Below are 113823 nucleotides of genomic sequence, written 5' to 3' on the forward strand. Positions count from 1 at the left end.
TTTTTGCGGTACGCGGGCCTCTCACTTTTGTGGCCTCTCCCGTTGCGGAGCACAGGCTCCGGACGTGCAGGCTCAGCGGCCATGGCTCACGGGCCTAGCCGCTCCGCGGGCGTGTGAGATCTTCCTGGCCCGGGGCACCAACCCACGTCCCCTGCATCGGCAGGCGTACTCTCAACCACCGCTCCACCAGGGAAGCCCCGATTTTTTAAATTACTAGATTCAAGAAATAAAAATTTCCTTAATAGAGTCAGAAAAATAACAGGAAAAAGAACTTCAAGATTCTTTTAGCTCTTTTAGTTCCTTTGCCTTTCCATGTGAATTTTAGAATAAACTTATCTACCAAAGAAAAAGTCTTGCTGGAATTTTGATAGGAATTGTATTAATTTGGAAGAATTGACATCCTTGTTGAGTCTTTCAGCCCATGAGAATGGTATATCTCTTACTTATTTAGATCTTTGATTTCTTTCATCAGGATTTTCATCATATTACTCCCATTCCTGTTTTATTAGATTTATATACAATTTTTTTGAGCAATTGTAAATTGTGTTGTTTTAATTTCAGCTTCTACATGATCATTGTTAGTATATTTGGGTTTTTATGTTAATCTTATATTCTGTGACCTTGCTGAATTCACTTATTAGTCTTAGGAATTATTTTTTGGATTTATGTAAGCTTTTCTATGTAAAGAATCATGTCATGTAAATAAGGATAGTTTACTTCTTCCTTTTTTTTTAAATTTTTAAATTTTATTTTATTTTTTTATATAGCAGGTTTTTATTAGTCATCCATTTTATACACATCAGTGTATACATGTCCATCCCAATCACCCAATTCATCCCACCACCACCCCCACCACTTTCCCCCCTTGGTGTCTATACGTTTGTTCTCTACATCTGTCTCTTTATTTCTGCCCTGAAAACCGGTTCATCTGTACCATTTTTCTAGGTTCCACATATATGCGTTAATATACAATATTGTTTTTCTCCTTCTGACTCACCTCACTCTGTATGACAGTCTCTAGGTCCATTCACATCTCTACAAATGACCCAATTTCGTTCCTTTTTATGGCTGAGTAATATTCCATTGTATATATGTACCACATCTTCTTTATACATTTGTCTGTTGGTGGGCATTTAGGTTGCTTCCATGATCTGGTTATTGTAAATAGTGCTGCAGTGAACATTGGGGTGCATGTGTCTTTTTGAATTATGGTTTTCTCTGGGTATATGCCCAGTAGTGGGATTGCTGGGTCATATGGTAATTCTATTTTTAGTTTTTTAAGGAACCTCCATACTGTTCTCCATAGTGGCTGTATCAATTTACATTTCCACCAACAGTGCAAGAGGGTTCCCTTTTCTCCACACCCTCTCCAGCATTTGTTGTTTGTAGATTTTCTGATGATGCCCATTTGAACTGGTGTGAGGTGATACTCATTGTAGTTTTGATTTGCATTTCTCTAATAATTAGTGATATTGAGCAGCTTTTCATGTGCTTCTTAGCCATTTGTATGTCTTCTTTGGAGAAATGTCTATTTAAGTCTTCTGCCCATTTTTTGATTGGGTTGTTTGTTTTTTTAATATTGAGCTGCATGAGCTGTTTATATATTTTGGAGATTAATTCTTTGTCCATTGATTCGTTTGCAAATATCTTCTCCCATTCTGAGGGTTGTCTTTTCGTCTTGTTTGTAGTTTCCTTTGCTTTGCAAAAACTTTTGAGGTTCATTGTGTCCCATTTGTTTATTTTTGTTTTTATTTCCATTACTCTAGGAGGTGGATCAAAAAAGATCTTGCTGTGATTTATGTCAAAGAGTGTTCTTCCTATGTTTTCCTCTAAGAGTTTTATAGTGTCCAGTCTTACATTTAGGTCTCTAATCCATTTTGAGTTTATTTTTGTGTATGGGGTTAGGGAGTGTTCTAATTTCATTCTTTTACATGTAGCTGTCCAGTTTTCCCAGCACCACTTATTGAAGAGACGGTCTTTTCTCCATTGTATATCCTTGCCTCCTTTGTCATAGTTGACCATAGGTGCATGGGTTTATCTCTGGGCTTTCTATCCTGTTCCATTTATCTATATTTCTGTTTGTGTGCCAGTACCATATTGTCTTGATTACTGTAGCTTTGTAGTATAGTCTGAAGTCAGGGAGTCTGATTCCTCCAGCTTTGTTTTTTTCCCTCAAGACTGCCTTGGCTATTCAGGGTCTTTTGTGCCTCTATACAAATTTTAAGATTTTTTTGTTCTAGTTCTGTAAAAAATGCCATTGGTAATTTGATAGGGATTGCATTGAATATGTAGATCGCTTTGGGGGGTATAGTCATTTTCACAATATTGATTCTTCTAATCCAAGAACATGGTATATCTCTCCACCTGTTTGTATTGTCTTTAATTTCTTTCATCAGTGTCATAGTTTTCTGCATACAGGTCTTTTATCTCCCTAGGTAGGTTTATTCCTAGGTATTTTATTCTCTTTGTTGCAGTGGTAAATGGGAGTGTTTCCTTAATTTCTCTTTCAGATTTTTCATCATTACTGTGTAGGAATGCAAGAGATTTTTGTGCATTAATTTTGTATCCTGCAACTTTACAAAATTCATAATATGCAGATTCTGATTCAACAGGTGAGGGAGGGGGAGGGGCCCTGAGATTCTGCATCTAACAAGCTCCCAGGAAGAGATTTGTGAGCCAGGACCGATCTGGGTTTGCATGTGATTCAATCAATAATTGTGTGATAAATTATCTCTGAGATTCAGTTCCATATCTGTGAAACGGTCACAATAATACACACCTTACATAATATAAGCATGATAATTACACAGTATAACATACCTACAAAGCAATTGTCATTATTTCACAAGTTTAGGATTTATTTTAATGCCCTGGCTGCTTTGAGCCAAGAAAAAATAAACATAATTATCACTCTTGCACACGGCAGGCAGAGTACATGTTTAGAGTCAGACAGACCTTGGTTCAGGTCCCACTTTCCTGCTTTTCATCCATCCTGCCTGACGCAAGTTACTCTGTTCCTCCAAACTTTAGTTTCTTTATCTGTAAAATAAAACTGGTAACTACCCTGTATTCACAGTATACAGATTAAATGAGCTATAGCTCATGTAAAAGACTTAGCACATATATTTAGCAGAGCATGCATTCTATGCTTAATAACTGATAGTTATTATTACACCAGGTAATCTAGGCTGTTTCCAGACTGTCTAAAATGTTGTTACTATATAAAATGGAATCCTCTGCCAGAAACACTTTGGGTAGAAAATTTACTCATGGAATTAGAAAGATGCCTACTTCTTCTTAGCATTTTTATCATCATCTTACTATTTGTGTTGAGAATGGTCAGAGACACTTTCGAAAAGCAGCAATATTGAGGGGCCAAATATACTTAAAAAGGAAAATGATCACTTTTAATTTGATCTACAATATCTACCTCAGGAATTCCCTGACGGTCCAGCGGTTAGGGCTTGGTGCTTTCACTGTTAAGGGCCCGGGTTCAATCCCTGGTTGGGGAACTGAGATCCCACAAGCCCCGCAGTGTGGCCAAAAAAATAAAATATCTACCGCAAACTGAAATAAGTAACAAATGGCTTAAGTGGATTAAAGTGCCATTTTTTAAATTTTTTCAGAAACCTAGCCCTTTAAATCTGCATGAAAATATACAGTGTTGTTAGCCCATGACGATAAATCCACTTGGCCAGATGGTTTCCATTTGGTTCAAGCAAGTATTCCGAGTAACGGGCCGTAGGAAAGCGGTCTCTCCACCCCACGCTTCCTGTGGTTGAGGCTTAGAGGGGGCCAGTGCTCATCCCACTGCCCAAATTTCCTAAAGTTAGTAGGCAAGCTAATGAGGGCCTCGGAGGTCATCACACTTGTTCCAGATCTGAAGCTCTGAATGCATAGCATTTAAGAGGCGTGTGTATGTTCAAGCAGGACTAACCAGAAATATGGACTAGGAGAAATCACATGTTCTTAATGTTAGCTAAGGCCATCCTGGCCACGCCAAACACCACGGCTGCCACTTACTTTTCCGGATGAGTGAACAAGGAAAAATCGAAAACTTTGGCTGGCCCTGGGATTTTGTTTGGCTTGGTTTGGTGTTCTAAAATTGTTCCTTTATAAACACATCTTATTAAAGCCTCACAGGGAGTTTAGAGGTTGAGATTTTTGCCTTGCTTCCCCTCCTATCACATTACAAAAGAGGAAGTTAGTCATCAGGCAATGAATTCCCAGTCACCTTCAGAATCAGAAAAAAACCTCATCTGCCCAGGGAGCTTGAAGGGAGGTGATTCTTCCACAGTTGCTGAATTACTATTACCACTGGGATCAGTCTCCCCTGCATTGGTGGGCAACCCTTGTAAAAATGGATAAGGGCAAGAACACAGTAAAAAGTCAGACAGAAGCAGATGGTTATGTGACTGCTGGAATGGAATTCGATGAGGATGAGAATCTAGTAGAAGAGCTGGGTCATCCACAAAGAGAAAGCTACAGTGGACACCTAAGGAGGAATTATGTACCGTAAGGGTCCAAGTGGTTCGAGATAGCTGTCAAAGAAAGGGTCAAAGAAATTCCAGAATTGGTACAGAATTCCCATGTAAGTGGCTATTCTAATCAAAATGGACAAGGAAACATTCCCAGGGAAATTTGATTGGAATCACAAGACCTGAGTGAACTAATGTTACTAGGTATTTTTTTGTGTGTGAAGAGTCCCATCAAAAGCCATCCTATAATAGGGAGAAAATGCAAGTGTTCAAGGCATCTTCAGCTGAGTCCTAAGATACAGAATATTGGGACTTCCTGGCAGTCCATTGGTTAAGACTCCGTGCTCTCACTGCAGGGGACACAGGTTCCATCCCTGGTCAGGGAACTAAAAACCTGCATGCCTTGCGGTGTGGCCAAAAATGAAAAAAGAAATAAAGAAAAAGAAATACAGACTATCCCTTCATGCAAGTTGAAATATAGCAGGAAACAGCATTCCTTGTGTAATGTGTGGGCTCTGGACTTATCATGAATTTGATTATCAAAAGATACCTGGAAGGTTGTCTTTTGTGAAGTAGGTTAGAACTACTGCAGTTTTTCATCACAATCAGAAGGGTGCTATGCAATGGGCCATGCAAAGAATTTTGATCTGGAGACTTCCCTGGTGATCCAGTGGTTAAGACTCCAAACTTCCACTGCAGGGGGCACGTGTTCAATCCCTGGTTGGGCAACTAATATCCCACATGCCTCGTGGCACGGCAAAAAAAAAAAAAAAAAAAAGAATTTTGATTTTACTCTACGTATAATGAAACTCATTGGAAGACTTTTAATTTATTAAGGACTCCTTGGTTATTTTCTAGTATAAACCAGTCCTGCAGCTACATTACTCCCTTCCATTCATTAAATATTTTATGAAAGTCCAATACACACCAGTCACTGTTCTAGGCTCTGTATATAAACTATTGAACAAGATAGGCAAAATCACATCCACTGCCAGCCTGGATGATATCTTTGGACAATTTTTTTTTTAAGACAACCCTTCTGGTGGGTAAGTAAAGGCAGATTTTAGCCCATTCACTTACCTCAACTAGGCACCCTTATACAGTCCACAACCTGTGCAAATGTTCATGGTGACCCTGGACAAGTGACTTGACTTCAATGACCTTATTTCTTAGGGGGGCAGACAGACAATAACCAAGCAAACACAAAATAATTATAGAGGATGGTGTGATGGAGAAAAACTAAAGAGAGAAAGACTTCTACAGATCAGATGATCAGGAAAGTTCCTCTGAAGAGATGGCAATTAGGCTGAGGCATGAAGTATGAGAAGGAGCCAAATGCGGTTAAGAACATTGCAGTAAAAGAGAATAGCATGTGTGATGGCCTTCAGGTGTGTTAAAGTTGAAGCGGCGCTATAACATCAGAGGGTAAGAACTTAACCTCAAGGCAGATGACCCTGGGTTTGATTATGTTACTCAGAGTTATTTAACCTCTCTGAGTCTTGGCTTCCTCACATAAAATGGAAATGAAAAACACCTACCTTATAAGGTTGTTTGAGGATTAAAGGAGATAATGTGTGCATTTAGTAGGGGTTTGATAAATCATAAGCATTGCACACACACACACACACACACACACACATAAGCCTAAAAAAGAAACTGAGAAGGAATTTCTAAAGAGGAAAAAGAAGTCTGGTGTCATTGAAGCCAGGAGGAGAGAGTTAAAAGATGAAGGTGGTCAGCGGTGTGAAATGGGTTTTTTAAATAAGTGCTTTAACTTTTATTGTCCTTGTATCCTTATGAAAGATGACAGACATTTTGATGTTAAGTGGGCACATGATGTGCAGAATTTACTGTAAACCAAAGTGGAAACCAGTGCTGAATTCTATATTTTGACATCTAGCCCAGTAACTAACATGTGACCCTCTGACCTTCATGAATGAAATGTCATTAGAAATATCAGATCACCCCTTTGAGACATGTAATTAGTAGAGAAAATGATCTCAGGTTGTTCAGGAAAGGAAGTCACAGCGTGAGGATCTGGTTGTTCTGCCATCGTTACATGTGAGTATGTAAGAGGGCTCAGAAAAGCAACCACTGAATCTGGCCGTGGTCATTTTAGCAGAGTAGCTTCACTATCATGGCTGAGTTGGAAGCCTTATGACTGTCATCTGAGGAATTATTCTCATACATGGAAATGCAGAAAGATAACATACCTGCCCTGTTAAGAAGGTCGGCTCAGACCAGGAGCAGAGACCCAAGACAGTAACTGAAGTGGAGAATAGGATCAAGTTTGCATCTTTGTTTAAAGATGTGAATCACTTACACATGATTATATGCTGAGAAGCTGAGAATACAGAAGAGGATGATAGTTGATGTATAGGTAGGAGGTAAGAGGTCATAGGACCCAGAACACGAGTGGAGGGTGCACACCTTTTGTTGTGAAATGAGAAGGAAATATGAATGAGTATAAATATCCTAACCTTTTACAGATGGGAGTAGAGAGTTTAAATTTCTCAGGGTGTACTACATTTGCCTGGGAAGTTAGATCTGAGACTGAGGGACAAGGAATTAAAGGGTAGGTTGACAGGATTGACCTATGGAACTACAAAAGTGGGTGATTGATTTGATATCAGCCTGTAACAATTTTTGGATACTATCTGGTTTGGGGGGGGTTGAGGGGTGTTGTTTGTTTGTTTGTTTGTTTTGGCCATACCGCACCACTTGCAGGATCTCAGTTCCCCAACCAGGGATTGAACCCAGGCCACAGCAGTGAAAGCTTAGAATGCTAACCACTTGGCCACCAGGGAACTCCCAGGATGCTATAGTTTTTAATCCACGAATTTCTTTATAGAGGGAATAAAATGACCCAAATATTGGGTTGGCCAAAAAGTTCGTTTGTTTCCTCAGGATGTTACAGAAAACCCCGAACGAACTTTTTGGCCAACCCAATATAAAGGAACAGGAGATATTCTGAGCAATCTTTTTTTTTTTTTTTTTTTTTTTGGGAAGTGGCGAGGGGGAGGAGGCCGGAGGGCGCCTCATCCCACTCTGGACGTTGAGCCGGCGGCGGGAGGAGCTCGGGCTGGAGCCTCTTCAGCCTCCCGCGAAGGTAAATCACTACGGGCACCGGACTCTGGAGCTCTGCTTTACCCCCTCGCCACGCCGCGGGGACTTGGGGGACCAACAGCGTGGAGAAGGAGGGGTGGTGTCTGGGCCGCAACTTCCTTCAGTTAAGGAAAGCAGATTACCCTCCCCCCAGACTGCTGGTCTGGTTCTTGTCCTCCTACCCCGCCCGCCCCCCGCGGTTCTGAGTGACAGTCGCCCAGGGCCCTGCCTTGTTCAGCCCCACCCCTCTTTTCGCTTCGTTTTCTCGTTTTCTACCCACCACGGCCCCCCACTCCACTCTGCACATCCTTACCCCACACAACCCTTATTCCTCTCTGGGCTCCGCCCTCGGGATTCCCTTCCAGCTTCCTAGTCTCAATCTTTTTTTTAATATTTACTTATTTATGTAGTTGCACTAGGTCTTAGTTGTGGCAAGCGGGCTCCTTAGTTGTGGCTCCAGGGCTCCTTAGCTGCAGCACTTGGGCTCCTTAGTTGTGGCATGTGGGCTCATTAGTTGCGGCACACAAGCTCCTTAGTTGCATCATGCATGTGGGATCTAGTTCCCTGTCCAGGGATCGAACCCAGGCCCCCTGCATTGGGAGTGCAGAGTCTTATCCACTGCGCCACCAGGGAAGTCCCCTGAGCAACTTTTGAAGCTAGCTCTTTGGACGGTAAAATTTCAGTCTGAAGTTTTGCTGGGAAAAAAAAAAGTGGGATTAAACCTAGGGAGCAGATATATGCAGTCCCAAACCAGAGGCATGGCTTTTGTGCTTCCAGGGTTCAAAAATTTGCAAAATGACAGAGAACCTCCCTCCGGTCTATTATCATTTTATTATATTTGTTTCCTGACAGCCTTTGTTGCAGACACTCTCTCTGCCCATGGCAGGAAATTCATAAGCCAAGGCCATTCCCAGAAGATTTTGTCTCAATAACCTTTCTGAATCATACAGCTGGTTCTGCAATATTACTAATCAGTCATTTAAAAATCCTTTAGAGACAGAAGAGGCTGCTGGGGCTCATGGCAGAGTGACCTTGACTTCTCTCAGCTCAACAAATGCCGGGCCAGAAACAGCACACACACAGAGCAGATTTACAACTCTACTGGGAAACTCGTGAGATAGGCCTAACTATGAAGATGGGGTCATTTTCGAGGTCACTGTTTCAACAACGAAAAAATGCACTGAAGTAAACAGATTCCAAGTTTTAGCTAGTGTTATTGGCCCTCTTGCTCCAATGGGCTGAGCACGCTATAAATTATTCACATGTGTTAAGTTATTCATCATGGCCATGATGAAATTCTGGCTACTGTGCCATGTCCAACTCATGCTCCATTTATGCTAATAAGAGAGCACTCCCACCCTGGATAGGGTCCCTTGTCCCTGGAGAGATTTTTCTGTATATAATAAAAACCCATCTAGAAAGCTGGGTCCCTGGGTCTTCAGCCTCGCGGAGCCTGTTGACAACACTATCCGTTTCTACCACAGGGTGGCACCCGCGAACCTCGAAAGGTGCTGCGCGGCTGTGCTGGGAATCCCACACTCTGCGAACCTGAACCAGGGGTGCCAGAGAGCAGCCCACGCGTTTCACCAAGGAGAAAACTGCCACCCAAAGAAGGTAAGGGACTCGGCCCAAACCACAGCGATACTTTGCCAAAGGCGGGATCAAAGTCCTTGTGTCAACACTGTCAATCCTAAATTCATTCCACCAAAGGGCAGTGGTTTTCAAACCAAAACAACCTCTCTCCTCTGGATGTTTCTTTTTCTAATCCCCTCCGAGGATACCCAGCCACCAACCCCCGCCTCCGTAGCACAGAACACACCTGAGTCCTCCAGGTGCTGTCCTAAGAGTATTACATGTACTAACTCATCATAACCTTCACAGCGGTCCTATAGGGCAGAAAAGAGTATTTAGAATCCCCATTTTAAAATAAACAAATTAAATTAAATTAAATACCCATTTTACAGATGAGAAGCCTGAGGCACAGAGATCTCAGAGTGGGGGAATGGCAGGGCTGCAGTTTGAGCCTCAAGCCTGTGTTATCCCCACGGCTTAACACACCCAGCAGTGGCCTCCAGTGAATGTGCCTGCAGCTTCTCTTAGAAAACCCAAGCTACCAGGCATCCAGTCCCTCCATTTCCATCCCTTCTACCTCATCATTATCTGCATTTCCCCCCAGCCTTGAATCCTTCTCTTTCTACCCGTAATTCTGATCCCGGTGTCTCTCAGTGTCCCAGAGGACAATTATTCTCCCCTCATCCCTCTATGGAAACTGCCCCACTGAAGCTCCTGATAAGCATGGTTTGTCAGGCCCAGTGGGTGCCCCATTCCTCTCCCTTCTTTGTCACCGTTGTCCCCTCCCTGCAGCCTCACCTCCTTGAGCTTACAGGACGCTGTCCTCCTCTGGTCTTCTTCCACAACAATGTTCTCACTTGTTTTTTTTTGAAGCCTATCTCAGACCCTGTGACTCAGAATCTCTGGCTCTGGGGTAGTTTTGCAAAGCTCCTCAGGTGATTTGGATGCACAGCCAGGATAAGAACCACTCCTCCCTGCTCCCATGGTAAATATGCATGATTCCACTTATATGAAGTACCCAGGTAGTCAGATTCATGGAGACGGAAAGTAGAACAGAGCCACCAGGGGCCATGCAGGCTCCAGACCATCACCCGAGATGTCCCTTCCTGCCTTCCTGCCTGGCTAATTCCTGCTCTTCAATCCGGCTCAGCTCCTGGCTGCTGCTGGGCTAAGTGGACCCTCTGCATTCTCTCTCTCCCTTAGAAATCTCACTTGTTCCACAGCTTCAGCTCTTCCCTACATATTATTCATTCCTAAATCCCCCTCCAGCCGCAGCAGTGCTCCTGAGTCCTGATACAAATTCACATCTCCTGCCTGCTCTCTTACACAAGACACCGACTTTCCTCCAACACCTCAAAGCCAACACGTCCAAAACTTGAGTTATCATTTTCCCTCTTTCTACCCTGCTTTTCCTCCTGTTTTCTATTTCAGAAGCCAGTATCATCATGTCCTGTGTGTATCAGGTACTTAGAACAGTGCCTAGTAGCTATTATTATTCTATGAGAGTTAATAATATTATTAACAATAAAATTATAAAACTAGAATTATGACGAAGACTTTTAGAAATATGGTGAAGCCAGAGATGAAGTATCTGTCACTCTACAGCATCTCCATATTTAAGATAACTTTAAAAACTAGTCTCTTAAATATTGAAGTAGAAAAGGAAAAGCTTAATGATGGAACATGCTCATACTGGAAGCCAAATACTATGGTTGATTATCCCCAGAAGAAAACTTCCTTTGAAAAGTGGAGCCTTGCCAGAAGACCTAACAAAAGGTAGAAATAGCAAGATATTTCAGATATACAGTCTGAGAGGACACAGATGACCAAGGGTTGAACAGTTTTATGTCTCTCTAATCAAGATGTGCTAGAGATTATAGAAGACTCTCAAAAGATGTATTAATGATTTACTGACTCAACAAAATTAATGTGATATTGTCAAAGATGAGCCATTATGAATGGATAAACAAAATGTGGTATAAACATACAATGAGATACTATTCAGCCTTAAAAAGGAATGAAGTACTAATACATGTTACAACATGGCTGAATCTTGAAAACATGCTAAGTGAAATAAGCCAGACACAGAATGACAAATATTGTATGATTCCAGTTATACGAGGTACCCAAAGTAGTCAAATTCATAGAAACAGAAAGTAGAATGCTGGTTGCCAGGGCTGGGGGGGAGGAGGGAATGGGGAGCTAGTTTTTAATGGGTACAGTGTGAGTTCAGAATGATGAAAAAGTTCCAGAGATAAATAGTGGTGATGATTGCACAACAAAGTGAATGTACTTAGACACTTAAAAATGGTTAAAGTGGTAAATTTTGTGTTGTATATATTTTACCACAATAAAGAAAATCAAGAGAAGAGCCATCAAGCTCAATACTTAATAAGTAACTATAAAGTTTCCTTAAATATATTTTTCCTAGTAATAGACAAAATTTGTAAAATTTCATAAATAAATGCAATATACGTCCCCAAGATGGGATGTCAGTAAGGACAACAGTTTGGGGAACAGCTTTCCAATATATCCAAATTAAAGTTGGAAAGAAGTAATTACAATAAAAATCATAACTTAAACATCCAAGGAAGAGATGCAGGAGAAGGAGGATAGTTCTCTCAAAGAACAGGGGAGCAAGGGACATTTTATTTTATACAAAAGTCAATCAGAACAGAAATTGTAATACAGAAGTCTGTCGCTACACTTCTGCCATTATACAAAAGGGGATATTTAATTTTGAGTGTCAAAAATGAAGAATTATGAACATCAAAATTGCTCTTGTTATTCTCTTTTTGATAGAATAATCTCCTAATGGAAAACTTCAAATCAAAAATATTTCCCAGAATAACACAGCTAGAATTTCTAATATTCTAATATGTTCCTTCCCAGCTGCTCTTTTTTTTTTTTTTTTTTTTTTGGCTGCGCTACGTGGCATGTGAGATCTTAGTTGCCTCTCCCACCCTCCAGGCCACCTTGCCATTGGGCTGGGGATTAGTTCTGGCCAGTGGAAAGTAGCAGGGTGACATGTGTCCCTTCCAAGATGGAGCAGGTGAAAGCCAGTGGGCCCCCTCCATCTGTTTCCCTGTCCTGTTGAGTCTGGCAGCTGACACGGTGGCAGAGTTCACAAGATCAGGAAGCCTGGATTCTCAAGATGCTGCTTGTAGACAGGCCTGGCCAGCCTGCATTGGACCTTCTGTGAGGAAAAAAAATTGTGTTTTTAGCCACTGAATTTCGGGGGTTGATTTGTTACCATAACATAGCCACACTTCTACTGACTGATACAAATGATAAGGTGGAAATCCTTACTATTTTCCCTACTCAAGTCAGTTCTACCTGTGACCACTTTCTAAAACTCCAAAGTAGCCATCGTTAAATACTAAGAAACGCTAGAGGGCACAATTGCGTTGTGGAAAACTGGCCAATACTGTAAATGAAGCAAGGTATGGAATCTCGCAAAAATTAAACAATGCGACAGAAAAATGGTTCATGAAAATCATTAGCTTTGGAAACAACTGTTTTCTTTGCAAATTTCTTAGCTATTTCGCCATTCGAGGTCATTGAATTAAGAGAAAATTTACAACACTTTAATTTTAATACAAAACTAATAAATTCCCAAAACACGTAAAGCAGATACTTTTCCAAATATGAATACTTACATTGGAAAACTAGTGGGAGTGTTCTCAGTGTAAGAGACACAGTTGTCTTCCGTCTATATTTTTTTCTTTCTTCGGATGTGCCTGTCTGCCAGCACTGTTAACGGCCGTGGAATCCGTACATATTCTAACCCAGTTGCTTGAGAAGGCTCCAGTTTCTAAAGTTTCCTTGTTATAAGAGGTGACCAGATGTTGCAAACATCAAGCTGTGACAGGAAGCTCTCCTCCCACCACAATGTCATCCTGCGTGCTGAGCAGACTTCCTTTTCCCGTTTCCTTTTTCCCCTCTCTCTCATTTTTTTTCTTCAACGTCTATTCAAAAGCTGCTGCCAAAACTATCTTCCTCTGTTGTTGTTCTGATGACATCATCCCCTTCCCTGACTTGCCCCTGTCTTTAGTTTCCGGGTCCCAGTTTGCCTTCATTTCCTTGGGCTTCATTTCTGTGCTGCCTCTACTGCCTTTTCCCGTGCTGTCTGCTGCTTCTCTCCACTTCTGCACGGGACTGTCGTTCTTGACGTCCCAGCGTTGAGGTATCTATTCATCTTTACTTCTAACAAAAGAAGTATTCCCAGGTCTCTTCCAAAAGAACTTCATTTATATATTCATTGCTCAAGCACATATTAAGCACCTTCTGCATGCAGGGCATGGTTCTGGGTACTGTAAGAGGGCATATAATGTGAAAGACATGATCCTGGAACTCAGAACTACCAGGTAGCCATTTATGTTGGGGCTTTGGAAAACCAACTTGGGGGATGAACTAGCAGGAGAAAATTATGCAATGATAACCAAATAACTACACCATCAGAGTGGCAGACTTGGGGTCATTCTAATTATTTTATCATCTTGTCAAAATTATAATTTCAACAACAAAAAAGTTGACCCTTAAATTGGTGTTAAGGATATGACCCTTACACCAAATTACAAAAACTATTATTTCCACTGCATACCTCGCTCCTATTAAAAAAAGAATTTCTTTTAATTTAATTTAATTTTTATTATTTACTTTTTTGGCTGCATTGGGTCTTCATTGCTGTGCGCAGGCTTTCTCTAGTTGCAGCGAGCCGGGGCTACTCTTCGTTGCGGTGCGCAGGCTTCTCATTGCGGTGACTTCTCTTGTTGCGGAGCATGGGCTCTAGGCGTGTGGGCTTCAGTAGTTGCAGCACGTGGGCTCAGTAGTTGTGATGTGGGCTCTAGGGCATGCGGGCTTCAGTAGTTGTGGCGCACGGGCTCTAGAGCACAGGCTCAGTAATTGTGGTGCACGGGCTTAGTTACTCTGCAGCATGTGGGATCTTCCCGGACCAGGGATCAAATCCATGTCCCCTGCAGTGGCAGGCGGATTCTTAACCACTGTGCCACCAGGGAAGTCTGATTTTTTTTTTTTTTTTTTTTTTTTTTTGGTGAGTTTAAGACAACACAGTAAACAGTATCACATCAAAAGGGAAAATGTTATAGTAACATAGAAAAAGACAGTTGTGTCAAACCCAAGACTCTAACTTTAATATGAGAAAACTATCATCTAAATTATATGATGTTATTTAGTGACCCAAACTACCTTAAATAATACTCAAGAGTATAAAATTCATTACTGTGATTATAGTTTTTTGGTATTGATGTGATATGTAGAAAACCTACTTTGCATTCGTATTAAAATAAAATTTTGAGATTTTAGCATGGGATAAACACTGCCTCATAATCACATGTATTGAAGAAAAATCACTTTTTTTTTTTTTTTTTTTTTTGCGGTACGCGGGCCTCTCACTGCTGTGGCCTCTCCCGTTGCGGAGCACAGGCTCCGGACGCGCAGGCTCAGTGGCCATGGCTCACGGGCCCAGCCGCTCCGCGGCATGTGGGATCCTCCCGGACTGGGGCAGGAACCTGTGTCCCCTGCATCGGCAGGCGGACTCTCAACCACTGCACCACCAGGGAAGCCCGAAAAATCAGTTCTTAACTGAAGACCTTGCTGGTATTTTCTACTTAGGAGAGTGGAATTTAGTCTAATAAGGTTTGGTGTATTAGAAAGCATACTAAGTTAAAAGCTTCTAGCGTAGTCATTAATTTGATGCTTGGTGTTAGGCATACTAATTTGAATCTCTCATTTCTAGTTTCCTGACCCTGAAATGAGGATAATAACATCTACTTACCCACTCTTCAAGGTTGTTTTAAGAATCAAATGTGATAGTGTATTTGAATTATTTGAAAAGTATAAAGTATTATTCGATGTAAGGTATTATTTTCATTATATTTATGCCAGTGTGATTTTAAAATGTGATACAAATTATTTACTTTATTGATTCAGTCAATGAAAAGTTCATGTCATCTTTAGTTGTTTATGGAAACTGTTTATAGGCTCACGGGTTTATAGGGCAACATAATTAACAAATATTAAATAGGGCTTCCCTGGTGGCGCAGTGGTTGGGAGTCCGCCTGCCAATGCAGGGGACGCGGGTTTGGACCCTGGTCCGGGAGGATCCCACATGCCGTGGAGCAACTAAGCCCATGAGCTACAACTACTGAGCCTGTGCTCTAGAGCCCGCAAGCCACAACTACTGAGCCCACATGCCACAACTACTGAAGCCTGCATGCCTGAAGCCTGTGCTCCGCAACGAGAGAAGCCACCTCAATGAGAAACCCGTGCACCGCAACGAGGAGTGGCCCCCACTCATCGCAACTAGAGAAAGCCTGCATGCAGCAACGAAGACCCAATGCAGCCAATAAATAAATTTAAAAAAAGAAACAAATATTAAATAAATGAAAATACCTGCCTTCTGCTATTATAACCTCTCCAAATGTTTCGTTTCAAATCAAATTAGCATTTGTGCATAAAAATTATTCTCAAATTTTCTATATTTTTAGGGTGACAGAATTCAAACACCCTAAATTATATTTTTTGATACAATATAAGTATTCTTAAAATTGTTATCATGTGCTTACTATGTATCAGGCGTTGCACTAGGAAATAAAGATAGAAATATAAATGAATGGTCCCTGCTAAGAATTATTATTTCACTTGAGTGTTTAAAATTAAAAACATAATGACATTTTAAAAGAATATTTATGTGATCAAATCAAACAAGTGGTAATGGTATGCCACATTCATTAAATTTGTATTAGTATTTCTTTCTTTTTTTTTTTTTTTGACTGCACTGGGTCTTAGTTGCAGCACGTGGGATCTTCCCTGCAGCACATGGGACCTTTAGTTGCAACATGCATACTGTTAGCTGCAACATGCTTGCAGGATCTAGTTCCCCGACCAGGGATCGAACCCAGGCCCTCTGCATTGGGAGCAAGGAGTCTTACCCACTGGACAACCAGGGAAGTCCCTGCATTAGTATTTTTTATTAAACAGTAGCCATCACTTATTGAGTGAATACTGTGAGCCATGCACTGTACTCAGTATTTTATGCTCTTATTTTATTTAATTATCATAACAACAACTCTAAGATGGAGGAACAATTATTATTCCCAATTAATGGATAAAGAAACTGACACTAAGAGAAGTAACTTGTCAAGGTCACATATCTGATAACTTGAATTTGAACCAGAGGTGCTCCTCACCACCATGCTGTACTATCTCAACAAAAGGAACTTGTATAAATACACATTGAGGACTAAATATGTAGCCCACGATGTTTTAGTGCAATAGATTTGGGACATTCAACTGACTATATGACTTGAGTGGTAAAGATCTGTGATGGTTAATTTTATGTGTCAACTTGCCTGAGCCATGTGATGCCAAGATACTTGGTCAAACATTATTCTGGACCACGTGTGTGAGGGTGTTTCTGGATGAGATTAACATTACATGGGGACGTCCCTGGTGGCGCAGTGGTTAAGAATCTGCCTGCCGATGCAGGGGACACAGGTTTGAGCCCTGGTCCAGGAAGATCCCACATGCCTCAGAGCAACTAAGCCTGGGCACCACAATTACTGAGACTGCGCTCTAGAGCCCACAATCCACAACTACTGAAGCCCGCACCCCTAGAGCCCGTGCTCTGCAACAAAGAGAAGCCACCGCAATGAGAAGCTTACGCACTGCAAGGAAGAGTAGCCCCCGCTTGCCGCAACTAGAGAAAGCCCACGCACAGCAACGAAGACCCAACGCAGCCAAAAATAAGTAAATAAATTTTTTAAAAATTAAAAACATTACATGAATTGCCCTCCCTAATGTGGGTGGGCCTCATCCAATCAGATGAAAGCCTAAAGAGAACAAAAAAAGCTGACCCTCCCCCAAGTAAGGGAGAATTCCTCCTGCTGGACTGACTTCAAACTGGGACACTCACTGGCTTTTTCCTGTCTTCAAACTAGAGCTGAAACATCAGCTCTTCCTGTTCTCAGGCCTTTGGACTAGAACTGGAACTACACCATTGGCTCTTCTGGGTCCCAGTTTGCTGAGTCACCCTGCAGACCTTGGGATTTGTCAGCCTCCATAGTTGTATGAGCCAATTCCTTATCATCAATCTCTCTCTCTATCTCTCTCTCTATCTCTCTCTCTCTCTCTCTCTCTGTCTCTCTCCATGTGTGTGTGTCTCTCTCAATACACACATACACATACAACTACACACACATATCCCATTGGTTCTGTTTCTGTGCAGAACCTTAACTAATACAAGCTTCTTAAGGTCCATCCAAGAAAATTTCCAAAAAGACAAGGAGAATGGAAAAATAATGATTCTGTAACACTTTATAGTTCACATCTGAATAGAGTAAAAAGAAACAGTTTGTGCCAGCTGTAACTCACTTTCTAGTTGTTTAACCTTGAGTAATTCACTGAATCTATCTGTTTGTTATAACTGCACACACATGGACACATTAGCTTTGCTAAGGCTTAGTTTCTTTAAAATTCATCAATTAAAATTTTATTCTTGGGAATTCCCTGGCAGTCCAGTGGTTAAGACTCAGTGTTCTCACTGCCACGGGCCTGGGTTTGACACCTGGTTGGGGGGAGTAAGATCCCACAGGCCATGCGGCGCGGCCAAAAAAAAGAATAAGAATTTTATTCTCTATCTTCTTACTTGGTATAAAATGAAAAGGATATTCATCACAAAAGAACAGTTCTAACTCTCTGGAGATTTTAGCTTCATTTATACCTAAACTTATAAGATTGTTGTGAGGGATTAAATGAGTAAGATGATGTAAAGTACAGGAAATTTGCCTGGCACTTAGTAACTGTGAAATTAATGATATCTGCCTTAGAAAATAATTGGCCAGAAAGCTTGTATGTGGCTAGACCCATTACATTTTTCACACTGGTTCCGTGTTCTTCCTACTTGGCTAAAATCTCTGTTAAATGTGTTCTTCCTGTGTCTTGAAGTTTATAATCTGATTTTTCCAAAATAGTTTTTATAATTTTAAAAAAATTATTTATTTATTATTTATTTATTTATTTAGGCTGCGGCAGGTCTTAGTTGCGGCATGCTGGCTCTTACTTGCAGCATGTGGGCTTCTTAGTTGCGGCATGTGAACTCTTAGTTGCAGCAGTCACGTGGGGTCTAGTTCCCCGACCAGGGATTGAACCTGGGCCCCTTTGCGTGGGAAGTGTGGAGTCTTACCCACTGGACCACAAGGGAAATCTGGATTTTATAAGTTTGAAGTTCATTTCTTATTTTATGCTTTATACAAATGCTTTTTCTTTACGTCACTTACCTTCTTTGTGGGGATCATTATCTCAAGCCTTGCTCCAAGAATAGGATTATAGTTGTTGGTTTGTTTTTTTTCTTTAACTCAACATGGGGTCTCCATTCCTCTTTAAGTTTCACGATTAATTTGCAAAATTCTGTCTAAATAGCTACATTGTTCCTGGCCCATTAGGCATTAACTGCAGGATTTAAGTTTAACAATTCATAGCAAAGCATTAAAAAGGAAATGTGAAAAATGTGTATGTGACTGCAAATATACAGGAAATAATCAAGATTTGAGCTGAACCAAAGATAAAAGAATAAAAGTCCCTGTGTTTAAACTAAATCTTCTAAATATTCTGTATTAGTAAAACATAGATCCTATAGCAGATGGAAGCTAAAAAATGGAAATGTCTGGGTAAACATGTTACATTTATTTCAAATAATCACAACAACAGAAACCATACTAAATACATGTATGCTGTGTACGGAGGTGCATTGAGGGAGGGGCAACACTTCAGAGCCGGATAGTGGGAAAAACTACCAGGCTTGGCCCCAAAAATCTGGGATTTAACTCAAGCCAGATCATTTAATACCAAGTTATCTTAACTAAGTTTCAGTTTTTAAAAAGTAGAGGACTTCCCTGGTGGCACAGTGGTTAAGAATCCACCTGCCAATGCAGGGGACATGGGTCTGAGCCCTGATCCAGGAAGATCCCACATGCCACGGAGCAGCTAAGCCTGTGTGCCACAACTACTGACCCCACTCTCTAGAACCCGTGAGTCACAACTCCTGAGCCCGTGAGCCACAACTACTGAGCCCATGTGCCACAACTACTGAAGCCCACAGGCCTAGAGCCTGTGCACTGCAACAAGAGAAGCCACCACAATGAGAAGCCCGCGCACCGCAACGGAGAGTAGCCCCTGCTTGCCACAACTTAGAGAAAGCCCACATGCAGTGAGGAAGACCCAACGCAGCCAAAAATAAATACATAAAGAAATTAATAAATTTTTTTAAAAATGGATCCACCTGCCACTGCAGGGAACACGGGTTCGATCCCTTGTCTGGGAAGATCCCACATGCCACGGAGCAACTAAGCCCATGCGCCACAACTACTGAGCCCATGCACCATAACTACTGAGCCCATGCACTGCAACTACTGAAGCCCACATGCCTAGAGCCCGTGCTCCGCAACAAGAGAAGCCACAGCAAAGAGAAAGAAACCCATGCACCACAATGAAGAATAGCCCCCACTCGACACAACTAGAGAAAGCCCAACTCATTTATGATAAAAACTCCCCAGAAAGTAGGCATAGAGGGAACTTACCTCAACATAATAAAGGCCATATATGACAAACCCACAGCCAGCATCGTTCTCAATGGTGAAAAACGGAAACAATTTCCTCTAAAATCAGGAACAAGACAAGGATGCCCACTCTCACCACTATTATTCAACATAGTTTTGGAAGTTTTAGCCACAGCAATCAGAGAAGAAAAAGAAATAAGGAATCCATATTGGAAAAGAAGAAGTAAAGCTGTCACTGTTTGCAAATGACATGACACTATACATAGAGAATCCTAAATATGCTACCAGAAAACTACTAGAGCTAATCAGTGAATTTGGTAAAGTAGCAGGATACAAAATTAATGCACAGAAATCTCTTGCATTCCTATACACTAATGATGAAAAATCTGAAAGAGAAATTCAGGAAACACTCCCATTTACCATTGCAACAAAATACCTAGGAAAAAACCTACCTAAGGAGACAAAAGACCTGTATGCAGAAAACTATAAGCCACTGATGAAAGAATTTAAAGATGTTACAAATAGATGGAGAGATATACCACGTTCTTGGATTGGAAGACTCAACATTGTGAAAAGGACTGTACTACCCAAAGCAATCTACAGATTCAATGCAATCCCTGTCAAACTACCAATGACATTTTTCACAGAACTAGAACAAAAAATTTCACAATTTGCATGGACACACAAAAGACCCTGAATAGTCAAAGCAATCTTGAGAAAGAAAAACGGAGCTGGAGGAATCAGGCTCCCTGACTTTAGACTATACTCCAAAGCTACAGTAATCAAGACAGTATGGTACTGGCACAAAAACAGAAATATAGATCAATGGAACAGGGTAGAAAGAGATAAACCCACGCACATATGATCAGAGCTAAACCCACACACATATGTTTACCTTATCTTTGATAAAGGAGGCAAGAATATATGAAGGAGAAAAGACAGCCTCTTCAATAAGTGGTGCTGGGAAAACTGGACAGCTACATGTAAAAGAATGAAATTAGAACACTCCCTAACACCATACACAAAAACAAACTCAAAATAGATTAAAGACCTAAATATAAGGCCAGACACTATAAAACCCTTAGAGGAAAACATAGGCAGAACACTCTACAACATAAATCACAGCAAGAACCTTTTTGACCCACCTCCTAGAGAAATGGAAATAAAAACAAAAATAAACACATGGGACCTAATGAAACTTAAAAGCTTTCGCACAGCAAAGGAAACCATAAACAAGACAAAAAGACAACCCTCAGAATGGGAGAAAATATTTTCAAACAAAGCAACTGCAAAGGATTAATCTCCAAAATATAAAAGCAGCTCATGCAGCTCAATATCAAGAAAACAAACAACCCAATCCAAAAATGGGCAGAAGACTTAAATATACATTTCTCCAAAGAATACATACAGATAGATTGCCAACAAACACATGAAAGGATGCTCAACATCGCTAATCATTAGAGAAATAAAAGTCAAAACTACAATGAGGTATCACCTCTCACTGGTCAGAATGGCCATCATCAAAAAATCTACAAACAATAAATGCTGGAGAGGGTGTGGAGAAAAGGGAACCCTCTTGCACTGTTGGTGGGAATGTAAATTGATACAGCCACTATGGAGAACAGTATGGAGTTTCCTTAAGAAACTAAAAATAGAACTACCATACGACCCAGCAATCCCACTACTGGGCATATACCCTGAGAAAACCAAGTTCAAAAAGAGTCATGTACCACAGTGTTCATTGCAGCACTATTTACAATAACCAGGACATGGAAGCAACCTAAGTGTCCATCAACAGATGAATGGATAAAGAAGATGTGGCACATATATACAATGGAATATTACTCAGCCATAAAAAGAAACAAAATTGAGTTATTTGCAGTGAGGTGGATGGACCTAGAGTCTGTCATACAGAGTGAAGTAAGTCAGAAAGAAAAAAACAAATACTCTATGTTAACACATATATATGTGGAATCTTAAAAAAAAAAAAAAGGTTCTGAAGAACCTAGGGGCAGGACAGGAATTAAGACACAGATGTAGAGAATGGACTTGAGGACACGGGGAGGGGGGAAGGGTAAGCTGGGATGAAGTGAGAGAGTAGCTTTGACATATATACACTGCCAAATGTAAAATAGATAGCTAGTGGGAAGCAGATGCATTGCACAGGGAGATCAGCTCGGTGCTTTGTAACCACCTAGAGGGGTGGGATAGGGAGGGTGGGAGGGAGATGCAAGAGGGAGGGGATATGGGGATATATGTATACATATAGCTGATTCACTTTGTTATATAGCAGAAACTAACACAACATTGTAAAGCAATTATACTCCAATAAAGATGTTAAAAAAAAAAAAGAGAAAGCCCATGTGCAGCAACAAAGACCCAACGCAGCCAAAAATAAATTAATAAATAATTTAAAATAAAATAAGATAAAAAGTAGAGTAGGGACTTCCCTGATGGTCCAGTGGTTAAGACTCTGCGCTCCCAATGCAAGGGGTGGGGCATCTGGGTTCGATCCCTGGTGAGGGAACTAGATCCTGCATGCAGCAATGAAGACCTAGCGTGCTGAAACTAAGACCCAGTGCAGCCAAATAAATAAATAAATACTTTTTAAAAATGAAAATAAAAAGTGGAGTAATCTCACAAATTGTGGTGAAGACCATTTAAATCAGCATATAAGGGCTTCCCTGGTGGCGCAGTGGTTGAGAGTCTGCCTGCCGATGCAGGGGACATGGGTTCGTGCCCTGGTCCTGTAAGATCCCACATGCCGCGGAGCGGCTGGGCCCGTGAGCCATGGCCGCTGAGCCTGCGTGTACGGAGCCTGTGCTCCGCAACGGGAGAGGCCACAACAGTGAGAGGCACGCGTATCACAAAAAACAAACAAAAAATCAGCATATAAATCAGGGCAAAAGTCTAGTAAAAACAAACACTTAACAAATGATGGTTTCCAATTTTTACTGCCAAGAGATTGGAGTCATCTTGAGAAGCTGGGACCGTGTCAAAATAATTTTGTGTTTGTTGAATTAGTAGAAGAGTGAGTATGTGTGTGTGTCACAGGATACAGCTATCATCAAGAAGAAATAAGATAGGAAGACAGAACTTGACCTTTGCTGTTACTGTTTTCATTACATTGACTTCAGTGCATCATCTAAATTCTGCATCTTATTTCTCAGGCTTCTTTCGCCTTCCTGGGGAGCTAATTAGAACAATTCTGATCTGAGGAAAAATACTAGGTATTTTTGTGGCCAAATTCAACTGAGCTAAAGTTGAACAACTCGTTATTTCAATAGAATGTAGCAAAGGAATTATAGGAGCTTTATTCTTAGGGGAAGATTCTTTATTGCAGAAACACCTTTGTTTGTTTGTTTTGTTTGTTTTTAAGTGAAAAGTTTCTACTACTCAGCCAAAATCTTGGGATCTACAAAGGGCATTAAGAAGTGAGTTGATGGTCTGAACTGATGTGCTGATACTCCCTCCCCTACCCTTTTTAATGATTTCTCAGATGAGGTTTATTTAATATCAAGGAAACTCTTTTTTTTTTAAACCAATAGTCACCAAAAATACAAAACCAATATTCACCAAAAATACAAAATTCTATAATATTAAGTGGAGAAGGGCTACAGGATTGTAGGTCAATTTAAAACTTTAAAAATTTATTGCCAGGGCTTCCCTGGTGGCGCAGTGGTTGAGAGTCCGCCTTCCGATGCAGGGGACACGGGTTCGTGCCCCGGTCCGGGAAGATCCCACATGCCGTGGAGCGGCTGGGCCTGTGAGCCATGGCCGCTGAGCCTGTGCTCCGCAGCGGGAGAGGCCACAACAGTGAGAGGCCTGCCTACCGCAAAAAAAAAAAAAATGTATTGCCAAAATTCTAGATAGAATGATATAGTGGTTAAAAGTGGCAGCTCTAAAATTAAGCTACTTGGGTTCAGTTACCAGCTCTATCACTTCTAGCTGTATGTTTTTGCCTTAATTATTAACTTCTCTTTCCCACATTTTCTTTGCCTATAAAATGGGAAGGATCATAATGATTATACTGCTTCATAGTTTGCAGTTAGGATTGGAGATTTTGCTGCTACCAAATTGAACAGTGTAAATTGACAGAATTTTATAAGAGGGAGATTACAAATCAGCTAACTTTTTTATTGTAACCAACAGTGAAAAAAACCCATATTTTACATCATGACTCCTTATGTATTCGCATATAAGGGAAATAAGAGTTTGGCAAAATAATACTTCTTATATGCAATACACTCAGATATTTGTTTCTTTTTCTTTTTTTTTTAAGATGCTGGTTGCCCTCCACTAAATTGATTTTGCCACTCACCAAGGATTGCAAACCACGGTGTAAAAAGCATTGCTCTAATAAAACCCCTTCACTTTACAGTGGAAAAACTGAAGTCTTAAGAACCTGGGAAACTTACTTAAGATTATATAGCTAAGAAACGTGATACATCACATTAATAGAATGAAGGATAAAAATTATATGATCTTCTCAATAGATGCAGAAAAAGCATTTGACAAAATTCAACACCCCTTCATGATCAAAGCTCTCAAGAAATTGAGTGTAGAAGGAACATAGCTCACGTAATATAAACTATATCCAAGAAACTCATAGCTAATATCACACTCAATAGTGAAAAGCGAAAAGCTTTTCCTATAAAATCAGGAATGAGACAAAAGTGCCCACTCTCACAATTCCCATTCAACCTAGTCCTGGAATTCCTAGTCAGAACAATCAGGCAAGAAAAAGAGATAAATGTAATCCTAGTGGAAGGAAGGGAATAGTGGGACAACTGACTATCCATTTAGGAAAAAAAAAAGAAAAATAAGATTGCTACTTCATGTCCTGCAACATCAAACATATTCAAACGGACTAAATTTTTTAATGCAAAAAAAATCACAAAAATACTAGGAAAAAATATATAAATAATTTTAGGTTGGAAAGGAAATTTTAAGACTGGTGATTTAAAAGAAACCAAAAAGGAAGAGATTGATAAATGGAATAAAATATTTCTCAAGTTCCCTGTATTAAAAGAAAACCTACAAATAAAGTTAAATGGCACATGAAAACTTGGGGGAAATGTTGCCATCGTTTATGAAAAATGAAGAATTCAAAATCTCAAAATAGGGCACTTACAAATTCATAAAGATAATCACACCTAAATGCAAAGTTGGTAAAGGACAATTCACAAAATTAGAAATATGAATGGCCAATACATTTACACAAAATCTTCAAGAGAAATTTTTCTTTCTCCAAATGGATAGTCAGTTGTCCCAGTATCCTACTCTTTCCGTTGCAAATTACATAATGGCATTTAGTTCCCTACATTTATGTACTTTATACTTATTCCTTTGATCTAGTCTATGTAGCATAAATGGTGTTTGATGTGCTAACTAACCTTATTGTGGTAATCATTTCACAATATATACGGGTATCAAAATCATCACCTTGCAAACCTTAAACTCACACATTGTTATGTGTCAATTATACCTCAATAAAGCTGGGGGGAAAAGATTACATAGTTACAGAAGGGAATAAAATTCTGCAACCAGAATTTTCTTTTAATCAAGATACAATTTACATGCCACAAAATTCACCCTTTAAAGTGTACAATTCAGTGGTTTTTAGTTCATTCACTAAGTTGTGCAACCATTACCACTATCTGATTCCAGGATACTTTCTTCACCCCTAAAGAAACCCCATGTCCAGGACTTCCCTGGTGGCACAGTGGTTAGGAATCCACCTGCCAATGCAGGGGACACAGGTTCAATCCCTGGTCCGGGATGATCCCACATGCCGTGGAGCAACTAAGCCCGTGTGCCACAACTGCTGAAGCCCGCGCACCTAGAGCCTGTGCTCCGCAACAAGAGAAGCCACCGAAATGAGAAGTCCGCGCACAGCAAAGAAGAGTAGGCCCCGCTCGCCACAACTAGAGAGAGCCCGCGTGCAGCAACGGAGACCCAACACAGTCATAAATAAATAAATAATTGATTTTTAAAAAGTGAAAAGACAACCCACAGAATGGGAGAACATTCCTGCGAATCATTATGTCTCATAAGGCACTTGTATCCAGAATGTACAAAGAATAATTACAGCTCAATAATAAAAATAAATGACAAGCAAATTAAAAAAAAAAAAAAAAGAAGAAACCCCATATCCACTAGCAGTTGGACCAGAGTTAGTATTTATTCCCAGTCCAAACATCTTTCCACTGCCATAGCTTTCTATCTTAAGGAACGTAAAGCTTAATAAGTGTTTATGTGTCTAAATGACCAAACTTATCAAATACTTCCTAGGACTTTACGTAATTCTGTGCTATTTACCATCTCAAGATTTTATATAAATTTCTGTATTCTTTGGGAGGTTTCTGGCTTTCTTGTTTTGTTTTTTACTTTCTACCAGGTTCTTGAGGGTACATGACAAACACTTAGGAACTAATCCTATGTACTCTAAACAGACTCAGGAAATGTTTTGTTCTTTGGATGTATAGCTCATCATCTCAAAGGAAATGAGACTGGTGATTTTTAAAGAGAATATGTGAGGCTTGGAAACTTTGACAAAAGGAGGAATTTTTTTTTTTTTCTGTTTTAAGGTTTTCAAATAAAATCCACAACTAGACAATAGGTCCTTAAGAGGGCTAAGGAAAATCTAAATATTTTCCTGAGCAGAAGTTCAAATAAATTTTAAAAGGGCCTTACTATAATATAAACAGAATTCCCAGTCTGGTTTTCAAAACAAAACATCCATTCCTTGGTCTCCAGCTCTGCTTCTATTTTAACTTGTTGGAATTAATTTTACGTGAAATGAGCATGAGTGCCAATTTTCTATTTTATGCCAAAATTACCAGGTGTCCAAAAAAAAAAAATCTCTACTTTGAAGTTAGTCACATTTGGATTATTTAAATAGCATCCTCTTTAGTGTGAGTCATTGTACACTCTTTGATTCTTCAGTGCATGGCTGTTGATTCTTTAGTAAACATGCTTTCAAATATTCAGAAGGACATAGGCCCACAGGAATTAATGACCAGAACTCAGCGTTCAAAAATTTGAAATGGTTGTAGATTAGTCCACTATAAAGAAATGAAAATGATGATAAAAGATAATTTTAAAATATAGTGGCTAGCTCTTCTAAGCAAAAAAAAATTTTTTTTAATTAAATTAGGTATAAAGTGTAAAAACTGATTGTATTAGTCTCCAATGAATATCCAAAAAAAACCTATGTATTTTAACATTAAATGTGGTAGGATATTAATTCCTTTTTCCCTGAAAAAAAAGTCCACATAAAATCTTTGAAAATCTATTAATATTTAATTTGTTGAATTTCAATACAAAGAAAGTATACTGCCATTAATTTTCCAATTCTTCAAGTTTATAAAGTCGTAAGATCTCTTTTAATACAGCATAAACTGAAATATACAGAATTTGTCAGGAGATAGTCTATGAATGCTTTATGAATGAATGAATCAGCTGATTTTTAAAATATTAAACAACCTTACCTAGTTTGGGTTACTAGCTGTTTTACTGACTCTAATCACTGAGTTATGTTACCATGGAAGGCTTAACTACAGTTACCTAGCCTTGGCAGATTAAAATATAAACCTTAACATTCATTTAACCTACATACTTTTTATTTGGCCAGGTAATTATATATGCTGTATATATAGTCATTTCTCAGATATTTGGTTCTTCAACTGAAGACCATGGTTCAAGGGAGGTGTCATTGGAAGACTGCCTTGATAGATGCCAAATACTAACCTCCAGAAAGTTAATATTCAATTCATAGTTTTTTCTGAATTGAATTCATTCTTTTTAGGTTAATCTCATGCATCTTTTAAGTTTGTCCCCAACCCTTTCTTAGAGATACAAGATTATACATTAAAGAATTTCCTATGAAATTTGTAGAATCCCACATTTCTTATTTATATTTCCTAATTATAAAGGCAGTTTACCAATTTTAATTATTTTAGAATTTGGAGAAACAAATGCTGTTTTACATAGTCATTGAAATACATTTAAAAAATAATTTCTTTTCTGCAATGGGATCCAATCTGCAAATGGGAATACTACTACTAACCTCCAGAGTGATTATGAGGATTCAGTGAATGACTCAGGTAAAGCACCTGGCATATGGTAAGGGCTCAATAACAGACAGCCATGGTTTTTACAACCCTGGTATCGGTGTTGCAGTCACATTAATTCATTCACATGGCCTAAGACATTTCATCAAAGCATAGATCTCATGTTAGATATTCGTTATGTAAAATATTCCCCTAGAAAGAAGAGCAATTAAGTAGCTATTGCAAGTACTCAAAAGCCTTCTTCATATACAAGTAAAAGAAGCGTAAATACACTTTGCTAAAGAATTAAAAGTGCATTATGGTGTACATCATATAATACGATCTTGTCAGATTTTAATTGCTCAGACACAATGCAAAAAATAATGATCTATACCACTGAAAGTACAAAAAGAAAACCTAGCTTTAAAACAATGTTAAAAGAGCTTTTCAAAGACATAGATTCATTCCAAACGTATTTTTAAACCCCAACCGCAGTGTTAGCTTGCAAAATATCTGATAAAAAAGAGTTCCCTGATTCCAGTCCTTTATGTTTCATGATCTGATGTTAGTTAATTTAAGAGATAAGAGCATGACTGATGTATAGTTTCTTTTCTAAAGCTTTGATGTAGGTAAACATTCTAACTTCTCGCCTTTAAGCAAAGTTATGTTCTACCTTTTATAACCCATTTGTAAAGATTTCCAGGAAGTAGCAATCTGGTAGCAATTTCGGTCGTGTTTATACTCACTGTCAGAGACACTGACCACACATCAGCTTAATGTATCAGGTCAAACACTTGGGAATGGCTACAGGACTTGTACATATAGATCTTGGGAGGAAATTATAAGCCTATAGGGCAGAGGTATCAAATGGGTTTCAACATCTAACATCAATTTCAGGTGTTTGCGGCCTGAATCATTGTGTTGAGAAGGATTTTGAGGATGGAGGTGGTGCTCTGGGAGAAAGGGTAGATGCCTGCTGTGATGTAAAAGCAATGACTGGACTTCCCTGGTGGCATAGTGGTTAAGAATCCACCTGCCAATGCAGGGGACACAGGTTCGATCCCTGGTCTGGGATGATCCCACATGCCTCAGAGCAACTAAGCCCGTGCACCACAACTACTGAGCCTGCGCTCTAGAGCCCGCGAGGCACAACTACTGAACCTGCGTGCTGCAACTACTGAAGCCTGCACACCTAGAGCCCGTGCTCCGCAACAAGAGAAGCCACCACGGTGAGAAGCCCGCACACTGCAACGAAGACCCAACACAGCCAAAAATAAATAAAAAAATTTTTAAAAGCAATGACTGCCCCTGGCAGCTGGAGGAGGGACTGATTTGCCAGCTATGTTCTACTCTTGGGGTCTTACATGTGGCTCAAGGCAACTAGAGTTGACATTGGGGTCTTACAAGCTCTTATCCCCAGAAAAGCTTCTCACTATGCATCTGCTTCATCGTCTCCCTGAAAACGAGTTCCCCCCAGCCCTCACCCACCCCCACTGTGTGCAGGGTGCAGGAGGTGCTGCCCGCACAGCACTTGAGTTTACTGTCAGCAGTATGAGTAAGTAGCAGAAACTAACAGTGGCTCTTATTTGCAAAGAACAGAAGGTCTCTACTTAACTTAAGCAGAAAAAGAATTTAATTTTGGAAGTTCAGAGAATGAACAGGAGGATTGGTGGAGCAGGCTGAGGCAGGAACCAAGGGAGGTGGGGCAGAGTCCAGGTCCTGCCATAGGGATGGTCTGCTTAGGATGCAGGCACCAGCAGCACTGGACACTTGCTGCTCCTGGGCCCTCCCTACCCCTAGACACTCACCTTATGCCACTGGACCCTGAACTCCACCACACCGTCATGAATAACCTCTAAGTCACCTTTGTGTCACTCCCTCAAAATTCCAAATTCCAAGCTGGAGCCTGAGAGTAGGGGGTACTTAGATCAAGGGGCTACACTCCGGCTATTGGGAGAGGACTGGTTCTCAGAGTGGAGGACCTTGGGTTAAACAGACACCCCCAAAAGGTGTCCACTGCATGCTATATTCTGCAAGGCGGACAGCATGTGAGAAGATGCCAAGTGCCATCCAGCTTAGAAACTGCTGTCACAGAACAGAGTGATGAACCAGGTTGAGAGCAGGAGAGTCTGAAGTGATGGCGAAGGCTATCTAGGAACAGGCAGAGTGGTACCCGGGGAGCTAGAGCTGCTGACGCTGGTAGGGACTTCACTAGGTATAACAGGCCTGGGACAAAACTACAGGAGAACTAGGAAGAACTGAAGTCAGAAAAATAAACCTAGATGACGCCGAAGTAGATTCCAACAGCAAAGACTAGATTTCCAACAAATAGTCCCAGAGCTGGGGAAGCACACCAGGCACAGGGTGGAAATCTAAGATTGTAGACCAGGCAGGCAATAAGTTAAGACACTGGAGAGAGCAACAAAACAGGGCAAAACGATGGGCTGGATTTGCTGCAGCTCACAGATCCAGATCGCCGTTTCTTGTATCTATTCATTGTAGGAGGTGTCCTTACACATCCAGTGGAGTGCTTCTCTTAGACAGACCTTTCCCAGGTGAGCACCAGTCCTGGAGGTGATGAAGGCATCAGAAATTGTACGGCATCTCGCCACAGAGCTTGGCACAACAAGCCTAACATTCAAGGAGGGATACTTGCCTTTTGCTCGATTTTCCCTATCTTGCTTAGAGGGCTCCTCATATTTGCCCTAATTGGCCAAGTGGAGGAGGCAAGGCTGAGGTTGTGTAGATAACCCGAGGCACTGAGACTTAAGGAGATCCAAGCTTTGAATGGTTATGGTGGAAGGCATTTGGGGGGGAGGGGGTGGTAGTGAGGATAGTCATTAAAGAGCAGAGACCAGTGCCTGCACCCGGTGTAGGACTGCAGGCTCTCTAGTTACCAGGAAGAGAAAATCATCATCACAGCCTCAGTGATGCAAGCAGCAACAGCAGCAGATGACTGCAACAGGCAGGAGAGGTTTATTCCGCCACAATCACTTCCTGGCAAAATCACATGTTCCAGGGTGAAAGGGAGTGGGCCCCAAGGAAACTCCAAATCCTTCAGACTTTCCATCAGTCAAATAATTGTAAGCATTAATAAACTTAAATAAACGATGTGTTTCACTCTTGTAGGGACTTAACCTATTTCATTAATTTATTTCAAGTTTTCCCCTAGCTTTTTCATCCAGCAGACCCGCCCAGGGATTCCATGATTTAGGCTCCTTATCACTCCTTAACCCATACATACCAGACCTCCCTGCTGTGTGGGAGGGACACAGGGGTGTGCTTCTTCATTTGTCCTTTCCACAAATGAACAGATTTTCACTTGAAAGCAATTTCTATTATACCAAACTTAGTGAGGCTTTAGAGATTCTCTTTGTCCCGTTTGTTTTAAATACGCCTGGAAATAAGTGAGCCTCCAGATTGAAAAGTCTCCAGAATATTTACAGACTGAAGCTTGATGTTGTTAGACAAATATTCAAAAAGAGAAAACAGGGAATGAATAAAGAGAATTAAAATGAGGGTTAAGGGAAGAAAAGTGAAGGTAAGTGAGTATAACAAAACATGTAGGATTTTGACACCCTCTCCCATGTTTAAAACTCCATACAGAACATCTTCAAAGCCACTTCATCCCTTGAACTGGAGTAAACTAGTATTTTTGAGTTGATTTTTTTGAGGCTGAGAGTTTAGGACAAAAAAATACTATCTCTATTTTACACAGAAGTTTAGAAAAGTAGCAGCTCAAGGAATTTATTTTCTAGTTAAAAAAAAAAGCTAAATATAAACTTAGATGAAAATTTTAATAACCAAGACAGTCAAGGGCAAATGAAGTTTTAGCAGCTAAATAATACAAAGCACGATGTTACCTTTTAGTTAATGTGAATGCCTATGCCTATCTTTGGCTCATTTAGTGAGCTGAAAAAAATTTTTTTTCAAACCCTTATATGCATTTCCTAAGTTTCTAGAATACCCGAATACTGATACATATGATTGTACCATTTCGTATTTGTCGAAGATGATTCTGAATTTCGCTAAAAACCACAAAGGAAACATTAATAGTTCTGATAACGCCACCAAAGAGGAAATACGAAGAGGAAGTTAATCTGAGAGTCTGTCAGGGCAGAAGTGATTTCAGCAGAAGACACTCAATATTCAGCCGTTCTGGACACTGACTGACCCTCATTTTTTCCCAGTTCCTTCTGGACCTTCTGGACCCTCTTCCTTCTGCTTCAGCGACTGGCGGCAAGGCCACTAGGAAAGGTGCTTGGATTCAGATGAGCAGGATTCTAGTTGTGGCTGCTCCACGTTCGTTGGGGTGGCAGCCTCAGTTTCCACAGCTGTCAAACGGGACAATAATACCTGCCCCAATTCCTCCGCTGGGACGTTGCCAGCATCGCCTAAGAACACGCTGTCCCAAGACAAGCCAAAGCCACCATTAACTGGGAGAGTCGCCAACAAAACTCGGCTTCGGTTCCCTCTCCCGGCAAGGCTGGTTCGACCTACAGTCAACAGGAAGCTCCTGGGGCTGGGACAGGATCCCTGGATCGGAAGGAGGCCAGACGCGAGTGTTTCTGGACGGCGATCAGGCTGGTGATGAGGGTGTTAGTAACACCCCCCTGGCTGGGCTGAGATTCTACTATCCACGACAAAGGGTGCGGAAGCATAGTACTGAAGAGCAAACAGCCAACCCCCCAAGCTCCTATACTCCCCCACGAAAACAAAGCCCTCGGCACTACAGAGAGCGGGGCGAGGGGAAAGGAGAAAGGCCGAGGCACCCCACCCTATCTTCCGCGGCAGCCGAGCCGCAGGTTCCGCGCGTGGGGAGGGGGCGCTGTGGGCCTGCTTTCCGTGTGGAGAAGCGCCTCCTCCTCACGCCCCCTCAGCCTGCGCCGCCTCGGGAATCCGCCCCGGACCCCGCCGCCATGTTGGGTCGGGATTAGTGACTCGGTCTCGCCGCCGACCAGGACAGCTGGAGGGCGGCCCGCAACCCGAGGGGGCGCGCGCCGGCGTCGGAAGGCGAGGTCGCGGGAGCCCGGTCGGGCGCGGCGCGAGTTCCGGTGAGCGGGCGGCCGCGCGCGCAGGTAGTCCGCCCCCGCCCCTACGCGGGGGGGCGGGGCCGGGAGTGAGGGCGGGCACCGCGTGGGGAGGAGGTGGAGCGTGAGGCCGCGGGGTTGGGGAGCCCGGGAATTCCCTCCTGAAGTAGCTAGTCCCTGGCCGGCTGTGCCGTCGTCGCTGCCGCTCGTCGCCCGGGACGAGGAGGTGGAGGACGGAGAGGGCCCCACGGGCCTCCCCTCCGCCCGCCGCCCCCTCCCCGCCACCCTTCCCCGCCGCTGCGGCGACTCATGCGAGCGCCGCTGGAGCGCAGGTAAGGACGCTTCGGGGCCCCGCGGGCGGAGCAGGAGGCGGCCGACCCCGGCCCCGCAGCGCTAGGCCCGGCGCCTGCCCGCGCCCGGAGGCGCCGCCGCTCCCCGCCGGCTCCGAGTCGGGAAGTTGGGGAGAAACTTCTCCCCTCCCCCGGCCCGGCTCGCCCGACGGGCGTGTGTCCTTCCCGGCGCTACCTGCTCGCCCTCTGCCTCGGTCTCCGCCCAGTCCATTCCTTCCCGGTCCCGCCCAAGTCCGACCCAAGGTCCTGGGAGCGCTGGGACACCCGCACCCGCGTCTCTGAGGTCTTGCTGGCCGCCCGGCGAGGGGCCGGCGAGGTTTCTTTTGGCCGAAGTAAGGGGCGGGAGCAGCGGCCCCTTCCCGTCCCCGGGGTCGGGGGTCTGCCTGTCGGCGGACGCGGGGTGGCAACTGTGCCGGGAGAGCGGGCGGGGGAGGGGGGGCGAGCGGGTGAGCCTCTCGCTGCGCTAGGTTTGATTGAAAACCGCAACATGTTAAAGTTTTCCTTTGTTTTGGGTTGGGGGTTGGGAAATATGCTGTTAAGCGTGCACTTTTAGTGTTATGACGCTCCGCCTCCCATTTGGTTCGGTTCTCTGTCCACATGTGTTACAGAAAATTTTGTTTTAATGTGTGTTTTTCTTCTTGATAATTGCTTCCAGCTTTTGCTTTATTGGGCATGGGGCAACGTTGTTTTAAGAAGCTCTTAGAAAATCAAATCCGATGTAGGGTAGGGACTGCTTTAATTTTTGTTCTGTAGTGTGTGGGACCCAACATGGTTTGGATTTGGTAGAATTATTTTCTGCTTCATTAATTAATACAGGCACGGCATAACACACGGTCTGACGATTTATAAATTGTTAGAGAAATGAAAAGCTGAGTCTCCACTGGAATCAAACTTTATGTTCAAGCCATTTATTATGTGTATATATGTTCCCACCGGAATGTGTGTTCACATAAATGATCTCACATATACATGTGTATGATGGTGGTATACTCGTGCATTGCAACTGCAGGATTGCAGTGGCAAAGTTAACTTGATAATTCTAAGTGTGTTTAAACCATCCTGTTAAATTATCTGTGGTTAAATTACACGCTAAGGAAAATATTACTAAATAGGTACATGTGACTATAGGCATTTAAGGCAAAGTATGTGGTAAATCTAATGTATGAACTAGCACAATGGTTGGCACACAGTGGACAGGAAACATTTTGAATGGACAGGTAATGAATGAGTGTCTTGTATTAGAAGCCAAGGATCTTGTATGTGTCACATACAAGATTTTCATCTGTTCTGTAAGAAAGTTATATTTCATTATTTATGTTTTGTTCTGTTTTTACTAATATATTAGACCCCTGCCATAGTTGACCCTTTAAGAAAAGGAAGTGTAATTGTATTTTAATTTTTGGACATTAGCTAAACCTCAGTGGAGATTTTGAATGCTGGTTGACAATTCATTGGGTCCTAAATTTGAAAAAAAACAAATGACTTTGATCTGAATCTAAGTACAAGGCAGTTCACATTCATGTTTCCAGGATAAAGTATAAAAGGGCTCTTAAAATATGTACTCTGCCGTAGCCACCATAATGTTATAATAGCTTTAATTTTGCAGTACGTTTTTGCTGACTTCATAAACCACAAAATTGACTCCTTTCTGTTCAACCGAAAGTGAAATTACAGCTTTGACCTATCTTCTGGGATAGGTGGAATTTGTCTTATGGCTGAAGTATAATATTAATACATGGTTCAAGTTTTTTTTTTTTTAATCAGTGAATTCTCAAGCTGAAAAATCAACGTCTATGCAAATATATCTCCTTCATGGTATGTAATGTTAAAAGAATAAATATTCTAAAAGATAGCAAGGACCCAGTGTAAATGAAATATTACCAACACATGCTTTAAGAGTTGTTTATGTAGAGTTCAAATTTGCATCCTTTTAGGCAGTAAATAATTCATTAATGTAATTTTTCTTTATAAATATGTTTAGCTCTTAATCTAGTGAGTCTGTTTAGCGTAGATGTTATTTATTATTAGTTTCTATTAGCATTATATTAAAAAAAGAAGCCTAACGTCAAAAATTTTTAGAGAGCAGTATTAAGGTCTGGTATCTAGGAATGCAAGCTCGGGGGGGTAAAACTATGTATTTTTTAAAAACCTGCAAGGAAGTGATTTCTGTAAAAGTAAAGATAAAAGAGGAGGGAGGAGGCTTTGATTGGGACCTGGCTCCTGAAGTGGTGGCAAAGTTCTTTAACCTGATGGTCGTATAGTTCATTAAGCCATGATTGCTTTTCTGTGTCTGTGTTTTAGTTTATGTGAAACTTTTTAAATTTCCTTTTTAAAGAAGCCTGTGTGTAATGTACTTTACAGTGTATAAGGTGTTTCGCTAAAGGACTTAGTATTTGGTGACTGACTTTAGAATACTGCTGGGCTGCCCTTTGCAAACAGGATTAGACCTATTAAACCATAACTGGGAAATACCAGCTGGTGTATGTAACTACTTTCACAGGTAAATAACATGTTAATTATGTTAATATTTTGAGGAAAGACACCAGGTTTAACTAACTTTAAATCCTCTTCAGTTTTGTATGTTGTACATGACAAATAGTAGGTAATCAAAATATGTTTATTAAACTAGGGAACACTGTTCTGTCATCAAATATAAATATATAAATATATGTATAATATATATATATAAAATGTAAATATATAAATATATTTTTCAGAAGATTATGGTAACATGACAGTTAAGACTCAAAATTTAACTATGGCATCAAGGTAATAAGTCTTTCATCCATTTTCAGTTTTCTGGAACAATAATTCTTTAGATTGGTAATTTCATTCTGCGATTTGATATTCTTGAGGATGTCTTAAAATTCTCAGCATAAAATAAGTTTTCATTTACTCAGACTTTATGAAGATGTGCCGTATAGCACCTAAAGAAATGGTGTTTTGTTTCAAATGACATTATGGTGTTAGAGTTTCCCAAATGCTGTGAATCGCTGCTTTATGCTACTTTACTTGCTTTGTGTAATGGCTTGCTGTGTTAGTTGTTGGTGTGGTTGCTTTGCATTGTGGTAATGTAGAGCTGAAGAGAAGATCATGGCTGTACCAAGTCCTTATATCACAGGAGCTTTCAGTTATGTTACAAAGGTGACGTTTGTGGTGCTGGCTTTGTTGTGTGAATATTTACAGGAAGTTTTAGTTAGGATCTTCCATTGTTCGGAACCCTACATGGCTTAGGTCACCTTCAGTTCACGTTTAAACAGGTCTGTAATACAAATACAAGTTCCTCTAGCGAGGTACAACTGCTTTTCTTTAAAGGAAATCATCTGTTCCTGTTGAAGTACCTTGGTATCTGATTGGTAGTGTGTGCGGCGGTTTGTGTGGCTATGGTAGGGTATGTAGTCTCTCTTTTCTTCCTCTCAGCTGCTCCGGCGCCACAATTAGGCTGCCTATTGCTCAGCTACAGCTGCTGGGTGATTATGAACCATCCAGCTCCTGTCTAAACTCAGAGGCAGATTTAGCAAAAGGAGCTAGAGTAACAACAGAGGGTGAAAGAGAAGAGCCAGTGCCGCTGCCAGGATCATTTTAACGTGTCTGTGTGCCAAGGAATCGTTGGCTGCAGCAGCGCCACTGTTGTCTTGGAACTAGCAGACTTGATAGCAACACATCCTGGTCTGGGTTAGGTTTACCTGGTGTTATTCTTTAAGATCTCGAAGCTCACTCCAGGAAAGAAAGGGAATCCTGTAATTTCAGAGTACAGGATAATGTACAATGAGGTTACTGATGGGCTGAGCTATGCCTCTGCTCCCCCACACCGCCCCCCAACCCGGGACAGCAGTGCCCTTCAGTTTCCCTAATTTGAGTATATATGTGATTTCAGGTTCCCTGAAGCGTATACCATATACTCTGTGCTGTTTTAACCCGTGTCTCTTCGAAGTGCTGCTGCTGTTACTGTTGCTTGGCGGGTGGCAGAGCTGATATGCAGGTTCTTTGGACTCCCTGCTTTTCTTCCAGGAAGTGGAAGACCTTCAAAAGGGATTATTTCTAGAACTAGCTGCACATGGCATATCCCCTGTGACTGCTGGGGTTTTGCAAGTAGGAACCCTAGATTATTTTTCCTGTTGTTCTTTATTCCTGGGGTGTGAGAAGATGGACATCAACAAACGCAGATACAGCATCAGCTCTATATGGCAAGTCCCAGACTGGAAGAGGCCACAGGCAAATTTTGCTGCTTCTGAAATGTTGCTCAGTGTGCCAAGCAGCAGCATCTTGTCCTCTCGTTTACCACTACCGTTGGAAAATCTAGACAATTCCTATTGCTAGTTCTGGCTTTGGAATTTAGTGGTTCAGGATTTGGCTAATTTGGGATGGGGAATAGAGAGTATTGGGAGAAGTAGCTCGCAAACTGGTGTAACCAGAAGGAAGGAAGAAGTACGGAAGACTGTATCCACTTGAACATTAACAAGTACACATTGTTATCGTGGCACATACTTAACAAGACATTGGTGTGTTGACCCCCTCCTCTGTGCTCCCACAGAACGCTGGTATCAAAGCACATTGCTCCTTGCATTCTAATTATTTCTTTCCATGACTGTGATATACTTGACCTAGTACTCACTGTCTCAAGGAACTGTTTTATATGAATCTTCGAGAACAGTCCCTAATAGAATAAATCCTTTTGAGTTGTATTCAGGGATGTGGTTCTGTGTATATTTATATGAGTTTATGTATACAGACTTTCCCCACACACAACATGTTTTTAAGGTATAACTGTAGTAAAATTTTACAAAAGTAGCTTAGTACTTTTTCAGAAGCTGATGTTAAAACAAGTTCTTTAGATCTTTAACCCTCAAAAGTTTTGGTCTAGAAAATGATTTTATAAAACTGTTTTTAAACTTTAACTGTGAACTTAAAGGTCATTTTGATATTTCTAACATAAACTGGAAACTCTTTGTAGTTGAAGTTATACTAGTTGCTAGTAAGGTTTATTTTAAATAAGTGTTTTTTTACTATTTTAGTGAATGTTGAAAGCCCAAGATCCTAGATTGTAAAAAAAAGTACATCTGGGGGACTTCCCTGGTGGTCTAATGGTTAAGACTCCACGCTTCCATTGCAGGGGGTGCAGGTTCGATCTCTAGTTGAAGAACGGGGATCCTGGTGCCACGCAGTGCAGCCAAAAATAAAAAAAAATTTTGGGGGGGTGGTATCCTATCATGGTATTAGTGACAGTATTATAATTGTGATAGTATTCATATATTCCAAGACAAAAAGAAAAAGAAATCCTTGTTTTCTTGATGTAATCTGTGAAAGAATGCATAGGTCATAGGGTATGTCTGCTGAATTATTGGTGGGGGTGGAGGCAGGAAGTACTGGGAGGAAAAGACTGACCACTGAAACCTAAAGATTGTCTGGTTTCAGCTTCTGTTCCTAACAATATATGTAGACCTTAGGTTTTCTTAAACTGATTACAGAGGCTAGTCACTTCTCTAATTTTTTAATGTAACTTTTAGTTTCTTAGCGTTAAGTAGGAATTGGGGTGGGGTGGAGAAAATTGGTGGCTTTTGCTTCATAAGTTAATATTTAAAACTGTTTCATGGCAAGTTTATTGATTTTTATTTTTATTTTTGGTCTGTGTTGGGTCTTCATTGCTGTACAGCCTTTCTCCAGTTGTGGAGAGTGGGGGCTACTCTTCGTTGTGGTGCACGGGCTTCTCGTTGCGGAGCACGGGCTCCAGGCACACGGGCTTCAGTAGTTGCAGCGCGAGGGCACAGGAGTTGTGGCTCGTGGGCTCTAGAGCGCAGTCTCAGTAGTTACTGCACACGGGCTTAGTTGCTCCGTGGCATGTGGGATCTTCCCGGACCAGGGATTGAACCTGTGTCCCCTGCATTGGCGGGTGGATTCTCAACCGCTGTGCCACCAGGGAAGTCCCAAGTTTATTGATTTCTTACATTTGTTCTGATGTAATTAGTATTTTCACATTATGGATACTTTTTAATTAATAGCAGTCAGGCATTTGAAAAGGAGCAGAGAAGGTAACATGGTGTAATAAGGACAAGACTAAAAGGCAGAAGACCATCTGGATTTTAATTCCACTTGTGACAGTGAAGAGCTATGTGGCCTTGGTCAATTCACTGAACTTCATAGGCCTCAGTTTCACCATTTGAAACGGGGGTACAGTTGGGCCAGATGTTTTCTAATATTCTTTCAGCCTTATTTAAATATGTGGCTCTACTGCAGTTAAAGTTTTTATATTGATAAAATTTTAAGGAAATGTTTTAGAGTCTAGAATTTGAAATACAATTAGATATCAGGTAAGTAAAAGTTAGTGTAAAAAACTGACCCACAGACTTGACCCTGGACTTTCTCAGGCAAATAAAGTGTATTCCATTCATTAAGTGGACATTTATTAAACCTGTGGTGCAACAAATAGTATGCCAGTTTTGATGTTATAAAAATGATTGCAGCATGACTGCTGCCTTCTAGGAATTCACAGTTGGGTGGAACTGGCTATAATTATGAGGCTGTTATAAATTTTTTGGATTGATCTTTTTAGTGTGATAATCCATTAGAATACTTCTCTGATTTTTGATGGTGTTAGGGTGTGATACATCTGAAGCTTTAGTAAATCCCTTTGTACTACATAGATTTAGCCTCAGGTAAACCAATTCAGTTCTCTAGGCAGGAAGACTTGATGTTTTTCTAGATGTTAGTTCATTACAGATACTTGTGACTCACACACACAGGCTCCACAATACCTATACAGAAGTTTTACTATAAGAAAACACATTTGAAAGCAAGGCTTTTAAAAAAACATTTCAGATTTATTTTGCAGTAAAGTTAGAAAAGGACTGAATGATTCATTTGAAGCACATAGTTGTGATGTCAGTTAACAGGTAGTCATGACTGGATGACAGCTTTGCTGCATTGTATCGGGAAAAGAGCCACTGACATTAATTAAAACATATTTTTTAATTGACAAAAGTGCAGACTAATTGTTTAGGATATTTTTCTTCAATACATGTAGTTAACGTTTAGAACAAAATAAGCATGGGCATTTGAAAATGGTTAGCTTTTTAAGGTTTGCATAATAGATTTTGTCGAAAGAAAGAGAAGGAAGGAAAAGAAAAGAAACTAAAACTATAAGGTGGAAAATCAGTATATTTTTCCCAGAAAAAGTTCTTTTTGTAAGGTTAGCCTTTTTGGTTAGATTTCTGAGCAGCCCATTAGAGTTTACCTGTAAAAACCTAACATAAAGATATAACAGTGTTTCTGTGGTAAATATGTTCTGATTGATTTTAAGTTTTGTGTGTGTGTTTTTAATTTGCTGAGCTCTTTGAGCAAATGAAATACTTGGCCTACTAAATGCTCTGATTATACAGTGGATAACGTGTAGCCTTGCCAGTCGTCCTCCCTCCCCACCTTCCCTGCTTTTCACTATTTAAAAATCACTGTTATGAGCTCCATATTAGGATGCTAGGACTCTGAGCTTAATTTAAGGACAGAAGCTTCCCTAGTTCCTCCCACCTGCTTGCTAGGCACTGTGAAACTTGCTTCCTACCCTGACCCAGTGTGAGAAATGGAAACAGGTCAAAAGATGGGGAATGAGAAACAAAAATGAGGAGAGTAGAAGAGGAAAAATGAGAAGTGGATGTAGTATGAAGTTTATAATTTTCTTTTTTGTGTCCTTTTTTCTTTTTCCCACCCATTCACTCCTTCTGTTAGGTATTGAGTAAAGACGGAAGAAAACCTGTTTTATTTTTTATTTTTAGATTTTATTTATTTTCTTTTAAAAATTTTTTTGGCTGCATCAGGTCTTAGTTGCGGCATGCGGGATCTTTCATTGCAGCGCAGGCTCTTCGTTTTGGCACGCGGGCTTCTCTCTAGTTGTGGCGTGTGGGCTTCAGAGCACGTGGGCTCTGTGGTTTGTGGCACACGGGCTCTCTCGTTGAGGCGCGCGAGCTCAGTAGTTGTGGTGTGGGGACTTAGTTGCCCTGCAGCGTGTAGGATCTTAGTTCCCCGACCAGAGATCGAACCCCCATCCCCTGCATTGGAAGGCGGATTCTTTACCACTGGACCACCAGGGAAGTCCCAAGAAAGCCTGTTTTATGTCAGATGCTTTGCTATACATTCATATACATTTTCACGTTTAACTTAAATCTTTGAAATGGCATTCCAAAACCACAGAGGAATCATGCATAAGATAGGCTTTTATTACACACAAAGAACCTGAGGATCAGTAAGTATATGTAATTTGATAAGGTTACATGACTTGTTGATGTGACTGAATAACTGACAGCAAGACTGTTTCCTATAAGACACCTTCCTTAGGGATAAGGAGAAATGATGGGAAGGGCGATTTTTTATCTTTTTCCTTCTTCCTTAAATTGTACATTTGTATCTGGCTGAGAATTTTCAACACTTACACTTTTCTTTTTAATGGAATTAGCTTTGTGGTGCATATTTCATAATGGGTGTTGAGGTCAACTATTATATGAGCTAAAAAATTGGGTTATTACAATAACTAAACTGTAGCTATAGCCCACATTACAGAGACAGTGTTCGCATGTTTTTCCAATCAAGTTTTTTTCCTATCTAAATTTAATTCATCAGGGAATTCCCTGGCGGTCCAGTGGTTAGGACTCTACGCTTTCACTGCGAAGGGCCCGGGTTCAATCCCTGGTCGGGGAACCAAGATCCCACAAGCCTCCCACAAGCTGTGTGGCATAGCCAAAAAGAAAAAATTCATCAAAGGAACAAAGGAGCATGCAGAAGTGGGTTATTACTCTAACTCAACTGGAGTAAATGTGGTTCTTTTGTAAGTTTGGGTTTGTAAAGTATATATATAGTCTGTATGTATATAGTCAGCCTCCCCCATATATATTTATATACATATGTATAGTTTATGGTCAAATCAGTTTTCCTTCTGTGCAATATTGCCTTCTTTTCTACTAAGTATATGATTTATTCCTAGATGAGTTAGTAGAAATAGACGGAAGCTCTGTATTGTCTAAATTGTCCTCTACCATGTTTCAGGCACATGCTGCAGAAAGAGAGCACACTTTCTGATTTGCTCTGTCAGTAGGATGGTGGTTTCCCGCACCTTGGTACAGACTCCCCAACATTCAAAGCTGCACTTCCTTCTTAAGGAAATCCAGTAGACTTCTTCCACATTGGCTTGTTCTTTTATTTATTTATTTAAAATTTTTATTATTTTATTTTTTGGCTGCGTTGGGTCTTCGTTGTTGCACACGGGCTTTTCTCTGGTTGCGGCCAGCGGGGACTCCTCTTCGTTGCGGTGCGCAGGCTTCTCATTGTGGTGGCTTCTCTTGTTGCAGAGCACGGGCTCTAGGCGCATGGGCTTCAGTGGTTGTGGTGTGCAGGCTCAGTAGTTGTGGCACATGGGCCTAGTTGCTCCGCAGCCTGTAGGATCTTCCCGGACCAGGGCTCAAACCCACATCCCCCGCATTGGCAGGTGGATTCTTAAGCACTGCGCCACCAGGGAAGCCCTGGCTTGTTCCTTTAAATCTTATTGTTCCATGAATTCCTCACTCTGCATGAAGAGCCTCATCTAAAGCTCTAAATGGAAATTTTGTTTGCTACTCTTTTGCCCCTGTGTCAAGTTGCATTGACAGTGATTTCCTTCACCACCTTAGAAGCCTTTTCTTCTTTGGCTTCCTTTTATTTCTTCCGTTGTATCTAAGAATGTACCCTTTGTCCTCTCTTATAAGCTGGAGCATTGTTTTCTATGGGAATACAGCTTGATTTTGTTGCATTATTATCCCACATAGAATATCCGCAGTACAACTCCACACATCACTGCCAACAGTTCCATCACTGCCTGTGTTTATTGAGTCTACATAAGGATTAGCAGATAGGCTTTACACTGTTGTGCCAGGGACTCCCCAGTGGTCCAGTGGTGAAGAGTCCACACTCCCACTGCAGGGAGCACGGGTTCCATCCCTGGTTGGGGGAACTAGAATCCCGCATGCCATGCAACGCAGCCAAAAAATAAATATATAAAATACCCTGTTGTGCCAACTCTATGAGCTTAGAATGGCTTCCACTAGGTAAGCTCCACGAGGGTAGGAAGTTATCGCAAGTATCTAGAACAACAGCACATAGTAGGCACATATTAAATAGTTTTTAAATATGGGCAAGTACAGCAGTTCGCTGGCTATATTTGCTTATCATGGGCTTAGGAGAAAGGAGTGTCAGCAGCCAGCTTCTCACTGAAAACTCATGCAGTAAGTAACCTCAAGACTCCTTGGAATGGCAGGCCCAGTGCTAAACAATGGCATTAATGCTCAGGATGAATTCAGATAAACACTCTACTTGAGTCTGATGAAGAAACTGAGATTTGATTTAGCAGTGACTCGTAAATGTTAAGGAGAAGTAAGAATAAGTGGGTTTCTTTTCTTTATATCGTAGTCTCTAACTATATCTCTAGCAGCCATGCTTCTTAAAAACTGTAGCACACATCACTTCCCCTTACACTGATTGAGTCATATGCTTGTATCTGGTTGTAGGTAGAACTGAGACAAATAGTCCTTGGCAGGGCAGCTGCCTTCCAGTGACAGCTTTACACCATAGAAGGGGAGAAGGCATTTTTAGTGGAAACGTAACTGTCTCTGCCACAGAAGAGAACAGCAAGTAACCTAGTAGTTGAATGAGTTAGATATATGGAAATACACTATTTAGTTGTATAAACATGATTAGAATATTTATTTGAAAGGTGTGGGCACAGGTGGTATTTTCTTAATTCGGGCAACAATATTATTAGTACAGAAGCAAACTAACAGTGATGGTTTAAGATTCTCATGGGCAATATACCACCTAAAGGAATGAATTCCCCAGGCTTTTTTTTTTTTTTTTTTTTTTCCGGTACGCGGGCCTCTCACTGTTGGGGCCTCTCCCGTTGCGGAGCACAGGCTCCGGACGCGCAGGCTCAGCAGCCATGGCTCACGGGCCCAGCCACTCCACGGCATGTTGGATTTTCCTGGACCGGGGCACGAACCCGCGTTCCCTGCATCGGCAGGCAGACTCTCAACCACTGCGCCACCAGGGAAGCCCCTACCCAGGCTTTTTTATATGAAAAGTTTGAGAAGCACCCTGGTAGGGAAGGGGGTCAGAGTAGAATGGGGCTTTTATCTAAATACATTTAGATAGCACTTTTAGTGATTGAGAAAAGACAGTATAGCCATATCAAAGAATTTGGTGGGGAATAGTGGCAGGTGGAAATTATGATGGAGCTAAACCTCCTTTTCCCCAGTCTCACCTCACACTTCCCCTTCCCCCCACCCCCTTAAGCCACTCCTACTGGGGCTTAGTATTTGTTTTTGATTTTTTTTTTTAATGAATAGAACTTAAGTCAGAAGGAGGAACTCGTAATAAAGGTCAAGTAGAAGAGAGAGTCAGGAGCCTCTTAGGTTGTCAGAGGATGAATAGGATTTTTAGGATGATTGATGCTTACAAGAAGGAAAAACTAATGACAACGTAGACGATTCTTCGAGATAATCACAGCCAGAAGGAAGAAAGAAGCCACAGATCCACAACTTCAGAAAATCGAAATGATAGATCATAAGAAACAGCTAGCATGTCTTCTTTTTAATCTCCTAACTTCTGTAACAAGAGGATGCTCTTGAATGGAAAAGCTAGAAAAAAGTATAAGAAACTAGATAGTAGATAGTAAGAGGGCATCTAGCTTTGACTGATTTCAGGCTTCTAGGTCCAGAAGAATTCCATCTGGAGGTTCTGAAAGACATTTCTGATATTCCCAGGACCCCACCGGTAATAGAAAGAAATCATGGTGGACTTCCCTAGTGACACAGTGGTTAAGAATCTGCCTGCCAGTGCAGGGGACAAGGGGTTTGATCCCTGGTCTGGGAAGATCCCACATGCCACGGAGCAGCTAAGCCTGTGCGCCACAACTACTGAGCTGTGCTCTAGAGCCTGCGAGCCACAACTGTTGACCCCACGTGCTGCAACTACTGAAGCCCGCACGCCTAGAGCCCGTGCTCTGCAACAAAGAGAAGCCACCGCAGTGAGAAGCACGTGCACAGCAACGAAGAGTAGTCCCTGCTTGCCACAACCAGAGAAAGCCCGCGTGCAGCAATGAAGATCCAACGCAGCCAAAAATAAAAACAAAATTAAAAAAAAAAAGAAATCATAGAGACAGACATCTCAAAAAGAAAGAAAAATGATTAAATGATGCCTTAAAAGGTGAATTTTAATAAATGCAGACACTGAAAGTTGCCTTTGAATCTGGACAAAATTCTGTAACAGTTTATTAAACAGTTACCATTTATAAACAATTGGAATGTTACAGAGAAGTAATTTTTAACAGTTAGTTGTCCAGCAGTGCTTTCTTGAATTGTGAACCACCTCTTTGTAGTCTGAGTAAATACTGGCTCTAGATCATCTGTCAGTGGTACTTTCCTGTGTTGGTGAGTGGTCGGACCTGATAAAGCTTAGTTTCCTTCTAACAGCAAGGGTCAGTGATTCCTTTTCCAATTTTTTTTTTTTTTTGCTCTTTTATTTTCCCTTTTCTGTAATTAAGTCTTCTAATGGCACTATAGACTTTGCTTTATCTTTTTGATATTCAGAGTCAGGGATATTAACAGGTTTAAAGCTCTTTTTATGTATTTCTTGATTTTTTTTTAAGGAAAATTAAACTGGAGTATGGGATAAGCATTTGTGTTTATCCCATAATATCTGTGAACATTGTTTTATTTTTGTTAGTTATATATATGAACAAAGATACCTCAAAGTTCTTTTTATTTGCTTTTTCAGTTGAAGTCCACTGTACATTTTTCTGTGCTTGCTCATAACCATTGCCAATCTTGCTCTTGGGTTGTCTTTTTCTTATAGATTTTTACAGATTCTTCTTGTACAATGGATATTAATCCTTTATGTCACAAACACTTCATATCTCTGCTTGTCTTTATTTTGTTTAATGTTTTTCTTTTATCTTAAAGTATTACAAATAATTTTCCTTTTGTAACTTCTGAATTTTGTGTTCTAAGAATACTTTCCACAGCTGACAATAATTTTTAAAATTCTATTTATAGGTTTTTGTTTTGTTTTATGTTACAAATAATTTAGCTGTTTACTCTGAAACTTATATATGTTGTGAGATAAGGATCCAATTCCTTTTTTCTTTCCTCAGATGATAGAACTCACCAATGCTGTTTATTAAATCTAAATCTCTTACCACAGATTCAAAATGCCACATTTAGCGTTTACAAATTCTTTTACTTTCAGGCTTGTTTGGGGGCACTCTTTGTTTTCCCGATATTTACTTATTTATTCCTATGCCAGTACCACATAGCTTGATGATGAGGTTGATCATGACCCCGATAACAACAGCAGGAGCAGCAGCTAATGCGTATTGAGTATTACCTGTGTACCAGTCACAGTGGTAAATACTTTAACATATTTTACCTGATTCATTTCTCACAAAACCCAGAGTTAGGTATTCTTTTTTCTTTTGAAAATCTGGCTTAAATGTTCTGACCGGTAGCCATCTTATTTAATGAAAGGATTTTCTGTCTTTAAATATGGAACACTTCACAAATGTGCCTGTCCTTGCACAGGGGGCATGCTAATCTTCTCTGTATCGTTCAAATTTTAGTTTATGTGCTGCCAAAGCAAGCAATTGAGTTAAGTATTCTCAATATCTTTATTTTTACAGGTGAAGAAATAGGTTTTGAGAAGTTATATTTATTCAGGTTACAAGCTAGGACTGTCACCAACTCTGACTCCAGAGCCTATACTCTTAACCATGAGGTTGTGATTACTAGTGGGACAAATTTCCTCATTTTTCTTTTTTAAAAAATTTCTCAGCTATTCTTATGCATTTACTTTTCCATATGAACATTGTGCTTTTGATCTAGATAATGTTAATTATTTAGATTTATTTAGGGAAGAATGGACACCTTTATAATAATGGATCTTACTATCTAAAAATAAAGGGTTTGTTTCATTTATTAAGGTTCTTTATATCCCACAGTTTTATTTTTTTAATATAGACTTTGAACATTTGTTGTTAAGCTTATTCATAGGTATTATTTCATGTGTGGTTTTAGAAAAACTTGTTATTTGGAAATAATTTCAAAGTTACAGAAGAGTTGCTAACATTTTGCCACATTTGATTTTGTCAGTTCCTTCTGGTATATGTGTGTGGGTATCCTCCCCACATCCCCACCTTGAAAGTTAGTTGCAGACATCATTCTCATCACCCTTAATTACTTCAGTGTACATTTTCTAAATCGGGGACATTTTCTTATACACCGACAGTACAGTCAATCGAATTCAGGAATTTTAACATCACTATAAAACAGTTATCTAATAGACAATTGTTGTAGGTTGAATTGTGTTCCCCCAAAAGTTCTAATCCCCAATATCTGTGAATGTGACCTTATTTGGAAATAGGGCCTTTGCAGATGTAATCAAGTTAAAATGAAGTCATACTGAATTAGGGTGGGCCCTAATCCAGTATGACTGGTGTACTGATAAGAAGAGGAAAATGCCATGTGACAGAGGCAGAGATTGGAGTGACGCAGCTGCAAGCCAAGGAGTCCCAAGGATTGCCAGCCACAGCCAGAAGTTAGCAGGAGGCAAGAAAGATTCTATCCAGAGTTTCAGAGGGAGCGTGGTCCTGCTGGCACCTTGATTTTGGACTTCTAGCCTCCATTACTGTGAGAGAATACATTTCTGTTGTTTTAAGCCTTTAAAAAAATTTTTATTTATTTATTTATTTATTATTTATTTATTTATTTATTTTGGCTGTGTTGGGTCTTCGTTGCTGCGTGCGGGCTTTCTCTAGTTGCGGCGAGCGGGGGCTACTCTTTGTTGCAGTGCGACGGCTTCTCATTGCGGTGGCTTCTCTTGTTGCAGAGCATGGGCTCTAGGTGTGCAGGCTTCAGTAGTTGTGGCACATGGGCTCAGTAGTTGTGGCGCACGGGCTTAGTTGCTCTGCGGCATGTGGGATCTTCCTGGACCAGGGCTCGAACCCGTGTCCCCTGCATTGGCAGGTGGATTCTTAACCACTGCACCACCAGGGAAGCCCATATTTACTTATTTTTAAACAGCAGCCCTAAGGAGTTAATGTCGCAGTCCATAATCAAAATTTTTCTAGTTGTCCTAATAGTGTCCTTTATAACAGAAATCCAGAATGTAACCCACTGTATTTAGTTATGTCTCTTTAGTCTCCTTTAATCTGAATAGTTCTTCAGCCTTTATCTTTCATGATGTTGATATTTTTGAAAAGTCAGAGTGCTTGTTTTGTACAGGGTACCTCACTGAGGATTTGTCTGTGCTTCCTCGTGATTAGATTGAGATTATGAATTAGGGCAGGAATACTACTGATATATCAGGGGTATTGTGTCGTTCCTGGTATAGCCCATCAGGAGGTACACCTTGTTAGTCTGTCCCACTATTAGCAATGTTAATTCTGCTTAGGTAAGGTGATATCTGTCAGGTTTCTCCACTGTAAAGTTAGCATTTTTCTCTTTTTCATTAATAAGTGATATGTGGGAAAATAGTTTTAGACTCCATGAATGAGTCTTGCCTGAATTGATTATTGAAATGATGGCTGCAAAGTAATACTTTTCTAACTGTGTAATTCCTTCTATGTTTATTAGTTGGGATTCTGAAAGAAAATCTTCCCTTCTCCCTCATTTATTTATAGCAGAGTGATTTTTGGATTTTCTTTTTAGTCAACAGGTTATAATCTATTAGTATCATTCATTTTGATGCTCAAATTCATCCTATATTTAGCCAGCAAGAGCCTCTTCAAGATGGTTCCTGTACACTTTTGATATATCCACATCATGTTTTGAGTAGTACTTAATTTTCTTGGTGTTAAGATGTCCCAGACTCTGAAACTGAGCAGAGGGCTTGTGTGTCTGCAGTGCAGAAAGCCAAACTCTGACAGCAGGAGTTTGTAGCAAAGTAAGGATTTGTTACAGGGTGCCATGCAGGGGAGTGGGAGACAAGCCTCAGGCCCACTCCAGCTTGGTCTTTGAGTTAGGGATATTCTTAAAGGGGAAGAACAAAGAGGCTGGGATTAACCATGGTCTTGTGACATTTTTCAGTCATAGTTTTGGGAGTCAGGATGTTTCTGGTTTATGATTCTCCCAGCCAGGTGGTCCATGGCTCGGGGGTCTGTTACCTCATCTTGCCCTGGAGAAATGACCTGAGTTTGTATATTACTGATGATATCTACATCAGCAGTTTTAGTCATCTGGCTCTGGTTGATTAGTGTTCAGTTAGCACCGCGTCGAGGTCAGGGGGAACAAGAAAGGGGATAAAGTTTTGGATAGAGATATTAACCATAAACTTGGTAATGGAACTTGGTTTTAGGGGAATTTGGTTTCAGTCCCCACTCCTGTTTTAACTTTCCCCAAATCTTTCAGGGAATGGGGCAACAGCTGCTCTGCCTACTTCTTGCTGAAACAGGGTGTATTCTTGCCTCAATTTGGGGAATGGAAATGTTGCATACCAACTTTCAAAACACTTGGTCAAATAGATCATAGGTCACCATGAAACAATACTTATTCACTTAACAAAGTGACAATAAAAGATTTCAAAAGCAAATATAGAGAGTTAGAACAAATTACTTAAAAGGTAAAGAAAGTTAGCAGCTCAGTATTCCCCACAAAAAAATTTGTTCTCTTAACAAAGGAAAATATTCAAGTTTTGTACCATATTACCTTTAATCTTAAAATTCATTGACTCAATTAAATTCATTCTGATTTTAATCCTGACCACACATAGGATTCCTTTTTTTTTTTTTTTTTAATTTTAATTTTAGGCTGTGTTGGGTCTTCGTTGCTGCATGCAGACTTTCTCTGGTTGCGGCGAGTGGGAGCTACTCTTCGTTGTGGTGTGCGGGCTTCTCATTGTGGTGGCTTCTCTTGTGGTGCGTGGGCTTCAGTAGTTGCAGCACACAGGCTCAGTAGTTGAAGCACATGGGCCCTAGAGCATGTGGGCTTCAGTAGTTGCAGCGCGTGGACTCAGTAGTTGTGGCACACGGCTTAGTTGCTCCGCGGCATGTGGGATCTTCCCGGACCAGGGATCAAACCTGTGTCCCCTGCATTGGCAGATGGGTTCTTAACCACTTTGCCACCAGGGAAGTCCCATAGAATTCCTTTCTATGGATTCTTTATTTTCTCTTGCAAATCTTCTGCAACTTTCTGTATCCATATTAATTTGTCCCCTACTTTCTTTCCCTTAACAAAATGCATTTCCATTCCTTATACCTTCTTTTTCCTTGCATACGAAGATGTTTTCCATATTAATTTTTAGTTTTAATTACATTAATTAAAATTCTCAACTCTTAAAAACCTTAATTTCTGATGAAAACTAAGAAGTAAGCCATTGTGGCCTGTTTGTCATACCACCATTTCCCCATTGGCAAATTTTATGAACATATTCTATAACCTCTGGAAACATACATTTCCTCAGAGCATAATTTTTTTAATTGAAGTATAGTTGATTTACAATATTATGTTAGTTTCTCATAACATAGTTTCTTTCCTCAACGTGGTACAGGATGTATCTAATAAATCCAGACATCTTTAGTTTTTCTCTCGTAAGAAGACAAAAGTAGATATAGACTTGTTTAGCAGTTAATGTTTCAGTATTTTATCTTATTTGAAATGATCTGGATATTCAATGAATTCCCATCATTTAACTTAATTTAGCAAAACTTTAAAGTTTCAAGTTACCAAAAGTCTGGAGAAACTATTTTTATTTTCAATTTTTATTTATTTTTTTCATATTTGGCCACGCCACGTGACATGTAGGATCTTAGTTCCCTGACCAGGGATGGAACCCGGGCCCCCTGCGTTGGAAGCGTGAAGTCTTAACCACTGGGCCACCAGGGAAGTCCTTGGAGAATCTATTTTTAAATAGACATACCTAAAACATAATTATGCCTTAAGAGTTCACCTAAAATTTCCTATCTCATTTATCTCTATTTCATTACTTATGAAAATACCAAGGTTGCAGATAGTGAGTCTACACATTACCCACAACTTCTGTCCAACTGCTGTAAATTGGGATTTCCCATGACACCTCCTTGGGTTTGATAATTTGCTATAATGGCTAACAACTCAGGAAAAGTTTATTTACTTGGTTACTTGTTTATTATAAAAGGATACAACTCGGAAACAGGCGATGGAAGAGATGCACAGGGCAATGTATGTGGGAAGGGGTGTGGGGCTTCCAGGTAAGCCACCCTCCCAGAACCTCCAGGTCTCTTCAGCACCTGGAAGGTCCCTGAACCCCTTCAGTTAGAATTTTTATGGAGGCCTCTTTACAGAGGCTTCACTGATTAAACCACTGACCGTTGGTGTTTAGTTCAAGCTCCAGCTCCTCTTACCTCCCCTGAGGTGGGAGTGTGTGGTGGGGCTGAAAGTTCCAACCACTCAGCCCACTGGTGGGTTCACCCTAGGGGCTTTCTACTAGTTACCACTAACACAAACTCAGGGACTTGTGAATAACAAAAGGTGTTCCTTCACCTTTATTGCTCTTATCTGTCAGGAAATTCCAAGGGTTTTAGGAGCTCTGGGCTAGGGATAGGGAGGAAAACCAAATACATGCTTCTTATTGTTAATCACAATGTGTCAAGTAGCTCCTGGTCACATGGGACAGTTGAGCAGTTGAAAAGTGCTGTAAGTGTGAAATACATCCAGATTTTGAAGACTTAATATGATAAAAAGAATGTAAAATAATTCAACTTTTTTTGTTGATACATGTTGAAATTATATTTTGGATATATTAGGTTAAGTAAGATATTATTAAAGTTAATCTCACCTGTTTATTTTTCGCCTTTTTTTTTTTTTTTTTTTTTTTTCCTGCTACACAGCTTGTGGGATCCTTGTTCCCCGACCAGGGATCGAACCCCGGTCCTCTGCAGTGAAAGCGCGGAGTCCCAACCGCTGGACCTCGAGGGAATTCCCCTATTTTTCACCTTTTTTAATGTGGCTACTAGAAAATTTAAAGTTATATATGTGACTCACATCATTTTTGTTGGATAGCATTGCTCTAGATCCAGGCTGCCTGGGAGTTATCTCTTTTGTTGTTGTTGTTGTTGCGGTACGCGGGCCTCTCACTGCTGTGGCCTCTCCCATTGTGGAGCACAGGCTCCGGATGTGCAGGCTCAGTGGCCATGGCTCATGGGCCCAGCCGCTCCGCGGCATGTGGGATCTTCCCAGACCGGGGCACGAACCCGTGTCCCCTGCATCGGCAGGCGGACTCTCAACCGGTGCGCCACCAGGGAAGCCCCTGGGAGTTATCTTTGATTTGGAGCAAGTTACATAATCTCTATGCCTCAGTTTTCTCACCTTTAAAGGAAAAGTAAAAAGGAAAAGCCTTTAACTCACAGGGTTGTTTTAAAGATTGAGTAGGTTAATGTGTGCAGGAGTACTTAGAACAGTGCTTGGCACATAGTAAGTGCCTAATGTTGTCTGTTACTATTCCCAGTGACCGCAAACTGCATGAGGGCTGGGACTTTGTTTTGTTCACTGCTATATCTCCACTTCTTAGGTTCTCAGTAAGTATTTTTGAATGAATGAGTGATTGAATATGAAGAGTTTTTGAGTAACGTAGGTAGTGATTGGGAAGGAGGTTTCTTGATTATCCAGAATGTCTGTTGAAAAAATATTACAACCAAGAAAATTGCATCCCTAAAAGACAGGTGGCCTGGACTTCTCTCTTAGGAAAAATCTATATCAAAAGGTTAGAAAAATCAAAAGACAAATTAGATATATTTTGAGATTAAAAAGTAGAAAATATATATTATTATTTGCACTGCGTTTTCCAGGCTGTCCGAGACTCTCAATAAAAATTCTCTAAGCCTGCAAAAAAAAAACCTAAAAAACTAAAAAGCAATACTAAGTCAGTGATCAAATATCTGGTGGTGGGCTAGAAGAGCATGCTGCTGCTGGTCCTTGGTGGCTGTGGTATTTTAAGGGCTTTTCAGTGCTGTTGCTTCTTCAGAAAAACTCTTAATTTGCTAGGGACTGATATTTGCTAGCAGTCCCAGAGAGTACGAAGATTCACCTGACTCAGGAACTCTTCACTAGATCTTTCCCTTGTTTCCCCAACTTCTTGGCTCTGTAGAGACCCCAAACCAACTGTCAGGATTTGGCTGTCAGTAAAAAAAAAAAAATAAGGAAACTTTTTTCTGTATGCTTTGGAAGAGATTAAAGAGCATAGAACTAGTTTATTCTTGACAGGTGTCAGATAATTTACCCATAAAATATTTAACAATTTTTGATTGAATTTTTGACAAGGTTTAAACCCTTTCCATGTTTATTGATTTATTTAGGTCTCCTATCTTTTAACTGAGTTAATTTTATTAATTTCCATTTGCCTAGATAGTCATCCTTTTCATCGGATTGCTAAAACATTTTTAAAGTTCCCATTTATAGTTTTTTCAAATCTTCTGTTGCTCTAGCATTCTTCACACCTAAAACTGTGTACTCTCCCTTTTCATTTCTTGATTAAGATTAAATCTAGTGGTTTATCTATTTCATTGATTTTTATTTGTAAATCACATTGGAAGTTTTTCCATTATAATAATGAAATAAAAGAAAATTAAAAGAAAAATTAATTAGAAACAACAGGAAAAGAAATCTTAGTATGATTTACAAGTAAAAATCCTCTTTTTGAGTTTCTTTGTTGTTTTTCCCTAAATTTTATTTGTATTTCTTTTTAGTAATAGGTGTGTAAGACTATGAATTTTGCTCTGAATACAACCTTTGCTATAGCTCATTGATGTGGTAGGAAGTTGTTATTCTTTTTATTTTATAATTTCAGTTTGCATTTCCTCCTTGACACAAGATATTGGATCATGAAAAATCTTATGTATTCATCTTATTTAGGAAAACTTGAAAAAAAACACTCTTGTGTGCTATTTCTTTAGGTTTTATAGCATATAGTATTCTGTTGTCAATACTCAAAAATGATAAACAGGAGAAAATTGTTTCCAGTCAGAAATAGTTTATGCATGTATAGGTAACTTGTCTCATGGAACTTTAAATACCCATTCCTCAAATAAATAATACTATAAAATGTGGGCCATAATAATACAACCCACCTTTTTTATATACTTGCTCTAAGCAAGCAAATACTGCTAATACTACTGTAATATTCTGGTAAGAGCACAAAATAGTATTAGTATTGCAAAAAATCTTAACCAATTCTAATACAGTTTTTGTGGCTCTAGTTGGAAACTTGTACTCCTTTATATGATAAACCGTAAAAATCAAATGCAGTCTTTTAACTTTTTAATAAGATGTTTTAAATGTTGACATATATTCCCATAGTTATTACATACATGTTTTTAAAAATGACTTCAGGATTGAAATAGTATAGCACAGAAGTAAGGAACAGTTCAGAAATATTGTACCAAGGTTCTGGCTTTGATTCTTAGGTCATGCTAAGGAACTAAAGACTGTGGTCGTTTATAGCCTAAGGTAAAAGGCTTCTCATGTAATATGAAAGTAGAAAGAAAGAAAACATCAACTCTTCTTTGATTAAAAATTTCATGTCTCCCTTTTTTTTTTTTTTTTAATGAAAGAAGGTTTAATCACGGAGATACACGCTCCATAGACAGTGTGTGGGCCATCTCGGAAGGTGAGAGGCCAAAAACTTCATGTCTCCTTTTAATGTGACAGCTCTTGGACTATAATAAAACCATTCACACTACTTCCACATTAATTTTTTACTCCCAAGAGCCAAAGCAGGCAAATTGATATTCTTTGGAAATTCAAATGTAAATGGAATGAAGTCCTTCAGAAAATATGTCATGTAGATCTGTTTGATTTTATGATATAGATATGGTCCTTGGAGCTTGACTATATAAAAATATGATAAGTACCAAATCTTATTTTCCTATAAGTTTTCATTTACTCGTGTCTATAACGTTCCTACCTATTTCTAAGTGGAGTAATAGCAGTTGCTAAATAATAATGCAGAAAAACGATGTTATCAATTGTTGTTGCCACCTTGAATTGATAAGATGATGTCAGAAATGTCTGGAAATGGTCAACATGCATTTTAGCTTTCTCATATAGCTGCTGTTTTCTTGTCACCTACCTTATACTGACATTTTGAGGCTAGAGCAGTTGTTGAGGTCATAAGCATTATCAGTCTTCACAGATTAAAGGAGATGTAGATAACTAGTAAGTTAATCTTGTTAATTATTATGGATTAAGTTTATCTTTCATTTTAATTTATTTATTTTTGTCTGCGTTGGGTCTTCGTTGCTGCACACGGGCTTTCTCTAGTTGTGGCGAGCGGGGGCTACTCCTCATTGTAGTGCCCGGGCTTCTCATTGAGGTGGCTTCTCTTGTTGCAGAGCACAGGCTCTAGGTGTGCGGGCTTCAGTAGTCGTGGCTCGCGGGCTCTAGAGTGCAGGCTCAGTAGTTGTAGCGCATGGGCTTAGTTGCTTCGCGACATGTGGGATCTTCCCAGACCAGGGCTCGAACCTGTGTCCCCTGCATTGGCAGGTGGATTCTTAACCACTGTGCCACCAGGGAAGCCCTAAATTTATTTTTACTTAGGGTGATTTTTTTTTTTTTGTACTATGGTCTTTTTATCTCCATTCCCTTTGGTTAAAGAAACCAGATTCAAACATTAATTTGTTGACTAATATTTATCTTTTGGGTCAAGTCCTAAACATTGATGGGGAAAAGAATCTGTAATTCAATTCAGCAAACTTAAAAAAAAATTTACATCTACTCCAGGCAGGGCACCATATTAATAAGGCTTTTTAGGAGGTAAAAAGGAAACTCTCCTTTTTGTTTATCAATTAAGTATTCCACTTCTTTAGATAACCTGAGAGAAATATTGTATTGGAGTCTTAAAGTTCAATGGCAGATCAAGAGAAAGGCCCATTCAGGAGAGGCCAGGTGAAGGTAAGATTTGGGAAGGTTTTGAAGGATAAATAAAATGGACATTCCATAGGGAGCTGGTAATAGGAACAAAGACACAGAGAAGATGGAGAAAGCAAGATGCTTTCTGGTTATAGTAAATAGGTATGCTTGGAGCATAGGAATTAAGGGGTCAATCATATACTTAAAAATGGTGGCTCTCATCATTACTTAAAAATGAGTGCCTGCTCATCACCTGAGATGTCTGTTAAGGTGTAGCCTCCTGAGTTCTACTTCCAGAAATTCTAATTCAGTAAACCTGGACTGAGAGCCAGGAATCTTCATTTGTAATAAGTACCTCAAACCATTATCACGCAGGTGGTATGGAAAAATTGAAAATAGAGACCCATTTATACAACTTGAAGCTTTAAAGATGTTCAATTTGACAGTGGTAAACCACTGGTGGTCTGGAGTCTTACTGTCGCACTTGCCGTGTGACCTTGGACAAGTTACTTAATCCTCTGTGTAATCAGGTTCTGCATTAGTAAATGAGGAAAGTAACAGTAATTGTTTTTTAGAGTGTTTTGATAATTAAATGAGATAATTCATTTTAAGTGGTAAGCACAGTGGCTATAACACACTAACTGTTCAGTAAGTGTTAGCTCTTTCTGAAATTATCATTGTCATCTAACTAAGAGAAATATATTTATTACTAGGTTATGATTAAATTCATTAGTTATTTTACCCTACATGCTTAATCAGACTACTTTTTGGTATATTACCTTGTATATATTACTTCTTTTGCTCATTCATTTATTCAGAAAAACATTTTGAAATGTAGTGGGTGTGCACAGTATTAGATATACAAAAAAAAAGAATGTCTTAACTACTTGTTCTTGATTTGCTAAATTATTGATTTTTGTTTTAGTAATTGATAACTAAATACATGGCTAGCAAATTCAATACTTTCCTATTTGGAGCAAAACAATATAATGTAACAATTCGTTTGAATGAATTTTAATTCACTTAAAAATGCAAAAGTGGTATAGAAATTGTTGGAGGGCTTTACTACATTTAAAGATATAATTTTAAAGCAGAACAAAAAGCTATACATTTTAAAAGTACAGCATTTTAGATTTTTCCTTTAAAAAATTTATTAGAGGGAAATTTAGCAGTATGTAATCAGTTTTCAAAAAGCACAAGTTTTGACTCACTTATGGAAGTCTTTTCTATCAAAGTATTTATATACAGTCAGTTTACATTATTTGCAGTAGTTATGTTCTAGAAAGTCACCTTGAACACTGATTTAGTGAATACTGAACCATTGCTCCTAGAGGAAATACAAGGTTAGGTCCCTGTGAGCCTCTGATTACGTTTTGTCAGCTGATAAATGTATAATCTGTTTTATGTGTGCTTCTATTTAAAAACACACCTTTTTTTTTTTTTTGGAGGAGGCAAATAGTTTATCTAGCAAAACAGAGAAATACAATTAGATTTCACCAAGTTTACAGTTATTTAGCCTTCTTTTTGAGCTCTCCTGAAAAAACTAAGATTCCTTCCAGTAATACATCTTAAGTCTGCCCTAGAAGGCTCAACAAGTAGGGAGAAAACTACTAAAAACACACCTTATTTAATGTGTATTGGTGATTCAATAACACTGAACTAACAAATAGCACTATAACTCGTGTCTGAATGAAGCTTATCCAGCACACATTTTCTCCATAAGGTGCATCACAGCCTTCTTGTGTTTAGAGAGAGGACAGCGCTTCAGCAGCAACACCTGGGATACTATTTTAAACAGTAACATCACCAACAAAAACACAAAAAGAAAAAAGAAAAGAAAGTGGCACTAGATAGACTGTGGAAAGGACACTAGTTTACAGTGTGAGAGCCTTGCTTGCCCTGAGCTGGGTACGTGTGGATCTCGCAACTCATTTTTCATAGCTCTGCTCATGTTTGCAAGTGTCTGCTAAAACACCATAAATTATCATTGGTTTGGGAGTTACAAATAAATCTTAACAAGCAGGCTATTTTGCAAATATGGAATCCATGATAATGAGGATTTATTAATGATGACATTTTTATAGTAGTGTATGTTGCAGAATATTTTCTGGGCTAACCACAAGAGACAAAGGTCCTATTTCAGATTTCCTTAGCTCTCCTGCATGTGTCACGCAAATTCAGTACTCCTATATTAAGCCCCCCTCCCTCTCACTCCATAGAGGGAAAAAAGGAAAATGCCTCCGTGTTTGGTGTTATGCTGTCAAGGAAGTCACCCACCCACTTAGTCTCCCGTCTTTGAGTCCTTGTGATTTTGGTAATTGCTATGCTGAGACCAGCTTCCTACTGAATTCCTCTTCAGGGGACACTAAAAGAACAGTTGGGTCCAGAGTGTCATCCAGACAGGCTGCTCGTAATGCCAACCACAGCCCTGTTACCAGGACTCGGACCTTTTACAGTGCTTCTCTCTCCTCCAGCACTTAGAGCCAGGCCAGCTCTGCCCGTTCTTATTTCTTCCTCCAAGGCTAGTACTTCCCTTTGTTAGGGAAGAGGAAGGTGGTACTCTTACTGGCTTATTTCCCTTTAAAACCTAGTTAAATGAATGAGTTGTTCATTTGATTGATTCAACTACTTTGTTCTACTTAGTTAAACCATTCTCCTAATTTAGCAAAGTTATGTTGCTTAGTACAGAATTAGCTTTAAATCATAATAAATTCTGAACCCTGACAGACCAGTGTGATTTTTTTTTTTTTTTTTTTTGGCTGTGTTGGGTCCTCGTTGCTGTGCGCGGGCTTTCTCTGGTTACGGCAAGTGGAGGCTACTCTTCGTTGCAGTGCGCAGGCTTCTCATTGCAGTGGCTTCTCTTGTTGCGCAGCACGGGCTCTAGCTGTGCAGGCTTCAGTAGTTGTGGCACATGGGCTCAGTAGTTGTGGCACGCGGTCTCTAGAGCGCAGGCTTAGAAGTTGTAGCACACGGGCTTAGTTGCTCTGTGGCACATGAGATCTTCCCAGACCAGGGCTCGACCCCTTGTCCCCTGCATTGTCAGGTGGATTCTTAACCACTGCGCCACCAGGGAAGCCCCCAGATCAGTGTGATTTTGAGACTATATTGATTACAGATATGGGCACAGTGGCAGGCAGAATTATGGCTTCACAGAGAGATCCATGTCCTAATTCCCAGAACCTGTGAATACATTAGGTTAACACAGCCAAGTGGAATTACTGTACAGTCTCAGGCAGAATTAAGCTTGCTAATAAACTGGTTTTAAAATACGGAGGTTAGGGCTTCCCTGGTGGCGCAGTGGTTGAGAGTCCGCCTGCCGATGCAGGGGACACGGGTTTGTGCCCCAGTCCGGGAAGATCCCACATGCCGCAAAGCGGCTGGGCCCGTGAGCCATGGCCGCTGAGCCTGCGCGTCTGGAGCCTGTGCTCCACAGCAGGAGAGGCCACAGCATTGAGAGGCCCGCGTACTGCAAAAAAAAAAAAAAAAAAATACGGAGATTAGCCTGGATTATTCAGGGGGGCCTGGATTATTCAGGGGGGCCGTGGGCCCATTGTAAGAACAGGGGGTTTTAAGAGTGGAAGAGGAAGCCAGAAGAGTCAAAGGAAGAAGTGTAAGTGGCAGAAGCAAGGCCAGAGAGAGGCAATGCTGCTGGCTTTGAAGATGAAGAAGGTAGTCAATGAGCCAAGGAGTGCAGCAGCCCTTAGAAGCTGGAAGGATCGAGAAAACCAATTCTTAGATTTTCCGGAAGGGAAAGCAGCCCAGCTAGACTTCTGAACTGTAAGATAATAAATTTGTGTCGATTAAAGCCACTACATTTATGATAATTTGTTAAGGCAGTTATAGAAATAGGTAATTTGAATAGAAGTTATCAATGGATAATTTGTTGTGGTAGAAATAGAAATAAAAAACGCTGAGACAAGATCTTCTGAGTTCACGCTCAACTTCTGGCCCATTTGTGATATAGAGCCAAGTTACTTAGCTTCTCAGGCCTTAGTTTCCTCATTTGTAAAACAGGGGTAATAGGACATATCTTCAATGGATATTGTCTGGATTAAATAAGTTAGTGCATCCAACACCTTTTAACTTTGTATACATCTATTTAAATTTTAATATGGTGAGCATGTAGGAAATTTGTAATTAAAAAGAGAAAAAAGTAAAAACTTTATTTTATTACAAGAAGAAATTAGAAGTTATATTTAGTAAGTGTCTTATGAACATTTAGAATTACAAGAAAAGTTTCGGCTATATGTATGACAAAATATATAGAATTACAAGAAAAGTTTTGGCTATATGTGTGACAAAATATATCTCAAAAATGGGTTTTTTGGGTTTTTTTGCCAATGTGAAATTCGACTGGAAGAGTTAGTAATTTATCATGCCAGTTTTATTATCCTTAAAGAAAAAAGCTAAAAAACTAAGTATATTACAAATATCATTATCAGGTGAAAAATTGACCAGCATGAGATACAGGCTCAGGAGAATCTGTGTGTGGGGCGGGGAAGCAGAAATTAACTCGCTTCTTACTGTTTTTTCCTAGTGTTTCCAATCAACTAAATTGAGCTTTCAGATTTAATTTTGTTATAACATTGTATCCCTATTTATTGCTAGAGAGCTGTAAAAGGTTATGTGATGGTTTTTCCACTTAAGGTTTTTTTTTTTTTCTGTTCAATTTGGAACAAGGTATGGGGAAGGCATTTAGAGTGTGCTAGTTAAAATTTTTAGAAGTGTTTTTGACGTCTTTTCTCAACTTTGTCTTTGGGTCTCTAGCTTAAGTATACTGTATAATTTTAAAACGTTCTTAGAATATCCTTGAATCCTCTTCCTTTATAAAAAACAAATGTTTGGGAATTCCCTAGCCCTCCAGTGGTTAGGACTCAGCACTTTCACTGCCAAGGGCCCGGGTTCAATCCCTGGTCCGGGAACTAAGATCCCACAAGCCGTGCAGTGAGGCAATAAAAAAATAAAATTAAGTAAATAAATTTACCTTAGTAGTCTGTTTTGCATCATTAGCTATTGAGATCAGAAGTTCAGGAAGTTAGAAATAAAGAGAATATAATCCTTTTTATATATGCTGTTATCAAGTTTTCCATTCATATAAAATTTAAAATCAAAGAAGTATAACTTAAAACATGACTAATTACTAATATATTCTTATTGTAGCTAAAATAATCCTCTCTAAATGTTAATAGCTTTCACTTGATGGAACAGTAAACCCCAAGTGTTTTGATTGCTCAGACTCCCTCATTTTCTAGGACCTTCTCCACCATCTCATGGTTAAAGTGGGATCTGCCATTTCTGCTGGTGATCCCACCTCTTGGCTTAGAGAGACCGACCCAGAGGCAGGTAGCTGACCCAATATGGGCCAGAGTCCTTTAGGAATTTGGAATTGATACTTAGAATTCTCTGTCTGGCTCTAAAATGAAGATCATAACTCTGGAACTGTTGACAGCCATGTTCTACCATGTGAAGTCAAGAGCCAAAAAGCCATTCTCCCACAGGAGAAAAGAATAAGACAGATGAACAGAGTAGCAGAGGTGAAAGATGGAGAGTGACTGAGACAAATATAGGAAGGGAATGGAGAAGAGAGGGGGATAAATAGGGAGGAGAGGAGGAAAGAAGAGGGGGTTGGGGAAGGAGTGAGCAGAGAGAGGAGGACTCAGGAGGAAGAGAGAAAAATGAACAAACTAACTTTTTATGACTTGGGCTCCTGATTCTGGTTTTTTCTTATGACCTTGGATTGGATTCCATGAGACACTGCTGTAACCTTTATTTAAAATGCTCTTTTTGCTTAATCTACCTCTAGTTAGTTCTGTCCTTGTAGCCAGAATAGTCTTAACTAAAGCAAACACTTGTTTTTGTTAGGATACTGCTAGCTGCTCTACATACAATATTAGTTAATTCTCACAACCTTGCATGATAGGTATCATTCCTCCAGAAAAATGAGGGAACCTGGGTTTAGGAGAGATTAACTAATTTGATCAAGAATCCCAGTAGCTAATAAGAAACAAAACCAGAATTGAAATGTGGTCTAATTCCAAGTCAGCTCTTATTCGTTCACTCTAAAGACATTTATTGACCATCTTCTGTGGGCTAGCTAGCACTGGACCAAGGTACAACAGAGACCAACAGGCAGTGACAATTTAGTAAATGCTGTGGGGAAGGAATAAAATGGGCTATAAGAGCACATGAGAGGTCAGGGAAGATGCCTTGAACATTTAAGCTAAGAGCTGAAGGTTGAGTAGTCATAAGCCAAGCATAAGGAAAGAGGTAGGTTGTGGTGAGCATTTATGAAAAGAAAATGGTGCATTTGAGGATCTAAAAAAAATTCATATGTGGGGAGCAAGGAGATGGATGGAAAGAGGTGAGCCAGGAGAGGTAAATAAAGCAAATCATGCAGGGTCTCCTATTTCATATTAAGGAATTTAGACCTTATATTGGGAGCAGTATATGGACAGGACCATTGAAGGCTCCTAATCATTTTCTCTTTAGAAAACACAAACATCCTTCACACTACACCCAGAAAAGACTGGAGAAATTCTTAACACTAGAGGCAGTGAAGGTCAGCGAAGGAAGCTTTTGCAGTAATCCAGACAGTAAATGGTTAGTACGGAGGGAAGTAGTAATTAGTTGAGGGAAAAGTGGAAGAATGTTGGAGATTACAGGGTAGTATTGTCAGTTCCTGGTGACTGAGTGGATGTGTGGGAGCGTGGGAGGAGTATGAGTTAAGAATGACTCTCAGGTTTCTGACTGAGGCGCAGCAGGGTTGACTGGAACAGTGTACTCACCATTCACTGACACCTGGGTGACAGAGAAGGAAAAGTGGATTTTGGTGGGAAAGATGGCAGGTTCCATTTTGGACGTGATGAATTTGAGTTCTTGGAAGATAGCTGTCCCAGCTAACAAAGCCTCCTGCAGAGAGTGGGTATTTTGACAAAATGAGAACTAGTCTTTCATCTTCATCCTTCATGTTTCTGGAGGGCAGTGCCTGTAGGTATCTAATGAATTTTGGTATTTTAGAGGATCTGAAAGACTTTTTCCATTAATTTTAAAAAAGTAAAATCATGGTCTCTTCCAGCAAATCGCTAGAAACTCATTGCTTGACTTTGCCATTCTACTGTGTAATTACCATTATTCTGTGGACTTTTATGTTTAGAAGAAAAAAACCTATTTAAAGGCAAAATTGGTACTTCATGTATCCTTTTACTTAGTAGATATCCAGAGAATTATATTAGCTTTTATTTCCTTCAAAATCAGTGCCAGGAAAGAGAAAAATAAACATTTATTGAGTACATATTGTATGACAAAACCACAGTTTAAAAAAAAATTATTGCTGACAGGACAGAACTTTCTTCGTGGAAGTTAAAAATTAAAATATCTTTTAACATACTTGGTAATTAAAATTTTGAAGCAAGCATTTTATTTTATTTTATTTATTTTTTTTTTTTTTGTGGTATGCAGGCCTCTCACTGCTGTGGCCTCTCCCGTTGCGGAGCACAGGCTCCGGACGCGCAGGCCCAGCGGCCATGGCTCACGGGCCCAGACACTCCGCGGCATGTGGGATCTTCCCGGACAGGGGCACGAACCTGTGTCCCCTGCATCGGCAGGCGAACTCTCAACCACTGCGCCACCAGGGAAGCCCCTGAAGCAAGCATTTTAAAACACTATTAACCTCTGACAAAACCAAAGTAAACTGTTTGCTTCATGTAGTAATGTAACATCTTGTTTGAGAAGTTAGCAAAATAAGCTAAAAAGGACAGTGTTTTAAAAAGAAGGTTATAATTCTTCCATACATCTAAAATTATTTCACAATAGTTTTTAAATAAATGATGGTTTTAAACCTATATAATAGGCACAAGTTACAATTAAATTCCTGGATACCAATCAAAATATATTATTGATTGATTGATTGGCTGCGTTGGGTCTTGGTTGCAGTGCGCGGGCTTTCTCTAGTTGCGGCAGGCGGGGGCTACTCATTGTGTTGCGCGGGCTTCTCATCACGGTGGCTTCTCTTGTCGCGAGGCACGGGCTCTAGGCACGTGGGCTTAAGTTCCCCCGCGGCATGTGGGATCTTCCCGGACCAGGGATTGAACCTGTGTCCTGTGCATTGGCAGGCGGAGTGTAAACCACTGCGCCACCAGGGAACTCCCCAAAATGTGTTTTTAAAAACTTCTTTCATACTAGTAGAAATAACTAGCCTGAGTTCGAGAGGCAAGGATACAGTTTCTGCTTATTCCTGATTTTATAGAATATAAGACCTGCACCAAATGGTATCAAAGGTCTGAAAGGTTCCTGGTCTCTCTGAGAGTGGTAACAGATTAAACTGATTTGCTTCTCGCCTTACTTCCCTAAACTCTTCTCCAGCCATGCCCCTCGTCATGTGATTTATTTTGATTTTTGAAATATATCTAACTATTCCTTGCTGTTGCTTCTGTTGCCAAAGCTCCCTTTCCTCAGATCTGCATTAATTTCATGTTTACAGTTGTATATTTTATTTACCAAATAGATGTCTCAGGTTTAAATTTATTGACTAAAACATGCATTGAAACTCAAAATATTGTTACAGCAAAAGCATAGTGGAAAAAAAATATTACAGGAATTTGGAGAAAACTAAAGAGTTCTGGGTCAGGTTTATAAACTGATGTTTCTAAAATCGTGTGTGTATCTAATTTCTTCTCTTTCGTCTTAAAAAGAAACAGAAGGGATACATACATTATTATAGAAATAGTTGAATGATTTTTTTTTTTTTTTGCGGTACGCGGGCATCTCACTGTTGTGGCCTCTCCCATTGCGGAGCACAGGCTCCGGACGCGCAGGCTCAGCGGCCATGGCTCACGGGCCCAGCCACTCCGCGGCATGTGGGACCTTCCCGGACCGGGGCACGAACCCGTGTCCCCTACATCGGCAGGCGGACTCTCAACCACTGCGCCACCAGGGAAGCCCTGAATGATATATTTTTAAGGCTTAAAACTACAACTAAAGAAGAATCCATACAGTGTCTGAGGAGCATTTAATTTCCATAAGGACTTGAAAGTATTAACTAATTGTTTACTATAATTTCTAAGTCCAAAATCTTGACAAAGAACGATAAAAAAAATCTTAAGATAGGTATAAAATCAGCTTATTTTTTCAAGAGTTGACTGAATTTGTAGAGAGAATGATGCTTATAAATACTTACAAGTAATAAATATCTTGGGGCTTTACATTAATTTGTAATTTGTTACTATATTTCCTAACACAATAAATTTTAAGTGTTCTTTACAGTTCTTTACATCAGGTCCTTATGGCTGATCCTGTGCCAGACTTCATTAAAGAAACCATGCGGAACAACCCAGAATTTAGAATGAGTTGGCTTTTTCTTTAAGGTCACTTGTTTGCACATCTAAAGTGCAAAAAAAGAAAAAAATGGTGGTAGAAAATTGCTGTCAGTGAGACTGCAAGCTCAGTTTTCCATTGCTCACATTTTCTATTCTCCTTTGACTGTTGGGAAATTAAGTTCTTTGTTTGCTTTTACTAGACAAAGTGCACGCCCTTTAGTCGTGTGATGTTTCCTCCTCTCCGTCTGTTTTCTATTCTTTCATGGTCCTGCTTATCTTTTCTGCTTTATGCTAAAGGGAAGGGATTTAAAAATGAAAGTAAGAGAAAAAAATCTATGTTTGTGATCCATAGAGCACTGTGTCTAACTAGGGCTTTTTACCCCCTTACTGGATACAGCATATAATGTCACAGTTGGTTAACTTGCTAGAGTTAGTTTATAGAAATAATGTACATTTAAATTTTTTTAAGAGTTCAGAAATGTGTTAAGTCATACGAGAATTTTTAATCACTATTACTAATAATAAAACAACATGGTTATGGTGGAGAGGGGTGGGATGCTGTTTTCAGAGTTATCGGTAGAGCAGTGAGGCTGACTGCCAATAGTATTATCATGTTTGTAACATTTTCTAAAGTAACTTATCAAAGAACAGAAAATGTTACACACAAGCTTCCGCAGAGGTGTTTGGGTAGTAGAAAGAGGGCAGCCTAGAACTCAGACCCAGTTCCCCAGTTGTGCTCACTTTTAGCTTCATCTCCTTGAGCAAGTGACTTCACCCACCCAGACTTCAGGTTCTTCAAATAAAAGATGTAGAGATTATACCTACTTTTTTTTTCCTGGTAATATTAGGATTATTATGGGGTCAAATTAAATAATAAAAAATACTTTGGGGCTTCCCTGGTGGGGCAGTGGTTGAGAGTCTGCCTGCCGATGCAGGGGACACGAGTTCGTACCCCGGTCCGGGAAGATCCCACATGCCGCGGAGCGGCTGGGCCCATGAGCCATGGCCGTTGAGCCTGCGCGTCCAGAGCCTGTGCTCCACAACGGGAGAGGCCACAACAGTGAGAGGCCCACATACCGCAAAAAAAAAAAAAAAAACTTTGGAGACGTAAAAAACTGTTAAAGTGTAAAATATTATGAAGACAGAATACCTTAACATAAAGTTCAATGTGAAGTGTTACTTGTTAATGATTGAGCCAGGTGCATTTTAAAAATTATTTCAAATCTGTTCCAGCTCTACTAAACATACTGTTACAAAGCAGGTTCTGATATAGTATAGGCAGTTCTGATATATGACTGCTTGATAGAAATTTGAAAAACTTTTATCTGACTTATGGAATTGATAAGTTAAGGAAATAGTTGAAAAACCTACAAGTATTTCTAGAATGCTTGCTATGCTTGGCCTTTTGGGGAGAAACAAATGTTAGGCAGGTTGTTGGAAAGAATTAAGTCAGAATCAAGTTACAATTCGGTGATTTAGTATTTCTTTTTCTAACTATTTGTTTGGCTGCGCCATGGCTTAGTTGCGGCATGCGGGATCTTTAGTTGCAACATGCGGCCTTTTTTAGTTGCGGTATGTGGGATCTAGTTCCCTGACCAGGGATCAAACCCAGGCCCCAGGCCCCAGGCATTGGGAGCACAGAGTCTCTTACCGCTGGACCACCAGGGAAGTCCCTGATTTATTCTTTCAACAAAAATTAAATGAATACCCATGCAACTAAAGCAATTTGTATTAAGCAGAAGAAGATCCTTGTAGTATAGGCTCTGTTCCCTGTTTCTGTCTCTTCTGGCCTCATCTTTCCCCTTATTACTCTTACACATTGTACTTCAGCACCAAACTACTTATGGTTTCAAAATCCCACTTTGTTCTCTCTTGTCTGTGGGCTTTTGTACATCCTGCTAGCTCTGCCTCTAAAAGACAGTCTCTGCTCCCTGATTTACATCCTGAAAGTCTAATTGGCTTTTTTGTCTCCCCCAACCCCAGGTCTGTGTTTGGGAAGATTAGCAGGTGGTAGGGAAAGCAGGTTGGGAAGGTAAATTGGGGAAGTTAACGTGGAGTACCAGGTTAAGGAGTTGGGGTCTTATTCTGTAGGTAGTAGGAAGCCATTGAAAGATTTAATCCTGGACGGTGTTCTAGACAAGGTCCCCTTTATAAAAATTATTAAGCAGTTCACAAGTTAGAACCTCCTTGGATTGGATTAGAGGTTGAGAATCACTATAAATTATCCAGTTATGTAGCATAGTTGCAGAAACAGAGATGATTAGGATCTGAAGAAAAACAGAGCAGGCATTCATTCATTTTAAAAATATTATTGATGCTTATTATGTTCCAGGCTCTGTTCTAGATTCTGGGAATACTATAGAGAATGCCTTATAGATCAATAAGAGAAAGAGACAACCCTATAAAAAATAATAAGTGTTTTGAATAGACATTTCACAAAAGAGAATGGCCAATAAACATATGAAAAGGTGCTCACTTCATTAATAATTATGAGCATAAAATTTAAAGCACAGTGAGAGACCACTACATACCCACCAGAACAGATAAATTTTAAAAGATTGAACATGCCAAGTATTGATGAACATGTGAAGCAATGGCAACTCTCATAATCTGCTGATGGGATTATATACTGGTGCAGCCACCCTGGAAAACTGTTCGACAGTGTGTACTCTGTGACCCAGCAATCTCCTGCAAGGTATATTTCCAGTAGGATGGTTGCTGGCAGTTAAGTTTGTTTCTTAATCTGGGTGGCGAGTACATTGGTGTTTGGTTTGTGCTAATTCGTCTAGCTGTACATTTGTTATATTTACTTTTCTGCATATGTGTTATACTTCAATAAAATTTAAAAACAAAATCTGCCCATTAGATTCTGGAGAGGAGAGCCATCATTATCCTCAAAGTCATTACCATTATAGCAAACATTAGTGGTTATTATATGCTAGGCACTGTTGTAGGCGCATTACATGTATTAACTCATTTAATCCTTACAATAACTCTTGAGTCTTAACTTTTATTATTCCCATTTTACAGATGAGGAAACAGGCATAGAAAGGTTGAGTAACTTGCCAAAGCTCACAAAGCTGCTGAGCGATGGACTCAGACTTTGAACCCAGACATTCTGTTTCTAAAATCTGTTCTTAAGCACTGTGCTATACATCCAATAAGCAAATAACAGAACAGTCTATGCTGTCAGCGCTTATGTTTTATATAGTGATAAGTGCTATCAAGAAAAATAAAGCAGGTTAAAGGGGATTAGGCAGTACTCTAGGGAATGTTGTACTGCTGCTTTATATAGGGCAGTCAGAGAAGTTCTTATTGAGAAGGTGGTAATAGTGCAAAGACCCAAAGAAGCTGAGGGTATGAGCCATGCCAGTATGTAGCAGAAGAGCTTTCCAGGCAGAGAAAAGAAGGTGCAGTGGCCTGAGATGGGAGTTGCTTGGCCTGTCTGAAGGACAGCAAGAAGGCCATGGGGCAAATAAGGACACAGTAGTAGGAGATGAGGTAAGAGAAGTAAGTAATGGGGGCTCTGTAGTAGGATCTTGAAGGCGATCGTAAGAACTTTGGCTTTTACTCTGAGTGCAGTGGAAAGTCTTGGACGGATTGTGGCACAGAGTGATGTGAAATGATTCATGATTTAATTAATTAATTAATTAATTAATTTTTGGCTGTGTCTTTGTGGCTGTGCATGGGCTTTTCTCTAGTTGTGGCGAGCGGGGGCTACTCTTTGTTGCGGTGCGCGGGATTCTCATTGCGGTGGCTTCTCTTGTTGCAGAGCACAGGCTCTAGGCGCATGGGCTTCAGTAGTTGTGGCATGTGGCCTCAGTAGTTGTGGCACGCGGGCTCTGTAGCACAGGCTTAGTTGTTGTGGCGCACGGGCTTAGTTGCTCCGTGGCATGTGGGTTCTTTCCAGACCAGGAATCGAACCCGTGTCCCCTGCTTTGGCAGGCGGATTCTTAACCACTGTGCCACCAGGGAAGTCCCTGATTCATGTTTTAAAACATAAACTCTGTTTACTTTCTCAAAGTAGCTCTGTTACTTTGAGAAAAGCCTGTGAGGGGGCGCAAAAGCAGGAACAGGGAGACTATCTAGGCTGTTGGGAGTAATTCCATGTTGTTGAATTAGTGAAAAATGGTGTGACTTGGACCAGATTAGCAGTGGAGGTGGAGAAAAGTTTTCAGATTCTGGATATATTTGTAAAATAAAGCCTAGGGATTTGCTGTAGAGTTGGATATAGGATGTGAAATAAAGAGATTAAAGGATACCTCAGAGTTTTTGTCCTGAACAACTGGAGGAACAGCATTAACATTTACTGATACGGGGAAGATTGCAGGAGCTGGTTTGGGGAAAAAGATTAGGAGTCTTGGAAATGTTAAGTTTGAGGTGCTTTTAGACATGCACGTGGGGATATTGAGTAGATACTTAGAAAACTAATCTGGAGTTCAAGTGAGGAGACTTTGGTAACGGTTGATGTATAAATGGTACAGGTATTTAAAGATATGAGACTGGGTGTACCACCAAAGGAGTGAGTGTAGATGGAGAAGGACTGTGTTTAGATGTCAGGAGGTGAGGAGGGTATGTCCTAGAAGCTAGGTGGAAAAGGGAGGGATCCCTTGTATGGGCTGTGGCTGACTGGTTAGGTGAGATGAGGACTGAATTGATTTAGTAATGTGAAGTTAATTGGGGACCTTAGTGGGCAGTTTTAATGTAGTGGAAGCAGCAAGCATTGGCAGAAATCAAGAAAATTCGGATTATATTTTAAGTGAGTATGAGAAACCTAGGAAAGTTAGAAAAAATTTTGCCAAGATAAGTGGGATGTGTGGAGAGAAGAGGGAAAGTTGAAATGGACAGGATTATGAAGGCCAGAGGTTTGAAAAGAGAATGCCTGACCATCTTAAATATCTGGTAGCATTTCTTCTTGTTGTCACTACCATATCAATCCTTTATTTCCTATAGCATTTTGAAACGAAAGGTTTTCGAGTACTATAATTTATGTTCTTTTGGGGGATGACAAGACAGCCATATGAGAAATAGAAAGGGGCCATTTTACTTCTCTGCTTTTGAGAATTTGCCCCATCAGCAAAGCTCTGTTGATGTTTTTAGTTCCACTCTACCTTCTCTTGCCCTTTATCCAGGGAAGGTGAGAAAGTACAATAGTTTAGGTGTGATGAGGGATCAAAGTAAAACTTTGCATTTGTTAACCCGCCTGACTCTACCCTCTGGTAATGGCTGGTGACTTAGTGGGGCTAGATCAGCATTACAAATTAATCTTCCATATCTCTGACTTCCTTTCCACTAAAGAAAAAAAATCTAACACAGAAATTTGTTTCAGTTCGAAAAGTTTTTACTTTTAGTACATTTTGCTAAAATATATGTATTTTTACTAGGTACTAAAGCAAGAGCTCACAATGAACAGACTAATCATCATGGTAACTTCTAGGCCCACAATCTCGTAAGGAGACCATGGGGTGAGCACCTGACGGCCAAATCTGGTCAGCAGGTTAGGGCTATGAGATAGCAACTTACATTCTTTTGCTTTTACTCTTCTTCATGCTACTGCAAACTCAGAAATAAGTGAATTAGGCAGTGGCTGGGGGAGTTTGAGGAAACCTGGAATAGACAGTAAATGAATCAAAATTATGAGTAAATACGGGTTAGAAGTAGGGAACTGTTATCCCAGTAGAGAGTGATATAGTTGTTTGAAGCATCAAGGGTATGGAAATAGAGATGCTGAATCCACATTATAGAAGGAAAGCAATAAGCTCCTAACAATAAAGCAATGATTACCCAGTATCAAGACCTGCATTCAAACTTGAACACCATCAGCCTTTTGGGATTAATCTGTATGATTAGATTGTTCTGTAGTTTATGATTTTTATGAGACTCTTGCCTCTTCCCTATTACCGTTTTTATGTTTAGAATAAAAACTTTCTGGAGTCTAAAAGAGCGTAACTCATTAAGCTGAGTATAAATTTTAGACTTACCAAGTGGGTACATAAATGCTACCTTAAAAATTATTTCTTGAAATTAAAATGAAAATACTACAGCGCACTTTAACCAATTACAGTAAAACACTTAAAATGTTAATTTGTTTGAAAGTGATGATGATGATGATTTTTTTGGCCATGTGGAGTGACATGTGGGATCTTAGTTTCCCGACCAGGGATCGAACCCACACCCCCTGCAGTGGAAGCGCAGAGTCTTAACCACTGGACCGCCAGGGAAGTCCGTGAAAGTGGTTATTGTTAAGGAATAAGTCCATTATCTGTTACATAAACTGACTTAAATTTATTTAGAAATAATACTCTCTGGGCTTCCCTGGTGGCACAGTGGTTGAGAGTCCGCCTGCCGATGCAGGTGACATGGGTTCGTGCCCCGGTCCGGGAGCGCATCCGGAGCCTGTGCTCCGCAACGGGAGAGGCCACAACAGTGAGAGGCCCGCATACCGCAAAAAAAAAAAAAAAAAAGAAAAGAAATAATACTCTCTGCACTTTAATGATATTAAAACCAAGGAATGAAATGTTTTTTTTAGGGATTAACTTTTAAGAACTTTTTTTTTTTTTTTTTTGGCCGTGACTCGCAGCATGTGGGACCCTAGTTTCCTGACCAGGGATCGAACCCATGCTCCCTGCATTGGAAGTGTGGAGTCTTAACCACTGGACTGCCAGGGAAGTCCCCTTTAAGAACATTTAAAGTGGCCATGATGGATTTACCATGATGGATTTACCACTCCCCCAAAACCAAAAAACTGAAAATCTGGACAAAATATATGAAACAATTGTTTTCAGACATTGACCAATAACAATACAGGACTGGGATTCCCTGAAAGACAGGAAACAAATGAGGTAAGCTGGACAGTCACCTAATCACCCCAGCTTTCTCTATAGAGGCATGGTCTGAATTGCAGAGCAGGGATAGGGATCTTGGGCAAAGGAGAATGGTCCTTTTTTTTTTTCCTTTTCTTTTTTAAAAAATTTATTTTATTTATTTATTTTTGGCTGCATTGGGTTTTCATTGCTGTGCGCAGGCTTTCTCTAGTTGTGGTGAGCGGCGGGGGGGCGCTGCTCTTTGTTGCGGTGTGCAGGCTTCTCATTGCGGTGGCTTGTCTTGTTGTGGAGCACGGGCTCTAGGCGTGCGGGCTTCAGTAGTTGTGGCACGTGGGCTCAGTAGTTGTGGCTCACAGGCTCTAGAACACAGGCTCTAGAGCGCAGGCTCAGTAGTTGTGGCGCACGGTCTTAGTTGCTCCAAGGCATGTGGGATCTTCCCGGACCAGGGCTTGAACCCGTGTCTCCTGCATTGGCAGGCGGATTCTTAACTACAGCGCCACCAGGGAAGCCTGAGAGTGGTCTTAATAAGTTGAGGAGATCAGAATTCATGGAGGCCAAGGCAGCTGGAAATTGCAGGGGAGAATTCCAGCAGAAAGACCACTATTTAGAAAAATAAGGCTAGGGCTTCCCTGGTGGCGCAGTGGTTGGGAGTCCGCCTGCCGATGCAGGGGGCGCGGGTTCGTGCCCCGATCCGGGAGGATCCCACGTGCCGCGGAGCGGCTGGACCCGTGAGCTGCGGCCGCTGAGCCTGCGCGTCCGGAGCCTGTGCTCCGCAACGGGAGAGAGGCCACAGCAGTGAGAGGCCCGCGTACTGCAAAAAAAAAAAAGAAAAATAAGGCTAACAGTCTGCATAGGAGTCTCTCTGATTTTTTGCTGAATTCTGGAAGGTACCTGCAGAGTGTGAAACTGTAAAGTCAGGCAAAGAGCAGTTTGTTGTTGTGAGCTGGTGGCCCTTTGAGATCATAGAGGGTTGGGAGGCATTTGAGGTTTTACCAACTGGAGGAGAAAAAGTCCTTGTTGATTACTCTGGACTTCTAAGAGAAACCTTGAAAGGGCTGTGGTGCTAGACTAGATTAATAAAGGAATATTATGAACAACTTTATGCTAATATAAATTTAATAACTTGGGTGAATTGGATAAATCTTGAAAAAGTTACCAAAGTAACACAAGAAAAATCAAATATGAGTAGCCCTGTATGTTAAAGATATTAAATTTGTAATTGAAAACTCAAGGCCCAGATGGCTTCACTGGTGAATTCTTTTGAATATTTTAGAAGTAATACTAATTTTAACTCTTTAAAATAATAGAGGAGGAAGGGAACATTTCCCAGCTTATTTCATGAGGCCAAAATTACCCTGATACCAAACACAGACAAATTAGAAGAGAACTAAAGAGCAATATCTCTTTGACTATAGACATAAAAATGTTGAACAAAATATTAGCTTTTAGGAATATATTAAAAGGGTAATATATGATAACCAAGTGTGTTTTATTCCAAGAATGTAGAGGTGCCAAGGTGGGGTTAACACTCAAAAATCAATTCGTTTAATCCACCATATCAGTTGAGTAAAGGAGAAAACCCATGTTATCATCTGAGTAGATACATAAAAATATCTGACAAAATTTAACACCCATTCATGACAAAAACTCTCAGCAAACACAGAATTAGAAGAGAATGTCCCTCAGCCTAATGAAGGTCAGCTACAGTCTTACAGCTAATATACTTTTTTTTTTTTTTTGCTGTACACGGGCCTGTCACTGTTGTGGCCACTCCCGTTGCAGAGCACAGGCTCCGGACGCGCAGGCTCAGCGGCCATGGCTCACGGACCCAGCCGCTCCGCGGCATGTGGGATCCTCCCGGACCGGGGCACGAACCCATGTCCCCTGCATCGGCAGGCGGACTCTCAACCACTGCGCCACCAGGGAAGCCCCATAGCTAATATACTTAATGGTGATAGACTAAATGCTTTTCCCTTAAGATCAGGAACGAGGCAAAGATGTTCTCTCTCCTCACTTCTATTCAGCATGTACTAGAGGTGCTAAAGGAGAGAAAAAGTGTTTATTTGTACACATGACCTTGAATATAGAAAATCCTATGGAACTAAAAAAAAAGCTATTAGAACTAAGATGTGAACTTATTAGGGTCACAGGATATGAGGTCAATATGTAAGTACCAAGTATATATATTATTAATATATTAATATATGTTTATATAAGTGATGAACCATTGGAAATAGAAATAAAGTAATGCCATTTATAGTAATAACAAAAACCATGAAATGCCTAGAGATAAGTTTAACAAAAATTGAACAAGACCTATCTATACACAGAAAATTGCAAAACATTGCTGAGAGAAATTTTTAAAGTTCTAAATAAATGGAGTACTGTATTCTTGGATCAGGAGATCAATATTTTCAAGATGTCGGTTCTCCCCAAATTGATCTGTAGATTCAATATCATCCCAGTCAACATTCCAGCAGGCATTTTTCTAGAGATTGACAAGCTGACTTTACAGTTTGTATGGAAATGAAAGACCCTAGTGCACAGGCAAACTGCAACTTTCAGGCCAAATCTGACCCACTGTTTGTTTTTGGAAATAGTTTTATTACAACATTGCCACACTTAGCACTTATGTATTGTCTATGCACTAACATACTTTTGCACTGACATGGTGGAGTCAGGTAGTTGTGACAGAGACCATTTGGTTTGCAAAGTTTAAAATGTCTATTCTTTGACCCCTTCCAGAAAAAGTTTGTTGACCCCCTTCCATAGAGTATCCAAAACAATTTTGGAGAAGATAAAAAAACACTGGAGGACTTATTTTATCTAATTTCAAGACTTACTGTAAAGCTATAGTGATGAAGACAGTGTGATAATTGACATAAGCATAGACATATAATATAAAACAGTGGAACTAATAGTATAGAAACAGACCCTTGCATTTATGATTAATTGATTTTTTTTTTTTTGCTGTATGCGGGCCTCTCACTGCCGGGGCTTCTCCCACTGCGGAGCACAGGCTCCAGACGTGCAGGCTCAGCGGCCATGGCTCACGGGCCCAGCCGCTCCGCAGCATGTGGGATTCTTCCGGACCGGGGCACGAACCTGTGTCTCCCGCATCGGCGGGTGGACTCTCAACCACTGCGCCACCAGGGAAGCCCTATGATTAATTGATTTTTGACAAAGGTATCAAGATAATTCAATGGGAAATGGATAGTCTTTTCAACAAATGGCAGTTGAAGAATTGTATATCCAGTTTAAAAATATGGGATCGTAGACTTCACAACATATACAAAAATCCACTTAAAATGGCTCAGTAGGCCTGATATAAAGAGCTAAAACTTCTGGTGAAAACAGGAGAAATTCTTCTGGTGAAGAATTCTCAATTAGGACACAGCACAAACCATAAAATTAAAACTTCTTAATTGAGCATCAAAATTAAAAATCATGTTCAAGGATACTGTTATAAAAATGCAAAGGCAACCTATAGGTTGGGAAAAAATATTATATTTGACAAAGAACTTGATTCTAGAATATTAAATAATATAATAAGTAGTATTATATTAGTAAATATTCTTGTTTCCAGAATATATTAGAAAGAAGACAACCCAATTAAAAAATTGAGTTGAACAGATACTTCACCAAAGTAGATATGAGTAGCAAATAAGCACATGAAAAGATGCTTAATATCAGGTACTTAGTCATTAGGAAAATATAAATTAAAACCTTAACAATAGCACTACACACCTAAAAAAATCAACTGACAATAACAAGTGTTGATGAGGATGTAGAGCAACTGGAATTCTCATTTTGATGGTGAGAATGCAGAATGTTAAAGCTGCTTTGGGAAAGTGTTTGCAGTTTTTTATAAAGTTATACTTCCCATACAGCCCAGCAGTTTCCCTCCTAAGTATTTACTCAAATGAAATGAAAACTTGTGTTCACAGAAAAGCCTATGTGTATGTGGTCATAGTGGCTCTATTTGTGATTTTCAAAAACTGGGAACAACCCAGATCAACTGGGGAATGAATAAACTGTGGTATATGCATACCACTCAGCAATAAAAAGGAATGAACTAAAAAAAGGGGGTGGGGGAGGGGAATGAACTGATACCTGCAAAAACATGGGTGGATCTCAGATGCATTATGCTAACTGAAAAAAGCCAGAATCAAAAAGCTACATGCTCTGTGGTATCTGGAAAAGGTGAAACTGTAAGAACAGAAAACAGATTAATGGTTGCCTGGGGTTGGAGGGAGAGGTTGACTACAAAAAGTGCCTGGAGGTGTCATGGGATGGGGGTGGGGATGGAACTGTTCTTTATCTTCATTGAGGTGGCAGTTGCACGACTGTATGCATGTGTCAAAACTTGCAGACGTGTATACTAACATGAGTGGATTTTACACATTTATGCCTTAATTTTTAAAGATAGGGTTTTAAAAGTGAGAAACTGACCTATTGATGTAGTAAGATATGAAAGGATCATCATTGCATCTTAGTAACCATGCAGTCTTAGATTGCCATTGGATCTAATCTGAGTGTAGAAATAATACTGGATTTTAGAGGGCAGGCTTGAGATTGAAATGCTCTTGATAGCATTGGCAAATTGAATGGTGGTAAAGGTGTTTGGCAGTTACCTAAGTCCTGACCATTGTTTATATCAGTGAACTAAAATCAGTGGTAAATCAACAGTTCTAATGATTTTGGTAATGCTCATGTTGTAAATGTGTGTAACATCAATTCAGCCATATGCATTTTATATTGTCAGCTACCTTTGATATCAGTAGATTTCAATTGTCAAAGCTTTTTAGATAGAATAAAAAGTCAAAGAGCTGTGTAGACTATTTGGATCATATCCAAACCCAAGTAAACATGTGATGGGTTTCTGAGAGGGCAAAGAAAGACTTAGAAGTGTTGTTGAGAATGTGGAGAATGAATTCACATTCACTGCTGGTGGTGATGCAAAATGGTACAGTCACTATGGAAACCAGTTTAGCAGCTTATTACAGTAACTTAACTTTATATGACCAAGCAATTCCATTCCTTAGGTATTTATGGGGAGAGGGGGGAGAGGCACATATCTACCCACCCGAAGACTTGTATGGGGATGTTTGTAGCTGTTTTATTTATAATAGCCTCAAACTGGAACAACAAGTGAATGGAAAAACAATTATGGTATATGATAGGGTTTAGTTAGCAATAAAAATTAATGAACTATCTATATATGCAACAATATGGAAGTATCTCAGGTACACAATGCCTAATTTAAAAAAAAAATGCCAGACACAAAAAAGACTATAGTATTATTCTATTTATATGAAACTGTAGAAAAGATAAATCTATAGTTAGAGAAAACAAATCAGTGATTGCTTAGGGCTGGGGTTGGGGATTTTCCCTATTGGGAAAAGGGTACAACAGAATCTTCTGGGGGTGATTGGAATCTTCTATATTGTATTGGTTGCACAGTTACAGACATTTGCCGAAACTCATTGAACTGTACACTTTAAATGGGTGCATTTTATTGTATGTAAATTACACCTCAAAGTTGTTTTTTTTTTTCTTTTTTTGGCTGCGTTGGGTCTTCGTTGCTGCATGCAGGCTTTCTCTAGTTACAGTGCACGTGCTTCTCATTGCGGTGGCTTCTCTTGTTGCCGAGCATGGGCTCCAGGCGTGCGGGCTTCAGTAGTTGTGGCTCGCAGGCTCTAGAGCGCAGGCTCGGTAGTTGTGGCGCACGAGCTTAGTTGCCTCACACATGCAGGATCTTCCTGGGCCAGGGATCGAACCTGTGTCCTCTGTATTGGCAGGCAGATTCTTAACCACTGCGCCACCAGGGAAGTCCCGAAGCTAATTTTTTTAAAAAAAAGAACATTTTAGGAAAGAATATCTGATAGTGTCTAAGGGAAGAAATTTCTGTAATCTAAATTTTAAATTCATATTTCTCAGAAAATCTTAAAGTAACAGTAATATTCAAATTGAGGTAAAGCCTTGTTTTTCAGCAACTTATTCATGCATCTTATACTCAAGCAAATATCTATATGAAATCATTTGCTTAAAAATTAAATTTTACTTTTATAGACTGTAAATTTTACAGTCTTTAAGGATAGCTCAGATTTATGTAAATACTTGGAGAGAAGATCTATTTTTGTTAAGGTATTGAATCTTGATATGTTGAAAGGGATTTAATATATTAACCATTGTCATGTGATTTGAATAGTTTATTATTTAAGATCCTTTCAGCTTCAAGTAACTGAAAACCAAACAAAAAATTGACTTTTAGAGTAGATATTTATCTCACATAGTAAGATTTCTGGAGCTAAATTGTGTTCTCGGGTTATTGTAGGGTTATATAGTTCAGTAACTGAGCAGCAGCATCAGGGACCCAAGTTCCTTTCATCTTTCTGCCCTCCCCTTTTCAGTATGTTTGTGTCCTCCTTTCACATGGGTGCTTTGTAGTCTCAGATTTAGGCATCAACACAATAACATCTAGGGAGTGAAAATGGACTACTTCTGTCTTGTATTCCTTTTTACAAGTGAGGAAAAACTTCCTAGAAGCCCATACTCATGGCTTACACAGTTAATGGCAAAGGGATAGGACCAAGAGTGGCTTAAATCAGTCATTATTTATTACCTGGGGCTGGACAAATGAAGGAAGGTGAACAAAATCAGGGTTCTTTTATCAAAGCAGGATGGCTGTTGAGTAACCAAGTGTCTGCCGAATTAGATTACGCCAAGACTGCGAAGGAAAGGATCTGTGAAGTAGACAAAGAAATCATAGAAAATGTTTTGATACAAAGTATATGTTCCCAGCTTAGGAAGATGTTGCATTCCAGAAGTCACCATATTTTCATGGCCTAGTCATTACTTTATTATTCAACTTAACTGTGCTCTTTTACCTTCATGATGCTGAGAAATGCTCTTGTGAAAGTCATCAGTGAGCTCCTAATTACTAGTCAGCTGGCCTTTTAAAATCAGTTTAAATGCCACTTGATTTCATGTTGGTCTTTACCATTATTAGTCATTTTCTTCTTGAAAGTCTATTTCTCTATTCCCACTGTATTATTCTACTTGTTAAAAATGTATTAAATACTCCAAACTAACAAAAAGAATTATGTCTATTACCTACGTTTAACACATTAACATTTTTCTCTATTTGCTTCATTTATCTTTTAAGAAAAAAAAAAAAGTGCCACAGATACAGTTGAAAATCTTCCCCAACCCTTTCCACTATCTTGAAGTTAATGATTATCCTTTCCAATTGTGTTTTTGTATTTATGAAAGCACTCCCAACTCTTAATTGCTGCTTCCTAATTTCCTTGCCCGTCTATCCCTTATCTGTAGGTGTCCTGCAACACTGTATTAATTTTCCACACCCCTCCAAATCCGTGCCTTGGGTGAGTTTTATTATCTCCAAAAAGTGTGGTTACACTGTGAAAAGATTTTTAACTTTTCTCTGGTTTCTACCTCTTTCAGAGCTTTACACTTACTGTCATTCCCCACTAGACTTCTCAACATCATGCCCCACAGACCCCTGAAACTAACATCTGAAACTGAACTGGTTGGTCCAGAAAAACCTGTTTCTCTTTTCTCTACCTCATGGTGTTACTTCCCACTCAGTTCAAACTAGAAGCTTTGGCATCATCCAGCCCCTAGCACGCACACAGTAACTACTTTTAAAGTGTTTGGTGAATTGTAGGGACTGAGTAAATGACTCCTTTTTCATGTCTCCTCCACCCATACCCAGCCGATCCCCTAGAGTTGATTATTTTACTTGGTGTGTACCTCTCATTTCCCCTCATCTTTGGCCCCAGTATTCCTGCTTTTGTCCTGCCTCACGTGGGTCATGGCAGTAGTTTTGTAACTTGACTAACTTCCGCCATTCTTCCTTTCTTTCCACTCTATAATTTGTCCTTTTACCACAGTTATTCTAAAACACATATTTTCTGCTATTCACCTTTTTAAGAATCTTAACTTTCCAATGCTCCCTGGATAAATCTAAAAGTTATTGCTTAGCAAATAATCCTCTTTGTGTGTAAATTCTCCTCTAACACTATCCATCCGTCCCACCATTCTCAAAAACACCCCCTTATACTCCTGCCACAGGGTTTTCTGTTCCCCAAATACACCATGCTTTTCCAAACATCTGAACCATTCTTCCCACTTCATTCTTCCTGGAATATCCTAGTTCTTCTTCCCTAAATCTCCAACTCTTCAAGACCTAGCTCAGATGACATTGTCTGCAAAATTTTCTCTCCCAAGCACTCAAGGCAGAGCTCATAACTTCTGTTGTATTCCCATGATGTTCTGTACGTACCTCTGCTCTAGTTTTTTTTTCACTCTGGCATTTTTCAAATTTTACAATACTGTATTTTTTTCCTTCACTTATTTGTGACCTTTTTAAAGAAAAAGAACCATTCTTGCCATCCTTAGCTCCCTTTGTAGTGTCTAATAAATATATGTTGTTAATAAATATGTATCTGTAAGTTAGTAGCTTGGAACTTGAAAGAGGCTTTTCCCATGTAAATATTTTAAATAATGTTATGTTTCTAAGACAGTCCATTAAAATCTGTATAACTCATTGCACCTGAAGTTTACTTAAAAATGTAAATCGCATCCTACATTTATAATAATGTTTCTAGGGAATTCCCTGGCAGTCCAGTGGTTAGGACTTGGCACTCTCACTGCCAGGGGCCCGGGTTCAATCCCTGTTCGGGGAACTAAAATCCTACAAGCAATGCAGTGTGGCCAATATATATATATATATATATATATATATATTATATATATATATATATATACACACACACTTATATACATATATATATATATTAATATTTCTAAAGGAGATGGGCAGCAGTGATGGCTCCTGTGTATTGACACTGGGTGCTATTGGAACTGGACTGAAAATGATGTTCTGTCCTGGAGCTATTGAAAAGAATAAGTGGGTAGATGTGAGAAGCTGGACCAAAGACTCTAAGAAAAAGAGACTGGAGGACAGTAGTAATGAAAAACTGGTAGAGTGAGGGAAAAAAGATATGACTTTTGAAGGAAGAGGAGTTAAGTTAGGAGTGATTTCTTACGGGGAGAAAAGACCTTAGCAAAGATCCTGAGTGAAGAAAAAGGTGAAAATGAGGAATTAAGGAAGCTGGAAATAGAAATGAGGGTGGGTAAATAGTTATGGTAACCTCGGTTATGAATTGATATATTTCAGTTGGTCTGTTATCAAATTTAAAATGTTAGCACCGTTACTGGCTTTCATAATTTTTTCTCTGTAATACAACTACTGTTCTTTCAAAGTCTATGTAATTGTTAAATATTTTTTTAATATTTAGGCTTTGGATATAGGTAATAGTGAAAGTCTTGTATAGACTTTAAAATATTTTTGCAATTTAACATATTTTGTGGGTATATATTGATTGTTGATTAAAATTCACCCTTCAGCCTTGACTGTTGAGCCAAAATTTGCCAATCTCATAAGCAAAAAGGATACCTTTAAAAGTTTGCATTGATTGATTGATTGATTGATTGTCGTGCCACACGGCTTTGGGGATTTTAGTTCCCTGACCAGGGATCAAATCCAGGCCCTCAGCAGTGAGAGTGCGGAGTCCTAACCACTGGACCCCCAGGGAATTCCCTAAAAATTTGCATTTATTAGAAGACTGGGATGGTTGGACATATCTTCATATGCTAATTGGTCTTTCATATTTCCTTTGTGAATTGCCTGTTGATAGGCTTTCCTATTTTTCTAAGGGGCTTATATATATATATTTTTTAATGTGTAAGAGTTGTCTGTATTAAGAATGTCAACCAGTTTTCATATGAGTACATTTATGTGTTGAGAGAACAAGTAAGAGCATGAGCAAGTGCAAAGATATTCTCCCTACTTCTCATGTCTTTAGTTTCACTTAAGAGTTTCTGTGTCCACATCTGCCCCCCCCCCAACTTAATTATGTATCTCTCAGTCTTTTCCTTTAAGGTTTCTACTTTTACGCTTTAAAGGCTTTTCCAACTGCTAGGTTATGAAACAGCTTACCTTTAGTTTTTTCTAACACATTTAGAAGACTGCCTTTTATATATTTAGTTTATTATTCTCTCATAGTGTTTTCAGTAGATATTTAAGTTTCCAGTCCCAGTCATGTTCCAATCCTGTGCTTTATTGTCACGTCTTCAGAATATACCTGTTTTAAGATAGATGTGAAAACCTTCCAACTTTGAGTTTCTGAGACTGTTTCTCTTTTAATATTTATAGCTACATTTTATATCAATATTATGTAGTTGAGTCTGTAAAAATGTTCAGTCTTTCAGAATTGATGAAGCAGTCATCTTATCACTCACTTCCTTCCTTTTTTGAATGCTGTAAAAGAAGGGAAATAGTGTAAAAAGTAAGTGAATTAGGGGAATTCCCTGGCAGTTCAGTGGTTAGGACTCTGCACTTCCACTGAAGGGGGTGCGGGTTCAGTCCCTGGTTGGGAAACTTTAAGATCCCGCATGCCGCGCATCACAGCCAGGGGGGAAAAAAGTGAATTAATGAAATCACCATTAGTTCTTCTGCAGGAAGTGAATGGAATAATGCAGATTTTGTATTTTCAGTAAACATACTATATGCAAGTCATGTTGGTAGGCTGTACAGTATATAAGAGGTGAGAAACTCTTGCCTTTTAAGAAGTGTGTTGCCAGTGACTTGAGGGTAGTCTGGGAATTAGCAAAAAACAAGATGCAAGTGAGAGTCTCGTACAAAAATCTCTCCAGGGCTTCCCTGGTGGCGCAGTGGTTGAGAGTCCGCCTGTCGATGCAGGGGACACAGGTTCCTGCCCCATTCCGGGAAGATCCCACATGCCGCGGAGCCTGCGCGTTCGGAGCCTGTGCTCCGCAACGGGAGAGGCCACAACAGTGAGAGGCCCGCGTACCGCAAAAAAAAAAAAAAAATCTCTCCAAAAGTACATTAGAAGTTTTAAGGAAGAAGGTATTTTACCAGTTATGGAGACAGCCTGAATGGTAAAGTAACATTTGTAATGACCCTCAGTGAATGGATAAATTCACTAGCAGGTAGAGATGTGAGGAGAGTATTAACTGACAGAGGCACTTTTAGGAGGGAAAACACAAAAATGGGAAAGCACAGGGCATATGTATTGGAGAAACAGGAATTTATTTTTTCTCCATGTGTGCATAAGATAAGTGAGGAAATGATAAAGTGGGAAAGATAAATTGAAGTCCAATTTGGCAAGCATTGGGAGTGTGTCCATTGGTAGGGAAGGGAAAAGATATAGAGATGCATTGTCCCGTGTAGTAGCCACTAGCCACATACAGCTGTTGAGCACTTAAAATGTGCTTGAGATGTACTGTAAGTTTAAAATGCACACCAGATTTCTAAGATTTATTTAGTACAAGAGAATATAAAACATCTCATTAAAATTTTTCATATTGATGACGTTAAAATAATTATATTTTAGATTTATTGAGTCAAATCAAATATATTATTAAAATTAATTTTACCTGTTTTTATTTTTTTAATGTATTTACTAGAAAATTTAGAATTATATGCATGGCTCAGATTATATTTCTGTTACACAGTGCTGGTATAGGTAGAAGGAAAACAACCAGAATTTGCTAGTACCCACTACGTAGAACCAGAGATTGTCTAGAAGTTGTGAGAAATTTAATCCTTAGAGAAAACCTTATGAAGTAGGTGATATTATTGTTCTCCTTTTTCAAGTAACTGAGGTGCAGAGAAGTTAAGCAACATACCTGCAGTCACTGCACTAGGAAGTAGGAAGCTAGGATTCAAACTCTGGCCTCTGGCATCAGAGCCCATGGTTTTCCCAATACACTGTGGCATGTTGTCATTGAACCATTAAAGGAGATTGAGCTGGAGAATGACATGATTGGAATGATACGTTAGCAGAATTGTAATAAAGATAAATGAGGTGGCGAGACTTTATTTGCAGCTGTCTAGGTTCTTTTTGGTTTGTTTCGTTATTGTTAACTTATTTGCAGGGGGAAAATGCCTCATTTAAAGTCACCTATTGCATTGCACCTTTTGAAGTATACTTTATGTTAACTGCTTCTCAAAATTTGCCTTATCACCTTTGTAGATTTGATAATGGGCTGCATTAAAAGTAAAGAGAACAAAAGTCCAGCCATTAAATACAGACCAGAAAACACTCCAGAACCGGTCAGTACAAGTGTCAGCCATTATGGAGCGGAGCACACTGCGTTGGCACCAACGTGCTCCACAAAGAGCACATCCGGTAACTTCAGCAACCTTTCCATGACACCATTCGGAGGATCCTCAGGGGTGACACCTTTCGGAGGAGCATCTTCCTCATTTTCAGGGGTGCCAAGTTCCTATCCTGCTGGTTTAACAGGTGTGATTTAAATGGACAATCCTGTTGTTGGTTTGAGAATGTGACCTTGGGCAGTACATAAAGTTTGCCTGCTGTAAGAGAACTAACTTACTGGGGGACTATTAAAAAAGTTTATGTAAGAATTAAAGTCTCCAACATAAATTCGAGTCTTATTGTGTACATGGATATTATTCTGGGAAATTTGGTAGTAATCTGATGGTGATTATGTACTGGGTTATATAAGTATTTCACTAATTCATTTTTCAAATAATTAGTGAGTGCTGACTGGCAGGCACTGGAAATATAAAGATTAAAAACGTATACCCCAAAGGGAACCCTCCTGCACTGTTGGTGGGAATGTAAATTGATACAGCCACTATGGAGAACAGTATGGAAGGTCCTTAAAAAGCTAAAAATAGAATTACCATATGACCCAGCAATCCCACTGCTGGGCATATACTCTGAGAAAACCATAATTCAAAAAGAGTCATGTACCACAGTGTTCATTGCAGCTCTATTTACAATAGCCAGGACACGGAAGCAGCCTAAGTGTCCATCGACAGATGACTGGATAAAGAAGATGTGGCACATATATACAATGGAATATTACTCAGCCATAAAAAGAAATGAAATTGAGTTATTTGTAGTGAGGGGGATGGACCTAGGTTCTGTCATATGCAGTGAAGTAAGTCAGAAGGAGAAAAATACTGTATGCTAACACATATATATGGAATCTTAAAAAAAAAATGGTACTGATGAACCTAGTTGCAGGGCAGGAGTAAAGACATAGACATAGAGAATGGACTTGGGGACTGGTGGGGGAGGGGGAAGCTGGGTCGAGGTGAGAGTAGCATGGACATATATACACTACCAAATGTAAAATAGATAGCTAGTGGGAAGCAGCCTCATAGCACAGGGAGATCAGCTTGGTGCTTTGCGATGACCTAGAGGGGTGGGATAGGGAGGGTGGGAGGGAGGCTTAAGAGGGAGGGGATATGGGAATATATGTATATGTATAGCTGATTTACTTTGTTGTACAACAGAAACGAAGACAGTATTGTGAAGCAATTATACTCCAATAAAGATCTATTTTTAAAAAAAGTATACCCCTCCCTCCTGGGGACTTCCCTGGCAGTCCAGTGGGCACAGGTTCGATCCCTGGTTGGGGAACTAGGATCCCACATGCCGTGCAGCACGGCCAAAAAAGAACAACCCTGAAAAATGTATACCCCTCCCTCTAGAATATTACAACTTCTGAGGATTGTAAAGTGCTAACCATTATTAAAGTATTATAGTAGTTACTTGATAAATGTTAGGCAAATGGCAGTTTCGTGATGATAATACAGTTTTTCTATTAGATACTACTGACTAAAAAAAGAAAAATCCTGAGGCTCAGTGTTTAAATGATTTTTTTTTCAGAGTCACAGATAATAAGCAGGAGGGCACAGATTTAATGCCCTATTCTAGAACTTCATTTATTACCCTACAGTATCCTTTCAGAGAACAGCAAGAAGTGATGGCCAACAACCTTTCATGGAGGCAGAAATGCTCTAAAAACATAGTCAGAAACTTCAAAAAGAGAGATGGTTCTTTTGTGAAGGGTCCCCTGTCGGGATGCTTTTCCCTTGAGTAACAAAGCACAACTGGCTTTAAAAGTAGGGTGAGCTCCAGGATTCCTTGATCCAGCAGTTCCTTGATGTCATCAAGGACTCGAGTTTCTTTGGTGTCTCCCTTGCAGCCCTTGGAGTGTCCACTTTATCCTTAGGCTTGGCAAAACAGCTGCCAGCACCAAATTGAGCAACATGAGGGGACAAAAGAAGAATCTCTTCTACAAGCATGGACTATAAATGTGTCCCTTCACTCTGCTCACCTCCAAACCAAAAATAGTGACCAGAGAATGTCAATCACAAATTCTGTTAGACTCTTCATTTGAGAAGTTATGGACTTCAAAGAGTCAATTATAGTCTTAATTCCAGCCCCCTGACTCTAAATACTTCAGTAATAGTTGGTCATGATGGTATTTCTCAGTCACCAGTAAAAGTTTATTTTCAGGATTATATGTTCTGGAAAGATAGTAATCCAAAATGATTAAATGTTGAGAAGACATACTTGAGTTACCTAAAGCAGTTTAGGAAATAGTCCATTCATGGGTATTAGTTTATTGATGAGCGTCTGTGTGCCAGGTATAGTGAGTTGTAAGCAAGGGAAACAAGATTTCTGCCCTAATGGAGTTTACATTATAATGAGGGTTGGATAATAATTACAGAAACAACTAAACAGGAGGATTAATGGTTCATAAATACTGTGAAGGAACTAACTAGAATGATTTTATTGAAAATTTTATTTTCAATATTTTCAAATTTTATGATTTTATTGAAGTTATTGAAGAGATTTCAGTAAAGAATGTGCACGATTGAACTCCCTTTCTAAAAACTTCCCTCTGGCAGCTTCGTGAAGGGTGGATGTAGGGAACCAGATATAGAAGTGAGTTAAGCTATTACTTTCCCAGTAAGAGATAACAGGGACGTGGATTAGGGTGGAAGAGCTGGAAATGAAAAGGAATTAGATAAGGTACTTTAGAGGTAGAACTGACAGTGCTGGTAATGGACTTGGCTTGAATACCTGACCGGTAGTGTTCGCTGAGGTAGGGAAGACTTCAGTAATACTTCAGGTCAGAGGGAAAAAGTCAACACCTTTGTGTTTTCTTTTTTTTTTTTTTTTTTTTGGCGGTACGAGGGCCTCTCACTGTTGTGGCTTCTCCCGTTGCGGAGCACAGGCTCCGGACGCGCAGGCTCAGCGGCCATGGCTCACGTGCCCAGCCGCTCCGTGGCTTGTGGGATCTTCCCGGACCCAGGCACGAACCCGTGTCCCCTGCATCAGCAGGCGGACTCTCAACCACTGCGCCACCAGGGAAGCCCAACACCTTTGTTTTGTACCTAAAAAATTTTAAATGCTTGATAGACATTTGAGATGTCAAATAGGTAGTTAATATATGACCGGGCCTCAGGGGAGAAGCCAGATAAATGAGATTCTGTTCTTTTGCTTGCAGATAATAGTTTGGCTATTTAAGTTGCTTATGTCTTAAGCAACTACATACAGTGCTTTATATGACAAAATTATTTTTGGAATTTATAATCCATATCAGCCATACCATTTAATTTCTAAGAAAAACATGCTGTTTTTATCTTTGTATTAAATATAATAAATAATCTTAATAAAACCCTAGTTATTACTGTTAGTCTTTTTTTTAATTAATTTTTATTGGAGTATAGTTGATTTACAATGTTGTGTTCTGCTGTACAGCAAAGTGAATCAGTTATACATATACATATATCCACTCTTTTTTAAAATTCTGTTCCCATATGGGTCATTACAGAGTATTGAGTAGAGTTCCCTGTGCTATACAGTGAATGATTAGTCTTAAGGATGGGAATGTTCACTTATTGTTTTTAAGAAATTGAGATGATCAATGCTAGTTTATAATACTCGTTAATGCTTTTTCTGCCAAGGAATTGATTTGAACTTTGTCTTTTCAAGCTAGAGATGTTGCAGCTATGAATCAAGATTAAAAATGTCTCTCTGGGTCTATAGAATTTTAGAATTTGTAGAGTACAGTAGTCTCATGGAAGGCCTTAAGATAGCATCTTAATAACTTGAAAACTTCAGCGAATTAAATCTCCAACTTTTAAAAATAGATTCTGGAGACCAGGAGAAAAGAACTGTGCTTAAGCTTTTTTTGTTGGTGTTGGCAATGTTTTTAAATTTCTCTGTTGTTAATTTGTCTATATAATTTACCTTGGTCTTTTTTTCCCCCAATAGGTGGTGTTACTGTATTTGTGGCCTTATATGATTATGAAGCTAGAACTACAGAAGACCTTTCATTTAAGAAGGGTGAAAGATTTCAAATAATTAACAATACGTAAGTGTTATGAACATTTTACGGGGGAGAAATACCAACTGCAGCCTACTTTACACTGAAACCACTGAGCTGGTTGATGATTCAGAGACGGGAGTAGTGGGGCGTGGGTCTCTGCCCACTGGATTGGATGATACATTTGGTTTCTTTAGACATACGGCATAATACTACTGCCGGAGCCAGCAGTTATGGTTTCTACAAATTGTGTTGCTGTGGTTCTGCCATAAACAGTAGAGATTTAAGAGTGAGGATTGAGGGAGTATATGTAAGTAAGTACCTTACTTAAAAAAACCTTTATAAAGATATTTCTATGATCCCATTTATCTAAGTACTAGATGATTTAAAGATCTTAATCTCCTTCTCTTAAAAAAACAAACTAAAAAGGCTAAGGACCTCCTGCAGTCCCAAACTGACCATGTTACGTTGCTGTTTCCTTATGTGACTCTCAGACTTGTTGTCATTTAGTGGGCCACCGTAGAAAATTCAGTGCTTGTTACGGAAAATAGATCCCATAATTTCATTAGCAGGCACAGCGACCACTTTGTAACTTCTCAGAATAGACATTTATGGTCTCTTTGCATCCAGTCATGTTTCCTTCCATCCTTGTTCCCACTTGCTACCAATTATTTTTTGAGAACATGAAATGTGATTCTGTCTCTCGGCTTTAAAATCCTTCAGTAGCGGGGCCTCCCTGGTGGCGCAGTGGTTGAGAGTCTGCCTGCCGGTGCAGGGGATGCCGGTTCGTGCCCAGTTCCAGGAGGATCCCACATGCTGTGGAGCAGCTGGGCCCATGAGCCGTGGCCGCTGGGCCTGCGTGTCCGGAGCCTGTGCTCCGCAACGGGAGAGGCCACAACAGTGAGAGGCCCAAGTACCGCAAAAAAAAAAAAAAAAAAAAAAAAAAAAAAAAAAAATCCTTCAGTAGCTACTGGCTGCTGTCAAGATAAAAGAGCAATAAGAGCAGGCATCATTCATTGAGCTGCTTCCCCTTCCTCACTCCACTGCCCAGCCAGACTGAATTACTTATTTATGATTCTGAATACACTGGGGGTTCTCCCCTTCTCTGTGCTTTCACACATGCGATTTCTTTTTTCTGGAATGTAACTTCTTGTCCCTCCACTTTTCTTCCTTCTTCTGGCCAACCCTGTGCATCCGTCAAAGTGTATAATCCTGTGTCCTTTCTCAAGGAAGCCTTTCTTGATATTCTTTCTACCTTTCCTGCCTGGCCGAGTCCCCACCTCCTGCTGGATTTGGTGTCTCTTTTACATGTTTACATAGCAACCTGTGCAAACCTCAATTATAGCTGCCATCACAGTTTTGAATTAAAATTTATCACTTGCCTATCATCCTTTTAGACCAGTGGTTCTCAGCATGGGGGCAGAATCACCCAGGGGACATTTGACCATGTCTGGAGACATTTTTGTTTGTTACATCCATGGTGCTACAACTGGCATCTAATGGGTGGAGGCCAGGGATGCCGCTCAGCATCCTGCAGTGCACAGGACAGCCCCCCACCACAAAGCATTGTCCAGCCCAAAGTGTCAGTAGTGCCGAGATTGAGAAATCCTGCTCTAGATGGAGTTACTTGAAGATAAGGACTTTTTACCTGTTTCTAGCACACTCTCTTGTAAGGTCTGTTACTTAAAGATATTCAGTGAATGTTTGAATGAATCAGTGGATGATTATCAGGATCAAAGTTTTCAGTTTGTATATCTGAAAGTACTTAATATATACTAGGAAGTTACAAGCCAAGTATATGAGTTTGTAAACATTTGAATTACAAAAGGATTTTCCATTTCATTTTTTAAAGATCAGATTCACCTCAAGAATTTATAAAATTTCAATGTAGACAAAATATTTTCAATACTTATCTCTGGTAAAGCAAAACATGCATCTAATCTATAGTAGCAGAACCCATATGTCTTCCTCATTGCAGATTGATAATATACTCTCCGTTCACATCAATTTTGGAAAAGTCAAGGCTTATCTATTACAAACTACATGTAGTTCTCATGTTCTGAATTGATTTTAGTCTTATTTGGATATTCATGGATAACATTCTTGTAAATATGCTTTATTCCAGGAATTAAATCTTTTTATTATTGCTCATTGCTAATATTTTGGTTACAGTAGTTCTAGGGCATCTGAGTTTTTTCTCCTAATATGATAGAAAGAAACATTGTAATTTTATGCATTGTTAAAAAGAAAATCATTGGGACTTCCCTTGGCACAGTGGTTAAGAATCCGCCTGCCAGTGCAGGGAACACGGGTTCGATCCCTGGTCTGGGAAGATCCCACATGCTGCGGAGCAACTAAGCCCGTGAGTCACAACTACTGAGCCTGCGCTCTAGAGCCTGCAAGTCACAACTACTGAGCTCGCGAGCCACAACTACTGAAGCCTGTGCACCACAACAAGAGAAGCCACTGCAATGAGAAGCACGCACACCATAACGAAGAGTAGCCCCTGCTTGCCGCAGCTACCGCTCACCACAACTAGAGAACGCCCTCGCGCAGCAACGAAGACCCAATGCAGCCAAAACTGATAAAGAATAAAGAATAAAAAAATTAAAAAAAAATCATTTAGCAATAAAAAAAGAATGAGCAACTGATAAATGCTGAAAAAATGATGCTGAGTGAAGGAAGCCAGTCAAAAAGACCACGTGTTGTATCGTTCCATTTATATGAAATGCCCCCACAATGGGCATATCCATAGAAATAGAAAGCAGATTAGTGGTTGGAAATGGTGGGGGAGGGGTGGGATGGGAAGTAACTTTTTTTTTTTTTTTTTTTGTGGTACGCGGGCCTCTCACTGTTGTGGCCTCTCCCGTTGCGGCTCCGGACATGCAGGCTCAGTGGCCATGGCTCACAGGCCCAGCCCCTCCGTGGCATGTGGGATCTTCCCGGACCGGGGCACGAACCCGTGTCCCCTGCATCGGCAGGTGGACTCCCAACCACTGTGCCACCAGGGAAGCAACTCTTAATGGGTACAGGGTTTCTTTTGGGGGTGATGAAAATGTTCTAAAATTGATAGTGGTAATGGCTGCAAAACTCTTAAAAAATCTTAAACGGGAGAATTTTATGGTATACAAATTATATTTCAGTAAAGCTTTTAAATGAGAAAACATTTCATCGAAACTGAGTAATCTGAAAGATTTACTTCCCAAATTGTTTTATTCAGCATAGTTTATTGTCTTAGGTTGAAAGGTTAGGTTACGTAAAAAAGAGATTTTATAACTAAAAGTGGTTTTTTTGTTGTTGTTTTTCAGGGTTTTTGTTTTGTTTTTTGGTTTGAAACAGAAACAACGCAATTGTGATTTTGCTTGGCCTTATTCCCTTAATTCATGTAATCTATTTTTTTTTATTATTTTTTTTGGCTGCATTGGATCTTTGTTGCTGCGCGTGGACTTTCTCTAGTTGCGGCGAGCAGGGGCTACTCTTCGTGATTGTGTGTGGACTTCTCATTGTGGTGGCTTCTCTTGTTGCCGGGCACAGGCTCTAGGCGCACAGGCTTCAGTAGTCGCAGCACATGGGCACAGGAGTTGTGGCTCACTGTTCTAGAGCGCAGGCTCAGTAGTCGTGGCACACGGACTTAGTTGCTCCACGACATGTGGGACCTTCCTGGATCAGGGATTAAACCCATGTCCCCTGCGTTGGCAGGCGGATTCTTAACCACTGCGCCACCAGTGATGTCCTGTAACCTATTTTTTTAATATTCTTCTTGGAGTTTGATTCTTGATCAAATGAATGCATAAATAAAAATGGAAGTAATACTTCTTGTCTGTTTCAGATATAAGATGGCACTGCAATAGATCGTGTCCTGAGCTGTGGTCTACCTTGTGGTAATTGTTGTTTTATGTGTTGCAGGGAAGGAGACTGGTGGGAAGCAAGATCAATTGCTACAGGAAAGAATGGCTATATCCCTAGCAATTATGTAGCCCCTGCAGATTCCATTCAGGCAGAAGAGTATGGCACTGCTTCATATTTTATTAATTATTTTGATTTTTAAAATGTCTTAATGCACATTCTACTTAGCCACAACTTTACACACGTGCAATTACATACCAGTCTTAATACAGCTAATGTATCGTATTAATAGGAGATGTTACTTGAAAATTAATAATTAATGCCATAGTATTTGCTTACAGTAGGATCATAAATGAATCTGCATTTATAATACTGTATTATGCCTAGTCCCTAGCCTTTATTTTTTCACTTTAAAATAATTACATTAACCCTTTTTGTATTCTTCAGACTCTTTCACTTCAAAAATTTATCCTCTGTTGATGTTATTGTATCAGTGTTAACTTCTTGACTTAGGTGCTTGCTCCATGGCTATGGAGAGAGAGTATCTTTGTCTTTTAGGATGTACACACTGAAGCATTTAGAGGTAATGATTCAGCATGTTTGCAACTATCATTCAGTTCAGAAGGAAATACACACACCCACACAAACACACACATACACAGGGAAAAAGAGAATATGACAAAGCAAAATGTTAACAGGAAACCTGGGTGGAGGGTATATGGGAGTTCTATGTACCATTCTTAAAACTTCCAAAAAGTTAAAGTTCACCTTCAGTGACATATTACAGGCATACTCAGAGATATTGTGGATTTGGTTCTAGACAGCCATAATAAAGCAAATATTGCCGTAAAGTGAGTTGGTTTCCCAGTGCATAAAAGTTATGGTTACACTACACTGTGGTATATTAAGTGTGCAACAGTCTGTGTCTAAAAAAGCAATGTACATACCTTAATTAAAAATACTTTATTGCTAAAAAATGCTAACCATTGTCTGAGCTTTCAGCAAGCCATAGTTGTTTTGCTATAGAGAGTCCTTCCTCCATGTTGGTGGCTGCTGATCGGAGTGGTGGCTGCTGATGGCTGGGGTGGCCATGGCAGTTTCTTAAAATAAATCAACAACGAAGTTTGCCACGTTGATTGACTCTTCCTTTCACTCAGAGAAAGGAACACTTAGAGACCATTGTAGGGTTATTACTTGGCCTAATTTAACATTGTGTATCTCAGGGAGTTGGGAGGCATGAGGAGAGGGAGTTGGGGAAACAGCCAGTTGGTGGAGCAGTCAGATCACACACAACATTTATCAGTTAAGTTTGCTGTCTTGTGTGGAAGAAAATGTTTGAAATACTGCAAGACTTAGCAAAATGTGACACAGAGACGCGAAGTTAGCAAATGCTATTGGAAAAATGACTCTGATGGACTTGCTTGACCAGGGTTGCCACAAACCTACAATTTTTAAAAAGACGCAATAAAGCAAAACACAATAAAATGAGGTATGCCTGTACTTTTATGTCAAAGCAGGTTTATCTGGGATCCATAAATAATACATCATCTTCATATCACAGCACTTAACCCAGCATCTTGCACATAGTAGGTGCTCTATCAATATTTGTTTGCTTTTTTATTAGTGATGTGTAATTTGTCTCCATAACTCTCTGTTCTGCTTTGGCACTTGTTACTTTCCATTTTGTCGTTTGGTCTTTCTTCTCCACTACTCTGTGGCTCCTCCTCAGCAAAAATTACATTTTTATTCACAAAACTGTATTAAATGAACCCACACTAATTTAGAGTCCCTAATAATTTGGATATGGTTTACTTGCATCTTACTGAATACAAATGATCACACTTGCCAGAGAACCACTTTTACTCTTCCAACTATAATCTTAATATTTTCATCTGTCATTGACTAAAAGGCTGTCATTTTGCCTTTCCTTCTGTATTTATGGTTCCTGTGACTGCCAGGTGGAGTTTAAGAGACTTGTTGAGTAGTTAATACATGAAAATACTATGACAGAATATATTCTGATAGTAATACTTGTAATATTTAAGAAAGATCTTTCATTCTGTTTTACTGTATTTTAAAGCTGTGTTCTATTCTTTGTCATCCTCCCTATCCCACTCCATTCTTACTAATACCTATGTATAATTTTTCTGATGCTTATTACACCCTTCTAACTCAGAACACTACTCATTTTTTTTTCCAGATGGTATTTTGGCAAAATGGGAAGAAAAGATGCTGAAAGATTACTTCTGAATCCTGGGAATCAACGAGGTATTTTCTTAGTAAGAGAGAGTGAAACTACTAAAGGTATGAATATTGTTAATATAAATATAAAATTTTTCTTGGGCAGTATTTTAAGAAAGGTATAGTAGAAGTGTTCATTTTCCCTTCTAGGTGCTTATTCCCTCTCTATTCGTGATTGGGATGAGGTAAGGGGTGACAATGTGAAACACTACAAAATTAGGAAACTTGACAATGGTGGATACTATATCACAACCAGAGCACAATTTGATACCCTGCAGAAATTGGTAAAACACTATACAGGTACGTGAATATTTCAAAGGTGAAAATTATTTCCTCATGTTCAATTTTATGAGGACAGCATCCATGTCTTCATGTCTCTTAAGGTCTAACATGCTACTTTATACCCAGTATGTGCCCAATGTATTTTAGTTTTAAAATGAGGAACAGATAATACTATTGAGTTGGGTTCTTTTTTTTTTTTTTGGCTGCGTTGGGTCTTTGTTGCTGCATGTGGGCTTTCTCTAGTTGTGGCGAGCAGGGGCCACTCTTCCTTGTGGTGTGCGGGCTTCTCATTGTGGTGGCTTCTCTAGAGCGGAGGCTCAGTAGTTGTGGTGCACGGGCTTGGTTGCCCCGCAGCATGTGGGATCTTCCCGGACCAGGGATCGAACACGTGTCGCCTGCATTGACAGGTGGATTCTTAACTACTGCACCACCAGAGAAGTCCCTGAGTTGGGTTCTTGGATGATGTGCTAAATCAGACTATCATCATTTGCATCCTTATATCTTACTGGCACAGTGTTTGTTTACATCGGAGTTCCATTTCATAACAGCTAAATACCAAATAGATGTGACAATAAATAAAAAAGCAAAAATTTTATTTCGGGACATTTACTAAGTAGGTAAAACTAAACACTTAAGTAAGAAGCTGTATCATATGTCCTGTTGGGTTACGTTCCTCAGCGTGGGCTGAACCACATAAGACTTCCTAAAGTGTAAATCCAATGAAATTTGATCTGAAGATGCATTTTTCTTGTCATGGAAAATTAAGTTATAGCAACTGTAGACATTTATCAGTCTTTCAAGGACTTTTGAAAGCTATTCAGTATTAGAGTCTTCTCTCTCAAAATTTTTAATCTTCAGTTTGATACATGAATGAATCTGAAAGTCTTTAAATGTTTAATACTAGGGGAGGGGAAGCTTCCATGACGATTTCTTCTTCAGTGACAGCTAACTGCAGATTAAGTCTATCAAGTCAATCACCAATCTTGACACTGATTAAACATGTTACCAAGCAGTGTCATCAGTTGTAATTGGATGTGATGTGGATGTTGAGAATGGAAGGGAGCACGTCATATTTACATAAGAAAGATTGTCTGAGCAGGATTCACAAGTTAAGCCATTAAAAATTTGGGATTCACTGTTTTTGTGTCTCCTTTATTTGAAGATCAGGCCTCTAAGTAAAGAAGTTTTTCCTTGATTTTCGGTGTGCTTTTTGTGCTTGTGGGTTTTATTTTATTTATTTATTTAAATGTTTATTATTTTTGGCTGTGTTGGGTCTTCGTTGCTGCTCGTGGGCTTTCTCTAGTTGCGGAGAGCAGGGGCTACTCTTCATTGCAGTGCATGGGCTCCTCATTGCAGGGGCTTCTCTTGTGGACCATGGGCTCTAGGCATGCAGGCTTCAGTAGTTGTGGCATGCAGTCTCAGTAGTTGTGGCGCACAGGCTCAGGAGTTGTGGCACACAGACTTAGTTGCTCCGCGGCATGTGGGATCTTCCCAGACTAGGGATCGAACCTGTGTCCCCTGCATTGGCAGGTGGATTCTTAACCACTGAGCCACCAGGGAAGTTCCTTGCTTGTGGTTTTTAGAAATAACAATTAATGGTAACATTCTCTTTGGGAAGAAATGAAGCACAGTGGTCAAAAGCAGAACTTTGGAGGCAGTCAGATCTAGGGTTTGAAACCCATCTCTATCATGTATTTACTGGGTCACCTTGTGAAAGTTGCTTAAGTTTTCTAAGTCTCTTTTATTTATATGAGATATTTGTAAAGGGCTGAATTAGCACAATAGCTGGTACATAATGGGACATAATAAATATATAATAAATAATAACTTTTAAAATGTATTTAATAAAATGTTTGACTTCTTGTATGTTTTTCTTTTATGCAACTCCCTTTTTGTGTTTGGGCTTTTGTAATAAAACTGATAGAACATTGTTTTTATTTCCTATAATATAAACTTTTAAAAACACTGGTACAATTATATGTACCTTAATTTTTGTAACTTATTCATTTTACAGTGTAGTTTATTCATTTATCTAGAACATGCTGATGGTTTATGCCATAAGTTAACAACTGTGTGTCCAACTGTGAAACCCCAGACTCAAGGTCTAGCAAAAGATGCTTGGGAAATCCCTCGAGAATCTTTGCGACTGGAGGTTAAACTAGGACAAGGATGTTTTGGTGAAGTATGGATGGGTAAGGAGCCTGAACTTTTGTTTTTTGTCATTGTTTAGCCATAGATGAAAATGCCCCAATTTATGATAAGATATGTTGAAATACTTGAGGTTACTGCTGCTCATTGAAGTTTGTTGTAAATCTCTTAAAATATAGGTTAAAATAGTGAAATGTGGGTTGTTTCTCTAGGAACATGGAATGGAACCACAAAAGTTGCAATCAAAACACTAAAACCAGGTACAATGATGCCAGAAGCTTTTCTTCAGGAGGCTCAGATAATGAAAAAGTTAAGACATGATAAACTTGTTCCACTGTATGCTGTTGTTTCTGAAGAGCCAATTTTCATTGTCACTGAATTTATGTCAAAAGGTATGTGTATGTTAGTATCTCATGGGGTATTCATGTTATTATAAATTTTAAGTCTTCATCTCTATTTTTATGCATACAGATTTTTACTGTATTTTCTAACTTAAGATTTTTTATGTAGACATGTGAAAAGAGAAAACCTGACTTTTTTTTTTTTTTTTTTTTTTGCGGTACGCGGGCCTCTCACTGTTGTGGCCTCTCGCGTTGCACAGCACAGGCTCCGGACGCGCAGGCTCAGTGGCCATGGCCCACGGGCCCAGCCGCTCCGCGGCATGTGGGATCTTCCTGGACCGGGGCACGAACCCGTGTCCCCTGCATAGGCAGGCAGACTCTCAACCACTGCGCCACCAGGGAAGCCCCTGACATTTTGTTTAATGGAAATTAGCTCCAGTTATTCCAAATGATAGTACAGAGTTTAAAAAGGAAATAAGGCACTGAATTTATTTTGAAAGTAAATAGTCCTTCATTCCATTTGACTAAAGTCAGTGGAATAGATGGGAAGGTGAAAAAGAAGAAAAGTATTCACACTAGTTGATTTAAAATAATGCAATCAGGGGCCTCCCTGGTGGCGCAGTGGTTGAGAGTCCGCCTGCCGATGCAGGGGATACGGGTTCGTGCCCCGGTCTGGGAGGATCCCATATGCCGCGGAGCGGCTGGGCCCGTGAGCCATGGCCGCTGGGCCTGCGCATCCGGAGCCTGTGCTCCGCAATGGGAGAGGCCACAACAGTGAGAGGCCCGCATACCACAAAAAAATAAAAAATAAAAAATAAAATAAAATAATGCAATCAGAAGGCTATTTATATCTTTAGTACTAAAGCAAAGAAATCAGGTAAAGTTAAGAAAATTAACTTTATCTAGTTTTAATATAATCTCACTCAGTAATCCTAGAAACTACTTTTTTCCACTACTGTCAACTGAAATTTCTCTGTTTCTCCAAACCCCAGACCCCAAGGTGTGGGATCTTCAGTAACAGGGTTGGTTAGGGCCAGGGAAAGGAGAAGGGAAGGCTGTCACTGTTCTCTCTTTTTCCCTTTGCTGATGATGCATTAGAAGAGGAACTAGTAAGTCACCAAATATGCTTGCTGACAGGCCTGCTTTTTATCCTTTTGAATTTTATCTCCTTTTTTTAGTCTTAATGAGTCACTAATCTGCAGTTAAAGCCACTGATGGAGTCATCCCTCACCATTTGTCCATCTTGGTCAGTGATGTAACTCCACCTAGCGGTGACAGGACCAACTACAAGCTACAATACACATTGACCATAAGAAAATATTTCCCCCCAAAAGAAACAGAAAAACCAAAAGTTAAGAATTGACATAGCCTACTAATTGAGAGCCAAAACATTACCTAAAGCTCCCAAAGCACATGGCACTTTTGGCAAAGAATCTCTACTTCAAACAACTGCCAAATATCCCATGTCAGAGTATATTAGATGAACTGGAAGGGAGAAAAGGGACAAGGAGAAAGTTTAAGTCAGGATATTGATAGCATAAGAATATAGTGGAGATAAAGCTAATGGTTCGTTTAGCTTTGTATATTGATTTCAAGAAGTATTTAATTGGGGAATATGGTAGAAGTCTGTGTTGTCAGATTGCTGGGTTAGGATTATTTCTAGATGGGAGGTTTCGAATACAAGATCACAAATGCCCCTTCTAGTTTATTTTTTTATTTTTTTTAAAGTATAATTTCCATTTTATTGTCTTTCCAGGGGACAGTATTTCTTTAGTCTTTAAGGACTTAGCGTCTTACGTGGGCTTTGGCAGAGGTCATGGGGCAACACCCGCAGGTCTAAATCGGGGTGGAGGTGTTCGGTCCTTCTGGGCTTCCCGAGAACGATTCCTGACTACCTTGCTGTGAATGGCACAACTCACGCAGTAATGCAGTTTCACATACAGCTTGGGAAGCACACAGGCGTCGAAAACACTCACTTCAGAAATGTCCCTGACGGCTGCAGCCTCTACGATGTTCTGAATGACGAGCTTCTTAGATGGCCTTATCCTTGGGCACGCATCGGGCACAGTTGGTGCAGCGAATAGGCTGCACGTGGCCACGGCCCTTTTTGGGACGACCATTATTCCTTCTTTTCTTGGTCATCTTGGAAGCAGGGAGGTGAGAGAGGCCCTTCTAGTTTTAAACTCTGTAATTCCCCATCTTGCTATTCAGGCACTTAGAACTTGGCTCTCCATAATCTATCCAAACTCATTGCTTCGTGTATTCTCTTTGTAATCAGAAAGCTCTAGAAATTGTTAACAATTAAAATGTATTGAATGCTTCTAATATATAAACAGTGTGCCAGTATTATAAGGTATCAAAGAAATAAAGCCATCTTTATTCAACTTACATTGAATTAAGAGAGAAAAGACCTAACCTGATAAGTTAATTTTCAGTATAAAAGTAAATAACAGCTCGCTATAAACAAACAAGTTCAAAGCATAATGGATTTCTAGGTGTTTTGACACATTCAGTAAGTAACATAGAAATTGAGGAAGAGATAACATAGGTTGAAATAAAATGAGAAATATCAGTAGAAAAGACAAGTCTTGAAATACCCTTTAAGATTATGAAGGACACGAATAAGTATAGTGAGGGGTATCAGTATTTTTCTGCAGAGCTATGAGGAAATGGGGAATAAAACCATGGGTAGTGGAAAGTATAGAAGGTAACTGGTTGGAAATAAGGCCCGAGAGGTATATGAGACAAACTTAACGACTGCTCTGAATTGGTTTCATAATTACTTATCGAGTACATGCTCTCTCTGCCATGAATGAGCTTCAGAGGATCAGTGAACTTCCTCTGAAGTTCTCTGTCAATTTTTGCACAGTTATGTATGTTTTTCTAGAAAGAGAGTCCATAGACTCTCTCATTCATCAGATTCTCAAAATAACCCATAACCAAAAAAAGGTTAACGACCCACTGATATGATCCAAAATGCTCTGATAAATGGATATAAGAAACTTTTAAGGGAGGGGGGATTTGTTGTAATTAGTTAAAGATCAGAAAAAAAGAATTGTCAAAATAACACACATTCCAGTCCTGGATTTCTGAGCTCTGCAGCCTTTGCGCTGTTTTAGCAAATATCATTACACTGAATGATGTTCTACATAGTGGATTGATCATGGCTCCTTATCTAGATTCTAAATCCCCAAACAAAGAACTGTAGCTTTTGCTTCTTTCTGTATATTCAGCATTGTCATGCAGAGTATTTATATAACATCAGTCTGTCTTGCAGGCTAAGAAAAAGAAGTGTTCCTTCCTCTGTTTAAGGACAGTTAAATCCTTCCTTTTGTTTAAAAAGAAAACCCTCTCTTGGTCCCAACATCTGCTTTTCACCAGCTTCTCTTTACCTTTTGCTTCCCTTCACAGCCAAGATTCTTTTTTTTTTAAATTTATTTATTTTATTTATTTATTTTGGGCTGCATTGGGTCTTCGTTGCTGTGCATGGGCTTTCTCTAGTTGCGGCAAGTGAGGGCTACTCTTTGTTGCAGTGCGTGGGCTTCTCATTGCGGTGGCTTCTCTTGTTGGGGAGCACAGGCTCTACGCACGTGGGCTTCAGTAGTTGTGGCTCGTGGGCTCTAGAGTGCAGGCTCAGTAGTTGCGGCACACGGGCTTAGTTGCTCTGTGGCATGTGGGATCTTCCGGGACCAGGGCTTGAACCCCTGTCCCCCTGCGTTGGCAGGTGGATTCTTAACCACTGCACCACCAGGGAAGCCCCAAGATTCTTTAAAGAACAGACAGTATTACATCTTTACTTCCTAACTAGCCATTTTACTCTTTTTAAATTACAGAATATTTCAAACATACAAAGAATACCATAACACCCATGTCCCTACCATCCAAATTTAACTAATGTTTACATTTTGCCATATTTGCTTCAGATCTTTCTACTAAGGAAACAACACATTAAAGATCTAACTGAATCCTTGTTTTTACCCCTCCTTGAGCCCATTCCCTTCAGAGGTAACCTCAGTTTTGAAGTTGTTGCTTTTCCCATCTCTGTTTTTCATGTTGATATACTTTTACTAATATATAGTTACCTATTAACAGTATTTGTATGTTTTTAAATTACATAAATTTAACCGGCTTTATTTTCGTTCAACATTACGTGCTTGAGAGTTATTCATGTGGATAAGGGAGGATCTCATTTGTGTACTTTTAACTATTGAATGAAATTCTCTATGAGTATTCCATTGTTTATTCATTCCTTTCCCAATGAACATTTAGGTTGCTTTTAGTTTGCACCATCACAGACAGTGCTGCAATGAATATTCGTGAACTTGCCCTTTTTGGAAAGGGGAAAGAGACTCTGGAACATTGGGTGCGGCAGCAGTAGCATCACCTGGACACTTGTTAGAAACACAGACTCTGGCAGTGAGGCCCCGCAGTCTTCACTTTCCCACCCCCTTATGTAATAATAGTCTATTGCAGGCTGTTAATTCCATTTATTAAGTGTCTCTGGAAATGTTCCTCTTCTCACTCTTTCCTAGACTATTGCAGGAACTTTTAAACTTACTCCTTTTATGCAATTTTGGTCCAATTTCATTCATCAAATTGGAGTGATTGCTTTTTCAACATAAATCTGATCATATTGCTTCTCTATAAAACTTCATATAAAAAAGATAAAGTCCATTTATGCATGGCCTTCTGTGTTCTGACTCCTGCAGCCTCTTTCTCATCAGTTCCCGTCTTTGGGCCCATGTTCTTGCATAGGAAGGACCGTTTTCAGTTCCTTGAACTTACTGTGCCGTTTCATTAATTACTGCCTTTGTACTTGTTATTCTCTCTTCCTGGAATTCCCTATCTGCCCCCATTCTTCTTCAAGATGCATCTCCTCTGTGAAGCCTTTCCTGATTTTTCCATAGAATTAACCAGATCCATCGTGTCTCCACTGTAGTTTTACAGTAACTTTATTTTTTTTTACAACTTTATTGGAGTATAATTGTTTCACAGTGGTGTGTTAGTTTCTGCTTTATAACAAAGTGAATCAGTTATACATACACATCTGTTCCCATATCCCTTCCCTCTTGCGTCTCCCTCCCTCCCACCCCTCCAGGCGGTCACAAAGCACCGAGCTGATCTCCCTGTGCTACGCGGCTGCTTCCCACTAGCTATCTACCTTACGTTTGGTAGTGTATATATGTCCATGCCTCTTTCTCGCTTTGTCACAGCTTACCCTTCCCCCTCCCCATATCCTCAAGTCCATTCTCTAGTAGGTCTGTGTCCTGTTTTACCCCTAGGTTCTTCATGACATTTTTTTTTCTTAAATTCCATATATATGTGTTAGCATACGGTATTTGTCTTTCTCTTTCTGACTTACTTCACTCTGTATGACAGACTCTTGGTCTATCCACCTCATTACAAATAGCTCAATTTTGTAACTTTTATAACACCTACTGGACATTATTTATTTGTGTGCATATAGTTTCTAGAGCTATATAGTATACTTTCATATAGTATTTTAAGATCTTATTTATCTTTGTATCTTCTATGCCTTTTACAGTGCCTCACATGTAGTAGACCCTCAGTAAATATTTGAAAGGGCAGATAAATGGACAAACACAGTAACGTGTCCTCCCTGCCATAGATGGACCAGAGGAAAAGAGATATTCCCTGACTTTGAATCTCTATAAATGAAGAGACCAAGTCATGACTGTGCCTTGCTTCATAGTCCTGTCAACACGGAATGGGCTTTCTTTGCCTTGCCTTGTTTTTTGTTTTATTTTACTTTTATTTTGAAGTACTTTTAAACTTATAGAAAAGTTGCAAAAATAATACAAAGAATTCCCATGTATGTTTCAGCCAGATTCGCCCAGTGCTATATATATGTATGAATAAATGTGAGGGTTTTTTCCCGAACCATTTGAGAGTACATTGCAGACGTTATGCTCGCTTTACCTCTAAATACTTCAGTTTGTCTTCTGAAGACAAGAACATTGTCTTACATAACCACAGTACAATGATCAAATTCAAGAAATGTAACATGGTTACAATTTTGTCGCCTAAAATACAGTTCATATTCAGATTTCACCAATTGTCCCAGTGATGATTATAGCAATTTCCCCCCTATCTGGTATCCAGTCCGTGGCCATGCGTTGCTTTTAGTCATCCATCTCTTTAGTCTCCTTTAATCTGGAACAGTCCTCAGGTTTTCTTGTCTTTCATAACATTGTTATTTTTTTTAAGAGAACAAAGTTGTTCTATAAAATGTGCCTTAATTTGGGTTTGTCTGACATTTTCTCGTGATTAAATTCAGGTACATGGTAAGCTTTTAACCTGTAATAGAATAGCAATTAGACATTTTCTTTCCAGCCTTTATCTCTGCTGTAATGCATAGTACTTTGCTGTTGTTGCATGGTATCTTCTGCTAAAATTGAGAGAAGTTGGTTGTACTAACACTTCACATCACCTCATTTATTTAGCCACCTAGCTTTAGTTTCAAGTACCCCAAGATGTCCTCAAGTTATCTGAGCTCTTGTTACAGATTGACTTAAAAATATAAGTATCTAATACTACTTCTTGACTAAAAATTGGACTGATTTTGATCAAAGCAAACAAGGAAAGAATGTCTGTAATCTGGTGAGATGATTGCATTTTCCCTTTTTTTCCCATGTTATCAGAAGTTTTAAAAAATTCAGTTTAGGGCCCTCTTTTAGAATCTTAAAGATAATTATTCAGAAATTCCAAAGCTGCAAAAAATATTGAAGAATAAAAAGCTGAAGTTTTGTATTGTGATATGATTTGTTTGGAGGTAGGGGAATGTTTGTTGCAATTCTGATTTAAGATTTGCTTATTTTTCATGAATGTCTTGCTGTCTGTTACAGGGAGCTTATTAGATTTCCTGAAGGAGGGAGATGGAAAGTACTTGAAGCTCCCACAACTGGTTGACATGGCTGCTCAGGTACTTGTGTGTTTATACATGTGTCCATTTGAATTGCAAGTGTACATTAAAAATGTCAACTAATCTTAGTAGATACTATTGTTCAAATAGTGAAATCATGGAATTTTAGAGCTGGGAGGAACATTACAGATAATCCAGTCTGAACTCCGTATGTTACAGATACTGGAGTATCTTGAGGACCCAGGTATCTAAACGTCATATAACTTATTAGTATTAGAATCAGGTAAGTAACTCCCAGTACAGTGCTGTCCTGTATCATACGGCCTTTCAGAAACATATGCATCCACAAATATAAAATCTATATGTATTTATATTTCAGTAGATAAATTTTAAGACAATGAATGATCACTATTCCAAAGAAAATATTAGAAATCTAAAGTGTGTGCTGCAAAAGGCCCTGAACAAAGCTGGGAGTGTGATGCCGTAGATAGGCAGATATTAAGCAACATAGTATCATACTGATCCTACCAGGATAGAAGGTTGGAAAGTAATATACCTAAAATAATTAATAATATTGGTCTTTAAATAAATAAATAAATAAATAAATAAATGAAGTATATGCTGAATTTCTTATTTAATATAGTCCAAAACAAGAATTAAGATGGCAGTATACAGTTAAAGATGGGATAGTTTTACTATTCTGGATTTTTGTTTTTAAATATAAATGAAAACTATTAAAAGTTATATTCAGATGTGTGGTAGGTATTCAAGGGGCCTTTTATTGGCTTTGGTTGACACATTGGGTCTAAGACTCCTCTCTCAGTGAGTGTCCAGATGTCCATGGGATCTAGCAATTTAGAGAAACTTTATACCAAGAAACCATACCTGTGAGACTTTAGCATATGTCAAGCCTCGTCCACACACCTGAGCTCAAGGCTCTGAGCCCCTCTATACTAGGGGCCGGCAAACTGTTTCTGGAAAGGGCCAGGTAAATGCTTCAGGCTTTGTGGGCCTTTCTCCTACTCCCCTATCCCCTCTCCTTCTCTCCTTCCCTCTCTCTCCCTCTGTTCCTCCCCCTCCATTAAAAGGTTTTCTGTTCTTCTTATCTGCTAGACTATGCCCCGTTACCATCATCTCTTTTGAAGATGTATGATTCTTCAGCGATCTGACATAACATTAACCAGAATTGTCCTCTCCCTCCTTCCCTTTGTATCATATATGTTTTTTTTCTTCCCAAGATTGCTGATGGTATGGCGTATATTGAAAGAATGAACTATATTCATCGAGATCTTCGGGCTGCTAACATTCTTGTAGGAGAAAACCTTGTGTGCAAAATAGCAGATTTTGGCTTAGCAAGGTTAATTGAAGACAATGAGTATACAGCTAGACAAGGTAAAATGACTTTTCAATAAATGCTTGTAACCTCATTTTCCATGGATTTTTCTTACCATTCTTTTGAATATACAGGGTTTTACAGAATAAGAAGAACAGCTCTCGGTCTGCTCAGAAGAGTCATAGAAACATTAGCAACTGTACTCCAATAAAAAAGAAAGGAGGGCCTCCCTGGTGGCGCAGTGGTTGAGAGTCCGCCTGCCGATGCAGGGGATACGGGTTCGTGCCCCGGTCTGGGAGGATCCCATATGCCGCGGAGCGGCTGGGCCCGTGAGCCATGGCCGCTAAGCCTGTGCGTCCGGAGCCTGTGCTCCGCAGCGGGAGAGGCCACAACAGTGAGAGGCCCGCGTACTGCAAAAAAAAAAAAAAAAAAAAAAAAGAAAGGAAAAGAAAAAAAAAGAGTCATAAAAACATTGATTTTTATTCATAAAATTATACACGGTGCATAGTACTGTGGCTTTCTGATAGTTATTTCCCCCAAGGAAGAATCTGACTGTGGGTGTTCTTTGCATTATAAATATAGCAAGCAGTATTCTCCTCTTCACACTTCTTTTGGCATGCCAACAAATAAGAAACATTTTAAAATAACTTTTGTAACGAACTTCAGAACCATCCAGTTTTTACTACACTAAGGACTAGGAGTTAATATTACAAGAAATAGCATACAATTCTATAAAGGCTTTGGAAACCATTTCCATGCCAGATTTACAATAATTCTTTATTATATATAAAATTGTAGTAAATAAAAACACTTAATAAGGGCTTCCCTGGTGGCGCAGTGGTTGAGAGTCCGCCTGCCGATGCAGGGAACGCTGGTTCGTGCTGCGGTCCGGGAAGATCCCACATGCCGCGGAGCAGCTGGGCCCGTGAGCCATGGCCGCTGAGCCTGCGCGTCCGGAGTCTGTGCTCCGCAACGGGAGAGGCCACAACAATGAGAGGCCCACGTACCACAAAAAAAAAGAAAAAAAAAACAATAAGATTGACACTGTAAACAGTGAGGGAGGGGAGCTTACAGAAATTACAACAGGTCAGTTCTTTTATTTGGTGTCTATCTCTCTGAGCTCTCATTCAGTACACATTTAAAGGGCAAAATATATGCATACAGGAAGAGTGTGGGTTTTTGAGTTCCAGTTCCATCTCCTGTTAGCCCAGAGATTTCACCCAAGTTACCTAACCTTTTTGACTGGGCCTCAGTCTCCTCACTTATAAATATTAGATGGTAATACTTTTCAAGATTGTTGTGAAACTTAATGCATTAATAGATGTAGAGTGCCTGACATTACCTAACATAGTGGACGCTCAGTCCACTATGAAAAGAAAGAGTGTAACTTTGACAGGCAGAGAGTAAGTAAGGTCGAGTGCAGATCAGCACATAGGTTGTTCATCCTGATGAAACCTTCAGGCCTCCACACCTATAAAAAAGATAGCTTGGCATTCAACATCTCCTACTGTCTAGTTCCAGCTTGTCTTTAACAAACATTTGAGTCCTTCCACGTGCTGGACGTCAGGGCACAGCTGTAAGAGGCATGATTTCTGCTGTCAGGGAGCTCACTGACTAATGTCTGTCTGCAACTGAATTATAAACAGACTATTTCAATACAAACTAGTAAGACCAACATAAAGGTTAGTAAAGATTTATTTAGTAGATATACCCAAAAAAACTTTTTTTCAGCTATCCACTATTACCATCATTTCATATAAGAAAGAGCATTTTAACACTATACAAGTGGGAAGAATGTAATCTCAGAATACAGGATATACCTATAAATTAATGATTTTAGCTTTATGAATTGATATGTGATCTTTTTTCTCTTTTTTTCATTGGACTGTATCTTTTTGTCCCTGACTATATTGGTACACAGACCACTGGGAACTGTTCCCTAAATCACAGTTCTCAACCAGGGGTGGTGGTACTGCTCCCCGAGGGACATTTGGCAACATCTTGAGACATTTTTATTTTTATTTTTTATTACTTATTTTTTTTGGCCGCGCCACGCACCATGAGGGGTCTCAGTTCTCCGATCAGGGATCGAACCTGTGCCCCCTGCAGTGGAAGTGTGGAGTCTTACCCACTAGACCGCCAGAGAAGTCCCTTTAGACATTTTTAGTTGTTACAACTGGGAGGCTGCTACTGGCATCTACTGGGGGTGGCCCAGCATACCACTAAACACCCTGCAAAGTACAAGCTAGCCCCAACCAAGCAGAGAATTATGCAGCCCCAAATGCCAGTAGTCCCCAGGTTGAGAAACCCTGTCTTCAACACAGTGCTTTCTTTTCAATCTCCATATGTTTGTGCTGTTCCCTCCAGCTGAAATATCTTCCTATTATTTAATCTTTACCTGCAAAAATTCTAAGCATTCTTTAAGGCTAAACTTAGCCTCCACTTTTTAAATGAAACCTTTTGTGATTGTGCTAATGAAAATTGATCTTCTGTTTGAACATCTAAAGAACTATTTTACAACATTATATACATATACAAGCAACTTCAAGTATTTAAGACACCTATAATCTCATTTTCACTTTAAGTGTATAAATGTCACAAAGGCTATGTTTTTGTGTCTCCTGTAACAATTAGCATAATGTCTTGTGCATAAAAAGTAAGTATACACTAAATGTTTGACTAAATATTTTTTAGTCTTTTAGGCTTTTAAAAATGATAGTACAATAAAATTTTCCAGAGAGATATCATAAAATATTTAGAAAGGAGATTGTGGTCGAAAACCAGTAGACGTTAGAACCGATAGAATAGGTTCTTGGCAACCAACAGTTAGAACTACTAGGAGCTAGACTGACTTAAAAGTTATAGATCCTATAACCCATGTATTTGGTTGCTTCTTACTAGAGTTTTTACCGCTCTCTTTTTTAAAAATTAATTAATTTATTTATTTTGGGCTGCGTTGGGTCTTTGTTGCTGCGCACAGGCTACTCTTCGTTGAGGTGCACGGGCTTCTCATTGCAGTGGCTTCTCTTGTCACGGAGCACGGGCTCTAGGCACATGGGCTTCAGTAGTTGTGGCCTGCGGGCTCTAGAGCACAGGCTCAGTAGTTGTGGCACACAGACTTAGTTGCTCCATGGCATGTGGGATCTTCCTGGACCAGGGCTCGAACTCGTGTCCCCTGCATTGGCAGGCGGATTCTTAACCACTGCACTACCAGGGACGCCCCCACCTCTATTTTCTTGAATGATTTTCTATCCCCACCAGCCATTCTGTCATTGAATATCTTATCAGGAAGAAATGTGATTTTTATTAATGCAAATTTTAAATAGTATTAAAGAAAATTTTCCCATGTATCTTGTACTTTTGAAGAATTTGACACATGACATGTACAGTAGGGATAGTGACAAAAAATTAACCTTGCTTATGCCATATTTACACAAATAGAGGAAAAAAAAATTACTGAAGCAAGCTTGTCAATACTGTTTTAGGTGCAAAATTTCCAATCAAATGGACAGCTCCTGAGGCTGCACTATATGGTCGATTTACAATAAAGTCTGATGTATGGTCATTTGGAATTCTGCAGACGGAACTGGTAACGAAGGGCAGAGTGCCATATCCAGGTAAGTTTGCATTTCATATAACTGGAGTTTATTATGAGCAAAAGTGTAAGGGGTTGGGGGAGACCTTTATTTTTCTGTCTCTTTTTTTTTTTTTTTTGTCATTGGATGGGGAGCAGTCTATGAGAGCCACAGTCCTTGAGATAGAGTAAGGTGTGCTCAGTTTTCTCCCTTTAGGGCATTTTCTAAAAGGACCTTTTCGCTCTACTGTTCTCTTAGGAGATGAGCATAAATATATCCTAGTCCTCTCCTTCCCCAGGTAATTGAGGGTGTGCTTACCCTGTGATAACACAGGGTGCACTGCTGATGGGGTTGGTGGGGATTACAGAGGAATACAAGAAAGGAACTGTGTAATAACTTGAGGTAAGTCAAACAGGTGACAGTAGATAAGGAAACTGTTTCAAGGAAGTGACTTGATGTAAAATAACATAATTAGTATATTTGGCAAAACCAGGACTAGCACTCTTTCTTCTGAATTCCTGTTTGAAAGTTCTTTCAGACACTGTCTTGCCACTGTTCCTCATTAGCCCAAGTTTGGTCATTATTAACTGTTAGTATCAGAAAGTATCAGTACCTCAGAGTAGCACTCTGAATTCTCATTGTATTAAAATTCTCATTAGTATTAAAAGCCAGATTTTAGGTGGAATGAAGAAAGATATGTTGAAACAGATTAGCATTTTCTAAGCTCTTGTTGATGTACTTTGACATTTAAAATTTACTTTATTTCTTTGTTGAAAGAATCGTTTCACTAAATAAACTCACTCGAATATACCTCCAATTAGTTAGTGGTTAGGGGATTTGTTCTTTTTGCTAGTGGTATTTGGCGTCACTGTTTTTTCGTGTTTGAATCTTGCGTGATAGGTATGGTAAACCGCGAGGTGCTGGAACAGGTGGAACGAGGGTACAGGATGCCGTGCCCACAGGGCTGTCCAGAGTCCCTACATGAATTGATGAATCTTTGTTGGAAGAAGGACCCTGATGAAAGACCAACGTTTGAATATATCCAGTCCTTCTTGGAAGACTACTTCACTGCTACAGAGCCACAGTACCAGCCAGGAGAAAATTTATAATCCAAGAAGCCAATTTTATATGCACAAATCTGCCAAAATGTAAAGAACTTGTGTAGGCTTCCTCACGTACAGGAATCAAAAGAAGAAAATCTTCTTCACCCTGCATGTTTTTGATGGTAAACTGGAATTACAGATATGGTTGCACAAAACCACTTTTTTTTTTCTAAGTGTTAAACTCTAAAGTACCAATGGTGAATTTTTCAGCTTACTTCAGGGTCCAAAGAAAGTATAGTTAAGATATTGATGACTATGTGAGTGATAGCATGACAATGAAGAGCAACAAGGCTACTGTTTATGAATCACTACCTTTTATTCCCCAAACTCATAATTAAGAGAAATTTATCAATCAGTATAGACAAAACTTGGGAGATTAAAAAGTTATACCATACTAAAATCTAGAATTATGGAACTTAACGGGACCAAACAATTCCATTCCAATTTTTAAAAATTTATTGCATTTATTATTATTAAAAGTTTTTTCTAAGTTGAACAGTTAATATGCAACCTTAATATATGCCTCTGTTTGCATGGAAGTGGGCCAGGTCTTTAGAAGCAAAAAGGAATATAAACAGCATCTAAAAACTTGATTAAATGTTAGACAACAGCAGTGGAATTTGAAAGTATAATGCACTATGTTAATACTCAGTATACTCATGGAACTGGAAAGTAGAAGAAATTTTTCACTTTAATCATTTCTGAATAGCTCAGTTTAAAATAATGAAGGTAACTAGAATATGGGTTAATCTTTTATAAGGTTGCACTGATGTTTTTAAAGGCAATATATAATTGAAATCATACTATCCAATCCAAGGGGAAATCTTTTAATCTTCAGATAGCATGAAAAAAAATAAACCCAGCATTTAAATAGTCCTTTTTGAAAAACAGACTGGTACTGTGAGATTGCTAATATGTACTTATAATGATGGGTGCCACAAATATAAAATATCACTAGATCAGGGACTTGAATGCACTTTTGCTCTTATTGAATATAGACTAACAGAGAGGAAAATGTATTTAAAGAAATATGAGAAAAGAAAATGTGAAAGTTTTACAGATAGAGAGATGGAATGTAATGTTTAATGTTGACGTTACAGAGTGACAAAATGGCTTTGCTGGCACTCAAAGCTCCTCACTTATTTTCTGAGATTTTAAGAGTTATAAGGTATGACTATAAAACTAATCTTTCTTAACATAAATACTAAATGAGTGCTATAGCCTCAAAATAGCTAAGTTAAGGCTTCCCACTAATTCCAGTGATACAGCTTTTTATGCAAAACATTTTTAGAACTCCAGTTTTCAAATCCATGTTTGAATCTACATTCACTTTTTAAATATACTTAATGATGATCATTTTTTCCCTTCTAGAATTTAGTTGATTTGAGGAGGAAAACATATTCGGAATAATAGCAGTGGTGAAAAGAGGGGGACAGATTTTGCCTATTTAAAGTACAGAAGTGAAATGTACAGAATAATACTGATTTTTATGACTAACTCAAAAAGAAAATTCCAAAATACAAATTTGAATAGCAGCATCACTGGTTTAAGTGTCTAGCAAAGAGACTGAATCTGACAAAAGTCTGGTATTTACATTTTAAAATACTCTCTTTTATAGTCACACTTTAAATAAAGCAACACATCAGGTCCCAGTATTTTAGGAATATTATTACTGACCACCATCACATACCTGATTTGATCATTAAATTTAAAATTCTGTGCTGTGGTATCTATGTAGAGATTCAGACCATTTTAAAATGTGACAGATGAACTTCATGCAGGTTGGCAGCAGTTCTGGTACTAAAAATTGTGGTGGCTTCTTATGTTTACGTAACCTGCTTAGTATTGAATCCCTCTTCCAAGAGGAGTTTCCCAAGAATTCTGCTGTCATCACTTACCTTTAACGTCTACAACCTGTGACATCAGAGTTTTAAAGGGCTTTGTGTGAACTATGATATTACAATTTTTCTAAGCATTTTAAAAAGGATAAAATTATATGTTTATGTACTAATTCTCCTCAGAAAAATAGGCCAGAAAAAGTTGATGATATTCATTAGGTTTTAACTGAATGGAGCAGTTCTTTATAATATCGATTGTATAGTTAGGAAATAAAACACTAACTTAATGTGTATTCAGTTTAAATGGTTATGTATTTTTAAATTGCTGAGAAAAATAAACAACTTTGTACATTTGAAGATTTTTCCCAACAGCTTTTCTTCTTCAACCTCTTAATGTGTTTTCCTTACCAAAAGAGGAAGCTGGCAAAAACAGCCTTCTAGCACACTTTTTTAAATGAATAATGGTAGCCTAAAACTTAATATTTTTATAAAGTGTTATTATATTGTTTTGTGGATAATTGAAATAAAAATTTTCATTGAATGCACCCATTTATCTTTTTAGCCACTACTCATACTTTCTCATCAGTGTTTTAAGAATTGGTATTTGAAGCAAAGTATATTCTGTTTCTTCTTCCATTGGGGAAAAAAAGTGTTGAGTTATGACTCTTGAGCAGAGTTAAATCAATTCTTTATGAAATTCAGAACATTATTGAACTCATTCTGTGTGGTTAATTTTCCATGTCAGGTGAGTGACATTATTTTTACAGGTTTTTTTTTTAATTATATCAGCAACTACAGTTTTAATGTATTATACAGAGAAACCTAAGTGATTTAAGTGAAGCTATTCACAGAAGAATCTGTGTGAAGGGTATAAAATAGAATAACTACTTTTGATCATAAGGGACTCAATTTTCTAAAAATGAAAAATGTGTGAGCCTTATTTCTATCTGTTTTACACTTCTATTATAGGTTTAATGAAAATAAGATACTAAATTATGAATGGCCAATCAAAAGCATTTGTTATTTTCAATAAGGTAATAATATTAATTGCCGTTTACTGTTATATTATCAAAATTTTTAGCTTTGTTTTTCCCTAATTTCAGAAAAGTAACATTTAATCAACAAACACATCATTTAGTAAACATTTATTAAATATTTCTTATACAGTACAGTAATAGTTTCTCAACTTAAGAATGTTTTCCTAGTTTGCTGCTTGCCTTTTAAGTTTGCATGTAATTTTTTTGACATTTAAGTTGTACATTTGTATGTTATAAAATCTTTTTTATGCCTAAACAGTTCTTTGCATCCCAAGATTAAATATTCATCTCATCTGTTACATTTTATGCTTTTGTGTTTTACATCACTCTTTAATTCCTTTGGAAGTTATTTGGGTATAAAATGTGACTTATGAGTCTAGCGTGATTGTTTCCCATACAGTTAATTTTCCCAGCACCAATGATTGGTTAATCCATGCCCACTGTATTGGTTTTGTCCAGTTAACTGGCCATCTGACGTCAGTATAATGCTTTAAATGACTAACCACTTGATAATGCATTTTAATAATTAAGCAAGTTGCCTTTGCGATTCTTTTTTTTTTTTTTTTCTTCATCTTGGTATTCTGGCAAGTTCTTGATGAAGTTTAGACTTTATTTTTCATACTCCAAAAAAGTTTAAGTGAGATTTTGGTTAGGATTACATTATGTTTATAAGTTAACTTGTAAGAAATAATATCTTTCCAATCAGTCTTCCCATCCTGTCTATTCAAATGTTTATTCATCCCTTGATTTATTCTTTTAATCAAGATATAAATCTCCTAGTAAAGTTCTCTGAGACTTTT

At 39.5% G+C, this 113823-nt stretch overlaps 1 protein-coding gene, 1 long non-coding RNA gene and 1 pseudogene across 4 annotated transcripts; 1 reads left to right on the forward strand and 2 right to left on the reverse strand.

The window, feature by feature from the left end:
• Positions 1–11782: 11782 nt before the first annotated feature.
• Positions 11783–13147, reverse strand: LOC309814629. The gene is made up of 2 exons (XR_014295727.1): positions 12815–13147; positions 11783–12351 (listed from the first exon to the last, which is right to left on the reverse strand). It is a non-coding gene; the product is annotated as an uncharacterized lncRNA (long non-coding RNA).
• Positions 13148–32485: 19338 nt separating this feature from the next.
• On the forward strand, positions 32486–113039 carry YES1 (YES proto-oncogene 1, Src family tyrosine kinase). Of its 2 annotated transcripts, none has more exons than XM_082640855.1 (12): positions 32486–32840; positions 84274–84546; positions 88345–88444; positions 92303–92401; positions 94443–94546; positions 94634–94783; positions 96802–96957; positions 97126–97305; positions 104121–104197; positions 105376–105529; positions 108956–109087; positions 109946–113039. In XM_082640855.1, the coding sequence occupies exons 2-12, from the start codon at positions 84282–84284 to the stop codon at positions 110152–110154; spliced, it is 1626 nt and encodes a 541-aa protein (XP_082496981.1). In that variant the 5' UTR covers positions 32486–32840; positions 84274–84281; the 3' UTR covers positions 110155–113039. The 2 variants fall into 2 exon arrangements, with proteins under 2 accessions (XP_082496981.1, XP_082496982.1); XM_082640856.1 differs by lacking the exon at positions 32486–32840 and adding an exon at positions 32933–33148.
• Positions 98759–99421, reverse strand: LOC309814753 (small ribosomal subunit protein eS26-like; annotated as a pseudogene). Its single transcript has one exon. The product of its transcript is annotated as a small ribosomal subunit protein eS26-like (transcript).
• Positions 113040–113823: the final 784 nt, after the last annotated feature.

The sequence above is a fragment of the Mesoplodon mirus genome, assembly GCF_964341445.2.
Source record: "Mesoplodon mirus genome assembly, chromosome: 13".
Taxonomy (NCBI): Eukaryota; Metazoa; Chordata; class Mammalia; order Artiodactyla; family Ziphiidae; genus Mesoplodon; species Mesoplodon mirus.

What these genes read in the sequence shown, in the direction of transcription:
- YES1 (XM_082640855.1), top strand. Translation starts at nt 84,282, where the DNA reads ATGGGCTGCATTAAAAGTAAAGAGAACAAAAGTCCAGCCATTAAATAC. An exon ending in GATTCCATTCAGGCAGAAGA is followed by an intron (nt 92,402 to 94,442) that starts GTATGGCACTGC and finishes TTTTTTTTCCAG; the next exon opens with ATGGTATTTTGGCAAAATGG. An exon ending in TGGTTGACATGGCTGCTCAG is followed by an intron (nt 104,198 to 105,375) that starts GTACTTGTGTGT and finishes TTTCTTCCCAAG; the next exon opens with ATTGCTGATGGTATGGCGTA.